The sequence below is a fragment of the Ovis aries genome, chromosome X (assembly GCF_016772045.2).
Source record: "Ovis aries strain OAR_USU_Benz2616 breed Rambouillet chromosome X, ARS-UI_Ramb_v3.0, whole genome shotgun sequence".
Lineage (NCBI taxonomy): Eukaryota > Metazoa > Chordata > Mammalia > Artiodactyla > Bovidae > Ovis > Ovis aries.
The window spans coordinates 81,835,818-81,979,996 of NC_056080.1; the positions used below are offsets into that span (position 1 = coordinate 81,835,818).

The window sequence follows — 144,179 nt, forward strand, 5'->3', positions numbered from 1 at the left end:
TGGTGGTACCAACGTTCTGGAACTAGACACAGTGGGGATGGTGGCCCAGCACCGCCAGTGTATACTTGGTGCCACTGGGTGGTCTGCTCCCTTCTCTGTACAAAGGTCTCCTCCCGTGGAAAGGGAGAGTTCCAACAAAGAGAGGGTCCAATAGGCAGGGTGAGCAGGATCCTGCCAGTGCCATTTCTTTGCAGGCCCAGGCCTGTGGGGGTGGGGGTGGGGTGGGGAGGCATGGGAAAGCAGTGATCTCAGGGGATCTGCCTGTCACAGAGTGTGCGCCCTGACCAATGAGGGGCTGGCTTGTGGTTGCTAGGATACGGAGTAGAGGTCTGAGAGTACCAGCTGTCTTGAGAGGTTGGGACCAGCTGACTCATCTCACCGCCTCTCATCCCACCGCATCTCATCTCACTACGTATCATCCCACCACACCTCATCCCACTGCACCGCAAAGCATGGCCTCGGGGAAAGTGGGCTCAATGGTCAGCATGCCCAGGGAAAGGGGCCATCGAAGGTCGTCTGGTCGCTGCTCCCGAACTGCCCATGCCGAGCTGTCCTCCATGAGCCACATGGAGCGCCTTCTGCGGGAGGGCCATTACGCCCAGCGCCTGAGCTCGTCCACACCCATCTTCCTAGCAGCCATCATGTAGCACCTGACTACCAAGGTCCTGGAGCTGGCAGGCAACGAGGCCCAGAACAGCGGTCAGAGGCGCATCACCCTAGAGCTGGTGGGCATGGCGGTCCACCACAACGCTCTGCTCAGTGGCTCTTTTGGGATGACACCCATCTCCCTCTGCTCAGTGGCTCTTTTGGGATGACACCCATCTCTTTGGTGGCCCCAGCCCGGCACTAGCTGCTCAACCCTGTGTCGTGGGTCCCAAGTCCTGGGTCCCATGTGCCTGACCCCCAGACGGGCCTCACCCCGGCTGTCGGGTGGCAGGTCTGCTCACTGACCGACTGCACAGCCCAGTGCCTCAGGGCCAGTCTTGTCGAATCAATCAAAGTGTTTCAAGACATCCCTGTGTGTGCTTCAGTCACTTGGCCTGGGAGGTGGTGGTGGGACACCCCTCTTTGGAGAGGTGGGGGTCGGGGGTCTGACTGGAGCAGAGTGGGAGTGTTGTGGGTAGGGGTGGAGTCGGGGATGGCAGGCAGAGAGGAGCGGTCACCCACAGTGACAGCACATGCAGTGGCCTTGGTGGGAGAGGCTAGCTGCAGTGGGGGTGCGGTGGAGTGGGGTCTGGGGTGAAGGCCGGGGAAAGGAAGGCTCCCCCTTTGGCTCTGAGCAAGTAGGAGCCAGGCCAAGTCCCCAGAGGCACCAGGGTCCTGGAGGTGATGCTCAAGACCGAGAGGGTGGCATCATGGTCGAGTGAAGGTGCCAAGGTGACTGACCGCCCAGTGGCATGGGATGCAAGGATGGTGGACAGCGTGCTTGACAGGGGTTCCCATGGAAGTAGGGCCTAGATGCCCATGGGGGCAGGGGCCTAGACCACAAGACTGCGTGGGATGGAGACTGGGGTGGGACATAACCCGCCTGTATGCAAACTCGGAATCAGGGTCACTTGGGGTCACCAGTTGACTTTTTGGTCTTGTGCCTTTAGAGATGCCAGGAGATGCCCTGCTTGCAACCTGTGGGAGCAAGCTGTCACCTAGTAATGGCAGGCTGTGGCCAGGGCCTGTGCCACCACCCTAATTTTGCATATATGACTTTCGCGGGACCAGGCTCCACCTCCGGCCACTCAATTTGCATATCACCATGGAAATGGAGCTTTAGCCTAGAAAGCTGGAATAGTCATCACGTCTGAGACCCACGTTTTAAAATTAATGCTATTTCTTTATGCCTTAGGTAATTTGGATTTGATTAGTAAGAAGCTTTATGCTGACTGCTGCTTCCCTGATAAGGAACTAGGCTTTTACTGACCTTTAATTTCATTTTAAATAATGAGAACATAATACCTGCCCACCATTTCAGAATAATGGTTAGAAGAATTAGAGGAAATTACATATATATGATATACATAATATAGAACAGAAAAGATCTTTTTAAAATATATAAAAACACATTGCTTACTCACTTAGTCAGTCATGTCTGACTCTTTAGCGACTCCGTGGACTATAGCCTGCCAGGCTCCTCTGTCCATGAAATTTCCCAGGCTGGTATACTGGAGTGGGTTGCCATTTCCTTCTCCAAGGGATCTTTCGGACCCAGGGATCGAATTTGCTTCTCTTGCACTGGTGGGTGGATTCTTTACCAGTGAGCCACCAGGGAAGCCCATATAAAAGTACACTTGTGCTAAAATAAAAACTTAGTAAGTAGTAGGGTTAGTTCTGTATGCAGTCCATGGTACCATGATATTTCTTTTTTGTTTTTGGTTTTCTTAAATTATGCAATAAAATCAACCTCTTTTGGAGCCCAGTTCTATGAATTTAGCACATTTATACATGTGTGCATTCACCACCACAGTCAGGACATGGAACAGCTCTACCAATCCAGCAAGTCCCTGGTCTGGTACAGCAGTCCCTGTTTAAGTGCTTGATTTTTGTTAAAAGAATGTTGGTTAAATAGACCCCTGGGTGGAGAGTTGGATGGGGAGCAGAAATTCAACAAATACCACAAGGGAAAGTGAAATGGAGAAGTTATGACTCATAAGTCCTGGAGGAGGTACAAAGCATGCCTGGAGGGCCACACAGGAGTTCAGGGCAGGGAACAGGCAGAGAAGGCAGCAGGGACTGGGACTTACAGCTTTTATTAGGGCCCATAGGTTAAGTGTTTCTGGGGTTCCCTGGATAAGGCCAAATTGGTCAATTCAAAACCAAATAAAATAAATAAATAAACCAGCAGAGTTTTAGTAAGCTCTGTGGGAGTTCTATCTAACAGACCCACAAGAGAAAGGAGCTGGGAGGCAGAAGAGACTGTTAAATTGCCAGGGCCTTTGGGGAAGTTATCTCAGTTGCAATTTCTTATGACCCTGCTGGCTGTCATCCAGGGCATGCCCTTGAGGATAAATTTGCGTCCACTCAAGGTCCCTGAAGGCCCCTTAGCCATACAAAAAGAATGTGATATTATAGAGTATTTTAAACTCTCAATAGCTGTCAAACTCTTTCTTCAAATCTAATCCTTGACAACTGCTCCTCTGGTCTCCATCTTTTAAAAAACTAACTTTCCCATATGTCTTGTAAGTAGATTCATTAAGTCTATCAGCTTTTGAGGCTGGCTGCTATCACTAAACATACTGCTTTTGAGGTTCATCAAGATTGTTGTGTGTTTCAATAGTTATGTTCTATTGTTGAGTAGCATTCCATTGTGTGGACGTACCACAGTTTGTTTAACCCTCTGCCTATTGGAGGACATTTTGGTTGTTTCTAGGTTTTTGGCAATTTTGAACAAAGCAGATATGAGCATTCATGGATAAGTTTTTATATGAACATATAAGTTTCATTTCTCTAAGGTATATACCCAGGAGTTGGACGACTGGATCATATGAAAAGGTTCTTCAGGTCTCTTCACAATTAGCCTCATTCTCATGCCCTAGGGGCAACCATTGTTCTTATGCTTTTCACCACATGTTGATTTTGCTTGTTTTGGAACTTAAATTATAGAATCATACATGTAAGCACTTTCAGTGAAGCCTCTTTTGAGAAGCACTCATATTTGATGTGTGTATCTATGTTCATTCCTTTTGTCACCAAATGTTTTATAGCTATATTAATAAACTGCTGTTGATTTATACATTCAACTGTTGATGAACATCTGGCTTCTTTTCAGTTCTTTATTATTATGAAAGAAGCTGCTATAAACATTTGTGTTCAAGTTACCACGTACTCATATTTTTTTCATTTTCCTTGGGTAATTTCTAAAAGCAGAAGTGTTGGGTAGTAGGATAGGTATATATCTAGCTTTATGAAAAACTGAAAAACCACTTTTCAAAGTATTTGTACCATATTACACTCTCGCTATGTGTAGGGGTTTTAGTGGTTCCATATCCTTGCCAAAATTTAATGTTGTCAGCTGGTCAGTTTCAGCCATTTTGGTGGATATATAGTGAAATCTCATTGTGATTTTTAATTTGCAATTACATAATGAATAAAGATGTTGAGGATATTTTCAATTTTCCAATAAAGTGATTTCAAAATATCCAACATAACTATTATTTTTCTAATACCAAAATAACTACCTTAGCTTTCTTAGATCTTCTGTGTAGTACATATTTATATTTCATTTACTTTCAATCTTTCTTTGTCATCATGCTAAGATAGCATGTCTTTTTGAATTTTTATTTTATTTTGATAAACCTTAAAATAAGATCTATCCTCTTAAAATATTTGTCTGTGTGTTAGTCACTAAGTTGTGTTCAACTCTTAGCGACTGCTATGGACTGTAACCCATCAGAATCCTCTGTCCAAAGGATTCTCCAGGCAAGAATACTGGAGTGGGTTGCCATTCCTTTTCCAGGGGATCTTCCCGACCCAAGGATCAAACCCAGGTCTCCTGCATTGCAGGCAGATTCTTTACCAGCTGAGCCACCAGGGAAGCCCTATTACATTTTTTAGTGTACAATATATTATCATTGCCTGTAGATACAATGCTATACAGCAGATCTTGAATTAATTAATCTTGCTTATCTGAAACTGAATGGGCAATGACTAATAACTTTCAACGTCCCCCTCCCAGCCAGTATTCCAGAAAAACAGTGTTCAGTTGTTCAGTCACGTCTGACTCTTTGCGACCCCATGGATTGGAGCACACTAGGCTTCCCTGTCCATAACCAACTCTGGAGTTTACTCAAACTCATGTCCATTGAATTGGTGATGCCATCCAATCATGTCATCTTCTGTTGTCCCTTCTCTTCCCGCCTTCAATCATTCCCAGCATCCGGGTCTTTTCCAATGAGTCAGTTCTTCCCATCAAGTGGCCAAAGTATTGGAGTTTCAACTTCAGCATCAGTTCTTTTAACGAATGTTCAGTAATGATTTCTTTTAGGATTGACTAGTTGGATCTCCTAGCTGTCCAGGAGACTCTCAAGAGTCTTCTCCAAAACCATGGTTCAAAAGCATCAATTCTTTGGCACTCAGATTTCTTTTTTTTTTTTTTTTCCATTTCAGCATTGTTTATAATACTGAAAAATTGCAAACAATATATAGGCCTATATACAAGAGATTGGTTCAAATAATTACGGATTACACATTCTCAATTCATTTCAGTTCAGTCACTCAGTCGTGTCCGACTCTTTGTGACCACATGAACCACAGCACACCAGGCCTCCCTGTCCATCACCAACTCTTGGAGTCCACCCAAATGCATGTTCATTGAGTCGGTGATGCCATCCAGCCATCTCATCCTCTGTCATCGCCTTCTCCTCCTGCCCTCAATCTTTCCCAGCATCAGGGTCTTTTCAAATGAGTCAGCTCTTTGCATCAGGTGGCCAAAATATTGGAGTTTCAGCTTCAAAATCAGTCCTTCCAATGAACACCCAGGACTGATCTCCTTTAGGATGGACTGGTTGGATCTCTGTGCAGTCCAAGGGACTTTCAAGAGTCTTCTCCAACACCACAGTTCAAAGGCATCGATTCTTTGGTGCTCATCTTTCTTTATGGTCCAACTCTCACATCCATACATGACTATTGGAAAAAACATAGCTTTGACTAGATGGACTTTTGTTGGCAAAGTAATGTCTCTGTTTTTAATATGCTGTCTAGGTTTGTCATAGCTTTTCTTCCAAGGAGCAAGTGTCTTTGAATTTTATGGCTGCAGTCACCATCTGCAGTTGTTTTGGAGCCCCCCAAAATAAAGCCTGTCACTGTTTCCATTGTTTCCCCATCTATTTTCCATAAACTGATAGGACAGGATGCCATGATCTTAGTTTTCTGAATGTTGAATTTTAAGCCAACTTTTTCACTATCCTCATTCACATTCATCAAGAGGCTCTTTAGTTCTTCTTTGCTTTATGCCATAAGGGTGGTGTCATCTGTATGTCTGAGGTTACTGATATTTCTCCCTTCAATCTTGATTTCAGCTTGTGATTTATCCAGCCCCGCATATAGCATGATGTACTCTGCATAGAATTTAAATAAACAGGGTGATGATATACAGCCTTGACATACTCCTTTCCTGATTTGGAACCAGTCTGTTGTTCCATGTCCAGTTCTAATGGTTGCTTCTTGACTTGCATACAGATTTCTCAAGAGGCAGGTGAAGTGGTCTGGTATTCCCTTCTCTTTAAGAATTTCCCAGTTTGTTGTGATCTACACAGTCAAAGTCTTTGGCATAGTCAATAAAGCAGAAATAGATGATTTTCTGGAACTCTCTTGCTTTTCCAATGATCCAATGGATGTTGGCAATTAGATCTCTGGTTCCTCTGCCTTTTCTGAATCCAGCTTGAACATCTGGAAGTTCACGGTTGATAAACTGTTTAAGTATGGCTTGGATAATTTTGAGCATTACTTTGCTAGCATGTGAGATGAGTGCAATTGTGTGGTACTTTGAGCATTCTTTGGCATTGCCTTTCTTTGGGATTGGAATGAAAACTGACTTTTGCAGTCTTTGGCCACTGCTGAGTTTTCCAACTTTGTTGGCATATTGAGTGCAGCACTTTCAGAGCATCATCTTTTAGGATTTGAAATAGCTCAACTGGAATTCCATCACCTCCACTAGCTTTGTTCCTAGTGATGCTTCCTATGGCTCACTTTACTTCACATTCCAGGATGTCTGGCTCTAAATGAGTGATCACACCATTGTGATTATCTGGGTCATGAAAATCTTTTTTGTATAGTTCCTCTGTGTATTATTGCCTCCTCTTTTTAATATTTTCTGCTTCTATTAGGTCCATACATTTCTGTCCATTATTGTGCCCATTTTTGCATGAAATGTTCCCTGGTATCTCTAATTTTCTTGAAGAGATCTCTAGTCTTTCCCATTCTATTGTTTTCCTCTATTTCTTTGCATTGATCACTGAGGAAGGGTGTCTTATCTCTCCTTGTTATTCTTTGGAAGTCTGCATTCAACTTGTGTGTCTTTCCTTTTCTCATTTGCCTTTAGCTTCTCTTCTTTTCTCAGCTATTTGTAAGGCCTCCTCAGGCAGCCATTTTCTTTTTTGCATTTCTTTTTCTTGGGGATGGTCTTGATCTCTGCCTCTTGTACAATGTCACAAATCTCTGTCCATAGTTCTTCAGGCACTCTGTCTATCAAATCTCATCCCTTGAATCTATTTGTCACTTCCACTGTATAACAATAAGGGATTTGATTTAGGTCACACCTGAATGGTCTAGTGGTTTTCTCTACTTTCTTCAATTTAAGTCTGAATTTGGCAATAAGGAGTTCATGATCTGAGACACAGTCAGCTCCTGGTCTTGTTTGCACTGACTGTATAGAGCTTCTCCATCTTTGGCTGCAAAGAATATCATCAATCTGATTTTGGTATTGACCATCTGGTGATGTCCATGTGTAGAGTTGTCTCTTGTGTTGTTGGAAGAGGGTGTTTGCTATGACCAGTGCGTTCTGTTGACAAAACTCTGTCAGCCTTTGCCCTGCTTCGTTTTGTACTCCAAGGCCAAACTTGCCTGTTACTCCAGGTACCTCTTGACTTCCTACTTTTGCATTCCAGTCCCCTATAATGAAAAGGATATCTTTTTTGGGTGTTAGTTCTAGAAGGTCTTGTAGGTCTTCACAGAACTGTTCAACTTCAACTTCTTCAGAATTACTGGTCGGGGCATAGACTTGGATTACTGTGATATTGAATGGTTTGCCTTGGAAACGAACAGAGTTCATTATGTCATTTTTGAGATTGCTTCCAAGTACTGCATTCAGATTTTTTTGTTTACTATGATGGCTACTCCATTTCTTCTAAGAGATTCTTGCTCACAGTAATAGACATAATGGTCATCTGAGTTAAATTCACCCATTCCAGTCCATTTTAGTTCACTTATTCCTAAAATGTTGATGTTCACTCTTGCCATCTCCTGTTTAACCACTTCCAATTTACCTTGATTCATGGACCTAACATTCCAGGTTCCTATGCAATATTGCTCTTTACAGCATCAGACTTTACTTCCATCACCAGTCACATCCACAACTGGGTGTTGTTTTTGATTGTGTGGATCACAGCAAACTATGGAATATTCTTAGCATGGGAATCCAAGACCAACTTACCTGTCTCCTGCATACAAGTCAAGAAGGAACAGTTTGCACCAGACATGGCACAATGGATTAGTTCAAAATTGGGAAAGGAATACGTCAAGGCTGTATATTGCCACCCTGATCATTTAACTTATATGCAGAGTACATCATGTGAAATTCCAGGCTGGATGAATCACAAGCCAGAGTCAAGATTTCCAGGAGAAATATCAATAACCTCAGATATATAGATGACACCACTCTTTGACAGAAAGCAAAGAGGCGCTTAAGAACCTTTTGATGAAGGTGAAAGAAGAGAGTAAAAAAATTGGCTTAAATCCCAACATTAAAAAAACAACGAGCATGGCATTGGTCCCGTCACTTCAAGGCAGATAGAAGGGGAAACAATGGAAATAGTAACAGACTTTATTTTCTTGGTCTCCAAAATCACTGTGGACAGTGACTGTAGCCATGAAATCAAAAGACACTTGCTCCTTGGAAGAAAATCTATGACAAACCTATATGGTGTATTAAAAAGCAGAGACATTACTTTGCCAGCAAAGTTCTGTCTAGTCAATCTATGCTTTTTCCACTAGTCATGTATGGATGTGAGAGTTGGTCTATAAAGAAAGCTGAGCACCAAAGAATTGATGCTTTTGAACTGTGGTGTTGGAGAAGACTCTTGAGAGTCCCTTGTACTGCAAGAGATCAAACCAGTGAATCCTAAAAGAAATATTCAGTCCTGAATATTCATTGGAAGGACTGATGCTGAAGCTGAAACTCCAATACTTTGGCAACCTGATGCAAAGAGCTGACTCATTGGAAAAGACCCTGATGCTGACAAAGATTGAAGAAGGAAGAGAAGGGGACAACAAAGGATGAGATGGTTGGATGGCATCACAGACTTGATGGACATGAGTTTGAGCAAGCTCTGGGAGATGGTGAAAGACAGGGAAGGCTATTTTGCTGCAGTTCATGAGGTCGCAAAGAGTCAGACATGACTGAGCGACTGAACAGTGGCAATGGCCGCTCTCCTGAATATCTGCCTAGTGCCATTGCTCTCTTTGATTCTACAAATTTTACTACTTTAGATACCTCATATAAATCAAATCATGCTATATTTGTCTTTCTGAATGGTTTATTTCATTTAGCATAATGTCCTCGTTTCACCTTTAGTGTTAAAGAGCATTTAGCCAGCATATAGTTGTCTTGCTTTTATATACAGTATGATCATCATATTAGTTCTTATGTTGCCAGGGCTGTAAGTAAGTCATCAGTATTTTACAGATGGTAGAACCATGTTTTACCTTGAATTCAAATTCAAAATACTCTTTGCTCCTCTTTCCCCTATGGCCTTTGCCTAATAGGTTTCCAAATGCTCATGTACTAGGACTGAGAACTCAGCATCTCATTCCCTTTCTTACCTCTTGCTGCAGATATTTTTATTTTGTATATACAATGATTTATGGAATTTAAAAATCTTGATTAAGCTCCCTAATGTTCAAAAAAATTAACAATGTTTCTCCAGGCCTGCCTAGGATTCAAGGGCCAAAGATTGAGACGAAGTTTCTTTTTAAAAGGCCAGGAATTTTCTTCCTTTCTTAGAAACTGTCTCAAAGTTTTCAGATCATCACACTGGTATTATTATATATAGAAGCTTTGACTATCTGTCTTTCTGCTGAATACCCACTGAAGGTAGATGGACACATCTTATTTTCACATCTCTATCTTCTCTGATCATGTTTTCTTAATATTACAAACACTTTTTCCTCGGAGATTTTCCTTAGCCCCTATCTTACGCTTAACATTTAGTTAATACTCTTCTTCATTATAATATATAATAAATATTCTTTATTATACTTTATATTTATATTATATTCTGTGTTCTTTATTATAATAATATCTTTAGACATTTTATAGTGAGGAACTAATAATCTATACATATACAAACAACTTTATAAAAAAGATTTTCACACATAGCAATAAAACTCAAGTAATATTTGTATGAGACCCTTGAACTGGAGGTGAGCTCTTGGATATTCTTTGTGTATATATTCCCTCTGTGATAATGCTTAGGCTTCATTGACTGCAGTGCTACAATGCTAGGCTATAGACAAGAATTTTGCATTACATATCAACCCTCATGGTATGTAAAGTAGATGGGGTTAGGGTAAGCAGAGAAGTACATATTTTCCTTCTTGTCATTACAATACTATTTCTTTTTTTGGCAATATTATTTCTTAAGTGACCTCAATTTTCTAGTGAAAGCTAAAATCATAAACTTGTTCAATTCACAATACCTCCTTAGGCTTGGTTGACCTTCAGATGACCAATTAAAGTGATTCATTTTATATAAGTGTGTGAAATAGTCTTTCCTTTTGCTTTTTTTCTTCTTTTCATTTTTCTCTCTAATTATGGATCTCTTTCTCTCTCTCTTTCACACACAGATACACACACACACACACACACACGAGACAAAGAGTGGACTCTTTGTTTATAGACAATGAGGGTCTTTTAGAAGCTTGAGGCTAGTGACTCTGGATTCCAGTGCCATTCTGAGCTGGATGCAGGCAAGTGAGGAAGCACGACCCCAAATGGCTATTCTGGGACAATTTCTGAGCTGCAAAGGTTTGCATTTTGGATCAGTGCTGAGCTGTCTTTGTTTGGCAGTTGTGCGGGAAGCAGTCCCAGAATTTCTAGGTGAGTTGATAATTTCTGACCCTCTCTTTTCTTTCCTTTTGATACTAGGACATGCTCCCTCCCTACCCTGCACATGTTTATTTATTTATTATTATTAGTTGTTGCATTTAGTTATTTAGATATTATTACTGTTGTAGAATGAGTATAGAAAACATCTGTGAGTTGATACTTCCTCATACCATCTCATCAGCACCAGTAAAGAGGAAGGGGGCTGCACTGAGTCAAAGGCTTCTTAGAGCACACAGAATGAAGCTGAGTTTGGGAGGAAATGTAAAGGAGAACAAGAAAATTGAAGTGAGAAGAGAATAGAAGTTGAGAGTTTCCTTATTATATACCAAAGGGAGGCACTTGAAAAAGAAAAAAAAAAACTTTCTTCAAGCATTTCTTGCTGTTCTGTGGACATGAGAGCCTTGTGTTTATACATAGCAGGAAATTGCATATTGTCAGGGAACTGCTAAAGCAAGAAAAGGAAGTCAAGAATAAATGGCCTATGAAGTCTTCTGAAAAGGATACCGACTACCTCTTTTCTTCAGAGGTCAAAGTATTGTTTGGCTTTTGTGAATGTTTCAGAGGTAGGCCTCTTCCTGTTGATACTGCAAACATCCCCAGAGACCAAGTTATAGAAAAGTATTTCAGAGAAAGAAATGGGTTCAAGAATAAATACTTTTCTGGAGAACAGAAAAATGGAGTCTTTGCCAGCAGAGCAAAGTAGATACTCTACACTATTAAAATAATGATTTAGACTAGCTGTCTTGTGAGTGGAGGACAGATTGTAATAGATTTGGAGGGTTTTACATCTATATTAAGGGCTTCCTAGGTGGTGCAGTCCTAAAGAATCCACCTGCCAGTGCAGGAGACATCAGATATGTGGGTTTATTCCCTGGGTTGGGAAGATCCCCTGGAAGAGGAAATGGCAACTGACTCCAATATTCTTGCCTGGAGACTCCCATGGACAGAGAAGCTTGGTGGGCTACAGTCCATGGGGTTACAAAAGAGTCAGACATGATTGAGTTACTGAGCATGCACCCATACCTATATTAACAAAATTCACTACAAATATTTCTTTCTATTTTGTTTACGTAGCCACAGCTCTTGACAGTTCTTCCCTCTGCTTCCCTCTAGAGGACTCTTGGGGACATTAGATAGAGTGACACTGATGAACATCAGCCCTGGCCTAGGTGTCAGGAAAATATATTCTTTCCTTACTATATAGACAGGGAATCTATGGTTGACCCTGAGAACAAGTAAGTGTAAAAGCCAAATCTACACTTTTAAACAATATGGTGATTTATATTATCCACAGCGTCGCTAGAGCTTGTGAGATCCTAAGTAGTTAACTGTTCTTCAGTTTATCCTGAAGTAAGATTCTGGCTCATGACTTAATACTGGAAACATCATTACTGTTATTTAGGTGAGTCGACAGTTTGATGCCAATTTGATGCTGATACCTTTTTTTATTTGTTTCATTTTTGTAGACTGTATTTTTGTTGTTGTTGAAAGTATAATAAAGTTCTTGTTCCAACTCTAGAAAATATGATCATAACTCAAAGCCACTAGTGACCAGAACCAAACTCATACTACTACTATTCCCTTTTGGTAGAAGAGTAACTTCAGACACAGCGATATTAAGTAATTGCAAGAGAAAGGAATACACACACACACACACACACACACACACACACACACAAACACACACAGAGAGAGGATCATACACCATGATCAAATTGAACTTCAGAAACACAAGGATGGTTCAATATTAGCAAATCAGTCAATATAATCCACATTAACAAAGGAAGAGTAAAAAAAAATCATATGATAATCTCAATAGACACAGAAAAGCATTTGACAAAATTCAACATCCATTCATGATAAAAAGTCTCTTCAAGCTGGGTATAGAGGGAAAATATCTCAATATAACAAAAACCATTTATGACAAATCCAAATAATACTCAACAATGAAAAGTTGAAAGCCTTTCCTGCTAAATTCAGGAAGAAGATAAGGATGTCCACTCTCACTACTGCTATTCAACATAGTAGTATTGGAAGCCCTAGCCATAGCAATCAGACAAGAAAAAATATTAAAGGTATCCAAATTGGAAGGGAGGAAGTAAAACTGTCACTATTTGCAGATGACATGATATTCTATATAAAGAACCCTAAAGTCTCCACTTAAAAGCTGTTAGAACTAATAAATGAATTCACCAAGGTATCAGGATACAAGATTAATGTACAGAAATCTCTTGCATTTCTTTACACTAAATAATGAAATATCAGAAATAAAAAGCAAAAAAAAAAACTAATTTAAAAATCACATAAAAGAAAATAAAATATTTATGAATAATTCTAATCAAGAAGATGATGACCTTTACACTGAGAAGTATAAAACAATGATAAAGGAAGTTGAAGATTAAATAAATGTAAATATCTTACTTGAGACTGGGGAAATTACTGCCACTCACACACACAAAAATAGGGCTTATTAGTAAATGAAGGAGAAATAAATATTGTATATTTTATTAAAAGTGTTTGATACAGTTTCATAAGACATAAGATCATGGAATAATATCCTGGGTTTCAAAATAGAAGAAAACAGTAGCTGCCAGAAACTACATTGTACTTTATTTATTCAGACTCATCACATATTTTTTCCAGAACCTTAAGAAGTTTATTGACAAACTACATGGGATTCATATGAGATTTCCAAATATGGTGAGAAATTTGAAGACCATTTAGAAGAAAGAAAAGTTGAGGAAATTTGGTTTGTGATTCAAGAAAGTCTAAGAAAGTCACTGTTCTTAAACATCTAATGAAGCATCATGGGAAAGAGACCTCAGACCAATTCTATATAACTTCATGTGATAGAAGCAGGATCATTAAATAAAAGTTACAGCAGGGTGGTCAGGGTTTCATTTAACATGAAAAGAAATTTTAATACAACTATCCAACAGCCATATTTCAAATCTTCTGTTACTAAAAGTGCTTAAGCAGATGCTAGATGACCAATTGCTGGCATTCTGTTAAAGACATGCAGTAACTGTGTGGAGGGCTAGCCAAGATGAAATTAGAGGCCCTTCACCCTACACAAAATTCTTTGGGAATAACACAATGTTTGCTCCATTGTTTGTCTCTAACATTCCTTCAGGCTACCTCAAGAAAGTCTTGAAGAACCATACAGCTCATGCATGTGAAGGAGAGAAATTGGGACTCACTTGCCGACAAAAGGCATCTATCAGCATCCTTTCTGCTCCAACTCCAATTGGTAAGACCAGTGAAAATGCCACCTGTGTGTCAGTCACAGGTAGACAGGTAAGACCCAACTTCTCAGAAAGCAAGGGTCCAGGTAAATCTGCATTCAAAAGCAAACATATCTAATTTTATTTGAGAAAAGAATAGATTGAATATGTAATTACCATGGAAACATGAGTAAAATGGAAAAGAAATTAATCATGCATAGCTTGATTACACCATTTAAATTAGAAGAGCTTTGATTTCAGTTACATATTCTTAATTTGGCCATTTCTCTTCCCTTCTTATATAGTAATAGCTAACATTCTTTAAGATGATATAAGCATCTGAATGTAGAGTTCCAGAGAATAGCAAGAAGAGATAAGAAAGCCTTCTTCAGCGATCAATGCAAAGAAATAAAGGAAAGACTAGAGATCTCTTCAAGAAAATTAGAGATACCAAGGGAACATTTCATGCAAAGATGGGCTTGATAAAGGACAGAAATGGTATGGACCTAGCAGAACCAGAAGACATTAAGAAGAGATGGCAAGAATACACAGGAGAACTGTACAAAAAAGTTCTTCACAACCCGGATAATCACGATGGTGTGATCACTTATCTAGAGCCAGACATCCTGGAATGTGAAGTCAAGTGGGCCTTAGAAAACATCACTACTAACAAAGCTAGTGGAGGTGATGGAATTACAGTTGAGCTGTTTCAAATCCTGAAAGATGAAGCTGTGAAAGTGCTGCACTCAATATGCCAACAAATTTGGAAAACTCAGCAGTGGCCACAGGACTGGAAAAGGTCAGTTTTCATTCCAATCCCAAAGAAAGGCAATGCCAAAGAATGCTCAAACTACTGCACAATTGCACTCATCTCACATGCTAGTAATGTAATGCTCAAAATTTTCCAAGCCAGGCTTCAGCAATATGTGAACCGTGAACTTCCTGATGTTCAAGCTGGTTTTAGAAAAGGCAGAGGAACCAGAGATCAAATTGCCAACATCTGCTGGATCATGGAAAAAGCAAGAGAGTTCCAGAAAAACATCTATTTCTGCTTTATTGACTATGCCAAAGCCTTTGACTGTGTGGATCACAATAAACTGTGGAAAATTCTTTAAGAGATGGGAATACCAGACCACCTGACCTGCCTCTTGAGAAATCTGTATGCAGGTCGGGAAGCAACAGTTAGAACTGGACATGGAACAACAGACTGGTTCCAAATAGGAAAAGGAATACGTCAAGGCTGTCTATTGTCACCCTGCTTATTTAACTTCTATGCAGAGTACATCATGAGAAATGCTGGACTGGAAGAAACACAAGCTGGAATCAAGATTGCCAGGAGAAATATCAATAACCTCAGATATGCAGATGACACCACCCTTATGGCAGAAAGTGAAGAGGAACTCAAAAGCCTCTTGATGAAAGTGAAAGAGGAGAGTGAAAAAGTTGGCTTAAAGCTCAACATTCAGAAAATGAAGATCATGGCATCCGGTCCCATCACTTCATGGGAAATAGATGGGGAAACAGTGGAAACAGTGTCAGACTTTATTTTCTGGGCTCCAAAATCACTGCAGATGGTGACTGCAGCCATGAAGTTAAAAGACACTTACTACTTGGAAGAAAAGTTATGACCAACCTAGATAGCATATTCAAAAGCAGAGACATTACTTTGCCAACTAAGGTCCGTCTAGTCAAGGCTATGGTTTTTCCAGTGGTTATGTATGGATGTGAGAGTTGGACTGTGAAGAAGGCTGAGCGCCGAGGAATTGATGCTTTTAAACTGTGGTGTTGGAGAAGACTGTTGAGAGTTCCTTGGACTGCAAGGAAATGCAACCAGTCCATTCTGAAGGAGATCAGCCCTGGGATTTCTTTTGGAAGGAATGATGCTAAAGCTGAAACTTCAGTACTTTGGCCACCTAATGCGAAGAGTTGACTCATTGGAAAAGACTCTGATGCTGGGAGGGATTGGGAGCAGGAGAAAGGGACGACAGAGGATGAGATGGCTGGATGGTATCACTGACTCGATGGACGTGAGTTTGAGAGAACTCTGGGAGCTGGTGATGGACAGGGAGGCCTGGTGTGCTGTGGTTCATGGGGTCGCAAAGAGTTGGACACGACTGAGTGACTGAACTGAACTGAACTGAACAATCTTTGAGTACTTACTATGTGCCAGGCATATTGCTTGGCACAATACATGAATTCTTTCCTTTAGTACACATAACCTCGTGAAGTAGGTACTACTTTTAAACATCATTTTATAGATGAGGAAACTGAGAATCAGATAAGCAAACGGATTCTCCCGAGGTTATACAGCTATTCAGTAACAGAGGTCAATGTTGACCTAGATGGGTGCTGGATTAAGTGCTCTATCATTTGAGAAGCTTCCTAGGAGCTTATGATCTAATACAAACTAAAATATACCTGGAATCAATTGAGAACATTCTAGTTTTCCCTAGAGGCTAATATGGGCTTCCCAGATGGCTTAGGGAAAAGAATCTGCCTGCCAAGGCAAGAGATTTGGTTTCAATCCCTGGGTTGGGGTGGATCCCCTGAAGGAGGAAATGGCAACTCACTCCAGTATTCTTGCCTGGAGAATTCTATGGACAGAGGAGCCTGGCAGGCTACATTCTGTGGGCTCATAAAGAGTTGGATATGACTTAGCAACTAAAAACAACAGCAACAAGAGACTAATGTATGGGCAGCTTCCTGATTGACCCATCATTCATCCTTATATGCTTGAAAGAATACACTTTCCATCTCTGCTTTCTTGGTAGCAACTCAGTCTCATTCCTGCCACCACTAGCTCCACTGAGATCAGCACTGATCTTCACCAGTAGACCCTTTTATGTCTTTATCTAATGTGACTTATTGGAGTCATGTGACATAGTCTACCATTCTACCTTTCTTTAAACACGCAGTTCCTTCGGCTCTCATGATACTAGGCTCTCTCTCTTTTTCCCCCGTCACTTTTAAGAGCTTCTTCTCTCCTTCCCATTGTAACTAACCACATTAATTGTTTGGCCACCTGCTTTTTCTATTTCAGGGAACCAGAGAGTATTCAATTTGTCTTATATTAAAAGTTTTCATTTATGTAGAAATTAGATTTAAAAATAGCCCCTTGCTTAACTTGTGCCAGGAATTAGTATCTCCATTTAACATACAAGCAAATATAATTTTGCAGAGGCAATTTGCTGGTAGTCACATAGCAAGTAAGTAACAGAACTGTAATTCAAGGCCTTACTTTTTATGTCTACTCCATCACTGTATAAATATTCTCTTCTCAAAGTTCAATAAATAGAACATCTAAGTGTCAGGGTAAAAAGAAACATTTTATTGGAAAGTTAAAGAATTCAACTTTTTAAAATTTTAAAATTTCATTAGTGGAAATGGTAACACATTTATGTGAACTTCTATTCAGTAATTTCTCTCTTTTCCTTCTTCACAAGAAACTGCTGGATGAGTGCAAGGACAAACGCTGGTGTCAGATATCTGTGAATAGTCAAATGTTTGGACAAGATCCATGTCCTGGCATATACAAGTATCTTATAGTATCTTATAAATGTAGACCAGGCAACTTTTACAGTGGTGTTTAAAATCAAGAGGGAATTTACCAAAAAGGATGGGACCTATATAGTTTGTGGGCTCATTTTTAAGTGTTGTGTCTTTGTTTTCATGTTTAGCAATTTTAAAACACTATATAATACCTTAAGCTGTATTAACCCAGAAACACAAAATACTTCTTGGTGATAGAGGCCTAATTCTATTCTATAACTCAAGATTTGAAATTTACCCAAAAGTAAGAGCTACTTCCACTTTAACCCTCCTCTCATTTAAAAATTTTTCATGGAATCCCAAATTTGGATTGCAATTCTTCTGACAGCTGATTTCTACAAGTTCAGATGACTTTATTATATATTTCTCCTCATTTTAAGGAGGTTTAAACTATTAGTGCTTCAAAACAGTTTAAAAATATACATATTAGAATATAATATTGAAATTGAAAGGGAATCTAAAGTATCAATTTTGTTTCTTAGTGAACTACCGAATAAAGACAGTGTGTGAGAATGGTACACTGAGGCTTCGATGCAGAAATAAATCTGTCTTGACAATTTTCTCTGCAAGTTATGGCAAATTCATGGAAGGAAAACAAGAACGTGATGTAATGAATAAAAACGGACCTGTCATAGGTATGTTGGAAATAGAAGACAGACAAATCTACAGTAGAAATTTCCAAATTATCTGAACTTTAAATGATTGATTAATATATTCCAGATCACCATGGTATTAAAATATAAGCAATACCATGAGACTAGCACTGAGTATATAATATGAACATTCTCAACTGAGTGCAACTATTTTATGAACAAGAATATAATCATGATTAGCTAGTGCAGAGCCACAGAAATGTTGCTTTTGAAAGCTATGCCTTATATGTTTTCCAGAGACAGCATAGGTGTAAAACTAAACAATGCTTAGTTTTAAAATGTGCAAACTCAGTAGCCTTTACCTACTCCAGTTTATCCTGAAGTGTATGTCACAAAAATTAACATCCTTAAGAATTTGATTGGAAAACTCTCTTATATTGACATATTCTCAGTTAATAATGCAACACTGTATCACATTATTGCTGAACTTTGGTACCAATAAATAGGGTCTGTGTACAATTTCCACTGCCATAATTTCTGTCTTTGGCCTAAACTAATCTCAGTTTCAGTGCTGTTGCTCTGTGATTATTGCTGCATTGTATTGCTTTCTGGTATATTCATGGTTCTGTAGAAGACATGCTTCTTGAGTGCTTCAGATCAAAAAAGCTTTGAATAACCTTTGTTGATTCTCATAAACCTTGGCATAGTTCAGGTAAACCTTTTTCTTATTAAACATAATTATGCACAGGATTATTTAGCTTAACCTCTGTCCAGTGACTGTCAATCAGCAGTGATTTTAACCTCTTCCACAAAGACACTGTGTCTGGAAACATGTTTGGTTATCACAACTGGGGTCAGTTGTTCCTGACGTCTAGTGGGTAGAGGTCAAGGATGCTGTTAAACATTAGACAATGTACAGGACAGCCCCCTGCAACTGAGAATTATCCAACTTTTAAAGCAAATACTTCCAAGGTTGAGAAACTCTGCTCTAGTGATAGTGCATGCTCGTGCTTAGTCACTCAGTCATGTCCGACTCTCTGCGATCCCATGGACTAGAGCCTGCCAGGCTCCTCTGTCCATGGGGATTCTCCAGGCAAGAATACTGGAGTGGGTTGCCATGCCCCAATCCAGGAGATCTTCCCAACCCAAGGATCAAACCCAAGTCTCCTGCATTGCAGGTGGATTCTTTACCGTCTAAGCCACCAGGGGAGCCCAGTGATAGAGTATAAGATACCTCTAACTTGGCTCCCTCATCTACACTTCAATTACTTCTTCCATAAAAGACAGAAGAAATTTAGTATTTGTAAATTTGTATTTTTCAAAGTCACTAAACTGTACTAATATCTTTAATTGCCAACTACTCATAGATACTGAAAATGTAAAATAATACATTGTAAACTACATATTTAGAGCAGTAAAAAGAATTTGAGCTGTTAGGAACTTGGAGAAATTTTAAATCTTTATAACTCTTGGCAAACAAAAGTTGTATTGCATTTTTTTTCCAAGTACAAAAATGACAAATCTCTTTCATGCATTTCAGAGAAAGGAAGACCCAATACTCGGCAGTATTTGATATCTGCCAGGAACTTGGGAGACCTTATGGTATGGTTTTCTAGGGAAGATAAGACAAGACGTCAGCTTCTTTATAAGTTAAAGACAATTCTGGATCTGGTGTGCTGTTAAAACCTGGTGTGCTGTTAAAGCCTGGCAGTATGATGCTCTTTCCATCCAAGAATAGTGTGCATTTGTAGTGTTTACCTAAGATCTATTTTCCCATCCTACTAACATCCTGAATTTCCTGTTAGGAAATTATTAACATTGACTATAGTCTAAAGGGACAATGCTCTTCACTAGTCAAGGAATGGGCATGCTAGCCAAGTCAGGCCAAGGTAATAGATGTTCCTTCCATGATTTTTTTGTATCTCAAATAAAATGACAAAGAGGATAACAGTATCCAGGTTCATTCACCCCAGTGAAGGCATCCTGAATAGATTATTTTGACTGCAAGACCACCCTTTTAGTTCTATTTCTTTGAGATCTTAAAGTATTTTGCATATTTTAAAAAACTCTCAAGCCTGCATTGCAGAAATACCTATTCTGGTTCTTCTATGCATTCTACCTCTTTTTTTCTTCCCCAACTCAAATTATTTGTTTGTTTTAATCATAACCAACAGAGTGCTTAGCTCCTGACGCTCTACAAGTAGTCTTGAGACAGTGTCAAAAGAGAGAAAATTGTATGTTGTTTGCAAATAAAGCTACTTTTGGTAAACCTTGTTTCCCAGGGGTGAAGTTTCCTATATATGTGGTCCCTACCGCTTAATAAATTACTGTGGAAAACTACAATATTATAACTCGCATCCTACAATTACAATAATAGCTAAAATCTGTATAGCACTTTTCAGTTTCCAATTTTTTTATATCCATGTTTCTCATTTGGTCATTACAATAATCCTGTGAGGCGTTGTTGTTCAGTTGCCCAGTCGTGTCTGTCTCTTTGCAACCCCCATGGACTGCAGCACAACAGGCCTCCCTGTCCCTTACCATCTCTCGAAGTTTGCCCAAGTTCATGTCCATTGCATTGGTGATGCCATCCAGCCATCTCATCCTCTGACATCCTCTTTTCCTTCTGTCCTCAATCTTTCCCAACATCAGGGACTTTCCCAATGAGTCGTCTGTTCACATCAGATGACCGAAATACTGGAGCATCAGCTTCAGCATCAGTCCTTCCCACTAATATTCAGGGTTGAGTTCATTTAGGATTGACTAGTTTGATCTCCTTGCTGTCCAAGGGACTCTCAGGAGTCTTCTCTACCACCACAGTTCGAAGGCATCAATTCTTTGGCACTCTGCCTTCTTTATGGTCCAGCTCTTGCAACCGTTATGTGACCACTGGGAAGACCATAGCCTTGACTTTACAGACCTTTGTCGGCAGAGTAATGTCTCTGCTTTTCAACATGCTGTCTAGGTTTGTCATAGCTTTCTTGTCAAGAAGCAAACATCTTCTGATTTCAGGGTTGCAGTCACCATTCACAGTGATTTTAGAGCCCAAGAAGAGGAAATCTGTTGTTACTTCCACCTTTTCCCCTTTCTATTTGCCATGAGGTAAGGGGGCCGGATGCCATGGTGTGCTCAGATGCTCAGTCGTGTCTGACACTTGCGATCCCATGGACTGTAGCCTGCCAGGCTCCTCTGTCCATGGGATTTCCCAGGTAAGAATACTGGAGTGGGCTGCCATTTCCTTCTCCAAGAGATCTTCCCAACCCAGGGATTAAACCAGCATCTCTTAAGTTTTCTGCATTGGCAGGTAGATTCTTTATCACTAGTGCCACCTAGGAAGCCCACCTTTTCCCTTTCTATTTGCCATGAAGTAATGGGGCTTGATGCCATGATCTTAGTTTTTTTTTTTTTTTTAATATTTAGTTTTAAGCTGGCTCTTTCATTCTCCTCCTTCACCCTCATCAAGAGCCTCTTTAGTTCCTCTTTACTTTCTGCCATTAGAGTGGTATCATCCACATACCTGAGGTTGTTGATGTTTCTCCCGCCTATCTTATAACTCATCCAGCCTAGGATTTCTCATGGTGTGCTCAGCATATAGGTCAAGTAAACAGAGTGACATCAGACAGCCCTGTCATACTCCTTTCTCAATCCTGAACCAGTCAGTTGTTCCATATAGGGTTCTAAATGTTGCTTCTTGACTCACATACAGGTTTCTCAGTAGACAAGTAAGATGGTCTGGTGTTCCCATCTCTTTAAGAGCTTTCCAGAGTAAGTTATGATCCACACAATCAAAGGCTTTAGCATAGTTGATGAAACAGAGGTAGATGTTTTTCTGGAATTCCCTAGCTCTCTATGATCCAATGAATGTTGGCAATTTCATCTCTCGTTCCTCTGCCTTTTCTAAACCCAGCTTGGACATCTGAAAGTTCTTGGTTCCCATAATGCTGAAACCTAGCATGCAAGATTTTAAGCCTGACCTTACTAGCATGGGGGGCTTCCCTGATAGCTCAATTGGTAAAGAACCCACCTGCAATGCAGGAGACCCTGGTTCAATTCCTGGGTCAGGAAGATCTTTTGGAGAAGGGATAGGCTACCCACTCCAGTATTCTGGCTTGGAGAATTTCACGGACTGTATAGTCCATGGTGTGGCAAAGAGTCAGACATGACTGAGCGACTTTCACTTTCACTTTACTAGCATGGGAGATTAGTGCAATTGTCTGATGGCTAGCACATTCTTTGGTACTACCCTTCTTGGGATTGGGATGAGGATTGACCTTTTCAGTCCTGTGGCCACTGCTGGGTCTTCCACATTTGCTGATATATTGAGTGCAACACATTGACAGCATCATCCTTTAGGGTTTTGAATAGCTCTACTGAAATTCTATCGCATCAAATAGCTTTATTGACAGCAGTGTTTCCGAAGGCCCACTTGACTTCACACTTCAGAATGTCTGGTTCTGGGTGACTGACCACACCATCATAGTTAGCCAGTTCATTAAAGTTTCTTTTGTACAGTTCTTCCATGTATTCTTTCCATCTCTTCTTTATCTCTTCTGCATCTACTAGGTTTCTACCATTTCTGTCCTTTATTGTGGCCATCTTTGGGCAAAATGTTCCCTTGATACTTCCAATTTTCCTAAAGAGATCTCTAGTCTTTCCCCTTCTGTTGTTTTCCTCTACTTTTATGCACCGTTCATTGAAGAAGGCCTTCTTGTTTCTCCCTGCTATTCTTTGGAACTCTGTGTTTAGTTGGATGTACCTTTCCCTTTCTCCCTTGCTTTTATTCCCATTCTATAGAAAAGAAAACAGAGATTCAGAAAGAAAAAGTAACACATTCAAGATTGTACAGATATTAAGTGACTTTGATTCCATGCCTGTGAGATATTCAGGAGAAAATGATAAGTTGGCATATATATATATGTGTGTGTTGATTTGAGTGTGGGGCCAGTACTGAAGGTATTAGGAGCTGTATCAGTCAGGATGGCTAGATACCTGCAGCAGAGGCCAACCTAAGCTGTTTTAGCATAAAAGGAGTTTATTAAAAGGGCAGTGGATATCTCATAGAAGCTGCTGAGAGGGATGTATAACCCGGCTTAGCTATGTATCTAACAAAAATACCCCAAACTGTACTTTGGAACTTTATGGTAAGAAAAATGCTTATTCCATTAAATAGCTGCTGCCACTAAAGAGAGAAAAGTTTTTAAGTCATTAGCTTCCAAGTCCAGGTGGCACAGACACATCTGACTGGGCAAGCTTAGATCATGTTCCAAATCCCTAGTTGTAAGGGAGATTGGGAAAGTCAGCACTTGAATTTCATCCCCTGTGATAGGAGGTAAAATTTTCTTCCCACAGAAACCTATAATGTGGATTAATACTGCAGTCATATTAACCCACTGCATAAAGAGGTTAAGGCTTTGAGTAGCCAAAACAGCATAGCTGTCATTTGTGTTTAAAATATGTTTATATTCTTCCTAAAAGGTTAATGATTCTTATCCTACTAATATTTGTAGAATGGAGAAATCTCCAAACAAAAAGTTGACATAGCAGGATAACTGCTGTGTATAGTTTGAAGAGGGATTAGAACAAAGTCCAAAGGAATGTTAGCACTTAAGAGACTTGCAGAGAAGAAGAAAATTTCAAAGGGAACTCAGTTCAGTTCAGTTCAGTTCAGTTGCTCAGTCATGTCCAACTCTTTGCGACTCCATGGACTGCAGCACTCCAGGCTTCCCTGTCCGTCACCAACTCCCGGAGTTTGCTCAAACTCATGTCCATCGAGTCAGTGCTGTCATCCAACCATCTCATCCTCTGTCCTCTCCTTCTCCTCCTGCCTTCAATCTTTCCCAGCATCAGGGTCTTTTCCAGTGAGTAAGTTCTTTGCATCAGGTGGCCAAAGTACTGAAGTTTCAGCTTCGGCATCAGACCTTCCAGTAAATGTTCAGGACTGATTTCTTTTAGGATTGACTGGATGGATCTCCTTGCAGTCCAAGGGACTCTCAAGGGTCTTCTCCAACACCACATTTCAAAAACATCGATTCTTTGGTGCTCAGCCTTTTTTATGGTCCAACTCTCATATCTGTACATGACTACTAAAAAAACCATAGCATTGATTAGACAGACCTTTGTCAGCAAAGTAATGTCTCTGCTTTTTAATATGCTGTCTAGGTTGGTCATAGCTTTTCTTCCAAGGAGCAAGCGTCTTTGAATTTCATGGCTGTAGTCACCATCTGCAGTAATTTTGGAGCCCCCCAAAATAAAGTCTGTCACTGTTTCCACTGTTTTCCCATCTATTTGCCATGAAGTGATGGGACTGGATGCCATGATCTTAGTTTCCTGAATGTTCAGTTTTAAGTCAGCTTTTAAACTCTCCTCTTTCACTTTCACCAAGAGGCTCTTTAGTTCTTTGCTTTATGTGGTGGTGTCATCTGTATATCTGAGGTTATTGAAATTTCTCCCGGCAATCTTGGTTCCAGATTGCACTTCATCAAGTCCAGCATTTCTCATGATGTACTCTGCATATAAGTTAAATAAGTAAGGTGACAATATATAGCCTTGATGTACTCCTTTCCCAATTTGGAACCAGTCTGTTGTTCCATGTCTGGTTCTAACTGTTGTTTCTTGACCTTCATACAAATTTCTTAGGAGGCAGATAAGGTAGCCTATTATTTCCATCTCTTGAAGAATTTTCCAGAGTTTGTTGTGATCCACACAGTCAAAGGCTTTGGCATAATCAATAAAGCAGAGTAGCTGTTTTTCTGGAATTCTCTTGCTTTTTTGATGATCCAACGGATATTGGCAATTTGATCTCTGGTTCCTCTACCTTTTCTAAATCCAGCTTGAACATCTGGAAGTTCACGGTTGACATACTGTTGAAGTCTGGCTTGGAGAATTTTGAGCATTACTTTGCTAGCATGAGAAATGAGTGCAACTGTGTGGTAGTTTGAATATTCTTTGCCATTGCTCTTCTTTGAGATTGGAATGAAAACTGACTTTTCCAGTCCTGTGGCCACTGCTGAGTTTACCAAATTTGCTGGCATTTTGGGTGCAGCACTTTAACAGCATCATCTTTTAGGAATTGAAATAGTTCAACTGGAATTCCATCACCTCCACTAGCTTTGTTTGTAGTGATACTTCCTAAGGCCCACTTGATTTCACATTCCAGGATTAATTCAAAGGGAACTAAGAAGAGATAAAGTATGAAGAAGATGAGAAGAATGTGGTGTGAAAGCAAAAAGGGAGAAGACTGATGGAAAGGAAGAATTAATCAGCTGTGTCTATAAGTTATGAGGAACAGTAAGATGAAAACTCAGAGATAATTCTAGGGGGATGTGAGATTACAGATATCTTTTTATTTTTGATTTAAAATATGCCAACATTTTTCTAAACTGAGAGGAAGGAGCCATTCCATACATTAAAACAATGGTTTCATCTTCTTTGGTGTTTGGTAAATCCTTATTTTGAAATTGCTTTAATCCAAAGTCTTCACTACCTTTCATTTCAAGCATCCTTAGTACTTTAGTGTACACTCCTTGCTTCTGTGCTTTGAAATCGCCATAGTTCATTTATTCCTTCCTCTGTTCTGTGACAATGCCTAGACCATTACTTGATTCAATACTCAAGATTTATTCCATGGAAATAAATAGGTATGATAAGGCTGTCACTTTAAAACTTAGATTAACACTACTTTAATTTAGTCTCTCACAATATATTATTTTAAATGAAAGTATGCCAAATATCAACTTTTTAACCATTCCAGTTGTATGAACAGTAACTGCAATTCCCATGCCAATTTTCAACTCTTTGATGTTTTGCATTTCAGTGCCTATAAAGCTGCTGCAAAAAATTGACCATAGCTCACTGGACCCATTTACACTGTCTGATTACATATATATGGTAAGTATCAGAAGACACTGCATAGTATGCCTATAGGTGAATGATTAGAAACAGAATAGCTAAATAGTCTTATTTAATACTAAATATTCCTGTCTTCATCCTTTCCCCTCTTAAAACTTGGGTCTAATCTGATCTCCTACATACTGCCTTCCTATAAAATCTCTCTTTCATTCTGACACAATCATGGGAATTTAATCTAAACTAAGATTAGGCAGTTTTAGGTGGAAAAATAAAGTCTCATAAAAATGGAATTTAATATTTGAAATGGTGCTTTATTGTCTATATTGGAAAGCTTGCTTAGAACATCTAATGGTGGAGAGCATCTTCCATACATACAGTCTCAGGGAGTCAGATTTTGTACCATAACTATATATATTTAAATTATAGAATTAATATATAATATCAGAGTCTAAGTCCAAACTTCATTAATCTTTGACTCATTCTCAAATGGCAAACTTCCTCCAACAAGTTTTATTTCTTTTTTTTTTTTTGCAGACTTTTGAAGGTGTAGTTTACATATCATAAAATTCATCCTATTAAGCATACAATTAATAGTTTTTAGTATATGCACAGAGTTCTGTAACCATTACCATGGTCACATTTTAGAACATTTTTTCACCTCTCCCCAAAGAAATCTTGCACTCATTAGCAACTTACATTGGATTCACCAGAGATCTGTTGATGCAAAAATAGTTAAGAATGTAGATATATTATCAGTCCAATGCAGTTTTCAAATTATGCTAAGTGCTGTAGTTCTTTTTGGTGAAAGTATGTGTAGAAGGATAACTTTTTGAGCAGGTCTCTTATAGATGCTCCTAGATGACACTGCCTCTCCAATATGCCAAAGCAGGCCAACAAACTGGTATGAAAGAATAGGTTGCCACTCTCTTGAGACCTATTTCACATAGGGTTGACACACTTTCTATATGGTCGTTAGGAAAAGAAGTATGACTGCTCCATCTTATACACATTACTCTCACAAACATACATTTAGCCTCATTTCTTGAGGTCTGTGGCACATGGGTGACTATTTTCCTTTCTATAGTAATGGTTGAAGTTTTCTGTTTATGACTGTTAGATCAATATTATTAATTGTGTTAAACCAATATTTCATATCTTCATTGCATTTATGACTGTTTTCACTGGAAAAAAAAAGTGAAATGTTAGTCCCGCAGTCATGTCTGGCTCTTTGTGACTGCATGGACTGTAGCACAACAGGCCCCTCTGTCCATGGGATATTCCAGGCAAGAATACTGGAATGGGTTGACATTCTCTTTTCCAGGAGATCTTCCAGACATATGGATCTAACCCGGGTCTCCTGCATTGTAGGTGGATTCTTTACCATCTGAGCCACCTTGCTTTCTCCATTAGTTCCTAAAGGAGGTAATATAGTGCTGAATTTTCACATTTCTTCTTTACTCCTGTAAATTTTTGATTATGGGTGTTGAAGCTATGTTATAACTTGCCTATGATGTTATATCATCCTGGCATATTGACCTTTTCATTTGAATGTTGTGACCTTTTAAATCTTCAGTAAGTTTTATTACCTTAATATTTATTGTGTTGATGTTAATAGAGTTGTACCAACATTTTACGGTTTGCATTTTCCTGTTGTATCTTTAACCATCCTATTGATTTCTACTTTTGGGACTGGCATTTTTTCTTTATTCTCTTAACTGGAACATAATTGCTCTACAATGCTATGTTAATTTTTGCAGTACAACAAAATGAATCAACTATATGTATAATCAACTATATAAATCTCCTCCCTCTTGGATCTCCCTCCCACTCCACCTCCATCCCACCCCTCTAGGTCATCACAGAGGACCAGGCTGGGTTCCCTGTGTTATATAACAGCTTCTCACTAGCTATTTTACATATGGTTATATATATATATATATACATATATATATATATATATATATGTCAATGCTACTCTCTCAACTTGTCCCACCCTCTCCTCCTCCCTTCCCCATGTCCACAAGTCTGTTCTCTACATCTGTATCTCTATTCCTGCCCTGAAAATAAGTTTATTGGTACCATTTCTCTAGATTCCATGCATATGAGTTAAGACACAATATTTGTTTTTCTCTTTCTGTCTTACTTCACTCTGTATGACAGACTTTAGGTTCATCCACATCACTAAAAATGACCCAGTTTCATTCCTTTCTATGGCTGAGTAATATTCCACCATATATGTGTATCACATCTTCTTTACCCATTCATCTGTCTCACCAAATAGAGAATTTCAATAAAGAGAAGCTATAAAAATTAAGCTTGATATAAATTCTGGAGTTGAAAAATATAACTAAAATGAAAAGTTTACTAGAGAGCTCAAAATTATATTTGAGCTGGTAGAAGAAAGAATCAGTGAAATTAAAGATAGACCAATTGAAATAGAAGGGACAGGTTCTCTAAAGAAAGCAAGTTGAGAGAGGAATAATAAAATAGGTGTAGGTATAGATTAATTTAGATTAAGGAAGATGAGGGAGTTTCTGTCAGATGGATTCTGTTCTTTTTTGAGAGTGGAGATAAAGATGAATAGGTGGGGCACAGGGCAGTTTTAGAGAAGTGAAACTATTTTATATATATATATATATATATATATATATATATATATATATATATATAATGGTGAACATAGAACATTATGTGAAGTGAAGTGCAAGTCGCTCAGTTGTGTCTGACTCTTTGTGACCCCATGAACTATACAGTCCATGGAATTCTCCAGGCCAGAGTACTGAAGTGGGTAGCCTATCCCTTCTCCAGGGGATCTTCCCAACCCAGGAATCGAACCAGGGTCTCCTGCATTACAGGTGGACTCTTTACAAACTGAGCTATCTACATGTATCAAAATCCACAGAACTGTAAAACAGAAAGACTGAATCCTAATATAAACTATGGACTTTGGTTAATAATAATATATCAGCATTGATTCATCAATTGTACCAAATGCATTGCACAAGTTACACAAATGCAAAATGTTAATAATATGAGAAATTGTGTGTGAATGAGGTGGAGGGAGGAGAGAGGGGAGGTATGTGGGAAGTCTCTGCTTTCTGACAATTACTCTGTAAACTAAAAACTTGTTTTAAAAAACTTTAAAAGACTTTAGTCTGTTAAAAATAATAAAAATATAAAGGAAAATATGGATGTTGATAATCTAAAATTTTTCCTTTAGAGGCATAATAGCAATAGAAATTTTCAAAAGGAAAAAGAACTTATCCATTTGGCTATTCACAATGGAGGTGAAATATATTGTGGTGGGAAATAAATCTCTAATTATTATTATTATGATTCAAAAACAGGAGCCACAAGGAAAAGAGTTCTAGATTTGAGTAAATTAATAAAATTAAGCCTATGGACATCAAAAACTGCTACAATTAATGTTGAGGCAAATTACAAAAACTGTTTGTAATCTATAACAAAATCACTTACTTCTTTCAATTAAGCAAAAGATAGTAATATAAAATTGACAGAAAGGAGAAACACAAATGTCTAATAAAATTGTCAAAATGTTTAACATTACTGGAAACCAGAGTCATACATAATTAAACATTGTGATAACGTTTCTTGTTAAAGTGGTAACATAGAAAGTGCAATACTCCATGTTGGTTAAAATGCCAGTAGTGTGTATTATTGGTATACCATTGAAAGGGAGTTTGATAGTATCTATTTAGAGTTTTAACAAGTTTAGGTCCTATAGACTATAATGCCATTAAAATAAATTTAGAAAAATATTTGAAAGATCTACATCAAACAGTTGATAACATTCTAAGTGATGATATTGTTGGTGGTTTTTTCCATTTTCTGTATTTTCTAAGGTTTTTTCTTAATATATCTCACCTTTATAATAAAAACATACAAAGAAAAAATTTAATCCATCTCTCAGTGGGAAAGAAAGGCTATCTGGTCATTTCATGAAAAAATAATGATATTGTGCCATAACATTGCTCTAAAAAATAAAGTCATTTAAAAAAAAAACAAAAGAAAGATAATATTGTATATAATGTTAACTGTTTTTTTTCCAAGTAAACTCTCATTAGTAGTTTCCCCTGTCATAATAAATAATTTTTAAACACCCAAAAAGACAGCTAGTGATAGGTAAAGGTCATAAAAAGATAAATTCTTCTTTCTGAATTGATAGTAAGGGAAGAAATAGTGATAGTTAAAGCAACATTGCTATTTTAAGAGAGTAAAAGTCATAACATTAAATACAAGGAGATGGAGATTGTTATATGATGATAACTAGCTTATCATCTCAACCGATACAGAGTTACAGAGTTTCCAAGGGAACTTTTTTCACTGGATGTGTTTCCTCTGGTGCAGTATGTTGCATTTAATACAGAACTGGTGTGAAATAAGCCCCTTGTTTGAAGGTAGGAATAGGAAGTGTAACATTTTATTCTCTGTATTTTCAAGTTTGACAATGGAAAATGCATATACAACTACTATCTTTTGCTTGAGACGTTAGGGAAAAAACCCACTAAAACATGCTTGGGCTTCACATTTATAACGATTAAATGAACACAAAATTCCAGTCCAATTCTTATTCAATGTCTTAGTCTGCTCAGGCTTCCAAAACAAAACAACATAGACAAGTTGGCTTAAACAACAAAAATTTATTTTCTCACAGATCTGGGGACAAGAAGATTCAGAATAAGGTGCCAGCATAGGAGGGTTCTGGTGGAAACTCTCTTCCTATATTGTAGACATCTGCTTTCTCACTGTATGTCCTTAAATGGGAGAGAGAGACAGAGACAGAGACAGAGACAGAGACAAGAAAGGGAGGGAGGGGGAAAGAGATATCCTTATGCTGTCTCTCCTCATAAGGGCACTAACCCCATCTTGAGAAATCTGTATGCAGGTCGGGAAGCAACAGTTAGAACTGGACATGGAACAACAGACTGGTTCCAAATAGGAAAAGGAATACGTCAAGGCTGTCTATTGTCACCCTGCTTATTTAACTTCTATGCAGAGTACATCATGAGAAATGCTGGACTGGAAGAAACACAAGCTGGAATCAAGATGCTGGGAGAAATATCAATAACCTCAGATATGCAGATGACACCACCCTTATGGCAGAAAGTGAAGAGGAACTAAAAAGCCTCTTGATGAAAGTGAAAGAGGAGAGTGAAAAAGTTGGCTTAAAGCTCAACATTCAGAAAATGAAGATCATGGCATCCGGTCCCATCACTTCATGGGAAATAGATGGGGAAACAGTGGAAACAGTGTCAGACTTTATTTTTTGGGCTCCAAAATCACTGCAGATGGTGACTGCAGCCATGAAGTTAAAAGACACTTACTCCTTGGAAGAAAAGTTATGACCAACCTAGATAGCATATTCAAAAGCAGAGACATTACTTTGCTGACTAAGGTTCATCTAGTCAAGGCTATGGTTTTTCCAGTAGTCATGTATGGATGTGAGAGTTGGACTGTGAAGAAGGCTGAGCACCAAAGAATTGATGCTTTTGAAGTGTGGTGTTGGAGAAGACTCTTGAGAGTCCTTTGGACTGCAAGGAGATGCAACCAGTCCATTCTGAAGGAGATCAGCCCTGGGATTTCTTTGGAAGGAATGATGCTAAAGCTGAAACTCCAGTACTTTGGCCACCTAATAAGAGTTGACTCATTGGAAAAGACTCTGATGCTGGGAGGGATTGGGGCCAGGAGGAGAAGGGGATGACAGAGGATGAGATGGCTGGATGGCATCACTGACTCGATGGACATGAGTTTGAGTGAACTCCGGGAGATGGTGATGGACAGGGAGGCCTGGTGTGCTGCGATTCATGGGGTCACAAAGAGTTGGACACAACTGAGCGACTGAACTGAACTGAACGCCATCATGAAGGCCCCACCATCATGACCTTTTGTAAACTTCTTTTCCAAAGGCCTCATCTCCAAATACCATCATATTGAGGTTGTTGTTGGGAGAGGGGACACAATTCATTCCACAGCATTCAGGAATATAAAAATCACCAAGACACTAAAGAATTGGTTTTTCATTTGGCATTTATTCTTTGTTTGTTTTAGTATTTCTCATTTTGACCCCATTATAGAGTATGGGTTTATTGTTTATTTTCCTCACAGGCATCCCTGAGAAAATGGGCCTGTATTTCCTGTGTGGTGTCTCTGGAGGCCTTGTCTTTCTATTATGCATCTTTACTTCCAAAATGACCTTTGTCCAAGAAATGAAAGAAATTTCCGGGTGTATAAGTTCCAAGTTGGGCAATAAAAAGCTACAGGACCAGGAAGAAGAAAACCACAATGATGACAGTTCTTCTGGTTCCTCTTTCCATCACTTTACACACACCTATCCATCCTTGAATAGCATATTTTGCCCTGATCTGACTGCAGCTTTAGAGCATGCAGCTAACGGAAGAAATCAAGAAAGAGATGAAATCTAGATAGCCAAAGAACCTAGTCCTTATGCTATTTACAAAATCAAAACTGCCACAAAATAAAATGAAACACGATGTGCAATTTACCTATTTTCCAGATATAAAGACATGATTCTCTACGTTAAATACAGAAATGCCCCAAAGTACTGGGTAATATTGATGGAAATGTATTATTGTTAATATACTAGTTTTCAATTGTCTCATTTAGACCATGAGTTTTCAGTTTACAGTAAGGCCCCAGAAGCTATGTTGCTGTTCAGTCAGTCACATCTGACATTTTGCAACCACATGGACAGCAGCACGTGTGGTTTCCCTGTTCTTCAGTATCTCCCAGAATTTGCTCAAACTCATGTCCATTGAGTTGATGATACGATTCAACCATCTAATCCTCTCTTGTCCTCTTCTCCTCCTGCCCTCCATCTTTCCTAACATCAGGATCTTTTCCAATGAGTTGGCTCTTTGCATCAGGTGGTCAAAGTATTGGATCTTCAGCTTCAGCATCAGTCCTTCCAATGAATATTCAGTATTGATTTCCTTTAGGATAGACTGGTTTGATCTCCTTGCAGTCCAAGGGATTCTCAAGAGTCTTCTGCAACACCACAGTTTGAAAGCATCAATTCTTCCACACTCTCCTTATTTAGGGTCCAACTCTCACATCTGTACATGACTACTGGAAAAACCCACAGCTTTAACCATACATAGGACCTTTGTCAGCAAAGTGATGTCTCTACTTTTTAATACACTGTCTAGGTATGTTATAGCTTTTTGTCCAAGGAACAAGTGTCTTTTAATTTCATGGCTGTAGTCACCATCCACAGCGGAGCCCAAGAAAATAAAATCTGTCACTGTATCCATTGTTTTCCCATCTATTTGCATGAAATGATGGGACTAGGTGCCATGATCTTAGTTTTTTGAATGTTCAGTTTTAAGCCAGATTTTTCACTCTTCTCTTTCACTTTCATCAAGAGACTTTTTAACTTCTCTTCACTTTCTGCCATTAAAGTGGTATCATTTACATATCTGAAGTTGTTTATATTTCTCCTGGCAATCTTGATTCCAGCTTGTGACTTATCCAGCATGGCATTTTGCATGATGTACTCTGCATAAAAATTAAATAAGCAGCGTGAAAATATACAGCCTTGACGTACTCCTTTTCCAATTTAGAACTAGTCCATTGTTCCACATCCAGTACTAACTGCTGCTTCTTGTCCTGCATACAGGTTTCTCGGGAGAAAGGTCTGGTGGTCTGGTATTCCCATCTCTGTTAGAATTTTCCACAGTTTGTTGTGATCTATGCAGTCAAATGCTTTGGCATAGTCAATGAAGCAGAAGTAGATTTTTTCTTGGAATTCCCTCACTTTTTCTATGATCCAGTAGATGTTGGCAATTTGATCTCTTGTTCCTCTGCCTTTTCTAAATCCAGTTTGTATATCTGGAAACTCTCGGTTTGTGTACTGCTGAAGCCTAGCTTGAAGGATTTTGAGCATAATCTTGCTAGCATGTGAAATGAGTGCAATTGTATGGTAATTTGAACATTCTTTGCCATTGCCCTTCTTTGGGATTGGAATAAAAACTGACCTTTTCCAGTCCTGTGGCCACTGCTGAGTTTTCCAGATTTGCTGGCATAGTAAGTGCAGCATGTTAACAGCATCATCCTTTAGGATTTGAAATAGTTCAACTGGAATTCCATCACCTCCACCAGCTTTGTTTGTAGTAATGCTCCCTACTTGATTTCACAATCCGGGACACCTGGCTCTATCTGAGTGATCACACCATTGTGGTTATCCAGGTCATTAAGGCCTTTTTTGTAAAGTTCCTCTGTGTATTCTTACCACCTCTTCTAAATCTCTTCTGCTTCTGTTAAGTCCATACAGTTTCTGTCCTTTATTGTGCCCATCTTTCCATGAAATATTCCCTTGGTATTTCTAATTTTATTGAAGAGATCTCTAGTTTTTCCCGTTGTATTGTTTCCCTCTATTTCTTTGCACTGTTCACTTAAAAAGGCTTTCTTATCTCTTCTTGCTGTTCTCTGGAACTCTGCATTCAGTTGGGTGTATCTTTCTCCTCCCTTTCCTTTTGCTTCTCTTCTTTTTCACACCTATTTGTAGGGCCTTCTCAGATAACCACTTTGCCTTTTTATGTTTCTTTTTTGGGGGGATGGTTTTGGTCACCACCTCCTGTACAATGTCATGAAGCTCTATGCATAGTTCTTCAGGCACTCTGTCTACCATCTCTAATCCCTCTCTATAATCATAAGGGATTTGATTTAGAGTTTTTCCCTACCCTCTTTATTATTGTTGTTATTATTATCTTGTGATGATGTTTAGCAGAAGATCTACCCTTTTAGTAAAGTTTACAGTACAGTATTTTTAATTATAGGCTATATGCTCTATAGTAAATCTCAAGAACTAGTGCATTTTGTATAGCTGAAACTCTGTATTTCTTGTCCTTTGAGACCCATATGATGTGAATGTTAGAACACTTGATGTTGTCCCAGGATTCTTTTAAACTATCTTCATTTTATCAAATTCCTTTTTCTCTGCTTCTCTTCAGTTAGATGATTTCCACTGCTATGCCTTCCAGCTCATAGATCCATTCCTCTGTTTCATCTACTCTTCTGTTGATTCCTTCTAGCATATTTTAATTAGGTTTTCCTGGTGGCTCCGCTGGTAAAGAATCTGCCTGCAATCCAAGAGACCTGGGCTTGATTCCTGGGCTGGGAAGATCCCCTGGATAGGGATAGGCTACCCACTCCAGTATTCTTGGGCTTTCCTGGTGGCACAGCTGGTAAAGAATCTGCCTGCCATGTGGGAGACCTGAGACTCTGTACCATTTACTCTTCTGCTGATTCCATCTAGAGTATTTTAACATTTCAGTTATGGTATTTTTCATCTTTATTTGGTTCTGCTTTATAGTTTTTAACTCTGTTAAAATTCTCACTATGTTCATCAATTCTTCTCTCAAACTCATTGAGCATCTTTATGATCATTACCTTGAAATCTTTACTGGATAGATTGTTTATGTCCAGTTTGTTTAGTTCTTTTTCTGATATTTTGTCTTGCTCTTCATGTGGAACACATTTATCTTTCTCTTCACTTTGCCTGAATCTCAGTGTTTATTTCTATGTATTAAGTAGGTCAGTTACATTTCCTGATCTTGGAGAAGTGCTCTCATGTAGGAGACACCTTATGGGCCCCAGCAGTACACTACCTACTAGTTATCAGTGATAAGAGGTACGGAGGTGTCCCCTATGTGTACTTCATGGATGTTCCTGTTGTAGCAAGGTGGATTACTGTGGGTATAATTGTAGGCTGGGCTGTCCTGGGTTTAACTTCATAAAGGATGTGTTGTACAGAGTGACTGCTAGCCCACTGATCAGTGGACCACATCCAGGAAGCTGGGAACAGGGCACATAGGGTTCCAGTGTCTTTCAAAAGAGGCTTCACTGAAAGTACTTACACGTATGATTGCATTGCCTGAAGTTCTAAAACAGGCAAAACCAACATGTGGTGAAAAACATAAGAACAGTGGTTGCCTCTAGGGTATGAGAATGAGGCTAATTGCGAAGAGACCTGAAAAACCTTTTCGTATGATCCAGTCGTCCAACTCCTGGGTATATACCTTAGAGAAATGAAACTTTATGTTCATATAAAAACTTATCCATGAATGTTCATATCTGCTTTATTCAACATTGCAAAAAACCTGGAAACAACCAAAATGTCCTCCAATAGGCCGAGGTTTGAACAAGCTGTGGTATGTCCACACAATGGAATGCTACTCAACAATAGAACATAACTATTGAAACACACAACAATCTTGATGAACCTCAAAAGCAGTATGTTTACTGACAGCAGCCAGCCTCAAAAGCTGACAGACTTAATGAATCTACTTACAAGACACATGGGAAATGTAGTTTTTTAAGAGATGGAGACCAGAGCAGTGGTTGTCAAGGATTAGGTCTGAAGAAAGAGTTTGACAACTATTGAGAGTTTCAAGTACTCTATAATATTGTGTTCTTTTTGCAACCACAGGCCGGCCCCTCATTGGTTGGGCGCACCTCTGTGACAGGTAGACCCCCTGAGGTCACTATTTTCCCATGACCCCCACCTCACCCTACCCCTCGCAGGCCTGGCCTATGAAGAAATGGTGCTTGCAGAATCCTGCTCACCCTGCCCATTGGACCCTCTCTTTATTGGAACTCTCCCTTTCCACTGGATGGGACCTTTGTACAGAGAAGGCAGCAGACCACCCAGTGGCACCAAGTATACACTGGTGGTGCTGGGCCACCATCATCACTGTGTCTAGTTCCAAAACATTGGTGCCACCACAAAGAGAAACCCCTGTACCAGCCAGGCAGTCACTCCCCACTGGCCCTCCTGCAGTTTCTCCCACCCTACCCCCATAAACCTCAGGCAATCTCTCATCAGCTTCCAGTCCATAGCCCTTTGCCTATTCTGGAGGCTTCCCTGAGATGGAGGCATACAATAAATGGCCTTCTGTGTCTGACTGCTGTCACTGAGCATAGAGTCCATGCCCATGGTAGCACAAATCAGTACTTCTTTCCTTTTCCTGGCTGGATAGTATTCCACTGTTTGGCTAGACCACACATGTTTTGTATCCACTCAGCAGTGGATGGACATTTGGGTGTCTTCTCCCTTGTGCCCACTGTGGTGGACATTCTTCTATGGGGTTCTGTGTGAATGCCTGTTTTCAACTCTTTGGGATGTATGCCCACGAATAGATTTATGGGTTTATTTCCAGACTCTTAATTCTATTCCACTGGTCTATGTGTCTATCCTTATGCTAGTCCACACAGCTTTGATAGCTGTAGTTTTGGAATAAGTTTTGAAATATGGAAGTAGGTGTCCATCATGTCTCAGTACACTGTCCCAAAATATATATTGGTAGTCTGTTTCCTGGCCTTCCTGAAAGGGACCTAGAGGTTTTTAGTGAGTGTGATTTTAAATTATGAGAATACCTTTTGGGGCCTATTGGACACTGGCTCTAATCTCACACTAATTCCAAGATGCCCCAAGTGTCACTATGGTCCATCAGTCATAGTAGGAGCTTATGGAGGTCAAGGGATCAATGAAATTTTAGCTTAGGCCCACTTCCATTGGGTCCAGTGTGAACCCAAACCAGTCCTGTGCTTATCTACACAGTTCTGGAATGCAAAATTAGGATAGACATATTCAGCAGCTGGCAGAGTCCACAACTCATTTGCCCCCTGACATGCAGAGTGAGGGCTATTTTGGCATGGATGGCGAAATGGAAGCAATTAGAATTGCCTCTATCTAGAAATATAGTAAACCAAATCGTTGCACATACCTGTGTGGATTTCAGCAATCTGCAGTACCATCAAGGGCTACAAACATGCAGGAGTGATGATTTCCTCCATATCCCCATTAAAGTGGCCTATTTGGCCCATGCAGAAAACAGATGGTCTTGGAGAATGAGAGTGGGTTTTCATTAGCTTGACCAGGTGGTGATTTCAATTTTAGGTACTGTACCAATGTAGTTTCATTGCTTGAGCAAATTGACATCTCCAGTGCCATGCTACGTGCTCCCTTCATGGATCACAGCCTTGTCATGGTGAAAGTGCTTGCATAACTCAATGAAGCTATGAGTCATGCCATGCAGGCCCACTGAAGATGGATCAGTCATATTGGAGAGTTCTGGCATATCATGGTCCACTGAAAGAGGAAATGGCAACCCAGTTCAGTATTCTGCCTTGAGAACTCCATGGACAATAGGAAAAGATAAAAAGATGACACTGGAAGATGAGCTCCCCAGGTTGGAAGGTGTCCAATATGCAACTGGCAAAGAGTGAAGGTCAATTCAGATACCATTATATCTACTATGTGGCCAAGAATCCCTTAGAAGAAATGGAATAGCCCTCATAGTCAACAAAAGAGACTAAAATGGAATTCTTGTGTCCAATCTCAAAAATGACAGAATGATTTCAGTCTGTTTCCAAGCAAACCATTAAACATCATAGTAATCCAAGTCTATATCCCAACCACTGATGCCTAAGAAGCTGAAGTTGAACGGTTCTATGAGGACCTAAAACACCTTCTAGAACACCAAAAAAAAAAAAAAATGATATCCTTTTCATCATAGGGGACTGGAATGCAAAAATAAGAAGTCAAATGACACCCAAAATAACAGGCAAATTTGGCCTTCGAGTACAAGATGAAGCAGGGCAAAGGCTAACAGAGTTTTGCCAAGAGAATGCACTGGTCATAGCAAACACCCTCTTTCAACAACACAAGAGACAACTCTACATATGGACATCATCAGATGGTCAATGCCTAAATCAGATTGATTATATTTTCTGCAGCCAAAGATGCAAAAGTTCTATACAGTCAGCAGAAACAAGATGTGGAGCTGACTGTGGCTCAGATCATGAGCTCTTGATCGCAAAATTCAGGTATACAGGTAGAATGGAAGGGAATAATGTAGGGAAATAATGGGAAAGAAGAATGTAGTGAATGAATGTACGGGAAGAATGTAGGGAAAACCAATAGGCCATTCAGCTATAACCTAAATCAAATCCCTTATGATTATACACGGAGGCAATGAATAGATTCAAGTGATTAGATGTGGTAGACAGAGTGCCTGAAGGACTATGGATGGGGGTTCATAACATTGTACAGTAGGCAGTGACCTAAACAATCCCCCCAAAAGAGGACTGCAAGAAGGCAAAGTGGTTGTCTGAGGAGGTTTTACAAACAACTGAGCAAAGAAGAGAATCAAAAGGCAAACAGGAAAGGGAAAGATATACCCAACTGAATGCAGAGTTCCAGAGAATAGCATGGAGAGATAAGGAAGACTTATTAAAAGAACAATGCAAATAAACAGAGGAAAACTACAGACTGTGTGGATCACAGCAAACTGTGGAAAATTCTTAAACAGATGGGAAACCATATCAGACCACCTTACCTGTCTCCTGAGAAACCTGTATGCAGGTCAAGAAGCAACAGTTAGACTGGGACATGGAACAACATACTGGTTCCATATTCAGAAAGGAGTATGACAAGGCTATATATTGTCATCCTGCTTATTTATCTTGCAGAGTATCTTCATGCCAAGTGCTGTGCTGAATGAATCAAAAGCTGGAATCAAGATTGCTGATACCACTCTAATGTCAGAAAGTGAAGAGGAACTAAAGAGCCTCTTGAGGGTGAAAGACGAGAGTGAAAGATCTGGCTTAAAACTCAACATTCAAAAACCTACATTAATGGCATCCGGTCCCATCACTTCATGGCAAATAGAAGGGGAAAATGTGGATGTAGTGATAGATTTTGTCTTCTGGGGCTCCAAAATCACTGCGTATGGTGACTGCAGCCATGAAATTAAAAGATGCTTGCTCCTTGGAAGAAAAGCTGATGACAAACCTAGACAGTGTGTTGAAAAGCAGAGAAATTGCTGACAAAGGTCTGTATAGTCAAGGCTATGGTCTTCCCAGTGCTCATGTACTGTGGTGAGATTTCTACTGTAAATTTGGCAGAACACCAAAGAATTGATGCCTTCAGACTGTGGTGGTGGAGAAGACTCCAGAAAGTCCCTTGGACAGCTAGATCAGACCAATAAGTCTTAAGGAAATCAATCCTGAATACTTGTTGGAAGAACTGATGCTGAAGCTCCAGTATTTTGGTCATCTGATGGAACAGTCAACTCATTGGAAAGCCCCTGATGCTTGGAAAGATTGAGGGTAGAAGGAGAAGAAGGCGTCAGAGGATGAGATGTCTGGATGGCATCATCAGTGCAATGGACATGAACTTGGGAAAACTTCAGGAGATGGTCAGGGACAGGGAGGCCTGTTGTGCTACAATCCATGGGGATCACAAAGAGTCAGACATGACTGGGTGACTGAACAACACAGTGGTAATTCTATGTTTCTTTTATTGATGAACCACCCACCTCACTGATTTCCACAGTGGTCTGCCATTTTTGCATTCCCAACAAGCAGTGAATGAGGGTCCCAGTTTGTCTACATCTTCTCCAAACTTGCTATTTTTGTTTGTTTTGCTTGTAATAACCATTGTAGTGGGTATAAAGTGTTATCTCATGGTGATTTTTATTTGCATTTCTTTAATGGCTAAATATCAATAACCTCAGATATGCAGATGACACCACCCTTATGGCAGAAAGTGAAGAACTAAAGAGCCTCTTGATGAAAGTGAAAGTGGAGAGTGAAAAAGTTGGCTTAAAGCTCAACATTCAGAAAACTAAGATTATGGCATCTGGTCCCATCACTTCATGGCAAATATATGGGGAAACAGTGAAAACAATTGTTGACTCTTTTTTGGAGGGCTCCAAAATCACTGCAGATGGTGACAGCAGCCATGAAATTAAAAGACGCTTACTCCTTGGAAGAAAAGTTATGACCAACCTAGACAGCATATTAAAAAGAAGAGACATTACTTTGTCAACAAAGGTTCATCTAGTCAAGGCTATGGTTTTTCCAGTGGTCATGTATGGATGTGAGAGTTAGACTATAAAGAAAGCTGAGTGCTCAAGAGTGGATGCTTTTGAAGTGTGGTGTTGGAGAAGACTCTTGAGAGTCCCTTGGACTGCAGGAGATCCAACCAGTCCATTCTGAAGGAGATCAGTCCTAGGTGTTCATTGGAAGGACTGATGTTGAGGCTGAAACTCCAATACTTTGGCCACCTCATGTGAAGAGCTGACTCATTTGAAAAGACCCTGATGCTGGGAGGGATTAGGGGCAGGAGGAGAAGGGGATGACAGAGGATGAGATGGCTGGATGGCATCACTGACTCAATGGGCATGGGTTTGGGTGGACTCTGGGAGTTGGTGATGGACAGGGAGGCCTGGTGTGCTGTGGTTCATGGGTTCGCAAAGAGTTGGACATGACTGAGTGACTGAGCTGAACTGAATGGCTAAAGAAGTTGAGCATCTTTTCTTGTCCTTCTTAGACATTTGCACATCTGCTTTGGAGGAATGCCTATTCAAGTCCTTTGCCTGTTGTTTAATTAGGTTGCTTATCTTTTTATTGTTAACTGGTAACGGTTCCTTATGCATTCTGGAAAGTACACTCTTATCAGATTTGCAAATGTTTCTCCCATCATGTGGATTGTCTTTTCAATTTATTTTTTAATCAGACAGAAAGGAGAAATATTATATGACATCCCTTATAGGCGGGATCTAAAAAGAAATGACACAAACAAACTTACTTACAAAACAGAAAGAGACTCACAGACTTAGAAAATTGACTTATGGTTGCCGAGGGGAAGGGATAGTCAGGAACTTTGGGAAGGTCATGTACACACCGCTATATTTAAAATGGATCAGCAACAAGGACCAATGGTATAGCACAGCAAACTCTGCTCAATGTCATGTGGCAGCCTGGATAAGAGGGGAGTTTGGGGGAGAATGGATACATGTATATGTATGGCTGAGTTCCTTTATTGTTCACCTGAAACTACCACACAATTGTTACTCAGTTATATCCCAATACAAAGAAAAAGTTTAAACTTTGGGTAAAAAAAATGTTAAAAACAGATTTTTCCACTTTTCATACCCTCTCCTGATTTTCCCTCTTTTTCCCCCCAGTTTTTTCTATATCTACATTGTCAGTATATAGATATTACATACTACACACTATCTACTTTATAACCATAATTTAGCCTCAGTTCTTAATTGTAATTTTTTATTTTTAATTGGAGAATTGCTTTACAATGTTGTGTTGGCTTCTGCCATACATCAACATGAATCAGCCATAAGTATACATATGTCCCCTCCCTCTTGATCCTCTGATCGTCCTTCCCACTTCCCACTCCATCTCACCCCTCTAGGTTGTACAGAGCACCAGATTTGGGCTCCCTTTGATATACAGTAAATTTCCACTGGCTATCTGTTTTACATGTGGTAATGTATATATTTCTATGCTACTATCTCAGTTCATCCCACCCTCTCCTTCCCCCACTGTGTACACAAGTCTGTTCTCTATGTTCGCATCTCCATTTGTCATTGTTCAGTCACTCAGTGGTGTCCCACTCTTTGCGACCCCATGAACTGCAGTACAACAGGCTTCCCTGTCCTTCACCATATCCTGGAGTTTGCTCCAACTCATGTCCATTGAGTCCGTGATGCCATCCAACCATCTCATCCTCTGTCATCCCCTTCTTCTCCTGCCTTCAATCTTTCCCAGCATCAGGGTATTTTCCAATGAGTCAGCTCTTTGCATCTGGTGGCCAAAATACTGGAGCTTCAGCTTCAGTGCTTCCACTGAATATTCAGGGTTCATTTCCTTTAGGATAGACTGGTTGGATCTCCTTGCAGTCCAAGTGACTCTCAAGAGTCTTCTCTAACACCCACAGTTCAAAGGCATCAATTCTTCGGTGCTCAGCTTTCTTTATAGTCCAACTCTCACATCCATACATGACTAGTGGAAAAACCATAGATTGACTAGACAGAACTTTGTTGGCAAAGTAATGTCTCTGCTTTTTAATACACCATATAAGTGTCATAGATTTTCTTCCAAGGAGCAAGAGTCTTTTAATTTCATGGCTGCACCATGAAAATATAGCAGTCACCATCTGCAATGACTTTGGAGTCCAAGAAAATAAAGCCTGTCACTGTTTCCATTGTTTCCCCATCTATTTGCCATGAAGTGATGGGACTGGCTGCCATGATCTTAGTTTATTGAATGAAAAAAATGGAGATCCTCTGTCCCCACAGCAGGTCACTGCTGACTCATGCTTCTGCAGGAGACCCTCAGACACTCAAAGGAAGGTCTGGCTCAGTCTCTTGTGAGGGTCACTGCTCCTTTCCCTTAGTCCTGGTGCATCTTTATTGCTGCCCTGCAAATAGGCTCATCAGTACCATCTTTCTAGATTCCATATGCATGCATTAATATATAATATTGATTTTTTTCTTTCTGATTTACTTCACTGTGTAATAGTCCCTAGGTTCATCCATCTCATTAGGACTGACTCAAATGTGTTCTTTTTAATGGCTGAGTAATATTCCATTGTATATATGTACCACAACTTCTTTATCCATTCATCTGTTAATAGACATCTAGGTTGCTTCCATGTCCTAGTTATTGTAAATAGTGCTGCAATTCACATTGGATTACATGAATCTCTTTCAATTATGGTTCTCAATTTCTAGATAGAATTCTTTGATGCACAAAAGTTTTTGATTTGGATAGTGTCAAATTTTTCTTTTGTGCTTGTGTTTTTGCTGTCATATTTATGTAACCATTGCCTAATTCAAAGTCATGGAGATTTACATGTTTTATTACAAGCATTTTATAGTTTCAGCCCTTTACATTTCAGTCTGTGATCCATTTAGTGTTAATTTTCTTTTACATAATGTGAGATTAGGGGTCCAAATTAATTCTTTTGTTTATGGATATCCTCTCATCTCATCAGCATTTTTTGAGGAGTTTAGTCATTCCCCCACTGAATGATCTTGGCACCCTTATTGAAAATCAACTATTTACAGACACATGGATTTATTTTTTATTTGAAATCCTGAAACATTGGCCTATATGACTGCCATTATGTCAGCACCACACTTTTTTAGAATTGCTATAGTCTTGTTGGAAGTTCTTAAATTAGGAAGTGTGTGTTCTCCAACATTGTTCTTTCTCAAGATTGTTTTGGCTATCTGCCTTCCTTGCATTTCCATATGAATTTTAGGACCAGCTTTTCAGTTTTTACAAATAAGCCAGGTTAGATTCTAACAGGCAAAGCACTGAATCTGTGTACTGCCTGTGGGATTATGGCCATTTTAACAATATATATGTTCAATCCACTTACATGGGATGGGTTTACATTTCCTTGGGGCCTCTTTCATTTCTTTCAGCAACATTTTGCAGTTCTTAGAGTACAAGACTTGCACATTTTCTGTTAAATTTATTTCTCAGTATTTTATTACTTTTGACAATACTGTAAAATGAATTGCTTTCCTAAACTCATTTTTATTTGTTCACTGCTAGCATATAGAAAGAAGCATAATTGATTATTGCACATTGGTCTTGGATTCTGCAACTTTGCTGAGCTCACTGCATATCTGAATAGGTTGTTGTGGGTTTTTGGTGGATTTTTTATTGTTGTTAATATACAAATAGAGATAATTTTCCTCATTCCTTTCTAGTCCAGATCCCTTTATTTTTCCTGCCTAATTGCCCTGACTAGAGCTTTGAATACAATATTGAATAGAAGTGACAATAACAGACATCCTTGTCTTGTTCCTGATGCTAGAGGGAAGCCGTCTACTCTTTTACCATTAAGTATGATGCTATTTGTGATTTTTCCATTAGGTGCTCTCTATCAGGTTGAGGAAATTCCCTTCTATTTCTATTTTGTTGAATTCATTTTTACGAAACGGGTGTTGGATTTTGTTGAATTCATTTTTATGCAACAGGTGTTGGATTTTGTCAAATGCCCTCCCTTCCCCCACATTCATCTATGAGATGATCATGAGTACCTTCTCCACACTCTATAAACATGGTGTATTACATTAATTGATTTCCATGTGTTGAACCAACATTATATTCAAGGAATAAATCTCACTTGATCATCATTTATGTGCTGTGCTTTGCTTAGTCACTCAGTTGTGCCCAACTCTGTGCAACCCCATGGACTGTAGCCTGTCCAGCTCATAGGTCCATGGGGTTTCTCCAGGCAAGAATACTGGAATGGGTTGTCATGCCCTCCTCCAGGGTATCTTCCCAACCCAAGGATCGAATCCAGGTCTCCTGCATTGCAAGCGGATTCTTTGCCGTCTGAGCCACCAATTCTGATTCTCTTCTTTCACCACCTGAGAAGTGTCATGCCAGTTCCTTCTGGCCTCTGGTTTCTGATGTGAAATCCATGTAACTCTGTTTTCCTCATACGTGGAAGACATTGTTTCTCTCTTGCTGCTTTCAGGACTTTTTTCTAGGCCTTTAGTTTTCAGAAGTTTGATGGTAGTGTATCTGGATGTGGATTTCTTTGGGCTTATTCTATTTAGGATTCACTCAACTTCTTCAATCTGTAGGTTTATGTCTTTTGCCACACAGAAAATTTTCGGCCACTTTTTCTTTGAATATTTTCCAGTCCCACCTTCTTTCTCCTGTCCTATAGCACACCAATGAGAAAAATCTCAACCCTTTTGTTATATGCCCACAGGTCCCCAAGGCTCTGTTTTATTTTTCCCCCCACTCATTTGTGTCCCAGACACATGTTGTGACTAGCCCTGTATGGTTTGTGGCCTTAATGTAGTTCTATTTTCAAAGACTTTGCAATGCTATTCAGTCGGATTCTTTCCCATTATAGTTTATTGCAAGATATGGAATATAGTTCCCCGTGCAGTTAGTAAGCTCATATATGGTAGTATGTATCTTTATTCCTCCTCCCTTTCCCCTTTAGTAACCATAATTTTGTTTTCTATGTAAGTCTGTTTCTGTTTTGTAAATAAGTTCTTTCTTTTTTCTTTTTTAAAGATTCCTCATATAAGTGATATCATATACTTGTTTTGGAGAACAGAAAAATGGAATCCTTGCCAGCAGAGCAAAGTAGATACTCTACAATATTACTGTTATAAAGATTTAGACTAGATGTCTTGTGAGTGGGGGACAGATTGTAACAGATGTGGAGGATTTCATAATTATAGTAAAGGGCTTCCCAGGCGGCACAGTGGTAAAGGATCCACCTGCCAGTGCAGGATACATAAGATACGTGAGTTTGCTCCCTGGGTCAGGAAGATTCCCTGGAGGAGAGCATGGCAACCCACTCCAGTATTCCTGGAGAACTCCATGGACAGAGGAGCCTGGTGAGCTACAGTCCATGGGGTTTCAAAGAGTCAGACACCACTTAGTGACTAAACAACAACAAATACTCTTTAATACATGAACTTAATCATCAATCCTTTGACCTAAGAGGAAAACACTTCTTATGGAAGACCCCTAAGGATTCCTATGTAGTACAATTAAAATGCAGAAATATTTGAGAACATAGTTTTGTGCCTTGGATGGGTCAAAAAAATAATGTATAAATTGTTAAATGTGAACTAAGAACTTTCTGTAAGCATCAGATTGGCTCTATTCCCTGTCAGAGGATACTGACTTTGATTTGTAACTTATATCCTCACTAATAATGCTTTTTTCCTCTTACATACATCCTGGCTTGGATTGTCTTACATCATTCTATAGCAGTCAATGTGGTTATTGTACAACTTCATTTTCAATGAAAGCCAAGAGAAAATAAATCTCACACCTATCCTTCTGTCTCTTTTACCCTTTCTCTCTCCACATATAAAGGAAAATCATTAAAAATAAAAAACAAAGAATACTTAACCCAGTCAAATCTTGGCAGTTGGCATGTATAATATTTTAAGACAGAAAAAGAGAGCAGCAGAAATGGAGGAAAATATTGCATCCTAAATTCCATCAAAAATTAAAATGCAAGTTTGGATAGTAATCTCCACTTACTGTGCTTTGTGTGCATGTGTGCATGCACATGCATGTGTGTGTGTGTATGTGTGAATTATATGGAACCTCAGAAATCTCTAAAACCTTTGTGCAATTATCCCTCACAGAATTACAAAACTGATGGGTTTGTTCCATAGGAACTATTGTGATATCTTAGTTTTACTCCTCGAGAGATGATTTAGAAGAGATAATTCTTCTCACAAGATAAAATACTATGTATTCAGTTCCCACTTTATTATTGAGCTTGTGCTATGAAGCAATTCCTACAATATCTATAGTTCTAGGAGACCACAGAGAAAAATTTAAGGTTTCAGTTAAACCAAGGGGTCCCTAACCAGGTGAGGAACCAGGCCACATAACAGCAGGTGAGCAGTGGGTGAGTGAGCAAAACTTCCTAAGTATTTACAGCCTTTCCTCATTGCTGTACTTGAATTGTCTCAAAACCACACACCCCCACTCCCGCCACCCTGGCCCAGTTCTTGGAAAAATTGTCTTCCATGAAACCAGCCCCTGGTGCCAAAAAGCTTGGGGACTGCTGCTCTGGGCCACTGGTTCTCAAAAGTATAGTCTAAAGACACCTGGAGCAGTCCCTGAGATTCTTTTAGTGGGTCTATATATTATTAATAAAAATAGTTTTAATAATATTAAGATGATATTGCCTTTTCCATTTAATTATCTAATGAATGTACAGAAGACTTTTCCAGAGGCTATATGACATGTGATGAAGTCATCTCTCTGATGGATGTATGCTTTTTTATTCTTAAATTTTAAACATTTCTAAGTCTTCATATCTAATATAATTATTAGCAATAGATATAATCCACATCTAAGCACCTTTTGGTGTCCTCAATAATGTTTACATGTTTGGATGTCTTAACTCCAAAAAATGTTGCAAATTTCTGCTCTAGTTAGATTGTGTTATTCCTATGATGCTCTTCTTTCTGACAGATCCTGTTGAAACAAATTTTTACCTAGTGACTATTATTGATTCTCATCAATGTGATGATTATATTTCTGAAGAAGATTGACCAAAATTACATCAAAAGATCTAACAACCAAATGAGTCCATGTTGTAACCTGGGGAAGAGAGATTCCATATGAGATGGCCTATCTCTAAGGTTTTCCTTACTAGAAAAAGGGGAGGCTTTAGTTTCATGTGATGACATGAGGAGACAATTTGAAGTCGGTATTGACATAATATTATTCTGCTGATATGAAATGAAATTCTGATAGCCAGGGTGTCAGGTATGTTCATAATCTCAATGCCATCAATTTTAAGCCTGAAGGCCCAAGAGACGAGCAGTGTTTAGTACATCATCCCTTGTTAAATAGCAGCCACAGAGTTGGCGGTAGCCTGTGAAGGATTCCCTGCCATGTAGGACACGCCAGTTGTCTATAAATAGGACCTGTGAATGGGGGAAAAAAAAGAGAGAGGAAAAATACTCAGAACAAGTGTGGACCATGGGAATCATAAATCAGAAGAGATCATTTAAAATAAAAACTTTAGGTTGTTCTCTGATTACATTAAATGAGATTTTTTTTCTTTTGAGATTAAGTAAAGATTTGACTCCAGTACTCTTGCCTAGAAAATTTCATGGATGGAGGAGCCTGGTGGGCTATAGTCCATGGAGTCACAAAGAGTCAGACATGACTGAGTGGCTTCACTTTCTTTCTTTCTTTAAACATTTGACAACTAGGAAGTACATAGCTCTGTATTAAGCTAAATGGAAATAACAAAGGCAACAGTAGGTAACAGGCCCTGTATCTGAAGAGGTTATATTTCTTGAGTAATTATTCTTTTATCAAAGCAAACCAGATCATTGGTTTCTTTTGTTGTTTTCTTTTCTCTCTTTCTCTCTCAAAGAGTTAAACTGTTTCACTGTCTTATGCTAAGCTAGAGATATTCTTTATCCAGAGGAAATATGAAGAGCAAAACAAAACAAAACAAAAAATGGAATCATGAAGACAGATGGACCCTTAGGGACTATCAAGTTCAACTCCTTCATCATAGAATGAAGAATAGATGGGTAGAATAGAATAGAATCACTGATGGGTAGATACTCAGGGGAGCCTGCTTCTGGGTCATTCGGTAAGTGAGTGGTAGGACCAGGGCCAATACCCAGGACTCTCTTCTTTTTTTTTCCTTCGTAACATTTTGACTCACATATTCAATAAGTCCTCATTCTTCACTGCTTAAGTGACATCTATTGAGCTTGGCACCCACCTTGCCAGGCTTGAGTTTGACCCAAAACTCATTCTCAGGTCTCCTCAACTCTCTGGTTAAGGTCCGGTGTGCTGTATACCAACGATGGACAACGTCATAAGGTACAGTATTTATGACAGCCCGGTCATAGTTGTTGTACCTAAGGTGAAATTGTGAGAAAGAAAGATTTTCCCCAAAACATGTTAAAACATCTGTTGCTAATGGGGCAATTTTATATAAGGCTTTTCCTATATTCATTACTTGTCCCATGATGATGTGGCAATAATAAGCTAATGTTCTCTCAAGACTATAAGGTTTTAGAGAAGAGTTCCATTGCCTGTTGACCATATTTCTTTTTCCTTTGAAAAACCTGAGGGTAGGGGATAGAAGAAAGTTCTAGCTGGTTTCTACCATCTTAGAATATTATGTTTTGTTTTTATATATTTTTTGGCCATGCCACATGGCATGTCTCTCACCTCACCCAAGGATAACTGTTATACCATCATGACTTCTGTCACCACAGGTTAGTTTTGCTTATTTATAAAACTTTATATAAATGGAATACTATAGTATGTACTCTTTTGTGTCTGGCTTCTTTCATTTAATGTTATATTTAGAAGATTTGTCATTATTGTACTGCATGTCAATAGTTCATTCATCCTTCATGTTGAACAGAATTTTATTGTGGGACTATACCACAATATATTCATCCATTCAAGGTTTCCCTTGTGGCTCAGCTAATAAAGAATCTGCCTGCAGTGTGAGAGACCTGGGTTCGATCCCTGGGTTGGGAAGATCCTCTGGAGAAGGGAATGGCTACCCACTCTAGTATTCTGGCCTGGAGAATTCCATGGGCTGTATAGTCCATGGGGTCACAAAGAGCTGGACACGACTGAGGGACTTTCGGACATAACTGAGGGGCTTTTGCCCATTCACCCATTCTGTTGATAGATGTGTAAGTAATTTCCAGTTTGTAACTATTACAAATAGTGCTGGAGGTTCTGGTCCATGATAGAAACAAATCTACAGTTATACAGAGAACAATTTCCTATGAAAAAAAATCTGGAAACTGAGTGACTCCTACATATTGGTGAATGAGAAATAAAAAACATATCAAAATGGATAGGAAAGGCTGAGACAACTCAATAATGAAAAGACAATCCAGTGAAAAAGTGGGCAAAAGATCTAACTAGTTACTTAGCAAAAGAAGATATATGAATGGCCAATATGCACATGGAAATATGCTCAACATCATCAGTCACCAAAAAAAAAAAAAAAATGCATTAGAACACCAAGGAGATATCCAATACAATGGCTACAATTAATGACTGAAAACACCAAGTATTAGCAAAGATGTGGAGAAGCTACAACTTTCGTACATTGTTGATAACTGTAAAATGGAACACATTAGTAGTTAGTTGCTAATGAAACTAAAAAGTCACGTACTCTATGATCCAGCAGTTCCACTCTTAGGTATTTATATGTGTGAAATGAAAACACATATCTACAAAGATAGTTTTACATGAACATTGATGGCAGCTTTATTCGTAATAATCCCAAACAGGAAACAGCCCAGGTGTTTATTCGTTAAAGAATAGATTTGTTCCAGGATGTGAACTTCTAGAACAGGCAAAACAAATCTATGGTGGTAAAAAATAAAAACAGATGTTTCCTCTGTGTGTGTGTGTAGGGTTGGGCTGACAAGGGGTATAAAGGTACTTTCTGTAGTGATGGTAATAGTCTATATCTTGACAGGCATTTGGGTTACATAGGTGTACACAGTTTTAAAAATTCAGCAAGTGTATATTCAATATTTATACCAACATTGTATGTATATTTTATATCAAAATTAAACATCTGTAAACAAATAGTGAATTTTAGACTTAAAGTTATAAATGTTGAAGTATATTGGGAGACATATACCTTCAATGTTCTGTGCAATGTATTAAAAATAAGATTAATTTATAAACAGAAGGATAGAAAGATAGATAGATAGGTAACAAAGCAAGTATGTGCTGCACTGTGCTTAGTTACTCAGTCATGTCCGACTCTTTGCAACCCCATGGACTGTAGCCTGCCAGGTTCCTCTGTCCATGGGGATTCTCCAGGCAAGAATACTGGAGTGGGTAGCCTATCCCTCCTCTAGGGGATCTTCCCCACCCAGGAATCGAGCCGGGGTCTCCTGCATTGCAGGTGGATTCTTTATCAGCTGAGCTACCAGGGAAGCCCAAAGCAAGTATAGTAATATCTTAATGGTAGAATCTCGGTGGTAGGTATACAAGTTTTCCTTGTAAATGCTTTCAACTTTTTGTATTTAAAAGTGGCCATAATAAAATGTTGGGGAAAATATTGAGCACCTACTCGTTCTAGGCAATTGAGATATAAGAGACGACAGAGGGAGAGTTTTCCAGTGGAGCTTATCCCAGGGAAGTGATTAAAGATTTATGTAGTTCCTAATATAATACAGGAGCAACAATTTATTTTTATCTTCACAACTGTGGGTGAAGGAGCAGGCTTGAAATGAGTGGAGATGACAAGTTCAGTTTTGGATATGATGTGCTTTATGACTGTACAAGATACTAGGTGGCAATATACACAGGTCAGGAGAAATGCATAAATCTGGACAAAAGTCAAATTTTGTGGCTATCATGCCTTTAGGCACCCTAGCTGCTTGATTACTGAGCACAATTTAATAACTGTTTTTGTTTGTTTGTTTTAAAAGTGTTTTCATTTTTAAATGTCATGTGAAATATCTGCCCCTCTAATCTAGTGTTCCTTGGCTGTTGTCCTATTTATTATTCCATGGGAATTTTAATAAGAATAGAAATTGTACTAATAAAAAGCTATGGAATACCAATATTAAAATGTGACAGATATAGGATCTTAGAGATTTTCATTACATTAGAAAACTAATATCTGGCAAATAAATTACATTGAGGGATAGTTCTTTGGTACTCACCTGATCAAATAGAGCTCTTTATTCCATGGGTAGGTATTTAAGACTGGTCCAACCCCAATCATGTGGTTTTGACATTCTCCAACATTTTCAATATATTCATGCTTCAATGGCACTTTACTGAGGAGTTCAAATTCCTCAGGTGCCTTTTGAAGTACCTGTTCTGCTGCATAGAATCCATCAACTAGCAGTGTCCTGCCACCTGTTCCTTCATGCTTAAGACAGTGAAACACTTGAATGCTAAAGAAGGGAAAAATTAAATTACTCTGTTCACTGGAGAAAAGAGAATACATCAAACTTTTAGAAAAAATATATAAAATGATTACTGAGTCTACTTGTGTCATTTTCTTTTCATTAAGAAATAAATCGCATTTCCCAATTATCTTCCAGTTGTACTTTTTTGTGTACTTTGCCATATTAATGCCACTAAGGGTTTCTTCTAAACATATTTAATATGTACTGAAACCTATATGTGTCAGACATGGGCAATACAGGCATGAATAAGATATAGTCTCTCTTTTAAAGAAGACCATAGTCTATCTAGAAGAATGAACCAAGTAAGTACTGATAAAATATGATAGGCACTGTAATAAAGTTGTATACAAGACAGTGGAGCCATAAAGAGAGGAAATTATTGTAGTGGGATGTTGTATAGATAAATTTTTTGAGATGTGGATGAGAATGATTTTGCTTAGTTTTAAAGAATGAGCAAGACTTGGGCTGGAATGAGATTGAGGTGAGGAGAGGGTATTTCAGGCAGGAAAAAGGAATGGCCAAACATATCAATATAGAACAGCAAGGTAAAAAAAAAAAAAAAAAAAAGAACAGCAAGGTATATTCAAGGAAGAGAGTGATAAGTTCCTGCTGGCTTAGCACAGAGAATCACAGGATTTTAAACTAAGATGCAAGATTAACTGGTGAGAAGCAAGATGACAAAACCATGAAAAACAACGTGGATAACTGAAACTGGAGAGAAAACTACTGAGAACTTGAGCTTATAGAAAAGAGGACACATCTAAGAAATAAATGATTAGATGTGGAGGATGAAGAAGAGGCAAAAATCTAGAATGACTGTGGGTTTTTCCCCTGGGCAACTTGACAAGTAATAATGCCCATTTGCCAAGAGAATGAGGCAGATGCATAATTGGATCCTAATAAGGGGCTGTGAAGGGTTGAGGAAGACATTCAGTTTAGGGACATTTTGAAATAATTAAGTTACATATGACTGAAAAATTAATAGGAAAAGGCAAGCCAATTATTAATGGACTAGAAACCTAAAGTAATAATTTCAAATTAACAAGGGAAAAATAAAACCAATAGTAATTTAGGAAAAAAAAAAGCAAAAATAAGGAAAAGTAAACAATGAAGTAAAATAAGTGATAAACATAAATAAAGGTAGAAGGAATAAAATCAAGGAGAATGTAGGGTAAATACAATTAAAATGAGTAAGGTCAGTCCTGGCTATGTTGAGCTTTCTGCAAAATTTCTAGGTTAGGATTATTTAGTAGCCAGTTCAAGATGTTTATCTTAGAAGAGAGGTAGATTTTGTAGCTGTCTGTGAAGTGAAGTGAAGTCACTCAGTTGTGTCCGACTCTTTGCGACCCCATGGACTGTAGCCCACCAGGCTCCCCCATCCATGGGATTTTCCAGGCAAGAGTAGTGGAGTGAGTTGCCGTTTCCTTCTCCAGGAGATCTTCCTGACCCAGGGATTGAACCCAGGTCTCCTGCATTATAGGCAAATGTTTTACTGTCTGAGCCACCAGGGAAGTCCTGTCTGTAGCTGTCTGTAGGTGATGGCTAAAGCCAAGAGCATAGCAGTCATTTGGAGAGATAATTTCAAGCAAGAAAAGGAGGAAAAAATTTTGAGGAACAACAATATTTATGACACAGACAAAAGAAAATAAGCCAGCATAGGAGACTGGGGAAACCTGACTATAGATGTAGAAGGAAAACTAGAAAAGAAAGGCTATTCAAGAAGAGGTAGAGGTAAATGGCCCCAGGATTCAAATAAGATAAAGACTGAAAGGTACATACCTGGGATGGCAATAAGTTACTTGCTGGTGACTTTGGAGAGAGTAATTTTAATTGAGAGGGGGTTGGATAAACTAGCTGACTACAGGTTTGAAGAGTGAATAAGAAGTGAGAATGAAAAGGTACCAAATGTAGATAATTATTTTAATAAGTCTAGCTGTGAGGGTGAGGAATAAGGAATAAGTAGAGGAAGACAGAGTCAAAGGAAGTGTACAAAAGTAGAGGTTTAAGAACTGAGAAGTTGATAGGCAGGAGAAATCCCCAAGGAGGTTGGAAAGAATCAAATCCTGAGCAAAGGTAACTTTAGAAAGCATAAGGCATAAAACAATGATAATGATGATGACAATGACTAAAATGGTAAGAACAATAACTAGCATTTATTGAACATCTCATATGTTCCAGGAAGTATCCAAGTGCTTTAAATACATCATGTAACTTAATCCCTGCATGTGTGCTAAGTTGCTTCAGTGGTGTCTGACTCTTTGTGACCCCATGGGCTGTAGCCTGCCAGGCTTCCCTATCTATGGGATTCTCCAGGCAAGAATACTGGAATGGGTTGCCATTCTTTCCTCCAGGGGATCTTCCTGACCCAGGGATCAAACCCATGGCTCTTATGTCTCCAGCATTGGCAGGTGAGTTCTTTACCACTAGGGCCACCTGGAAGCCCAACTTAATCCCTAAGCAATACTAACATGCAGGTTTTATTACTAGTCCCATTCTACAGATGAAAACACTGAGGTACTGAGAGGTTATTTTCCAAGATCACAAAGCTAATGTATGTTCCAGCTGGGATGCAAATCCAGGTCTGGTTGATGCCATAGCCTGAACTCAACCACTCTCACTGTACTGCTAATGTACTAGGCTCTCCCCATTGATTAGAAAGGGTTAAATTAAAGCCACAGCCAACTGTGTATCTACAGTAGTGGTCAGAGAGAAAAGAGTTGGTCAATATTTGAACCTCAACCCCTGTCCAACTGTTTCTCATCCCATTTCCTCATATTCTTCCTTCTGTGTCCCAGAGAATGAGAATGCAGGGCGGTGGGTGGTTTTGTATATTGATAACATTGAGCCAGACATCTAAAAGATGTTTTATTCTTCCTTTTCCAAAGCAAACATTCTTAGGTTCCAATCCTCAAAGGAAACTGGAGTAACTACAATCAATTGGATATTATCATCCTCTCATATTGTCTTTATGAATTCATGTGTGCGTGTGTGCTAAGTCATTTCAGTCATGCCTGACTCTGTGTGACCCCATGGACTGTCGCCCACCAGGCTCCTCTCTGTCCATGGTATTTTCCAGGCAAGAATACTGGAGTGGGTTGCCATGCTCTACTCTGCCAGGAGCCAGCCTGAGGAACTCCACCCGTGGCAAAGGTCTTGAGGAAGGAGGCTCGGCATACGCAAAGGCGGGATTGAGCCTCAGGAGACCCCCTGTTCCTGAGCATCTACCCCCAAAACCAGAGTCTGCCTACTTTACTGCTTTATGCTCTCACCTACACCTCTGACTTTACAGGGGGCTATCCCCCACCACTTCTCTCTGTAAAGGAGTTAACTTAGGACTCCAGATAATAAATCTCCTGGGCATGACAAGGGTGTCTCAGGTCAAACCTCTCTGCTAGCAGACTAGCTTGTGTGACAGGATTATCCACACTCCTGCTACTACGTACATGATTGTTTACAATCTCTCAATCATAAACAGCACAGAGAGTTTGGAGTATTTTGAAAGTCTTAGTTAGCATAGGGTTCTTCTAAAGATAAAAATCATGTTGATGCAGGGTTTCATTGCTGAGTTAATGATTGCCGCCAGGCCTCCATATCCTTAGGCACCTGGGAGTATGTTAATCAATGTAATTGGAATGTAGAAAAAGAAATATAGTAGTTTTGATGTTACCAATACTAGACTTTTTGAGTTAATGAATTTTCTCTTTTGTTATAGATCAATGTGCTCCACTTTCTTTGTTATAAATCCTGTGTCCTTGCTATGTAAGAATGTAACTTTATCACTATCTTAAGACTTAGTAGATCTTAAGGGGAAACAAGTTTTCTGATCGACTAACCTTTATCAGTAGAAAGTAATGTGGGGCCATAAAATGTTGACCAGTCTCCAGACCAGAAGATATTGTGAACAAATGTAAGACCCTTGGAAGAACAAAGATATGCTGATAAGGGTCGGAGCAGCTGACCCTGTGTGACTCTGTTTCTTACAATTATCTCTATGTATAACTAAAAGTATAAAAGTGGACCTGGGAAATAAAGAAATGGGATTGGTTCCTGGAAAGACTGATTCCCCTGTGTCATTTTTCCTTGTTCTCCGTTTTTCTGGCTGAATTCCCATCTGGAGCGTGGAGGCTCGCCATGTATACTTACTTGCCTGGCTTCTAAGACCCACGCGAGAGGGAGCCCAAGGCAGGGCACGTAGGTGGTACAAACTCCACTATTCAAGTGGGAGCCAGGGGCCTACGTAGGTGGTGCAAACTCCTTGTCTTGGAGTTTTATTGGCTTTCCACGTAAACCAAGTTATTCAGCCTCTTTTCTCGACTTATTTTCCTACTATACTATTCTTTCCTAATCTCTCTTCATATCTATAACTAAATAGTTCTTTTCAGGATGCCAACTCCATCCCCGCTTCAAATTCCCTGGATCCACCAGAGCTGAACCCAACACTACTCCAGGGCATCTTCCCAACCCAGGGATTGAACTCACGTCTCTTATGTCTTCTACATTGGCAGGTGCATTCTTTACCACTAGTGCCACCTGGAAAGCCCTTACGAATTCGTACTTATGCACATTTTACTCATATATTTCTGCCTTGGGTTCATTATCTATATGTAGAAGATCAACAAACAACAGCAACAGCAGCTACAAAATAACCACAGAGGCACCTCTAAAAAGTGGCAAATGGTAGCACAGTTAAGTATGGTATCTATCATATCAAATAATTACCATTTCTTCTCTGTGATGAGAAAGATCTAGCCTTTCTTAGCTACTAGTGGTGATCACACTGCAGTACATAACTGTATCAAATCAACACAAGTACACCTCATATTTACAAAATGTTATACATCAAATATATCTTGTAAAGCTGGAAAAAAGTATAGTATATATTATCTTTGGGTCAATAGCCACTGAGTCCACACAAGAAGGTTATTTTTTGACCTAGAGGAAATAAAAAAGAGTCAATATATAGTGAATAATGCAACAAATGAGATCAAAAACACTCTGGAGGGAACCAACAGTAGAATAACGGAGGCAGAAGATAGGATAAATGAGGTAGAAAATAGAATGGTAGCAATAAATGAATCAGAGAGGAAAAAAAGAAAAAAGAATTAAAAGAAATGAGAACAACCTCAGAGATCTCTGGGTCAATGTTAAATGCACCAATGTTCAAATCATACTTACCTGGAGTCCCAGACGAAGAAGACAAAAACCATGAGAAAATACTTGAGGAGAGTAATAGTTGAAAACTTCCCTAACATGGGGAAGGAAATAGTCACCCAAGTCCAAGAAACCCAGAGAGTCCCAAACAGGATAAACCCAAGGCAAAACACCACAAGACACATATTAAACACATTAACAAAGATCAAACACAAAGAACAGACATTAAAAGCAGCAAGGGAAAAACAACAAGGGGATTCCCATAAGGATAACAGCTGATCTTTCAATAGAAACTCTTCAGGCCAGAAGGGAATGGCAGGACATACTTAAAGTGATGAAAGAGAAAAACAACCCAGATTACTGTACCCAGCAAAGATCTCATTTAAATATGAAGGAGAAATCAAAAGCTTTACAGACAAGCCAAAGCTGAGAGAATTCAGTACCACCAAACCAGCTCTCCAACAAATGCTAAAGGATCTTCTCTCGACAGGAAGCACAGAAAGGGTATATAAACTCAAACCCAAAACAACAAAGTAAGTGTCAACGGGATCATACTTATCGATAACTGCCTTAAATGTAAATGGGTTGAATGCCCCAACCAAAAGACAAAGACTGGATGAATGGACACAAAAACAAGACCCCTATATATGTTGTGTACAAGAGACCCACCTCAAAACAAGGGACACACACAGACTGAAAGTGAAGGACTGGAAAAAGATACTCCACGCAAATAGAGACCAAAAGAAAGCACGAGCAGCAATACTCATATCAGATAAAATAGACTTTGAAATAAAGACCATGAAAAGAGAAAAAGAAGGACACTACATAATGATCAAAGGATCAATCCAAGAAGAAGATATAACAATTAAAATATATATGCACCCAACATAGGAGCACCACAGTGTGTAAGGCAAACGCTAACAAGTGTGAAAGGGAAATTAACAATAACACAATAATAGTGGGAGACTTTAATACCCCACTCACGCCTATGGATAGATCAAATAAACAGAAAATTAACAAGGAAAAACAAACTTTAAATGATACAATAGACCAGTTAGACCTAATTGATACCTATAGGACGTTTCACCCCAAAACAATGAATTTCACCTTTTCTCAACTGCACATGGAACCTTCTCCAGGATAGATCACATCCTGGCCCATCAATCTAGCCTTGGTAAATTTAAAAAATTGAAATCATTCCAAGCATCTTTTCTGACCACTATGCAGTAAGATTAGATGTCAATTACAGGACAAAAACTATTAAAAATTCCAACACATAGAGGCTGAACAACATGCTGCTCAATAACCAACAAATCACAGAAGAAATCAAAAAGAAATCAAAATATGCATAGAAACAAATGAAAATGAAAACACAACAACCTGAAACGTATGGGACACTGTAAAAGCAGGGCTAAGGGGAAGGTTCATAGCAATACAAGCTTACCTCAAGAAACAAGAAAAAAGTCAAATAAATAACTCTATACCTAAAGCGACTAGAAAAGGAAGAAATGAAGAACCCCAGGGATAGTAGAAGGAAAGAAATCTTAACTAACCTCCAATTTAAAAAAATTTATTTAAAAATATTAGGGCATAAATAAATGCAAAAGAAACAAAAGAGACCATAGCAAAAATGAACAAAGCCAAAAGCTGGTTCTTTGAGAAGATAAATAAAATTAACAAACCATTAGCCAGACTCATCAAGAAACAAAGGGAGAAGAATCAAATCAACAAAATTAGAAATGGAAATGGAGAGATCACAACAGACAACACAGAAATATGAAGGATCATAAGAGACTACTATCAGCAAGTATATGCCAATAAAATGGACACCGTGGAAGAAATGGACAAATTCTTAGAAAAGTACAACTTTCCAAAACTGAACCAAGGAGAAATGGAAAATCCCAACAGACCCATCACAAGCATAGAAATTGAAACTGTAATCAGAAATCTTCCAGCAAACAAAAGTCCAGGACCCGAGCCTTCACAGCTGAATTCTACCAAAAATTTAGAGAAGAGCTAACACCTATCCTATTCAAACTCTTCCAGAAAATTGCAGAGGAAGGTAAACTTCCAAACTCATTCTATGAGGCCACCATCACCCAGACACCAAAACCAGACAAAGATGCCACCAAAAAAGAAAACTACAGGCCAATATCACTGATGAACATAGATGCAAAAATCCTTAACAAAATTCTAGCAAACAGAATCCAACAACGTATTAAAAAGATCATACATCATGACCAAGTGGGCTTTATCCCACGGATGCAAGGATTCTTCAATATCTGCCCGCAAATCAATCAATGTAATACACCACATTAACAAATTGAAAGACAAAAGCCATATGATTATCTCAATAGATGCAGAGAAATCTGACAAAATTCAACATCCATTTATGATAAAAACCCTCCAGAAAGCAGGATTAAAAGGAACATAGCTCAACATAATAAAAGCTATATATGACAAACCCACAGCAAACATTATCCTCAATGGTGAAAAATTGACAGCATTTCCCTGAAGTCAGGAACAAGACAAGGGTGCCCACTGTCACCACTACTGTTCAACATAGTTTTAGAAGTTTTGGCCACAGCAATCAGAGCATAAAAAGAAATAAAAGGAATCCAGATGGAAAAGAAGTAGTAAAACTCTCACTGTTTGCAGATGACATGATCCTCTACATAGAAAACCCTGAAGACTCCACCAGAAAATTACTAGACCTAATCAATGAATATAGTAAAGTTGCAGGATATAAAATTAACACAGAGAAATCCCTTGCATTCCTATACACTAACAATGAGAAAACAGAGAGAGGAAATTAATGAAACAATTCCATTCACCATTGCAAAAAAAAAAAAAGAATTAAATACTTAGGAATATATCTACCTAAAGGAAAAAAAAAAGCCCTATATATAGAAAACTATAAAACACTGATGAAAGAAAGCAAAGAGGACACAAATAGATGGAGAAATATACCATGTTCATGGATTGGAAGAATCAATATAGTAAAAATGAGTATACTACCCAAAGCAATCTATAGATTCAATGCAATCCCTATCAAGCTACCAACGGTATTTCTCACAGAACTAGAACAAATAATCTCACAATTTGTATGGAAATACAAAAACCTCGAATAGCCAAAGCAATCTTGAGAAAGAAGAATGGAACTGGAGAAATCAACCTGCCTGACTTCAGGCTGTACTACAAAGCTCCAGTCATCAAGACACTATCGTACTGGCACAAAGACAGAAATATAGATCAATGGAACAAAATACAAAGCCCAGAGATAAATCCACGCACCTAAGGACACCTTATCTTTGACAGAGGAGGGAAGAATATACAATGGAAAAAGACAATCTCTTTAACAAGTGGTGCTGAGAAAACTGGTCAACCACTTGTAAAAGAATGAAACTAGAACACTTTCTAACACCATCAGTTCAGTTCAGTCAGTTCTGTCACTCAGTCATGTCCGACTCTTTGCGACCCTATGAATCGCAGCACGCCAGGCCTCCCTGTCCATCACCAACTCCTGGAGTTCACTCAGACTCATGTCCATGAAGCCAGTGATGCCATCCAGCCATCTCATCCTCTGTCGTCCCCTTCTCCTCCTGCCCCCAATCCCTCCCAGTGTCAGAGTCTTTTCCATTGAGTCAGCTCTTCGTATGAGGTGGCCAAAGTACTGGAGTTTCAGCTTTAGCATCATTCCTTCCAAGGAAATCCCAGGGTTGATCTCCTTCAGAATGGACTGGTTGGATCTCCTTGCAGTCCAACACCATACACAAAAATAAACTCAAAATGGGTTAAAGATATAAACATAAAACCAGAAACTATACAACTCCTAGAGGAAAACACTCTCTGACATAAACCACAGCAGGATCCTCTATGACCCACCTCCCAGAGTAATGGAAATAAAGCAAAAATAAACAAATGGGACCTAAATAAACTTAAAGCCTTTTGCACAACAAAGGCAACTATAAGCAAGGTGAAAAGACAGCCTTCAGAATGGGAGAAAATAATAGCAAATGAAGCAACTGACAAAGAATTAATCTCAAAAATATACAAGGAACTCCTGCAGCTCAATTCCAGAAAAATAAGCGACCCAATCAAAAAATGGGCCAAAGAACTAAACAGACATTTCTCCAAAGAAGACATAGAGATGGCTAACAAACACATGAAAAGATGCTCAACATCACTCATTATCAGAGAAATGCAAATCAAAACCACAATGAGGTGCCATTTCACGCAAGTCAGAATGGCTGCCATCCAAAAGTCTACAAACAATAAATGCTGGAGAGGGTGTGGAGAAAAGGGATCTCTCATACACTGTTGGTGGAAATGCAAACTAGTACAGACACTATGGAGAACAGTGTGGAGATTCCTATAAAAACTGGAAATAGAACTGCCATATGACCCAGCAATCCCACTGTTCGTCATACAAACTGAGGAAACCAGAATTGAAAGAGACACATGTACCCCAATGTTCATCGCAACACTGTTTATAACAGCCAGGATATGGAAGCAACCTAGATGTCCATCAGCAGATGAAAGGTTAATAAAGCTGTGGTACATATACACAATGGAATATTATTCAGCCATTAAAAAGAATACATCTGAATCAGTTCTAATGAGGTAGATGAAACTGGAGCCTATTATACAGAGTGAAGTAAGCCAGAAGGAAAAACACCAATACAGTATACTAACGCATATATATGGAATTTAGAAAGATGGTAACAGTAACCCCATTTGCGAGACAGCAAAAGAGACACAGATGTATAGAACAGTCTTTTGGACTCTGTGGGAGAGGGCGAGGGTGGGATGATTTGGGAGAATGGCTCTGAAACGTATATATTATCATATGTGGGATGGATCACCAGTCCAGGTTCGATGCATGGGTTAGGGTGTTTGGGGCTGGTCTCTGGGATGACCCAGAGGAATGGGATGTGGAGGGAAGTGTGAGGGGGTTTCAGGATGGGTAATACATGTACACCCATGGCAAATTCATGTCAATGTATGGCAAAACCACTACAATGTTTTAACGTAGTTAGCCTCCAATTAAAATGAATAAATTTATTTAAAAAGGTTATTTTTAATTCACTTTTTCCCTCCAACTTCATGTAAACTGGATTCAAATTCCTCTTAATACCATACCCAAAGCAGCTGTGTTTAGACTATGGACCCCTTTGCAAAATAGTTGCAAGGAGATCCTGCAACTGCAAGGAGATCCAACCAGTCTATCGTAAAGGGAATCAGTCCTGAATATTCATTGGAAAGACTGAGGTTGAAGCTGAAACTCCAATACTTTGGCCACCTGATGTGAAGAGCTAACTCATTTGAAAAGACCCTGATGCTGGGGAAGATTGAAGGTGGGAGGAGAAGGGGACGACAGAGGATGAGATAGTTGGTTCGCATCGCAGACTCAATAGACATGAGTTTGAGTAAACTCCGGGAGTTGGTGATGGACAGGGAGGCCTGGCATGCTGCACTCCATGGGTTCACAAGGAGTCAGACACGACTGAGCAACTGAACTGAACTGAACTTGCAATATCATAACTAAATATGAAAAACTGCAAAAATTCCCAAACCAATGGTTAATCAATACATTTTTTGTAAATTATTTGCAATCACTTTGATAAAAATGTAAATTAAACAAAATTAAGATCCATTAATGTAGTAAGGTAGATTTTCAATCATTCGAAAAACTTTTATTCCTATGAGTCTTTAAAAATGGTCATATTTCTAAGGAGAAGAGAGATAATTATATAAGTAAGTAGCAGCAGATACGACCTTGGTTCAAATAAAACAGAAAATGATTAAGAAATTATTCAAGACCATCATATGTAATGATCTCACTTTGGAAAATTCTAATCCACTTACCCACAGGGCTCTTGAAAATAGGTGGTGTCAGTGTGCCGATCCAGAGCTAGATTAGTGTATGCAGTGTCACCTCTGGAGAAGTCTGAAGTGAAAAACCACATCCTTCCGTAGATGGTTTCTCTGTCAAATGTAGCAGAGGAAGACCTTTTAGTTATTTGAAATTTTCATTCTTGTCATTCAAGACTCTTTCCAATACTTTTTTTATTTACAGATAAAAACAATTTTTTGGTTCAGATATCAAACTATAAATAAAGAAATCAGTTGAACTTATCACCCGTCTTAATGATCCCACCACTGAGTAATATTCTAGGAAGCTGCGGGGAATTAGTGGAAGGATAATGTAGTCAGAAAATACGGAACCATCTCACTCTGTTTATGTGTCTGCTTTGAACAGCTTTCAGGTTCACATTTCTGTCCTGCACTCACTTTCCTCACATAAAAAAGATGGTTTTGGGTAGCTGCTTTTAGAACTGATTAATGTAGATCCTCAGCCACCTTTTAGACTTGGAAGAATAAAAAAGAGAGAAAAGAATAGTTTATATTAGCAAGTATTAGTGAGACTTGCTGTATCACTGTATCTCTCCTTGAGATATATACATCATGGGCAAATGACCCAGCATACCATCTGTTACACAATGAGCTATATCTGTTTCTTATGAAGTAAAAGGAAAGTATTAACTATGAAAAAGTTAGTTTACATATCATGTAATACCACAGAAGATAAACCTAGAAATGCAATGGAAAGAACTTTGTACTTAAGATCAGAAAACCTGAGCTCTCTTGAATTCCAGTTCTACTGCTTACTAGCAGAGCAATTCTGGTCAAGGCACTTAACACATCTGATCCTCAAGCGCCTCATTAGTAGAACAGGAGATAAAATACACGCTTATCAGGACTACTATACTAAACAATTGAAATCATTGATGTGAATATGCTGGTTAAATGCTGTACAGTATCAGTTCAGTTCAGTTCAGTTCAGTCACTCAGAAGTGTCCGACTCTTTGCAACGTCATGAATCGCAGCAAGCCAGGCCTCCCTGTTCACCAAAAACTCCCAGAGTTCACTCAAATTCATGTCAATCAAGTCGGTGATGCCATCCAGCCATTTCATGCTCTGTCGTCCCCTTCTCCTTCTGCCCCCAATCCCTCCCAGCATCAGAGTCTTTTCCAATGAGTCAACACTTCGCATGAGGTAGCCAAAGTATTGGAGTTTCAGCTTCAATGTCAGTCCTTCCAATGAGCATCCAGAACTGATCTCCTTTAGAATGGACTAGTTGGATCTCCTTGCAGTCCAAGGGACTCTCAAGAGTCTTCTCCAACATCACACTTCAAAAGCATCAATTCTTCAGCACTCAGCTTTCTTCACAGTCCAACTCTCACATTCATACATGACCATTGGAAAAACCATAGCCTTGACTAGACAGACCTTTGTTGACAAAGTGATGTCTCTGCTTTTAATATGCTATCTAGGTTGGTCATAACTTTCCTTGCAAGGAGTAAGCGTCTTTTAATTTCATGGCTGCAATCACCATCTGCAGTGATTTTGGAGCCCAAAGAAATAAAGTCTGACACTGTTTCCACTGTTTCCCCATCTATTTCCCATGAAGTGATGGGACCAGATGCCATGATCTTCGTTTTCTGAATGTTGAGCTTTAAGCCAACTTTTTCACTCTCCTCTTTCACTTTCATCAAGAGGATCTTTAGTTCCTCTTCACTTTCTTCCATAAGGGTGGTGTCATCTGCATATCTGAGGTTATTGATATTTCTCCAAGCAATCTTGATTCCAGCTTGTGCTTCTTCCAGCCCAGGGTTTCTCATGATGTACTCTGCATAGAAGTTAAATAAGCAGGGTGACAATATACAGTCTTGATGTACTCCTTTTCCTATTTGGAACCAGTCTGTTGGTCCATGTCCAGTTCTAACTGTTGCTTCCCGACCTGCATAAAGATTTCTCAAGAGGCAGGTCAGGTGGTCTGGTATTCCTGTCTCTTTCAGAATTTTCCACAGTTTATTGTGATCCACACAGTCAAAGGCTTTGGCATAGTCAATAAAGCAGAAATAGATGTTTTTCTGGGACTCTTTTGCTTTATCGATGATCCAGCAGATGTTGGCAATTTGATCTCTGGTTCCTCTGCCTTTTCTAAAACCAGCTTGAACATCAGGAATTTCACGGTTCACGTATTGCTGAAGTCTGGCTGGGAGAATTTTGAGCGTTTCTTTACTAGCGTGTGAGATGTGTGCAATTGTTAGGTCCATACCATTTCTGTCCTTTATCAAGCCCATCTTTGCATGAAATGTTCCCTTGGTATCTCTAATTTTCTTGAAGAGATCTCTAGTCTTTCCCATTCTGTTCTTTTCCTGTTTCTTTGCATTGATCGCTGAGGAAGGCTTTCTTATCTCTTCTTGCTATTCTTTGGAACTCTTCATTCAGATGCTTCTATCTTTCCTTTTCTCCTTTGCTTTTCATTTCTCTTCTTTTCATAGCTATTTGTAAGGCCTCCCCAGACAGCCATTTTTCTTTTTTTCCTTTTCCATGGGGATGGTCTTGATCCCTATCTCTAATACAATGTCACAAACCTCTGTCCATAGTTCATCAGGCACTCTATCAGATCTAGTCCCTTAAAACCACTTCTCACTTCCACTGTATAATCATAAGGGATTTGATTTAGGTCATACCTGAATGGTCTAGTGGTTTTCCCCACTTTCTTCAATTTAAGTCTGAATTTGGCAATAAGGAGTTCATGGTCTGAGCCACAGTCAGCTCCTGGTCTTGTTTTTGCTGACTGTATAGAGCTTCTCCATCTCTGGCTGCAAAGAATATAATCAATCTGATTTCAGTGTTGACCATCTGGTGATGTCCATGTGTAGAGTCTTCTCTTGTGTTGTTGGAAGAGGGTGTTTGCTATGACCAATGTGTTCTCTTCACAAAACTCTATTAGCCTTTGCCCTGCTTCATTCCATATTCCAAGGCCAAATTTGCCTGTTACCCCACGTGTTTCTTGACTTCTTACTTTTGCATTCCAATCCCCTATAATAAAAAGGACATATTTTTTTGGTGTTAGTTCTAAAAGGTCTTGTAGGTCTTCATAGAACCGTTCAATTTTAGCTTGTTCAGCATTACTGGTTGGGGCATAGGCTTGGATTACTGTGATATTGAATGGTTTGCCTTGGAAACGAACAGAGATCATTCAGTTGTTTTTGAGATTGCATCCAAGTACTGCATTTTGGACTCAGTATTATTAACAACCAGTGTGTGAATTAAGCCTTAGGAATAATAGGTCAAAAGTAGATATCTTTAGATACCATCTTGTTCAGTCCTTTTACTGATCAGATGGGAAAATAGAGGTTACAGGGACAGCAATTGTGGGTAGGAATGTATGTTTATCCAACTGCTTGATGGGAGAACTCAGACTACAATCTGGCTCTCTTTACTCAAAGTTAGTGCTCTTTCTAGCATACAATGAATAATTCTTACTTTGAGTGTCACTGGGCTTGAGAAAAGACAACAACTTTGAAGTCATCATATTTAACATGCAAGTGTCTTTAGAGATTAGAAATCTGGGCTTCAAATAAAGCAGTATAAATGGTAATCTCCTTATTCGGGCTGCAGAATATTCTGGAAAAACAAGGGTGACTATACCTGTCATATTATTTTACTGATATTCATGCTCTGGAAATTAACTTGTGCATATATCAGAAAACTAATGACTCACCTGATCAAGCTGATCCTTTCTGCCACCTTCTCTGTGTGTTTCTGAGTAGGAGGGACATTTTCCACAAAAGCAATTCCATAGAGCAGAAAGTTCTGCAGAAAGTTCTTCAGTCCCTCCTTCGTTTCTAAGAACGTCTGGAAATCTACAGCTGGAACTTGGGCTTGCTGGTAGATTTCAGCATTCCATAAGATTCTAGGCTGGATGACCTTTTGTTTCTGCCCTTCATAGCTGTTTTTCACGAGCCAATCCAAATCATATCTAGTCACATGACCATCTGGCCCTTTTTAGGAAAAAATAAAAGCTATTAAAATAATAATTATATATACTGCCAATAATTTACTGGTTAAGAATATTATTTTCAGCAACCAATTACCCAGTATGGTATTGTTTATGGGGTTTCCCAGGTAGCACTAGTGGTAAAGAAATTGTCTGCCAATACAGGAGACATAAGAGATGCAGGTTCAATTCCTGGGTCGGGAAGATCCCCTAGAGGAGTGCATGGCAACCCACTCCAGTATTCTTGCCTAGAGAATCCTATGGACAGAGGAGCCTGGTGGGCTACAGTCCATGGAGTCGCAAAGAGTTGGACATGACTGAAGTGACAGCACACACGCACATATGTATTGTTTATGAGACCAAATTCAAATGAATGCCTAGAATGTTCCTGAGACAGAAATATTTGTCAGTTGAGTAGTATAAATTAATAAGTGAATAAATGAACAAATAAATCTTTCCAGCAGGTAAATAAGTTTATGAAACTTAGCTACATAGTAAAGGGCCTCGATCTCCCTCTTGTAAATGAATTAGGTCAGTTTGGTCTAATGATATGATATCAATACATCATGATAACTTCGCCCGCTGCTCTACAAAAAGTCAAAAAGCCAGCTCCTAAAATGTTTTAGAAAATATTCAGGATAAGCAAATGAGTAAGCAAAGGATACAGCAAGAGGAGTGAAAGGTTATCCTGACATTTTCTCTCTCCTTTTTTTTTTCTACCTCTCTGTCTCTGTTTCTCTCTTTCAAATTTCTACACTATTATAGTAAAAGTATCATAAAGAATTTGGAAAGCATAAAAAAGTATGAGGAAATGAAAAGGTCAGATATACTTATTCGATTATCTACATGAAACCACTATCCACAGCTTGCAATCAATCATTCCTTCTAGTTTTTTGTATGCATACTTTTACTTTACATATTGTGAAAATATATATCAGTTTGCACCCTGCCTTTGTCACTTAAATTTTAAGAATAATTTTATCATTAAAAAATTAAGGCTTCAAAAAATTAATTTCTATAATTTTCAGAATATGGACTACCAAGATTTACCTAGCCAGTTTGTTCTCCCAGGGCATGTAGTTGCATTTTTGGAAAGTTTCCCTATTATTTAATAGTGATCATCCTTGTCCATTTTTCTGATAATTTTCTTAAAATAGACACACAGAAGGTAGAATTGTTAAATCCAAAGATACAAACTTTTAAAAGTCTTGATACATATAACTAGATTACTTTCTAGAAAGTCTACCAATTTTCATCCCCTCCAACAATATATGCATATATGCATGCCCATCAAAATTGAGTATTCTTACTTTTTAAACATGTTTTTGTTTCTAATTTCGTAAATAAAACTCATCTTATCATAATAAATTTAAGTTATTTACGATGAAGAAGAACATTTGTTAGACATCTATATTTTTTACCTGCAAGGGTTACCAAACTGAGCTAGTAGCCAAACCTGCCCAGAATTGTTTTTCTAACATTTGCTGTGTAGTACGTATTTTCTATAGCTGTTTCTACACTACTACCAAAGAACTGAATTGTTGTGCAGATACAGTGTACTCAAAAAAGATTAAAAATCTTTACTATCTGGCCTTTTACAGAGTGTTTCCTGACTTGTGGTTTAATTATCGTTCACTTCTTTCTCACATTTTTCTATTGGAACACTAATAGCACTATACACATGCATGCACGCACGCACACACACACACACACACACACATATAATCATATATTTTACAAATATTTTGCAAAGTCAGTTTGTTTTTAAAAAAACCTTTCTAGGTATGCTTTCTTTCTTTTTTAAACAGCTGTTATAGTCCAGTTAAGGTTTATTAGAGTTAAAGGATACAGATTGAAATCAACAAAGGGAAAAGGTACATAGGGCTGAGTCCAGAAAAAACCAGGCACAAGTTTCTGGTGTCCACATCTGGTATCAGTTCAGCTCAGTTGCTCAGTCGTGTCCGACTCTTTGCAACCCCAGGGACTGCAGCATGCCAGGTTTCCCTGTCCATCATGAACTACCAGAGCTTACTCAAACTCATGTCCATTGAGTCAGTGATGCCATCCAACCATCTCATCCTCTGTTGTCGCCTTCTCCTCCTGCCCTCAATCTTTCGAACACCAAGGTCTTATTCACTGAGTTGGTTCTTTGCATCAGGGGGCCAAAGTATTGAAGTTTCAGCTTCAGCATTGATCCTTCCAATGAATATTCAGGACTGATTTCCTTTAGGATTGACTGGTTGGATCTCCTTGAAGTCCAAGGGACTATCATGAGTCTCCTCCAACACCAAAGTTAAAGCATCAGTTCTTCAATGCTCAGCTTTATTTATAGTCCAACTCTCACATTCATATATGACTACTAGAAAACCATAGCATTGACTAGATGAACCATTTTTAAAACAAATATATAAATTTACTTATTTTAGTTGGAGGGTAATTACTTTAAAATACTGTAGTGTTTTTGCCATACACTGACATGATTTGCCATGGGTGTACATATGTTCCTCATCCTGAACACCCCTCCCACCGCCCTCCCCATCCCATCCCATTTGTGTCACATATGATAATATGCAAGTTTCAATGCCATTCTCCCAAATCATCCCACCCTCGCCCTCTCCCACAGAGTCCAAAAGACTGTTCTATACATCTGTGTCTCTTTTGCTGTCTCGCAAATAGGGTTACTGTTACCATCTTTCTAAATTCCATATATATGCGTTAGTATACTGTATTGGTGTTTTTCCTTCTGGCTTACTTCACTCTGTATAATAGGCTCCAGTTTCATCTACCTCATTAGAACTGATTCAGATGTATTCATTTTAATGGCTGAATAATATTCCATTGTGTATATGTACCACAGCTTTATTAACCTTTCATCTGCTGATGGACATCTAGGTTGCTTCCATATCCTGGCTGTTATAAACAGTGTTGCGATGAACATTGGGGTACATGTGTCTCTTTCAATTCTGGTTTCCTCAGTTTGTATGACGAACAGTGGGATTGCTGGGTCATATGGCAGTTCTATTTCCAGTTTTTATAGGAATCTCCACACTGTTCTCCATAGTGTCTGTACTAGTTTGCATTTCCACCAACAGTGTATGAGAGATCCCTTTTCTCCACACCCTCTCCAGCATTTATTGTTTGTAGACTTTTGGATGGCAGCCATTCTGACTTGCGTGAAATGGCACCTCATTGTGGTTTTGATTTGCATTTCTCTGATAATGAGTGATGTTGAGCATCTTTTCATGTGTTTGTTAGCCATCTCTATGTCTTCTTTGGAGAAATGTCTGTTTAGTTCTTTGGCCCATTTTTTGATTGGGTCGCTTATTTTTCTGGAATTGAGCTGCAGGAGTTCCTTGTATATTTTTGAGATTAATTCTTTGTCAGTTGCTTCATTTGCTATTATTTTCTCCCATTCTGAAGGCTGTCTTTTCACCTTGCTTATAGTTGCCTTTGTTGTGCAAAAGGCTTTAAGTTTATTTAGGTCCCATTTGTTTATTTTTGCTTTATTTCCATTACTCTGGGAGGTGGGTCATAGAGGATCCTGCTGTGGTTTATGTCAGAGAGTGTTTTCCTCTAGGAGTTGTATAGTTTCTGGTTTTATGTTTATATCTTTAACCCATTTTGAGTTTATTTTTGTGTATGGTGTTGGACTGCAAGGAGATCCAACCAGTCCATTCTGAAGGAGATCAACCCTGGGATTTCCTTGGAAGGAATGATGCTAAAGCTGAAACTCCAGTACTTTGGCCACCTCATACGAAGAGCTGACTCAATGGAAAAGACTCTGACACTGGGAGGGATTGGGGGCAGGAGGAGAAGGGGACGACAGAGGATGAGATGGCTGGATGGCATCACTGGCTTCATGGACATGAGTCTGAGTGAACTCCAGGAGTTGGTGATGGACAGGGAGGCCTGGCGTGCTGCGATTCATAGGGTCGCAAAGAGTCGGACATGACTGAGTGACAGAACTGACTGAACTGAACTGATGGTGTTAGAAAGTGTTCTAGTTTCATTCTTTTACAAGTGGTTGACCAGTTTTCTCAGCACCACTTGTTAAAGAGATTGTCTTTTTTCCATTGTATATTCTTCCCTCCTCTGTCAAAGATAAGGTGTCCTTAGGTGCGTGGATTTATCTCTGGGCTTTGTATTTTGTTCCATTGATCTATATTTCTGTCTTTGTGCCAGTACGATAGTGTCTTGATGACTGGAGCTTTGTAGTACAGCCTGAAGTCAGGCAGGTTGATTTCTCCAGTTCCATTCTTCTTTCTCAAGATTGCTTTGGCTATTCGAGGTTTTTTGTATTTCCATACAAATTGTGAGATTATTTGTTCTAGTTCTGTGAGAAATACCGTTGGTAGCTTGATAGGGATTGCATTGAATCTATAGATTGCTTTGGGTAGTATACTCATTTTTACTATATTGATTCTTCCAATCCATGAACATGGTATATTTCTCCATCTATTTGTGTCCTCTTTGCTTTCTTTCATCAGTGTTTTATAGTTTTCTATATATAGGGCTTTTTTTTTTTTTCCTTTAGGTAGATATATTCCTAAGTATTTAATTCTTTTTTTTTTTTTTGCAATGGTGAATGGAATTGTTTCATTAATTTCCTCTCTCTGTTTTCTCATTGTTAGTGTATAGGAATGCAAGGGATTTCTCTGTGTTAATTTTATATCCTGCAACTTTACTATATTCATTGATTAGGTCTAGTAATTTTCTGGTGGAGTCTTCAGGGTTTTCTATGTAGAGGATCATGTCATCTGCAAACAGTGAGAGTTTTACTACTTCTTTTCCATCTGGATTCCTTTTATTTCTTTTTATGCTCTGATTGCTGTGGCCAAAACTTCTAAAACTATGTTGAACAGTAGTGGTGACAGTGGGCACCCTTGTCTTGTTCCTGACTTCAGGGGAAATGCTGTCAATTTTTCACCATTGAGGATAATGTTTGCTGTGGGTTTGTCATATATAGCTTTTATTATGTTGAGCTATGTTCCTTTTAATCCTGCTTTCTGGAGGGTTTTTATCATAAATGGATGTTGAATTTTGTCAGATTTCTCTGCATCTATTGAGATAATCATATGGCTTTTGTCTTTCAATTTGTTAATGTGGTGTATTACATTGATTGATTTGCGGGCAGATATTGAAGAATCCTTGCATCCGTGGGATAAAGCCCACTTGGTCATGATGTATGATCTTTTTAATACGTTGTTGGATTCTGTTTGCTAGAATTTTGTTAAGGATTTTTGCATCTATGTTCATCAGTGATATTGGCCTGTAGTTTTCTTTTTTGGTGGCATCTTTGTCTGGTTTTGGTGTCTGGGTGATGGTGGCCTCATAGAATGAGTTTGGAAGTTTACCTTCCTCTGCAATTTTCTGGAAGAGTTTGAATAGGATAGGTGTTAGCTCTTCTCTAAATTTTTGGTAGAATTCAGCTGTGAAGGCTCGGGTCCTGGACTTTTGTTTGCTGGAAGATTTCTGATTACAGTTTCAATTTCTATGCTTGTGATGGGTCTGTTGGGATTTTCCATTTCTCCTTGGTTCAGTTTTGGAAAGTTGTACTTTCTAAGAATTTGTCCATTTCTTCCACGGTGTCCATTTTATTGGCATATACTTGCTGATAGTAGTCTCTTATGATCCTTCATATTTCTGTGTTGTCTGTTGTGATCTCTCCATTTCCATTTCTAATTTTGTTGATTTGATTCTTCTCCCTTTGTTTCTTGATGAGTCTGGCTAATGGTTTGTTAATTTTATTTATCTTCTCAAAGAACCAGCTTTTGGCTTTGTTCATTTTTGCTATGGTCTCTTTTGTTTCTTTTGCATTTATTTATGCCCTAATATTTTTAAATAAATTTTTTTAAATTGGAGGTTAGTTAAGATTTCTTTCCTTCTACTATCCCTGGGGTTCTTCATTTCTTCCTTTTCTAGTCGCTTTAGGTATAGAGTTATTTATTTGACTTTTTTCTTGTTTCTTGAGGTAAGCTTGTATTGCTATGAACCTTCCCCTTAGCCCTGCTTTTACAGTGTCCCATACGTTTCAGGTTGTTGTGTTTTCATTTTCATTTGTTTCTATGCATATTTTGATTTCTTTTTTGATTTCTTCTGTGATTTGTTGGTTATTGAGCAGCATGTTGTTCAGCCTCTATGTGTTGGAATTTTTAATAGTTTTTGTCCTGTAATTGACATCTAATCTTACTGCATAGTGGTCAGAAAAGATGCTTGGAATGATTTCAATTTTTTTAAATTTACCAAGGCTAGATTGATGGGCCAGGATGTGATCTATCCTGGAGAAGGTTCCATGTGCAGTTGAGAAAAAGGTGAAATTCATTGTTTTGGGGTGAAACGTCCTATAGGTATCAATTAGGTCTAACTGGTCTATTGTATCATTTAAAGTTTGTTTTTCCTTGTTAATTTTCTGTTTATTTGATCTATCCATAGGCGTGAGTGGGGTATTAAAGTCTCCCACTATTATTGTGTTATTGTTAATTTCCCCTTTCACACTTGTTAGCGTTTGCCTTACACACTGTGGTGCTCCTATGTTGGGTGCATATATATTTTAATTGTTATATCTTCTTCTTGGATTGATCCTTTGATCATTATGTAGTGTCCTTCTTTTTCTCTTTTCATGGTCTTTATTTCAAAGTCTATTTTATCTGATATGAGTATTGCTGCTCGTGCTTTCTTTTGGTCTCTATTTGCGTGGAGTATCTTTTTCCAGTCCTTCACTTTCAGTCTGTGTGTGTCCCTTGTTTTGAGGTGGGTCTCTTGTACACAACATATATAGGGGTCTTGTTTTTGTGTCCATTCATCCAGTCTTTGTCTTTTGGTTGGGGCATTCAACCCATTTACATTTAAGGCAGTTATCGATAAGTATGATCCCGTTGACACTTACTTTGTTGTTTTGGGTTTGAGTTTATATACCCTTTCTGTGCTTCCTGTCGAGAGAAGATCCTTTAGCATTTGTTGGAGAGCTGGTTTGGTGGTACTGAATTCTCTCAGCTTTGGCTTGTCTGTAAAGCTTTTGATTTCTCCTTCATATTTAAATGAGATCTTTGCTGGGTACAGTAATCTGGGTTGTTTTTCTCTTTCATCACTTTAAGTATGTCCTGCCATTCCCTTCTGGCCTGAAGAGTTTCTATTGAAAGATCAGCTGTTATCCTTATGGGAATCCCCTTGTTGTTTTTCCCTTGCTGCTTTTAATGTCTGTTCTTTGTGTTTGATCTTTGTTAATGTGTTTAATATGTGTCTTGTGGTGTTTTGCCTTGGGTTTATCCTGTTTGGGACTCTCTGGGTTTCTTGGACTTGGGTGACTATTTCCTTCCCCATGTTAGGGAAGTTTTCAACTATTACTCTCCTCAAGTATTTTCTCATGGTTTTTCTTTTTGTCTTCTTCGTCTGGGACTCCAGGTAAGTATGATTTGAACATTGGTGCGTTTAACATTGACCCAGAGATCTCTGAGGTTGTTCTCATTTCTTTTAATTCTTTTTTCTTTTTTTCCTCTCTGATTCATTTATTGCTACCATTCTATTTTCTACCTCATTTATCCTATCTTCTGCCTCCGTTATTCTACTGTTGGTTCCCTCCAGAGCGTTTTTGATCTCATTTGTTGCATTATTCACCATATATTGACTCTTTTTTATTTCTTCTAGGTCCTTGTTAAACATTTCTTGCATCCTCGCAATCCTTGTCTCCAGGCTATTTATCTGTAACTTTATTTTGTTTTGAAGATTTTGGATCAGTTTTACTATCATTATTCAGAATTCTTTATCTGGCAGATTCCCTATCTCTTCCTCTTTATTTTTTCTTTGTTTGGAGGGCATTCATCTTGTTCCTTTACCTACTGAGTATTTCTCTGCCTTTTCATCTTGTTTATATTGCTGTGTTTGGGGTGGAGTTTCTGCATTTTGGCAGTTTGTGGTTCTTCTTTATTGTGGAGGTTCCTCACTGTGGGTGGGGTTGGACGGGTGCCTTGTAGAGGTTTCTTGGTTAGGGATGCTTGTGTCAGTGTTTTGGTGGGTGGAGCTGGATTACTTTTCTCTGGAGTGCAAGGAAGTGTGCAGTAGTGAGTTTTGAGATGTCAGTGGGTTTGGTGTGACTTTGGGCAGTCTATATTGAAGCTCAGGGGCTATATTCCTGTGTTGCTGGAGAATTTGCGTGGTATGTCTTGCTCTGGAACTTGTTGGCCCTTTGGTGGTGATTGGTTTCAGTGTAGGTATGGAGCCTTCTGATGAGCTCCTGTTGATTAATGTTCCTTGGAGTCAGGAGTTCTCTGTTGTTCTCAGGTTTTGGACTTAAGCCTCCTGCCTCTGGTTTTCAGTCTTATTCTTACAGTAGCATCAAGACTTCTCCATCTATACAGCACCGATGATAAAACTTCTAGGTTAATAATGAAAAGTTTCTCCACAGTGAGGGACACCCAGAGAGGTTCACAGAGTTACATGGAGAAGAGAAGAGGGAGGAGGGAGATAGAGGTGACCAGGAGGAGAAGAGGGGGAATCAAAATGGGAGAGAGTAAGCTAGCCAGTAATCACTTCCCAATGTGCTCTCCACAGTCTGGACCCCTCAGAGATTTTCACGGAGTTACACAGAGAAGAGAAGAGGAAGGAGACAGAGGTGGCCAGTAGGATAAAAGGGGGAATCAAAAGGAGAGAAACAGATCCAGCCAGTAATCAGTTTCCTAAGTGTTCTCCACAGCCCAAAACACACAAAGAGATTCACAGAGTTGGGTAGAGAGGAGAAGGGCAAAGGAGGAGATGGAGGTGACCTGGTGAAGAAAAAGGAGAGTCAAAAGTGAGAGAGAGCAATCAAGCCAGTAATCTCACTCCCAATAAAAAATGGGTACTGAAGATTGGGTTCTTAAAGGTACAAAATTGATAATAAATACCAAAAAAGATTAAAAATCTAGCATAGAGATTAGATTCTCAAAAGTACAACATTAAAAAAACAAAACAAAGTCACAAAAATTATAAAATATATATCTGAAGTTTGCTTTAAAAATAGGGTCTTTTTTTTGCAAAGTAATGGTAGTTATAAAAATGAAAATTAAAGGAGTAATATATGACTTAAAAAATTAATTTTAAAAAATGATAATAGTAAAAATATATCTAGGACTTTCTCTGGAGTTGTTGTGGATAGTGTGGGGTCAGTTCATTTTCAGATAGTTTCTTGAGCTGGCTTATACTTCTCAAGATCTATAGGCCACTTCCTATGTAGTCAGTGCTAAGTACAGCATCTTAATCTATTGCACCTGTCACTTCCAAAGCAGTTCCCTCTGTTTATGTTAGCTTCTTCTGTTTCCTGGTCTTTTCAGTGTCTGATTTCTGCCCTGACGCAAGGGGGTGCTGGTGGTCACTTTTTTAGGCTCACTTGTTCAGTAGTGCTGTGGGGAGGGAGGAACACTGCAAACAAATATTACTGGCATGTGTGAGGAGTGCTCACAGTGTTTCAGCCACACTGGATTTGCCCCTGCTCACAGCGTGTGTGCTTTCCCAGTCTACATGGCTCAGACTCTAGGTTGCTCTGCTGGGAACTGTCTGATGCAGGCCCTGGTTTGCCTGCACTTCCCAGGTCTAAGCCCCTCAGGTTCAGGTCCTCTGATACTCCACAAAGGCACAGACTTCGTTGGGCCTGTGTTTTGCGCCATCCCAGGTCCGAGCAGCTCAGGTGACCAGGTGCTTGGCACACATAGTCACCCCCAGTTGAAGGCTGCAACTTATCCCTTCCCCTGTCCCAGCCACTGGGTTTTCTGGGTGTGTCTCTTCTGGGGAGGTGATCTCTGGCTGCGACCCTCCTGGCAGATGTCAACCGTCCAGAAACCCAAAAAGTCTTGGTTAGCAATGAAGCCTGCTTGCAGTTTAGTAGAGGATGCCTCTCTGGGGCGGTGATTGCCCCCTTCCAGCTCTGGCTGCTCTTGCCTGCCTGTCTCCTGCAGGGGATGGGCCGGTCCGCAGCCAGCTAGCTCTGCTCAGTCCTTTGCTCTGTGAGCAGGCCCGACAGTGTCTTAGGTTAGGGCTTTCCATGGGATAGCGAAAAAGTCTGGGTTGCTATCTCAAGGCAGCTCCCTTAGATTGCCCTTGGGGGATTCAGGCTCGGTCCTTACCATAAGCAATGCAGCCTGTGCCTCCCTGTCCAGCCCCCTTTTGCTAGTGGCGGATGCAAGTGTCTCGGCTGCTTCTCTGCTGGGACTTGCCATTAGGCACGTAATCTGTGTGTTTTATTTATTTTTCCTCCCAGTTATGTTGCCCTCTGAGATGCCAAGATTCGCCACTGACCTGCCCGTGAGAGTGTTTCCTGGTGTTTGGAAACTTCTCTCTTTTTTAAGACTCCCTTCCCGGGATGGATCTCTGTCCCTACCTCTTTTATCTCTCATTTCATCTATTATATTTTTTCCTACCTCCTTTCAAAGACAATGGGCTGCCTTTCTGGGTACCTAATGTCCTCTGCCAGCATTCAGAAGTTGTTTTGTGGAATTTGCTCAGTGTTCAAATATTCTTTCAATGAATTTGTGGGGGAGAACGAGGTCTCCCCATCCTATTCCTCCACCATCTTAGGACTGCCCCCCTAAATGAACCTTTGTTGACAAAGTAATGTCTCTGCTTTTTAATATGATGTCTAGGTTAGTCATAGCTTTTCTTCCAAGGAGCAAGCGTTTTTTAATTTCATGGCTGCAATCACCATCTGCAGTGATTTTGGAGACCCCCAAAATAAAGTCTCTCACTGTTTCCATTGTTCCCCCATCTATTTCCCATGAAGTGATGGGACCAGATGCCATGATCTTGGTTTTCTGAATGTTGAGATTTAAGCCAACTTTTTCACTCTCCTCTTTCACTTTCATCAAGAGGCTCTTTAGTTCTTCTTTGCTTTGTTCTATAAGGGTAGTGTCATCTGCATATCTGAGGTTATTGATATTTCTCTCAGTAATCTTGATTCTAGCTTGTGCTTCCTCCAGCCCAGCGTTTCTCATGATGTACCTTGCATATAAGTTAAATAAGCAGGGTGACAATATACAGCCTTGATGTACTCGTTTCCCTATTTGGAACCAGTCTGTTGTTCCATGTCCAGTTCTAAGTCTTACTTTTTGACCTGTATACAGATTTCTTAGGAGGCAGGTCACCTGGTCTTGTATTCCCATCTCTTGAAGAATTTTCAACAGTTTGTGGTGATCACACAATCAAAGGCTTTGGCATAGTCAACGAAACAGAAGTAGATGATTGTCTGGAATTCTCTTGCTTTTTCGATGATCCAATGGATGTTGGCAATTTGATCTCTGGTTCCCTGCCTTTTCTAAATCCAGCTTGAACATCTGGAAGTTCACAGCTGACATACTGTTGAAGCCTGGCTTGTATAATTTTGAGCATTACTTTGCTAGTATGTGAGATGAGTGAAATCGTGCAGTAGTTTGAACATTCTTAAGCATTCCCTTTCTTCGGGATTGGAAAGAAAACTGACTTTTTCCAGTCCTGTGGCCACTGCTAAGTTTTCCAAATTTGCTGGCATATTGAGTGCAGCACTTTAACAGCATCATCTTCCAGTATACTTGCTGGAAAAGTTAAGTGTTATCTATGGTATTTTTTTTTTTCATTGTAGAAAAATCAGTAGTAAAATGTACTCAAATAAATATTTCTTCTTCAAATACTGTTTTGTTATTTTGAAATACAGATTCACAGAAAGTCACAAAGAAATATATAAAAGAGGTCTCATGCACCCTTCCCTGAGCCTTCTCCAATGTTTAACATCTTGTACAACCACAGTACAATATCAAAACCTAGAAAGTGATATTGATACAATCCATAGAGTTCATTCAGATCTTGTGAGTTATATACATAATTATTTCTGTGTGTGTGCTCAATGCAGTGTTATTACATGTGCAGCTTTATGTAACCACTACTATAGTTAAAATACTCCAGTGTGCCATTACCACAAGACTCCTTCATGTAACCTCTTTAAAGCCACACCATTCCTCCTCTCTTCCTGGCAACTGCTAATCTGTTCACTATCTCTATAATAATGTTATTTCATGAATGTTACATAAATGGAATCATGCAGTTACGTTTTTCCTTCACTGTTATTCCTTTGTGCTTCCCCCAAGTTATCATGCATATCAATCTTTCATTCTTTATTACTGAATAGTTTTTCATTATGTGGATGATTTGTTTAACATTTCACACATTGGAGGATATTAAAGTAGTTTCCAGTTCTTGGCTGTTACAAATAAGGCTGCTGTGAACATTAATGTACACGTTTTTGTGTGAACATAAGATTTCATTTCTCTGGAATAAATGCCTATCAGTTCAATTGCTGGTTGTATAGTACGTGCTTCCCAGGAGGCTTCCCAGGTGGCTCAGTGATAAAGAATCTGCCTGCCAATGTAGGAGACCCAGGTTCAATCCCTGGGTCAAGAAGATCCCCTGGAATAGGAAATGGCAACCCACTCCAGTGTTCTTGCCTGATAAATTCTATGGACAGAGGAGCCTGGCAGGCTACAGTCCATAGGGTCACAAAGAGTCAGACACAAATTGAGTGACTGAGCACATACACATGGTTACTTGCATGTTTAGTCTTTTTTTTTTTATAAACAGGCAAACTTTTCCAGAGTGTGTGTGTGTGTGTGTGTGTGTGTGAAAGTTGTTCAGTCGTGTCCAACTCCTTGTGACCCCATGGACTATACAGTCCATGAAATTCTCCAGGCCAGAATACTAGAGTGGGTAGCTGTGTCCTTCTCCAGATCTTCCCATCCCAGAGATTGAACCCAGGTCTACTGCATTGAAGGCAGATTCCTTACCAACTAACCCATCAGGGAAGCCTAAAGTAACCATACCATTTTATACTCTCAGCAGCAGTGTATAACTGATAGAATTTTTCCAAATCTTTTATAGCATTTTGTGTTATCACGATTTTTTAAAAATTTTAGTCATTCTGCTAGGTATATAGTGAAATTTTACTGTGCTAATAACTTTTGTTTCTCTAATGGCTTATAATGCTGAACATATTTGCAAATGTTTATCTGCCATTTGTACATCCCGTTCAGTGAAACGTCTGTGCATGCCTTTTATTCATTGTCTAATTGGATTGTTTCTCTTATATTGAGTTTTGAAAGTTATTTAGTTCTAGTGCCAGTCAGTACCTAGGTCAAGGTTTTGAAGATGTTCTCCTATATTCTTCTCTAGTTTTGTAGCTTTATGTTTACATTTAAGTTCATGATCTATTTTGAGTTAATTTTTGTATAAAGTGTGAAATTTTGGTTGAAGTTATTTTTTTTTTTACTTTTGCCTATGAGTGTCCAATTATCTCAACATCATTACTTAAAAAGATTATCCTCCTTCATTGACTGGCTCTTGCACCTTTGTCAAAGATCAGTTTACTATATTTGTGTGATTCTATTTCTCAGTTTCTTTTTCTGTTCTATTGGTCTACATATCTATCCCTCCATCAAAACCACAAATATATAGTTTTATTTCTTTCATTCTAATATATATGAATTTTATTTCTTTTCTTGCCTTATTGCAATGACTAGAAGTTCCAGAACTGTGTTAAACAAGAATGAAAGTGAAATGTTAAATGTGTTCAGCCTCACCATTATAGATGATGTTAGTTGAAAAGATGCTAAATATCTCTGATCGTCAGGGAAATGCAAATCAGAGATACCACCTCAAATCAGTCAGAATGGCTATTATCAAAAAGACAACATAGGCAGAAATTAACACAACATTTAATTATCTTCAAATTAACAATAAAGAAAAAAATAAACTCAAATGTCACTACCCTCCTCAAAAAAAGAAAGACAACATACAACAAATGTTGGTGAGGGTGTGGACAGAAGAGACTTCTCCTATACTGTCGATGGGAGTCTAAATTGGTGTAGCCACTTTGGAAAAAAATTAAAAATGAAAGAACCATATCATCCAACAATCCCTCTTCTGAGCATATATCCAAAGGAAATAAAATCATTGTTTCAAAAAGATATATGCACCCTAATGTTCATAGCTGCACAATTTATAATAGCCAAGATGTGGAAACAACCTAAGTGTTCATTGATGCATAAATAGACAAATAAAATGTGGTATATAAATACAGTGGAATATTATTCAGCCATAAAATGAAGGCATTCCTGCAATTTGCAACAACATTGATAGATAGACCTTGAGTGTATTACGTGAAGTAAGTCAGGCAGAGAAAGATAAATACTGTCTACAGAGAGTAGACTGATGGTTGCCTGAGGCTATAGGTTTGAAGAAATGGGAGATGTTCATCAATGCTACAATTTTCATGTTATAAGAGGAATAAGTTCTGGAGATCTAATGTATAGCACAGTGATATACTTAAAATACTGTATTGTATACTTGAAAGTTACTAAGATAGTAAATTGTTAATACTCTAGCCACACATGCAAATGTGCTAATTATGTGAGGTGATGAATGTGTAAACTAAGCTTATTGTGGTCATCATTTCACAATATATACAGATATGTCAAATATATCTCAATAAAGGTGGAAAAATATTTTTCAAAACTATGATGTTAGCTGTAGATTATAACAATTTAATTTAAGAAGAAAAATAAAAGGTACACAAAAGAAATGCTGCCAAAGAAAGGAAAAAGGAAGAGTAACTAAAAGAATATCCTACTATGTAAAGGGGCAAACCATTTTTTATAAAACAATTGTTCTTTAAAGAAGTACCCAAAGAAGACCATGTCTCCTGTCCACTCACAAGTGAAAAAGAGTGTGGTCTCATCCAGATGAATGGTCTTTGGCTGGATACATAAATCCACGCTGGCAGTGTCTAGGCTACGCTGGTGAGTCTTAGAGTTGTAGCAAGATGCTGAGCGGCAGTGGTCTCGAAGCCAGACATAATCAAAGCGCATCACATTGTTAGCATATTGCAGTTCTAGGGAAAAGATCACATTCTTTTATCAGCATTTATTACGTTATTTATTCTATAAAAATGAATAAAATATTTAGGAAAACTAAAAAATCTGGATTCAGAAAACTCCATTCAAAAAGTCTTCTACCAACAAATGAGCGAGAGCAATGTGAGGGATACTGGCCCCCTACTATTAAAATACAGCATGGACTTCTTACATTTATCTTTATGTGCAACTTAAAGTATAAAAGCTTTCCTGAAAAATAAAGAGACAGGCCAGTTTCTCGAAAAAAAAAAATATAGCATGGAACTTCTACAATTAAAATAGTGTGATGTTGGTATAGGAATAGGCAGACAAAACAACAGAAGAGTATAAAAAGTCAAAAAATATACATGAATGCACATAGAAATTTGATTAGTAAAAACTGATACATATAATCACTGTGGAAAATATGACTTTTTAAGTAAATGGTGTTGGGACAACTGATAATCATTTGGAAAATTATAAAATCAAGTCCATACCTTATACTGTCACCAGGTTTCCAAGATAAACTCAAAACAGAGTAGAGTTCTAAATTTGGAAAATGAACATGGCTAGAGGATATAAAGGAGGTCCTTGTACTATACTTACAACCTTCCTGTTAGCTTGAAGATGTATCGAAAGAAAAAGTTACCAAAAAATATCAAACACTTTATCAGATTATTCATTTAGACAGGGTAAATTGAGTTCAAATTTATAACAGGAATAAAAACTATAAAGTATCTGGGAATAAATGAAAATGTAGAAGATAACTATGGAGAAATTCTGAAGGACTTGAAGGAAACTTGAATGGAAAAATATGCTCACAGGTGGGCAGATTCAAAAATGAAAAGACAGAAATTCTTCCATAAATTAATACACAAAACTCCATGTACTTCCAACCCAAATCCCCATGAAAATTTTCATGTACTGGACAGACTAATTCCAAGAATTAACAAAGCAATAATTTTGACAAGAAAAAGAAAGGCTTGGAAGGGAAGTCTTACTAGGTATAAAAATATATTATAAAGCTATAATCATTTAAAAAGTATGATATTCATGCAAAATGGACTAAGAAATCAAGGGAACAGAATAGTCCCAAAATAGACCTAAGTGTATATGGAAATATAGTATACGTTAAAGGTGGCATTTTGCAATAGTGGTAAAATGATAGATTTTTCAATCATTAGTTTTAGAAAAAATGAATATTTGAAAAAATTGATTCTAGATTCACATCAGCTTCAACAGTAAATTACGGATACAGTAAAATATAAAACATTAAACTATTATATATTGACAAATTTGAAGAAGGAAAAGTATTTTAATATGACACATAAAGCATAAAAGATAATTTGTGTATGTGAAAATAAAAAAAACTTCTGTTTTGCAAAGTGTAAACAAGTTAAAATACAACAGGAAAAATATTTTAACATAAAAGGATTAATACCCAGTATATTGAATAAATCCTTATAACCATTAGGATAAAAACTCAGTAGAAAAACAACTGAAGGATATCAATAGGAAAGTCACCAGCGGTGAACAGTAAATGCATGCACTCCTCTAACTTTAGGAGTAATAAGAGAAATGGGTATTAAGATATCATTTTTTATTCATCAGAGTAACAAAGTTTTTAAAGTTCGATTAAAACATGTGTTTTCAAATGATGTGGGGAAATGCATGCTTTCAAACATTGGTAATGTGAATATAAATTGATGATGACTCACTGAATGGTAATCTGGAAGTTTCTATGAAAATAATAAAAAAAATATGTATATTACTTTCTTGACTCAGAAATTCACATCTCAGTACTTACCTTATGGAAACTGTCACATGCAAGGAGGTATGCACAAGGATATTCATAATAGTTTTGTTTATAATAGCAAAATAGAAAATAAGATTGTCTATCAGTGGGGCAGTGAAGGAACAGCTGAATAAACTGTGGTATATCCTTACTGAGAAACTAATCAACAGTTTAAAAATGCAGTATATCTATACTCCTCAAATTGACTTTGTACAATGTTGCAATTCTCTTTTTAAGGAAGGGAAACTAAAGCTCAGAGATGTTAAATTAATTTGTAAGATCATATAATGATTAGGTGTGGAGGTAGGACAAGAATTCAAGTTGTCCAACCCCAAAGTCCTATGCTAGTGTTACTCAAAATGCAGTCTTAGGAATCTGAGGTTGATACTTCAGAAAAGGCAGGGTAAGGAGCTTAGAAAATCTTCTGCCCCAATAACAATGAAAAAACTGGACAAATTTATCAATAACAACCATTTTTGGACCCTGGAAATTGATCAAAGGCCTCCAGCAAATTAAAAAGCATTTAGTCAAGAAAGATGATTGAATCTTGGGTAAGAACTGTAGGGATCTGAGTGCTTTAGCTTGAGGTGCTTTAACCCCTACTTTACGCCTAGCAGCTCCATCAGCAGTAGGTGTAGCAGGACAGGAAAATCAGGAAAGCCAGCTGGCATACTGGTTAGGGCAAGGAATAGACCAGCAGAACAATCAAGAATCTATGAAGGGGATTAAGGGAAGGAGACAGCTATAGTGGTCCTGGGAAAGCCCCCTCACATGCCCAGTGTTCAGCAAGGCTGTATACACATGTAGGGCTGTGTGCATACTTAGGAGAGACTGGAACAGGCCTTAGTAATCTACATGTCCCTGGAGGAATGTAAGGCCCTCTGCCAGCACAATGGAAACATGTAAAGTGTGGCAGAAACTGAAAGCCAAGGCAAACTTATGAAAAGCCTAAACTTTGTGTGCCCCAATCCACATACAGTTGCAATGGCAAAGGGTGGAAACCTTATTGACTAAAGGTTTTTAGCTTAACCTCTGTCCAATTGTTAGAAGTGAAGTCGCTCAGTCGTGCCCAACTCTTTGCGACCCCATGGACTATAGCATACCAGGCTCCTCCCTCCATGGGATTCTCCAGGCAACAGTACTGGAGTGGGTTGCCATTTCCTTCTCCAGGGGATCTTCCCGACCCAGGGATCGAACCTGGGTCTCCTGGATTCCAGGCAGACACTTTAACCTCTGAGCCACCAGGGAAGTCACTAAACTGTACCACCCATTCATGGATCATAGCCTTGTTGAGGTGAAGGGGCTTGTCTAACTCAATGAGCTATGCTGTGCAGGGCCACCCAAGATGGACAGGTCATAGCGGAGAATTCTGACAAAATGTGGTCCACTGGAGGAGGACATGGCAAACCACTCCAGTATTCTTGCCTCAAGAACTCCACGGACAATATGATAAGGCAAAAAGATGTGACACTGAAAGATGAGCCCCCCCCCAGGTCAGGAGCTGTCCAACAAGCTACTGGGGAAGAGTGGAGGGCAATTACTAATAGCTCCAGAAAGAATTAAGAGATTAGGCCAAACCAGAAATGATGCTCAGTTGTGGATGTGTCTGGTGGTAAAAGTAAAGTCCGATGCTGTAAATAACAATATTGCATAGGAACCAGGAAGGTTAGGTCTATGAATCAAGGTAAATTGAATGTGGTCAAGCAGGAGATGGCAAGCACATCGAAATCTTATGAATCAGTGAACTAAAATGGACAGGAATGGGCAAATTTAACTCAGATGACCATTGTATCTTCTACTGTATCTTCTACTTCTAAGAATCCCTTAGAAGAAATGGAGTAGCCATCATAGTCAACAAAAGAGTTTGAAATGCAGTACTTGGGTACAATCTCATAAACGACAGAATGATTTCAGTCTGTTTCCAAGACAAACCATTCAACATCACAGTGATCCAAGTCTATGCCTCAACCACTAATGCCAAAGAAGCTGAAGCTGACTGGTTCTATGAAGGCCTACAACACCTTCTAGAACTAACACCCCCATAAAATGTATTTTTCATCAAAGGGGATTGGAATGTAAAATTAGGAAGTCAAGAGATACTTGGAATCACAGGCAAGTTGGACCTTAGAGTTCAAAATGAAGCAGTGCAAAGGCTAAGAGAATTTTGCCAAGAGAATGCACTGCTCATAGCAAACACCCTCTGCCAACAACACAGGAGACCACTCCGTACATAGACATGTGGAGATCAATACCAAACTCAGATTGATTATGTTCTTTGCAGTCAAAGATAGAGAAACTCTATAGAGTCAGTAAAAACAAGATGTGGAGCTGACTGTAGCTCAGATCATGAGATCCTTATTACAAAATTGAGGCTTAAACTGAAGAAAGTAAGGAAAACCACCAGACCATGGTATGATCTTAATCAAACCCTTATGATTATACAATGGAGGTGAGGAATAGATTCAACAGATTAAATCTGATAGACAGAGTGCCTGAAGAACTATGGACAGAGGTTTGTAAATATGTATGCGAGTCAGTGACAGAAACCAACACAAAGAAAAAGTAATGCAACAAGTCAAAGTGGTTGTCTGAGGAGGCTTTACAAATAGCTGAGGAAAGAAGAAAAGCAAAAGGCAAAGGAGAAAGGGAAAAATATACCCAATTGAATTTAGAGTTCCAGAGAGCAACAAGGAGAGATAAGAAAGCCTTCTTAAGTGAATAATGCAAAGAAATAGAGGAAAACAATAGAATGAGAAAGACTAGAGATCTCTTCATGAAAATTAGAGATACCAAGGGAATATTTAACATAAGGATAACATGATTAAAGGACAGAAAAAGGTAAGGACCTAGCAGAAGCAGAAGATATTAAGAAGAGGTGCCAAGAATACACAGAAGAACTATACAAAAAAGGTCTTAATGACCCAGATAACCAGGGTGGTGTGGTCACTCACTTAGAGCCAGACATCCTGGAGTGCGAAGTCAAGTGTGCCTTAGGAAACATTACTACAAACAAAGCTAGTGGAGGTGATGGAATGCCAGCTGAGCTATTTCAAATCCTTAAGACAATGCTGTTAAAGTGCTGCACTCAATATGCTAGCAAATTTGGAACACTCAGCAGTGGCCACAGGACTGGAAAAGGTCAGTTTTCATTCCAATCCCAAAGAAGGGCAATGCCAAAGAATGTTCAAACTACCACATAATTTCACTCATTTCACATGTTAGCAAGGTAATGCTCAAAATTCTTCAAGCTAGGCTTCAGCAGAACTCCCAGATGTACAAACTAGGTTTAGAAAAGGCAGGGGAACCAGAGGTCAAATTACCAACATGCTTTGGACCATGGAGAAAACAAGGGAGTTCCAGAAAAAACATCTACTTCTGCTTCATTGACTATGCTAAAGCCTTTGACTGTATGAATCACAAAAAACTGTGGAAAATCCTTAAACAGATGAGAATACCAGATCACTTTACCTGCCTCCTGAGAAACCTGTATGCAGGTCAAAAAGCAACAGCTGGAACCTTATGTGAAACAACGGATTGGTTCAAAATTGGGAAAGGAAAGTGTCAAGGCTGTATACTGTCACCCTGCTTATTTAACTTATATACATATTACATTGTGTGAAATGCTGAGCTGGACGAATCACAAGCTGGAATCAAGATTTCTGGGAGAAACATCAACAACCTCAGATATGCAGATGATACCACTCTAATGGCAGAAAGGGAAGAGACTGTTGATGTGGGTGAAAGAGGAGAGTGAAAAAGCTGGCTTAAAACTCAACATTCAAAAACCTAAGATCATGGCATCTGGTCCCATCACTTCATAGCAAATGAAAGGGGAAAAAGAGGAAGCAGTGATAGATTTTATTTTCATGGGCTCCAAAATCACTGTGGACAGTGACTGCAGCCATGAAATTAAAGGACACTTCCTCCATGGAAGAAAAGCTATGACAAACATTCACATCACTTTGCCTACAAAGGTCCATATAGTCAAAACTATGGTTTTTCCAGTAGTCATATACAGATGTGAGAGTTGGACCATAAAGAAGGCTAAGCACTGAAGAACTGATGCTTTCAAATTGTAGTATTGGGGAAGACCCTTGAGAGTTCCTCAGACTGCTAGGAGGTTAAACCAGTCAATCCTAAAGGAAATCAACCCTCAATATTGGTTGGAAGGACTGATGCTGTAGCTGAAGCTCCAATACTTTGACCACATGGTGCAAAGAGCTGACTCTTGGGGGAAAAAAAAACCCTGATGCTGGCAAAGACTGAAGTTGGGAGGAGAAGGGAGCAACAGAGGATGAGATTGTTGGATGGCATCACCGACTCAATGAAAATGAGTTTAAGCAAACTCTGGGAGATAGTGAAGGACAGGCAAGCCTGGTGTGCTGCAGTCCATGGGGTCACTAAGAGTCTGACATGACACAGCAAGTGAACAACAAATAAGAAATGATATAACAACTGCTGATACTTTGAAATGGGGCTATTGTTTGGTAGTAACCTGAAGTTGGAATGCTTGACTTAGGATCCATGGAATGATATGTAAAACTCTGTGTGTGTATGTGTGTGTGTGTATAGTTCTGCATTTCTGGATGGAATCTGTAGCTTGTAACAAAATTTCTATGGGATTCATAAATTAAAATACTGAGAACCATTTCCTTGGAGTGATAAAAGTGATTCAGTACCACCTGTAGCCAATATGACATCTCTGTATCCTTCAAGCTGTTGTACATGCAGTTCCATCTGAATGGAACATTCATCCGTACCTTCTCCCCATTTTCCCCTCGCCTAATTCATATTTAATATTCATGACTCTGCAAAGATTCTGTAAGCAGTCATTTGTAACTCTTTAGTTTGGGTTAGGTACCTTTCCTCTTTGTTCTTACAGCACCCTATATGTTGTCTAAAAGCATTTATCACATTGTCTTATAATTGTCCATGTGTTTTTGCTATAGACAGTACCTTGATGATAGGGAACATGTCTTTTTCATCACTGTGTGCTTGGCACTTATCACAATGCCTGGCTTCTGGTATATGCTCATTAAATGCTCGTTGAGTAAATCAATGAGCAGTGGTGAAGATATCCTACTGGTGAGCACAACATAGGTCACACATAAGAAATGAGAATGATTTTCTCATCAAAACTATAGATGATCTTCTCCTGTCCTATTAGATATCTGGGTTAGAAGTTCCTACTTTTGCCATTTTCCTGCCTGAAATTATAGTCTCCTGTAATTAAGTGACCATCTTTTCTTTCAAAATCTAGCTAAAAATTAAACTAATGCAAAGAAGTTTCCTTGACTCTTGACTAACTCTGCATTTTTCTTGAAATTAATTATTTGGTAAGTATCAACTTAATTTGCATATTGCATAAGCTATTTATACTTGTTATATTTACTCATTTTATATTTAATGGATACTACATCTTACATTAAGATATGGACTACCATCTCTGGCTCTCTAGAAGTTCTCAGTTCTGTGTAAAGTTGGCACCAAGCAAATGTTTATTAATTAGGCCTGGCCAAAATATGGAATGAAGCAGGGCAAAGACTAATAGTGTTTTGCCAAGAGAACACACTGGTCATAGCAAATACCCTCTTCTAACAACACAAGAGAAGACTCTACACATGGACATCACCAGATGGTCAACGCCAAAATCAGATTGATTACATTCTTTGTACCCAAAGATGGAGAAGCTCTATGCAGTCAGAAAAAAAAAAAGACCAGGAGCTGACTGTGGCTCAGATCATGAACTCCTTATTGCCAAATTCAGACTTAAATTGAAGAAAGTAGGGAAAACCACTAGACCATTCAGGTATGACCTAAATAAAATCCCTTATGATTATACAGTGGAAGTGAGAAATAGATTTAAGGGACTAGATCTGATAGAGTGCCTGATGAACTATGGACGGAGGTTTGTGACATTGTACAGGAGACCAGGATCAACACCATCCCCATGGAAAACAAATGCAAAAAGGCAAAATGGCTGTCTGAGGAGACCTTACAAATAGCTGTAAAAAGAAGAGAAGTGAAGAGAAAAGGAGAAAAGGAAAGATATAAGTATCTGAATGCAGAGTTCCAAAGAGTAGCAAGGAGAGATAAGAAAGCCTTCTTCAGCGATCAATGCAAAGAAATACAGGAAAGCAACAGAATAGGAAAGACTAAAGATCTCTTCAAGAAAATTAGAGGTACCAAGGGAACATTTCATGCAAAGATGGGCTTGATAAAGGACAGAACAAGGGAACATTTCATGCAAAGATGGGCTCAATAAAGGACAGAAATGGTATGGACCTAACAGAAGCAGAAGATATTAAGAAGAGGTGGCAAGAATACACAGAAGAACTGTACAAAAAAGAGCTTCATGACCCAGATGATCACGATGGTGTGATCACTCACCTAGAGCCAGATATCCTGGAATGTGAAGTCAAGTGGGCCTTGGAAAGCATCACTATGAACAAAGCTAGTGGAGGTGATGGAATTACAGTGGAACTATTTCAAATCCTGAAAGATGATGCTGTAAAAGTGCTGCACTCAGTATGCAAGCAAATTTGGAAAACAGCAGTGGCCACAGGACTGGAAAAGGTCAGTTTTCATTCCAATCACAAAGAAAGGCAATGCCAAAGAATGCTCAAACTACCGCACAATTGCACTCATCTCACATGCTAGTAAAGTAATGCTCAAAATTCTCCAAGCCAGGCTTCAGCAATACGTGAACCATGAACTTCCAGATATTCAAGCTGGCTTTAGAAAAGGCAGAGGAACCAGAGATCAAATTGCCAACATCTGCTGGATCATGGAAAAAGCAAGAGAGTTCCAGAAAAACATCTATTTCTGCTTTATTGACTATGCCAAAGCCTTTGACTGTGTGGATCACAATAAACTGTGGAAAATTCTTCAAGAGATGGGAATACCAGACCACCTGACCTGCCTCTTGAGAAACCTGTATGCAGGTCAGGAAGCAACAGTTAGAACTGGACATGGAACAACAGACTGGTTCCAAATAGGAAAAGGAATACATCAAGGCTGTATATTGTCACCCTGCTTATTTAACTTATATGCAGAGTACATCATGAGAAATGCTGGGCTGGAAGAAGCACAAGCTGGAATCAAGATTGCTGGGAGAAGTATCAATAACCTCAGATATGCAGATGACACCACCGTTATGGCAGAAAGTGAAGAGGAACTCAAAAGCCTCTTGATGAAAGTGAAAATGGAGAGTGAAAAAGTTGGCTTAAAGCTCAACATTCAGAAAACTAAGATTATGGCATCTGGTCCCATCACTTCATGGGAAATAGATGGGGAAACAGTGGAAACAGTGTCAGACTTTATCTTGGGGGGCTCCAAAATCACTGCAGATGGTGATTGCAGCCACGAAATTAAAAGATGCTTACTCCTTGCAAAGAAAGTTATGACCAACCGAGATAGCATATCCAAAAGCAGAGACATTACTTTGCCAACAAAGGTCCCTCTAATCTAGGCTATGGTTTTCCCAGTGGTCATGTATGGATGTGAAAGTTGGACAGTGAAGAAAGCTGAACGCCAAAGAATTGATGCTTTTGAACTGTGGTGTTGGAGAAGACTCCTGAGAGTCCCTTGGACTGCAAGGAGATCCAACCAGTCCATTCTAAAGGAGATCAGTCCTGGGTGTTCATTGGAAGGACTGATACTGAAGCTGAAACTCCAATACTTTGGCCACCTCATGTGAAGAGCTGACTCATTGGAAAAGACTCTGATGCTGGGAGGGATTGGGGGCAGGAGGAGAAGGGGACGACAGAGGATGAGATGGCTGGGTGGCATCACCGACTCAATGGACATGAGTTTGAGTGAACTCCGGGAATTGTTGATAGACAGGGATGCCTGGCGTGCTGCAATTTATGTGGTCGCAAAGAGCTGGGCACGACTGAGTGGCTGAACTGAACTGAACCGAACCAGGTAAACATTGTTAGAGAAAAAAATTTAAACTCTGTTGGTTCCTTTCATTTCAAAATCATCAAAAATACCGAGTACTCAACACTGCCAGTCTTGGCATAACTTTTTAGTATAATCACTCACTCACTCTCTGAGAACACTATTATACATTGTCTCTTCTCTCCTCAAACTGTCAATACCACCTCTCCCTTCCCACTTTCAACTGATGACCTTGCTTTTGAATATGGAAGTAATTAGAAGACAATCTCCACAAATCCATGGTCCACATCCAGCCACTTACATATATTTGTACACATATATTCTGCCTTCCTTCTTGTTAGTATGGTTTAAATATCTGCGCACTTAAGGCCAACACTCTCATTTATGAATCAAATTTCCTCCTCGTACTGGATCATTCTCATCAGTGAAGTGTTGTAATATCTTCCATCTTAAAATAATACTCCCCTGGTTTTCAGGTTTCCACTCCTTCTCCAATTCCCTCTCTCTTAATAAGCTTGTTTTTAACTTTATAATGGTATTAGGTCTATAGAAAAGGTGCAAATACAAAGAATTCACATATAACACTTGCCTAGTTCCCCCTATTAGTATTATCATACAATAGTGTAATAAATTTTTGACAGTGAATGAATATTGATATATTATTCATTAAACCCCCAAATTTATTTGAATCATTTGTTGTTGTTCAGTCATTCAGTCAAATCTGACCCTTTGCAACCACATGCACTGCAGCATGCCAGGATTCCTTGTCCTTCACTGTCTCCTGGAGTTTGCTCAAATTCATGTCCATTGAGTCAGTGATGCCATCCAGCCATCTCATGCTCTGTTGTCCCCTTCTACTCCTGGCCTCAATCTTTCCCAACATCAGGGTCTTTTCCAATGAGTCCACTCTTTGCATCAGGTGATCAAAATAGTGAAGCTTCAGCTTCAGCATCAGTCCTTTCAATGAATATTCAGGGTTGATTTTCTTTAGGATTGACTGGTTGGATCTCCTTGCTGTCCAAGAGTCTTCTCTAGCAGCATAGTTCGACAGCATCAACTCTTCCATGCTCAGCTTTCTTTATAGTCCAACTCTCACATCCATACATGATTACTGGAAAAATCATAGCTTTGACTAGATGGACCTTTGTTGGCAAAGTGGTGTCTCTGCTTTTTAATTTGCTGTGAAGCTTTGTCATAGCTTTTTTTCCCAAGGAGCAAGCATCTTTTAATTTCATGGCTGCAGTCAATGTCCACAGTGATTTTGGAGTCCAAGAAAATACAGTCTGTCATTGTTTCCATTTTGTCCCCTTCTATTTGCCATGAATGATGGGACTGGATGCTATGATCTTCATTTTTTGAATGTTGAGTTTTAAGCCAGCTATTTCACTCTCCTCTTTCATAAAGAGGCTCTTTAGATCCTCTTCCCTTTCTACCATTAGAGTGTTATCATCTGTGTATCTGAGGTTATTGATATTTCTCCCTGCAATCTTGATTCCAACTTGTGCTTCATCCAGCCCAGCATTTTGCATGATGCACTCTGCATATAAGTTAAATAAGCAGGGTTGACAATATGCAGCTTTGATGTACTGCTTTCCTAATTTTTGAATCTCATTAGTTTTCCCCTAATTTCATTTTTCTGTCACAGGGTCCCATTCAGGGCCCAGGTTACATTTAGTCATGTCTCTTTAGGCTACTCTGGACGGTGACTGTAACTTTCCTTGGTTGTGATGATCTTGAGAGTTTTGAGAGGTACTAGTCAGGCATTTTGTTAGAGTACCCCACAATTTGGGTTTATCTGATACTTTTATTGTGTTTAAATAGGGGTTTTAAGTTTTGGGGGAGATAGCCACAGAAGTGAGGGGCCCTTCTTACCGAACTTTTATCACTGGTATATGCTATCAGAGGTAGTGTTTGCTAGGTTTTTCTTCTTAAGAGTTACTCTCCCCTGCTCCTTCTACACTCTATTCTTTAGCAGCAAATCACTAAGTACAGCCTGCCTTCCAGGACAGAGGAGTTAAGATCCACCTCCATTGCTGGGGGAGGAGGAATATCTATATAAGTTATTTGAAATTCTTTTGTATGGGAGATTTCTATCTACTCTCCCAATTATTCAACCATTTATTTATATCAGCATGGATTCATGGATATTTACATTTTGTGTTATAATCCAATATTATATGATTTATTTTCTTGCTCAAGCTGTTCCAGGTTTGGCCATTAGAAGTTCTTTCAGTTAGCTCCTGTGTCCCTTGAACATTGCCTCATCATTTTTTTTTTTTTGAGCTTTCTTACTTTCTGAAACTACAAGATGCTCCAGACTCATCTTGAATCTTCTCTGGCCCAGCCCTAGAATCATCCAATCTCCAAAGGGTTGGTTCCTTTCGCTAGAGAATGGTATTAGAAACCAAGATCTGGGTGTGCTCATTGCTACTGGGGTGTCCTTATTCCCAGGACCTCTTAATGGGTTGAGCTAGAAAATATACTAATCTATGTGTAAAAACATATACACTTGACCCTTTAACAACACAGAGTTGAACTACACAGGTCCACTGATACACAGAATTTTTCTCAATAGTTCAGTTCAGCTGCTCAGTCGTGTCCGACTCTTTGCGACCCCATGAATCGCAGCACGCCAGGCCTCCCTGTCCATCACCAACTCCCAGAGTTCACTCAGACTCACGTCCATCGAGTCAGTGATGCCATCCAGCCATCTCATCCTCTGTTGTCCCCTTCTCCTCCTGCCCCCAATACCTCCCAGCATCAGAGTCTTTACCAATGAGTCAACTCTTCACATGAGGTGGCCAAAGTACTGGAGTTTCAGCTTTAGCATCATTCCTTTCAAAGAAATCTCAGGGTTGATCTCCTTTAGAATGGACTGGTTGTACATACTACTTATTATACAATCTGTGGTTGGTTCAGTTCGAGAATGCAGAAATGTGGATAGAGGGGAACCACATATACAGAGGGCAATGTACAAGTTATATGTACATTTTTAACTACACAGAGGATTGGCACACATAGCTCTTGCATTGTTCAAGGGCCAAATGGAAGTATTTCTGTATCTTCACATCTCTCTATATGAGGCTAAACATGAGTTTACTGATGTCTCCAAATATAATGCAATACACTGATTCATTCTAGCAATCCCTCTATACTTATCTTTAACTGATTTGTTTTCTGTCCCTATAGTTTTGCCTTTAATAGATTTTATGTCATTCCTTTTTATTCCATTGCATGGATGTACTATAGTTTACTAATTGACCTGTTGAAGGGTATTTTGATAGCTTCCCACTTTTGACAATTATGAATAAAGTGGTTATTTACATGCGGGTTTTTGCTGTGGCCATACGTTTACAAATCAGTTGGGTAAATACCTAGAAATGCAACTGTTGGCAAGTCCACGTTTATAAGAAACTACCAAACTTTATTCTAGAATGGCTGTACCATTTTTGCATTATCACCAACTATGAACAGGAGTTCCTATTGCTCTGCATGCTTGTCAGCATTTAGCATCGCCAGTTTTCTTGGATTGTAGTAATTCTAACAGGTGTTTTGTGGCATCTCATTGTGGGTTTATTTTGCATTTACTAATTTGAAACAATGTTGAGCATGTTTCATATATCTATTTGCCATGCTTTTCTCTTGTGGTGAGGTGTCTGTTCAGCCCTTTATACCCTTTTAAAAACTGGATTGTTTTAAACTTTTAAGAGGTCTTTTCAAAATTTTTTCTCAGGTATGTTGTTTGCAAATATTTCTTCCAAGTCTGTGTGGCTTTTCTTTTCATTCTCTTAACAGTCTTTTTAACAGAGAATGCTTTGAATTTTGTGACTGTAGCCATAAAATTAAAAGATACTTACTCCTTGGAAGAAAACCTATGTCAAACCTAGACAGCTTATTAAAAAGCAGAGACATTACTTTGCCAACAAAGGTCCGTCTAGTCAAAGCTATGGTTTCTCTAGTAGTCATGTACGGGTGTGAGAGTTGGACCATAAAGAAAGCTGAGCACCGAAGAATTGCTGCTTTTGAACTGTGCTGCTAGAGAAGACTCTTGAGAGTCCCTTGGACTGCAAAGAGATCCTTGAAAAACGTGGCTTTGAATGATTTGGGTCCACTTACATACAAAATTTTTCAATAGTAAATACTACAGTACTACATGATTTGCAGTTGGTTTGATTTGTGGATGCATAACCACATATATGAACAAACTGAATACATAAAGAGGACCAACTCTAAATTACAATCAGATTTCTGACTGCTCAAAATGTTGGTACCCCTAACCCCTGCATTGTTTAAGGGTCAACCTTATTATGGAAATTTAAGTATTTTTACTTATTTTTTTCCAGAAGTGCACTGGCTAGTCTGATATCTTTGTCTTTCCACATACATTTTAGAATCAGTTTGTCAATATGTATAAAAAATGTCTGCTGGGATTTTGAGTGGGATTGCATTGAACCTGTAGAACATACTGAGAATTCACATCTTAACAATATTGAGTCTTCTAATCTATGGTTATGGAATGTGTTTTCAGTTATTTATGTTCTTTCAGTTTTAATCAGTGTTTTGTAGCTTTTTTGCACAGATTCTGTGTATTTATTGCCATACATCTCCCTCCAACTACTGCTTTAGTAGCTTACCACAGATTTTGATAAGTTGTATATTCATTTTCATTTAGACTGAGGGGCCTAGAGGAGCTATCCCACGTTGAAGATCAGGAAGGGCGGTGGTAAGGAGATACCCCTCGTCCAAGGTAAGGAGCAGCGGCTGTGCTTTGCTGGAGCAGTCGTGAAGAGATACCCCATGCCCAAGGTAACAGAAACCCAAGTAAGGTGGTAGGTGTTGCAAGAGGGCATCAGAGGGCAGACACACTGAAACCATACTCACAGAAAACTAGTCAATCTTATCACACTAGGACCACAGCCTTGTCTAACTCAATGAAACCAAACCATGCCCGCGGGGCAACCCAAGATGGGTGGGTCATGGTGGACAAGTCTGACAGAATGTGGTCCACTGGAGAAGGGAATGGCAAACCACTTCAGTATTCTTGCCTTGAGAACCCCATGAACAGTATGAAAAGGCAAAATGACAGGATACTGAAAGAGGAACTCCCCAGGTCTGTAGGTGTCCAATACACTACTGGAGATCAGTAGAGAAGTAACTCCAGAAAGAATGAAGAGATGAGGCTAAAGCAAAAACAATACCCAGCTGTGGATGTGACTGGTGATAGAAGCAAGGTCCGATGCCGTAAAAAGCAATATTGCATAGGAACCTGGAATGTCAGGTCCATGAATCAAGGCAAATTGGAAGTGGTCAAACAAGAGATGGCAAGAGAGAACGTTGACATTCTAGAAATCAGTGAACTAAAATGGATTGGAATGGGTGAATTTAACTCAGATGACCATTATATCTACTACTGGGGGCAGGAATCCCTCAGAAGAAATGGAGTAGCCATCATGGTCAACAAAAGAGTCCGAAATGCAGTAATTGGATGCAATCTCAAAAATGACAGAATGATCTCTGTTCGTTTCCAAGGCAAACCATTCAATATCACAGTTATCCAAGTCTATGCCCCAACCAGTAATGCTGAAGAAGCCGAAGCTGAACGGTTTTATGAAGACCTACAAGACCTTTTAGAACTAACACCCAAAAAAGATGTCCTTTTTATTATAGGGGACTCAAATGCAAGAGTAGGAAGTCACGAAACACCTGGAGTACAGGCAAATTTGGCCTTGGAATGCAGAATGAAGCAGGGCAAAAACTAATAGAGTTTTGCCAAGAAAATGCACTGGTCATAGCAAACACCCTCTTCCAACAACACAAGAGAAGACTACACATGGACATCACAGATGATCAACACCAAAATCAGATTGATTATATTCTTTGCAGCCAAAGATGGAGAAGCTCTATAGAGTCAACAAAATCAAGACCAGGAGCTGACTGTGGCTCAGATCATGAACTCCTTATTGCCAAATTCAGACTTAAATTGAAGAAAGCAGGGAAAACTGCTATACCATTCAGGTATGACCTAAATCAAATCCCTTATGATTATACAGTGGAAGTGAGAAATAGATTTAAGGGCCTAGATCTGATAGATAGAGTGCCTGGTGAACTATGGAATGAGGTTCGTGACATTGTACAGGAGACAGGGATCAAGACCATCCCCATGGAAAACAAATGCAAAAAAGAAAAATGGCTGTCTGGGGAGGCCTTACAAATAGCTGTGAAAAAGAAGAGAGGCGAAAAGGAAAGATATAAGCATCTGAATGCAGAGTTCCAGAGAATAGCAAGAAGAGATAAGAAAGCCTTCTTCAGTGATCAATGCAATGAAATAGATGAAAAGAACAGAATAGGAAAGACTAGAGATCTCTTCAAGAAAATTAGAGATACCAAGGGAACATCTCATGCAAAGACTGGCTTGATAAAGGACAGAAATGGTCTGGATCTAACAGAAGCAGAAGATATTAAGAAGAGGTGGCAAGAATACACAGAAGAACTGTACAAAAAAGAGCTTCACGACCCAGATGATCACGATGGTGTGATCACTCACCTAGAGCCAGACATCTTGGAATGTGAAGTCAAGTGGGCCTTGGAAAGCATCATTATGAACAAAGCTAGTGGAGGTGATGGAATTACAGTTGAGCTATTTCAAATCCTGAAAGACAATGCTGTGAAAGTGCTGCACTCAATATGTCAGCAAATTTGGAAAACTCAGCAGTGGCCACAGGACTGGAACAGGTCAGTTTTCATTCCAATCACAAAGAAAGGCAATGCCAAAGAATGCTCAAACTACCGCACAACTGCACTCATCTCACACGCTAGTAAAGTAATGCTCAAAATTCTCCAAGCCAGGCTTCAGCAATACATGAACCGTGAACTTCCTGATGTTTTCAAGCTGGTTTTAGCAAAGGCAGAGGAACCAGAGATCAAATTGCCAACATCCGCTGGATCATGGAAAAAGCAAGAGAGTTCCAGAAAAACATCTATTTCTGCTTTATTGACTATGCCAAAGCCTTTGACTGTGTGGATCACAATAAACTGTGGAAAATTCTGAAAGAGATGGGAATACGAGACCACCTGACCTGCCTCTTGAGAAATCTGTATGCAAGTGAGGAAGCAGCAGTTAGAATTGGACATGGAACAACAGATTGGTTCCAAATAGGAAAAGGAGTACGTCAAGGCTGTATATTGTCACCCTGCTTATTAACTTATATGCAGAGTACATCATGAGAAACACTGGACTGGAAGAAACACAAGCTGGAATCAAGATTGCCGGGAGAAATATCAATAACCTCAGATATGCAGATGACACTACCCTTATGGCAGAAAGTGAAGAGGAACTAAAAAGCCTCTTGATGAAAGTGAAAGAGGAGAGTGAAAAAGTTGGCTTAAAGCTCAACATTTAGAAAACGAAGATCATGGCATCCGGTCCCATCACTTCATGGGAAAGATGGGGAAACAGTGGAAAAAGTGTCTGACTTTATATTTTTGGGCTCCAAAATCACTGCAGATGGTGATTGCAGCCATGAAATTAAAAGACGCTTACTCCTTGGAAGAAAAGTTATGACCAACCTAGATAGTATATTCAAAAGCAGAGACATTACTTTGTCGACTGAGGTCCGTCTAGTCAAGGCTATGGGTTTTCCAGTGGTCATGTATGGATGTAGGAGTTGGACTGTGAAGAAGGCTGAGCGCCAAAGAATTGATGCTTTTGAAGTGTGGTGTTGGAGAAGACTCTTGAGAGTGCCTTGGACTGCAAGGTGATCCAACCAGTCCATTCTGAAGGAGATCAGCCCTGGGATTTCTTTGGAAGAAATGATGCTAAAGCCGAAACTCCAGTACTTTGGCCACCTCATGCGAAGAGTTGACTGATTGGAAAAGACTCTGATGCTGGGAGGGATTGGGGGCAGGAGTAGAAGGGGACAACAGAGGATGAGATGGCTGGATGGCATCACTGCCTCGATGGACGTGAATCTGAGTGAACTCCGGGAGATGGTGATGGACAGGGAGGCCTGGCGTGCTGCGATTCATGGGTTCGCAAAGAGTCGGACACGGCTGAGCGACTGAACTGAACTGAACTGAACTGAGACTTCTTATACATTTAAAGGTAGTGTATAATTTAAGTTCCAAATATTTGTGACTTTTCTAACTTTCTGTTATTGATTTCTAGTTTGTTGGTTGTTTTTTTTTTCCATTATGGTCTCTATATGTTTTTTAGAGTCCTTTAAATTTTGAGCTTTTGGCTCAACATGTCATCTACCTTTATGAATGCTTCATCTACACTTCAGTACAATGTGAACTTTACTGTTGTTGGATGGATTGTTGTATAAATGCCAACTGGATGAAGTTGGTTCATGGTACTTAGTTAATATATCAGTTACTGTGTGTATGTATGCGTGTTAGTTGCTCAGTTGTGTCTGATCTTTGTGACTTGAGGGACTGTAGCTCACTAGGCTCCTCTGTCCATGGAATTCTCTAGGCAAGAATACTGTAGTGGGCTGCCATCCCCTTCTCCAGATGATCTTTCCAACCCAGGGATCGAACTGCACTGCAGGCAGATTCTTTACTGTCTGAGCCACCTGGGAAGCCCATCAGTTACTGAGAGATGTATTAAAACCTGCAAATGCAATTGTGGATTTATTTCTACTTTTATCTCTCTTTCAGAATTTTCCACAGTTTGTTGTTTTCCACACAAAGGCTTTAGTATAGTCAATAAAGCAGAAGTAGATGTTCTTCTGGAACTCTCTTGCTTTTCTATGATCCAGTAAATGTTGGCAATTTGATCTCTGGTTCCCCTGTCTTTTCTAAATCTAGCTTGAACATCTGAATATTCTCGGTTCATGTACTGTTGAAGCCTTGCTTTGACAATGTTGAGCTTTACTTTGCTAATGTGTGAGATGAATGCAATTGTGAAGTAGTTTGAACATTCTTTGGCATTGCCCTTCTTTGGGATTGGAATGAAAACTGACCTTTTCCAATCCTGCGGCCACTGCTGAGTTTTCCAAATTTGCTGGCATATTGAGTGCAGTACTTTGACAGAATTGTCTTTTAGGATCTGAAATAGCTCAGTGGGAGTTCTATTACCTCAACTAATTTGTTCGTAATGATGCTTCCTAAGGCCCACTTGATTTTGGACTCCAGGATGTCTGGCTCTAGCCTTTGATTGTGTGGATCACAACACACTGTGGAAAATTCTGAAAGAGATGGGAATACCAGGCCACCTTAACTGCTTCCTGCGAAATCTGTATGCAGGTCAAGAAGCAACAGTTAGAACAGGAAATGGAACAACGGACTGGTTCCAAATTGGGAAAGGAGTACACCAAGGCTACATATTGTCACCTTGCATATTTAACTTATATGCAGATTACATCATGCAAAAGGCCAAGCTGGATGAAGCACAAGCTGGAATCAAGATTTCAGGGGAAAATATCAATAATCTCAGATATGTAGATGACACCACCCTTATGGCAGAAAACAAAGAGGAACTAAAAAGCCTCTTGCTGAAAGTGAAAGAGGAGTGAAAAAGCTGGCTTAAAACTCAACATTCAAAAAAACAAAGATCATGTCATCCAGTCCCATCACTTCATGGCAAATAGATGGGTAAACAATGGAAACAGTGAAAGACTTTCTTGTCTTGGGTTCCAAAATCACTGTGGATGGTCACTGCAGCCATGAAATTAAAAGACACTTTCTCCTTAGAAGAAAAGCTCTGACCAACCTAGACAGCATATTAAAAAGCAGAGATATTACTTTGCTGACAAGGTCTGCCTAGTCAAAGCTATGGTTTTTCCAGTAGCCATGTATGGATGTGAGAGTTGGACTATGAAGAAAGCTGAGCACCGAAGAAATGATGCTTTTGAACTGTGGTGTTGGATGAACTGTGGTGTTGGAGAAGACTCTTGAGCGTCCCTTGGACTGCAAGGAGATCAAACCAGTCAATCCTAAAGGAAGTCAACCCTGAATATTCACTGGATGGACTGATACTGAAGCTGAAGCTCTAATACTTTGGCCACCTGATGGGAAGAGCTGACTCACTGGTTAAGACCCTGATGCTGGGAAAGATTGAAGGCAGGAGGAGAAGACAATGACAGAGGACAAGATGGTTGGATGGCATCATTGACTCGACTCAGTGGACGGGAGTTGGAGCAAGCTCCAGGATATGGTGATGGTAAAGGACAGGGGAAACCTGGTGTGCTATAGTTCATGGGGTTGCAAAGAGTCAGACATGATTGAGCAACTGAACAACAACAACTTAAGTTAAAGAAAAATATTTAAGTAGACTATAATTTTTTAGAGTAGTTTTAGGTTCACAGCAAAACTGAGACAAAAGTTCAGAGAGATCCATATATCCTCTGTCCCTACCTCATCCCTTAACTTTTATCCTGAGTCTTTACATTTAAAGCGTGTTTCTTGTAGACAACATATAGGTGAATATTTTTTGATTCATTTTGACAATTTTTGTATTTTGACAATTTATATTTGAAGAGATTACCAATGTAGTTGACTTTAAATCTGCCTTCTTGCTGCTTTCTATAGTTGTATTTATTCCTTCCTTTCTTTTTTCTTCTTTCTGATTTTCATTGTCTATTTATGATTCCATTGACTTATTATTCACACTATTTTAAAAAACATTTTAAAATTATTCTTCCAAATGTTTAGAATGTACATTTTAAATAATCTAAGCCCACTTTTAGATAAATCTAAAGTGTCACTCAAAGTTGTAGAGTATTTTGCGTACCACTAGCTATGAAAAAGAGTTCTGATTCCTCATCATCCTAGTTAGAACTTGGTATTATAAATAGAATATTCCTAATTTCTCCCTCCTATCCTGTCATATTATTTTCACTTATTTCACTTTTATATGTGCTATGAACACCAAACACATTGCTGCTACTGCTACTGCTAAGTGGCTTCAGTCGTGTCCAACTCTGTGCGACCCCATAGATGGCAGCCCATCAGGCTCCCCCGTCCCTGGGATTCTCCAGGCAAGCACACTGGAGTGGGTTGCCATTTCTTTCTCCAATGCATGAAAGTGAAGAGTGAAAGTGAAGTCATTCAGTCGTGTCCAACTCTTAGCGACCCCATGGACTGCAGCCTACCAGGCTCCTCCACCCATGGGGTATTCCAGGCAAGAGTACTGGAGTGGGGTGCCATTGCCTTCTCCAAACACATTGCTATTACCATTTAAATAGTTAAAATTTCATGTAATTCAGAAAGAGAAAAGTTTGTTTTTTATTTTCATTCCTAACACTCTTTATTTTTATGTAGATCCAAGTTTGTTACCTATATCATTTTTCTTTTGCCAGAAGAAATTCTTTTACAATATTTTGAGAAGTTAGATGAGAAAGTCTATTTCTCTATCACTTTTGAAGGATTGCTGGATATAGAATCATAGGTGGTAGTTTTTTTCCTCCCTTTAATGTCTTAAAATTGTCATTCCATTGTGTTCCTGCTTGTATAGCTTCTCATGAGAACTTTATATAATTCTCATCTGTCTTTCTCTGTAGGTAAAGTGTTTTTCTCTCCTCTGACTGCCTTCAAGATTTGCTCTCTGTTTTTGCTCTTTTGCCTAAGTGTGGGGTTGTGTTTGTGTGTGCATGGGCTTTTAAAACATATCCTAAGCTTCTCTAAGCTTCTTGGATATGTGGTTTGGTGTCATGCATCGTCATGCATTTTGGAAAGCTTTCAGAAATTATTTCGTCAAATATTTCTTCCGCTTAGTTCTTTCTTTCTTCTTTCAGTATTCCATTCATGTATATTATATAACTTCTGATATCATTCCACATTTTCTGAATACTCTGTTATGTTTTGTTTGTTTGTTTCTACTCTCATTTTCTCTGTGCATTTCAGTTTAGGTAATTTCTAATGACCTATTTTTACATTCACTGATTTTATTCATGGGTGTGTCTGATAAGCCCCACAAAGTCATTCTTCATTCCTGTTACTATGCTTTTGATTTCCTTTTGATTCTTTCTTGTATTTTTCTATCACTCTGCTGACAGTATCCATCTGGTCTTCCACTTTGTCTACCTCTTCCATTTAGAATCCTTAAAATATTAACCACAGTTATTTTAAATTTCCTGACTGAAAAATTTCAATACATATGTCACATGTGAGTCTAGTTCTGATGGTGCCTTTTCTCTTCAACTTGTGTTATTTCTTGCCTTTTAGCATGTATGTTTTGTAATTTTGTGCTTGTTGTTGACAGCCAGACATACTGTATAGAGCAGTAGATACTGAAGTAAATAGGACTTTATGGTGACTATTTATATCAATCTGGCCAAGAGTTGCACTGTGTCTGATGTTTGCTCTGTCTATGGGTACCAGAGGCTTTAAATCCCTTTAGTGATCTTGTTTTTACCTCCCCTCTTGGCCTTGCCCCTTTTCTTGGTGCTTCATGTCCAAGACAGTGTTTGTAGCTGTCATCCACTGCTATTTTAATGAAGACTTATCAGCTTGCTGGAGTCGGGGGAGGAAAGGGAATTCTCTGATCTTGGGATTAAGTCTAAGTCTTTGGAGTGCATTGTGGGTCTGTGTCTTGGGAGTATGGTCCTCACAGTTGTTTTTGGCCCTTTCCAGAGTATTGTGAGTTGAACTGTATTCCCCCAAAAGATATGTTGAAGTTCTCACCTCTAATACCTGTGAATGAGACCTCATTTGAAAATAGCATCTTTGAAGATAATCAAGACAGGATGAGGTCATACTGGATTTGGGTGGGCCCTCAATCCACCGAAGGTGCCCTTATAAGGAGAGAGAAATTGGAACACACAGAAGAGACCCAGTAAAGAAGGTTATGTAATGATGGAGGCAAACAGTGGAGTGATGTTGCCGAAAGCCAAAGGACACCAAGGAGAGGGAAGAAAGAATTATCTCCTAGAGCCTTCAGAGAGGACATGGCCCTGCCAACAACTTCATTTCAGATTTTCTACCTCTAGAATTGTGAAAGAATAAATTTTTCTGCTGTTCTCTGCTGACTAGTTCATGGTAAATTTACCATAGCAGTGCAAGGAAACTAAAACACAGGAGTAAAGCTTTTGGCCCCTCTGCCACCTAACACCTTCCCTGGCTGTAGAATTTCCAGTCTATGTCTTTGAAATTTTCTCCCCTGTATAGTACACTCAAGATCAGTTGTTCAATCATGTCCACCTCTCTGCGACACCTGCCAGGCTCCTCTGTCCATGGGATTTCTCAGGCAAGAATCCTATAGTGGTTTGCCATTTCCTCCTTCAAGGCATCTTCTCGACCCAGGGATTGAACCCATGTCTCCTGCATTGTCAGGCGGATTCTTTACCACTGAGCCACCAGGGAAGCTCCCTCCCCTGTATACTGAGGCTTTGATTTTTTCTTTCCTTTTTCCTTAGATGACCTGGGGAGACAAAGTGGGGTGGACCATGGCAGAGCTCCCTTCCCCTAGCTGGGATGAGATTTTACTATTACCCCATATTATTTCTGTTTTTCTCACAACCTGTAAAAGAATCCTGGAAATACATGGTTAGAAGTTGTCACAACTCCACAGAAAGTATTTTCAGTCCACATGAAGAGTATGTCACTGCACGACGATGTAAATATACTTTACACTTACTGAAGTTTACACTTAAAATGGTTAAGATGATATATTTTATGTTACTTTTTTATCACAATTAAAAATAAAGTATCTGTCTCTACACGTCTTACCAAAATGATCTTCATGTTGCTGCCAAACACAATTCAGAGACTTGGAGGCTGTATGGTGCCAATGGATGGCTAGTGGAAATAAGCTTTTGAAGTTGGACTGTTGAAGGGCCCAATGTGTGACCCGTCCCCTCAGCAGGTCCTGGAGCCTGCTTTGTAGGTGGGACAACCTATGATACCACATCCTAGAAAATTCAACAACGAGAGTGTTAGTAACAATATAAAACAAGGTTTATAAGGCTAATAGGAATAACACTACATATGTAACTATGTAAAATAATTGATTTTCTTATCTCAACCACAGAGCATTAAAGGAGAAATTCTGAAAAGCTAACCATAAGTGGTCGATAACCATTACTTCTATTTTCTTACCAGCCACTCGTATTATGCACTGTAATCTTGCTTCCATCCCACTATCTAACTGAAGTGGTTCTTTAGAAAATCACTAATTCTAATCTTCCAACCACATATAAGGGTTGCCTTTTAGATCTTGTCCTTCTGGGACTCATCACTGTGACACTATTGATCATCCTCATCTTGATGCCTTGAAACTTTCTTTTCCACTGATTATGTGTAATTGTGGGAGTTTCTTAAACTTTCAGTGACTCTGTTTCCTGTTCTGTAAAATGAGTATAACAATAATACTTATCTCATGGGTTTAGTGTACTTAGAACTGTATACATAGTAAGACCTATATATGTCAGCTACTATCATTCTAATCATCCTCATCATTATTGTTATTAGGGATAAACTATACTTTTCTCGGAGTTGACGACAAGCTGAGTGTGATGCTTTCATAAATATTAAAAAATAACACAATTTGCATATGATCTTAAAAGGAATTCATTCATCTTGTGGGAAAAAACGAAGGTCATGCCAGAGAAGCTATATGGAGCTTGATGTGAACCTTCTCAATAACTCCTTGCAAAAATGCTTGCTTTGAGTGGATGTGTACATGTTACTATGTGGTAAAAGTTGATAAAGGAACTGAATTTCATGCTGATGGGGGATGAAACCAATCACATATACCAAGTCCATAGCTAGAGATATAAGATAATTTGCTGATGACTGAGGGAGGTTTCTGAAATAGGTTAGAGTCTTCACCCCTGGAGGAGGGCATGGCAACCCACACCAGTATTCTTGCCTAGAAAATCCCATGGACAGAGGAGCCTGGCAGGCTGCAGTCCACGGGAGTCACAAAGAGTTGGACATGACTGAGCAACTAAGCACAAGGTCTTCAGGGAAAAGTCCAATTTAGTTATCATATTAGGTAATGCCTCCAATTACCTGATCCTAAGCCACCTCTCAGCCTGACTTCCTATTATTTACTTCCTTGTACTTATTTGTTCATAGTTTCCCAGACTCACTATAAATTTTGAGAAACTCTTGTTCATGCTATTTGTTCCTCTAAAGTGAAGCCCTTCCTACTCTCTTCTATTCATCTTTTAAGAATCAGTGGAGATATCATTTCATCTAAGAATTCTTCCCTAGATTCTCAGAATGAACTAGCAGCTTTCTTTAGTTCTCTCATAACAGTCTGTTTATGCCTCTGTCTTCCAACTCAATACATTTTGTTGAAATTGTATGCCTTTCTATTATGACATTGTTAATTGGCTATACTCCGATATAAACAAAAAGAAGTCAGACACAAAAGGCCATATGCTATATGATCCCATTTATATGAAATGTCCAGAAAAGGCAAATTCAAAGAGATAAAAGGTAGATTAGTGCTTGTCTCCAGCTGGAGCAGTGGGTAGGGAGGAATTGGGGAATGACAGCTAATATGTGTGCAGTTTCTTTTTGCAGGCAATGTAGATGCTCTAAAATTAAATGATGATTGCAAAAATTAAAAAAAAAGAAATTATATGTTTTTATGCTTTCCTACCAGTAAGACCTGGATACATCTCAACAGGAAACCTATGGGTCATTTATGTTTGTACCCTAATATCTAGCATGGTTCCTAGTACTTAGGAGAATTTCATAAACATTTGTGGACATTGGATTGAATTAATTTTCTTTGAGGTTCATAGCATCTTTAAATCTGGTAAGGTGTCTGCTATAAATCTTAACTTAAGTAATGAAAGTGTTGATGAAATCAAGCCAAAGGTAGGGTTTGCAATAGGCCATCTCAAACTCTTCCATTGCTTATGGTCTGCAATTAGCACTCTTTGAGTATGGTTATTAATATATAATTATATTAATTATATAACCTACCAATATGGATTCATAATTCTTGTTCCCAAGGGTATCATAAAAGACTTGTCAAAATCTTGCTGAAACTGCATTCATTCAATGTACATGTTATAGCTGTCATATTTTCATAAACACCTCTAATAAAATTAGATCTGTGTGGGATGTCTTTGTTGATAACTTTGCAATTTTCCAGGTATTCGTTTAGTTGAAAATCTGTTCTAGAAGCTAACCAAGGACATATTTAACTCATTGATTAGTAGATTGAAAACTTCCTTCTTCTTTGTTAGAAGTGGTAGTATACTTATATAAATTAAGTGTTAAAGCATCTTCCCTTATTCTTATTAATTCTTTTGATCATTGGGAATTGTTAAAAAATATCAAGTTATAACTTATCCAACCCAGGACACATGTACTTCTTCCTTCTGAGAACATAGTTAACATTGTTCTGCCTTTGCAAATACGTGTTTATACAAGCCCGAGGTAATTTGGGGCCTTAATCCTTCCAAATACTAATCCTTTAGGCACGTGCCATCTGCTATATTCATCCTTCTTTTCGCTGTTTATACATCATTCTTTAAAAAGAAAAACAGCACCTATGAGGTCATTGTAAAACTTCCCCTGCAACCCATGGCTTCCCTCATTTCTCCTTTAATAGGATAATTTGCTGTTCCATGGTCAAATGATATTTTTGAGAGCTTCCCAATCTTTAGAGTCTAACTCCATCTTAATGTAAATTAAGGTCCATCAAGTATCAATCATCCTAAGAGAAACTTTTGGAGAATAGCAATTGCTAGAAATTCTAGTCAGAGTAAGCGATTACATAATAGGTCAATCTGAACCTTTGCATGGTTATTGCTAAGGAAGAAGCATTCCCTCTTAAAAGGCTTAAAGCCGAGTCCATTTAGCCTCTGTCAATTTTTCCTTTCAAATGTCTCTCAGATTTGTTCTTCTCTTTCCATTCCTATAGATGCTTTCATCAGCTCATACCTGGACTACTGCCATAGACTAGATGGTTTCCTTGCCTCCATTCTATCCATATTCCAATCCACCTTCCATACTACTGCCAGATTAATTTTCTTAAAACAATTTCAGCATATCACTCTCCTGCCTGCGACCTAGCTCAAATGTCACCTTTGTAAAATCTTCCTAACCCCCCTAGGAAGAGTTAGGAGCTGCCTACTCAGTGTTCTCACAGCGCTTTGTGCATACCCTTATGAGCTTACAACATATCCAATAATTACCCATTTAATTACTTCTCTCTTCCATTCGCTGAGAGCTCCTTGAGGGCAGACAAAACTATTGACGCATCTCTTGGTCCCATCTATCTTGCCCCATGCCTCAGTGCCTTCACATATGTGGTTTCCTCTGCCTACTGTATTTCTCCCTCTCATTATTCCTGCTCAATTCATTTAACACATACTTATTGGGGGTCAACTTTGTGCCAGAAACTATTTTAGGCACTTGGGATTTATCAGGGAACAAAACAAACAAAAATACCTGCTTTCATGGAGCTTATCTTCTAGTGGAAGGACAAAGATAAATATAATCAATAAATATAAGAAGGCAGTCAGGGCGATGCAGCAGGATAAAGGGGTGTGCTGAAGGAAGTAGGACTTTTAAACATGGTGATCAGGGTAGACTTGATTGAGAAAAATGACATTTGAACAAAAAGGGAATTGTTCATGATGATATTTTTCTGGTTTAAAGGAGGTCAAAGTAAAAGCTCTAAGCTGAGATTGTATCTGTCATACATATCTTTGTCTGGGTTTAACTAGTGCAAGAATATATTGGACTGCATGAGTTAAGAGGATGCTCCTTTACATCGAGGTCTCAAAATTAAATGCCCACAGGGTCTAGGCAAGAAACAGAAATAGGTGAAGCATAAGAGACAATAGGGGACTGTGGTGAGAGGGGTGAATCGAAGAATGCTTGATCTGTCCAAAAATACTAGCCACTACTCAGGTCTAGCTAATTATTGCCAGAGAGTATTAATGTTGCCATATTTGAGAGGAGCCAGAAATGTATATTCTATGAGAAATATCCCAATGTATAACGTTGACAACTGCATTAGGCCAGGTCCTTTGAAAAGGAGGTGCCATGACAGGCACAGATTATGCAAGTGGTTTATCTGGGGAAACATTTGACAGAAAATAGAGACAGAGTCTGAGAAGTCCAGGAGGGTTGTTGTGTCATGATGTAGGTCTAACTTCTGTGGAAGAGGGTAAATGCAAATCAAAACCACAATGAGATACCACTGCCTATCTGTCATAATGGCTATTATCAAAAACCCAACAAGTAACAAGTATTGGCAAGGATGTAGAGAAAAGGGAACCCTCCAGCACTGTTGATGGGAATATAAATCAGTACAGTCACTATGGAAAACAGTACGGGGGTTGCTTAAAAAATTAAAACCAGAGATACCATATGATCCAGCAATAACACTCCTGGCATGTACCTTAAAAACCAAAAACAATAACTTGAAAACATATATGCACCTGTGTGTTTCAACGCAGCGTTAATTTTTTTTAATGATTCTGATCATTAGTTGTGACCCTCAGAAAACATTTCCACGTGAATTTAATTCATAAGCTAGAGCTATGCTTCCTAAAATCCTCCCTTCTGTCTTCTCTGGTTCTCATACATCCTGCCACTGCCGTAGGGATGCTCACACTCCATGCTAAGTTGCTTCAGTCCTGTCTGACTCTGTGTAACCCCATGGACTGTAGCCCATCAGGCTCCTCTGTCCATGGGATTCTCCAGGCAAGAATACTGTAGCGGGATGCCATGCCCTCCTCCAGGGGCATCTTCCCGGCTGAGAGATCGAACCCACATCTCTCACATAGCCTGCACTGGAGGCAGATTCTTTACCACTAGCACCACCTGTGCTGACTGTGGGAATGAGCCAATACATCCACAATTCTTGGGGGTGTCAGGCAGCTGGGGACCACCAGCGACCCACCAGGGAGGCCTGGCATGGATATAGTAACACCTTAAATCTGTAGGGACTAGATGATGCGCTGGCCAACCCCAAAGTTCTCCAGGGAACAGCCTTGGGAGATTCTGAACACCAATAACCTGATGCAGGTATCTGTCCCAGGGCCAGGTGGGCTCGGTGACAAAGGGAGTGGTTCTGAGCCACTTTTATTAAACCAACAGGTGGCACAGCTAAGTGCAAAACTTCACATTCCAAACTGTGGGGACAGGAAGGGGAGTTGTTGGGTCCTTCCCCGCCCCACCCCCACCCCACTCTCAAGCATGTTACAACACAGCTCTAAAGCCTGAAGGGCCTACCTGATGGGTGACAGCTTAGGAGTCAGGTGGGGGAGGACCCTAGCACCCTCTCATTCTCTGCAAAAGGTCTGGGGAAGGAGTGAAAGCTCCCCAAGCATGCCCCCAGCCTCAACTGCTCCTCTGTTACAATGGGCCCTCCTCCATCAGGAGAAACACATGTCCCTTCCTGAGCAATAGAGTATGATCATAGCCAGCTGTTCCCGAGTCCAGGCTCAGAAGAGGAAGTCTCAGCGAGTGTCAGTTCAACCATGCGCTCAACAGGTCGGCTGCCCACCTTAGCAGCTGGGCCCCACGCTTCTGCAAAGGGAGGACCCCTGGGCCTTGGGGGAACAGGACCCCCAGACACTGATGCTGCTTATAGCTCCCTGGATAACCCTGGGTGCCACCCACAGCCTTCCCTTCCCACCTTTTCAGCATCTGCTGAGTCTGTAACCAAGCCCATTCCTTCCCCACCATCCTTGAGGATCACATGCCTGCCAGCCATGACCCCTAAGTGGGCAAAGACCTGCCCCCTAAAATATATCACCACGTCCCCTCTAGAAAACACAAATCCTGAGATCTCACCTGGTGGTCACTGCTTAAGACTCTGCACTCTCACTGCAGGAGGCAGGGGTCTGATCTGTGGTCAGGGAGAACTAAGGTAGATTTCCCAGGTGGTGAGGTGGTAAAGAATCTGCCTGCCAATGTAGGAGATGCAAGATAGGGTTTGATCTCTGGGTGGGGAAGATCTCCTGGAGAGGGAAATGGCCACCCACTCCAGGATTCTTGCCTGGACAATCCCATGGACAGAGGAGCTTGGCGGGCTGCAGTCCATGGGGTCACAAAGAGATGGACACGACTTAGCAATTGAGTGCACAGGCACAGGCAACTGAGATCCCACCAGCTGCACAGTCCAAAAAGAAACCCACCATCAAACCCCAAAGACAATAGACCTGTGACTACAGGTTGGAGGGATCAGACGGGTGGGTGTGTGGTCAGGGCAAAAGGAACTGGAATGACTTTTCCCTGGGAGCCCAGGGCCAAATGCAGAACCCCCTGTTTGCTCAGCTGGGCCAGAATGTTCTAGAGAATGCAAGAGGAAGGTCAAGAGAACCAAAGTCTCCCAAAGCAAGCAGGCCTTGGGGGAAAGCTCCATGGTTTCCCAGCACACTGAGGCCTTCCCAGGTGTTGGGCATCCAGTGGGGGGTCAGAGATGGTCACTCTACTGGGTTCAAAGGGTTCCCCACTCCCCCCCTGCTGCCAGCACCCACACCAGAAGCCCTCCTGGATTACTCACAGCCAGCTCACCCACTTGGATGGGTAAGGGGCACTATTCTCTCCTGCCTGTGCTGGGGCTGCAAGGAGGTGACAGGGCTCAGAGCTTGGGCCTCTGGCACATTTGCATGAGAACACAGCCCGGCCTGGAGAACTGGACTGGGGTGGCACGGGCTTTCTTCTGGGGCTGGTTGTGCTTGCACATGTGTGTGCAAGGATCTGGAGCAGCGCTGTCGCATGGAACCTCCTGCCATGGAGGCATGGAGGCAAGGTGGCCTCTCCGAGCTGCCCAGTAAGGCGGCTGGCACCTCCACAGTGGTGGTTCCTAAGATGCAGCTGGTATGATGGGGGAACCGACTGTGTCCCTCGGGTTCAAGTCTGAATCACAATTGCCAGCAGCTGCCGCAGCACATGGCATAAAATGGTGCTCTTGGGTCCCGGGGACTCACCATGCCCCCCTGAGCAGGACTGATGTATCCATCCATCACCAGCCCAGAACGCTGCCCTGTCCACTCACAGAGATGACCACCGCCCGCCAGGGCCCGCACATCACAAGGCGAATGGGTACCCAAGGGCCTGGCACGTCTACCCAGGGGCCCAGTGGGGTAAGGCACGGGAGTCCTACTCTGCACCTGCATGGTGTCCAGCAAGACTTTCCCAGGGGCCAGTGACCTCAAGAGTGGACACTGAAGGTCCTCTCTCCAAACGCCCCCAAATTCAGCACTGCTTACAAAATCCAAAAGATGGAAACAACCTAAGTGTTCATTGATGGAGGAATGGACAAAGAAGATGTGATATGTACATATGATGGCATATTACTCAGCCATAAAGAAGGATGAAATCTTGCCATCTTCAATAACACTGATGGGCCTAGAGAGTAGTGTGCTGAATGAGATAAGTCAAAGAGAGAAAGAAATACCATATGATTTCAGGTATGTGTCAGATGTAAAAAACAATACAAATGAATAAATAAAACAGAAACAGGCTCATAGATACAAAAAACAAACTGGCCGTTGCCAGAGAAGAGGGAAGTAATGGGGGATGAAAGAAACAGATAAGGGATCGTAAGAGGTACAAACTTCTGGATACAAAATAAATTAGCTGTGTGGGCATAATGTATACATAGGGAATATAGCCAATAACATTATAATATCTTTGTATGGTGATAGGTGGTAACTGGACTTATCAGGGTGATAATTTCATAATGTATAGAAATATCGAATCACTATATTGCATACCTGGAAGTAATATGGTATTGTAGGATATATTTCAGCTTAAAAAATAGGTGGCTTTAGACCGCCTACCTCACACCACACACACAAAAGAAGTCAAAATGGATTAGAAATAAATGTAAGATTAAACTATAAAACTTTCAGAAGAACATATAGGAGGAAATCTTCATGACCTTGGATTAAGCAAAGAGTTCTTAGACACAACACAAAAAAGCACAATTTGCAAAAGAAAAATGATAACTTGAGCTTAACCAGAATTCAAAACCTTTGCTTTTCAAAAGGCATCATTAAAAAATGAAAAAAACTAAAAATATTTAAACAATGAAAAGACAAGTCACAGATAGGAAAAAAAAAATTCAAATGATATACCTGATAAAGCACTTGTATCCTAAATATATTTTTAAAATCTGACATCTCGATAATAGGAAAGGAAATAACCTAACTGAAAAAATGGGCAAAATATTAGATAGGCATTTCTTCAAAGAACATTTACAAATGGACAAGACAGATGAAAGGATGTTCAATATTTTTACATTAAGGAAATGTACATCAAATCTAAAATGAGATAATACTTTACATCCACAAGGGCAGCTATACATCTTCTAAAAGGAAAAATGACAAAATATTGGTGAGGATGTAGAGAAATTAGAACTTTTATATGGTGCTGGTGGTGCATGTGAATGTAAACATGTAAAACCATGTGGGTTGGTGGTTGTTAAGGGGGTTGGGATGGTAATGGGGACTAAATGCACATGGGCAAGAGAGCGATGCTATTGAGGTGACAGAAATAGCTGACGTTGGATGCAGTGATGGTTGCACCACTTGATAAATTTACTAAAAATCCTTGAAAGTACATGTAAAAAGAGTTAAATTTATGGTGTGTAAATTATATCTCAATACAAAATTTTAAAAACACTTTGGGAAGGAGAGAAAAACAGAAAGTTCGTGTGTTTGATTATTCATTAGGGGTCATACACGCCTCATTGAGCTGCTGTATGTTGTTGATGTTGCTATTGTGGTTATGGTAGGAGTGGAGATTTTCCCATGAGGACTGAGGGTCAAGCAAAGACTTGGATCCTTTAATATAGTTTTGTAATTAACAGAAAAGGAAAGAGTGTTGCTGGGTTGAAATTCTGAGTAACAGGAGGAAAGAGAAGTGAGTGGGTTTACAAAAAAAAATGTTCAGGACGCAGAAGTGGCAAGATTTTGCACTGATCAGATATTAGGAACGAGGAAGAGTGAGGATGCCTTGGACTTAGCGTGCTTCAAGTTGAATTCCTGTTGTCTCAAACTTACTGTCCTCCTGTGCTGCTCATCTCAGAGTGGATCAGCGTCCTGGCACAGAGGAAGTATTCATTGATTGTCTTCAGAATGACAATGTGAATGAACAGAGGAAAAATATGGCCAAAGCCTCCACAGGGTCCTGCCAGTCAGTCAGTCCTACGCTCCCCCAAAAGGTCAGCTCAGCAGATGTCTAGCAGAAGTTCCCTCTCACCCAGTTGATCACTTGGGAAATTATCAGGTCCCCCATCCTAAAGGACACTCGCCTTCATACCCAGCAGCCACTCCTTGTTTCAACCCTGCAGGTGTGGCAGAGACCAGATTTTGCCCAAAGCCTGTAAATTGTCCTGCAAATTCTTTACACGTGGGCAACGGCAGGTGCATGTATAGCCCATATGAGCACAGGGGACATGTGGTGTTGTAGAGAGAGGGTCACAATGGTGCCCAGCTTGTGGATCCATGTTCACTTTGGCTCCAAGCAGAAAGAGACTCTTCCCATCAGAAGGGGTGTATTCACCCAGGGCCTACGTCTGCCCCACCCTACCTCATCCTGGCAGGCAGAAAACACAGCTGCCAGAAACACTGCAGAGAGTGAGTGATCAGTTTGGATATTTTACTGCTGTCTCCAAAGTTGACAAGCAGAGATACAGAGCTGTTTGTGGTTCCGCATACAGATACTAAAACCAGAAAGTGATCCCTCACAGTCCACCATTCTTCTCAGAAATAGGGGGACATGCAAAAGACACCCCCAGACTCAACCCACCCTATGAACATTCCCTTCATCATACTGGTTATGAGATAAAGTATAACATCTTTAAGTATCACGACAGATAAACACATTTACCTCTTGTGGTTGTGAAGATTACAGTGTTTTGCATAATATATGGTTGCCATTATCACTGTCACTAGTTCCTTAATGAGAAGGAATTAGAGGGATAGCATCATGTCCCTCCATAGGGTTTCTAATTCTTTGCCCTTATGCTGCTGCTGTCGCTTCAGTCGTGTCCGACTCTGTGCGACCCCACAGACGACAGCCCACCAGGCTCCGCCGTCTCTGGGATTCTCCAGGCAAGAACACTGGAGTGGGTTGCCATTTCCTTCTCCAATGCATGACAGTGAAGTCGCTCAGTCGTGTCCAACTCTTCGCAACCCCATGGACTGCAGCCTACCAGGCTCTTCTGTCCATGGGATTTTCCAGGCAAGAGTAGTGGCGTGAGTTGCCATTGCCTTCTCCTTTGCCCTTATAGTTAATGCAAAATCAAGTGGAATTTTTAATACGGTGTTTCCTGAAAATACCAAGCTAAGAGGCAACCCTAAAAGACAACTCTATGGGAATGGCATATGAAAGCATTCCTTCATATGAGAGCTCAGGTCTGTCTTGCAGTGTTTGATTACACAGCTAAGTCACCCAAATCTTTCTGATTAGACTTTGCCAGACCGTGTACAATGCTCATTCAACCCATAAGGTTTTGGACAATGATTTATCATCTGGTTAAACTCTTTAACGGTAAAGCATTCAGAAGGGCATTCTTTGGAGTTAACATTAAACCAAAGCATTGAATTAATGTTTCCAGTTTTCCCCGCAGGTGGTAAAGTAAGTAAGCCTCCTTGGGCTTTGCAGAATTGTTTGCATAACAGAGAGAGATCTCCTGGCCTAACTTCCCCAATGCCCTACCCTGCCTCTTGCTAGGTTTCCTGCTCCCGAGGGGCCGAGAAAGGGTACCATCTGGGCAGAAAACATTAGCAAGAAAGAGTCGGTGCTGCAAGGTCCTGCAGACAACCGAATTCCAGCTTGCACTGCACTGCCCAGCCAGGCGAAGCATGGAGATGGGAGGGATTCGCTGAAAGCTGGACACAGTGAAGGACAGACCCAGGGCGGGGAAGTCTGCTCGAGTTTGAGGCTATGTCCTCTGGGCAGCAGTCCCAAAGCGAGTCTGCTGCAGCTCTGCAAGCTGTTCCCAAGCACTGGGTCCTGCAGACCACGCGCTGATCTACGGGCTCTGGGTCGCGCAAGTGCCACCCACCGTGTAACGGAAGCCCTGCAGCAAGGAACAAGTGGCCTTCTCCTGTGCCAGGGTGAAGGTAAGTACCACCGCCCCAGGGCCCAAGCAGCCAGGGTGGGGGCGGCCACTGTCTCACCTCCCCGGGCCTGCAAGCCAGTGCCTCGGCCACGCCACTCATGAACCCACCCAGAACACCCCTTCCCCGCTCCATGGGGCGGGACCCACCTGTGTCAGAGGTCGCGACTCCCAATTCAGCCAAGTGGACGAATCGCAAGCGAGGAGAGCCTCGGAAGGCAGCCCTGCGCCCGCCCTTTTGCTTTTGGCCCCCAAACCGGCAGCCCCACGCTCCCCCCTCCCCCGGCGCGAGGCCCCTTTCCCCGCCCGGAGGCCCCGCCCCGCTCCTTCCGGCCGGGGGGCGGGGCGGCGCGCCGGGCTTGCAACTGATGGCCGCGCGCGCTGGATCCTTGGAATCAGCAGGATGGAGACGGGTCGCTGAGGTCGATTCCTAGCAGATTGGGAACCATCAGTTGCAGACAGCAAAATAGATGGACCCATAAAACGATGCGTGTAAGACCCAGGTCGCCTTGCTTGCCTTTTCAGGACTCTGCTTCGGATGCTCCTATTTCCGGTAGTTTTATTGAGGGTCACTAAATTTACCTTCTTCCAGTAGACTCCACCGCTCTCTTGAGCTTACGTGAACACAGCACTCACTGCTGGCCTCCCACCAACTCGTTGTTGTTCAGGCGCTCGGTCGTGTTCTGTCTCTTGCTACCCCGCGGACTGCGGCACGCCAGGCTTCCCCCCAATTTAGTTGAGCACTTTGAATCCAAGGTCCAGGTACAGTAAGCGCTAGAATGGAACGAATCTTTAGGAACACACAGCTTAGGCATGCAAACATGGAAGAACAGTATACATATGACAAAGAAGGACACATTAAGCTCACTGAAATACTATGTGTGATGGAAATTCAGGACAAAGGGAGAAACTGAGAGCAACACATAACAAATGTCATGTATAGACATTGAAAATGGGAGACTGAGCAGTCTCGTAGTTATTGGAATGCAAATTGATATTCAAAATGGTAATAGAAAAGGAAAAGGTTTGTAGAAGTCAGGACCAACAAAGGAAAAAAAAACCTTCATACTTTTACCCTGGAATCCTTCCTGCCGAATGCTTTTTCCCTAATTGTCTATTTTCAAAATTGCTACTCATTATTTTTGACTCAATTGAGATATTACCTCCTCTATGAATCCTTCCTTTTCTTTCCTAAGTGTATATTCTGGTTTTTCATGAGTCCAATGTGACCAATGGTCTCAAGCACAGGCCTCAAGTATACCACTTAATCATTCTGGATTATAGTTTCTCCGTTTGCATGCCTGTGTCCCTCTGTGAGCAGGTGGCTTCTTGAAAGCTGGAAATTCATATTTTTCAAACTTATTTTCAGAGTCCCTAGCCCAGAACCTTACAAATCTTGTGTGTAATGTGAGCATTATCTAGAATCAGTGAGTAGGAAGAAAAAAGGCTATAGCTAGGATGTGAATTAATGTACAGAAGAATCACTGAATAAGGTGAGATGATAGACTCAGACTCGTGTTTACTCATGCAGCAAACATTAATGAGTGTCAACCAAACTCCAGGTGCAGTATTAACCACTGAGTGTAAGACAGTAAACAAAAACTGGAGAGAGTTCATGCCCTATGGAGTTTAAAGAGCAAATAGGAATTAGCCAGGCAAACAGGAAAAGGAACATTCCAGATGGAAGGAACAGTATGACCAAAGGTCCTGTAATAGGAAAGAGCATGACGATAGCAACTAGAGTGAGAAGATCGATAAGGGGGAGTCGAAATCAACAGGGAGAAAGTACCCAGAAAGAGGCCAGAGGTTAATAGATAAAGCCTGTTTAAAAGCTGGGGAAAAAAGCCATTTGCCTTAATAATAGTAACCAACATTTATTAAATTTGGCACCATAGGCCAAAGGCTGAACTAAGTATTTATAACATTTAAGATAGATAATATTATTATCCTTGCTTTAAGGATAAGAATATCTTTGCTTTAAGGATAAGGACACTGGGGCTCAGAGAAATTAAGCAGTTTTACAAGGATCACACAGTAGTTAAGTGTCAGAGCTGACACTGAAACCTAGGTAATCAGGCTCCATGGAAACAGTGAGACTTTATTTTCTTGGGCTGCAAAATCAATGCAGATGGTGACTGCAGCCATGAAATTAAAAGATGCTTGCTCCTTGGAATAAAAGCTATGACCAATCTAGACAGCATATTAAAAAGCAGAGAAATTACTTTGCCAACAAAGGTCCGTCTAGTCAAAGCTATGGTTTTTCCAGTAGTCATGCATGGATGTGAGAGTTGGACCATAAAGAAAGCTGAGTGCTGAAGATTTGATGCTTTTGAACTGTGATGTTGGAGAAGACTCTTGAGAGTCCCTTGGACAGCAGGGAGATCCAACCACTCCATCCTAAAGGAAATAGGTCCTGAATAGTCATTGGAAGGACTGATGCTAAAGCTGAAGCTCCAATACTTTGGCCACCTGATGTGAAGAACTGACTCATTTGAAAAGACCCTGATGTTGGGCAAGATTGAAGGTGGGAGGAAAAGGGGACGACAGAGGATGAGATGGTTGGATGGCATCACCAACTCGATGGATATGAGTTTGAGCAAGCTCCGGGAGATAGTGAAGGACAGGGAAGTGTGGTGTGCTGCAGTCGATGGGGTCACAAAGAGTCAGACAAGACTGAGCACAGTGTTAGTTAGTTATGATTCTGTTATAATTGCTTAATTGTTGTTTTCCCTTATTATGATATGTGTGTCTTTATGTGAAGCAGCTAACATAGTGTCTAGGACAGAGTGGGAACTTAAAGAACATTTGTTGAATGAGTAAGTTAATGTCTGATTAGTAAGTAATGGTTGTAAATTGTTACAAAATAAGAAAAGGAAAAACCAATAGTAATATCTGGGTTATTTAATGTTTTAACCACCCTGGCCTGCCTTCCCTTAGGCTGCTAGAACTCACCAGGCTTGTTCATTCTCTGACTCAAAAAATATAATCTGCTCATCTATTTATCTCCACTTGTACTGCTAATATTTAAGGTCAAGTGTTGGCAATTTTTTTCAAAGGGTCAGATAGTAAATATTTTAGGCTTTGTGGGGCACATGCAGTCTCTGTCTGCCACCATTTAAATCCACATTCATTGACCAAAAGCAGCCATAGGTAATATTTAGATGATGAATGTGGATATATTCCCATTAATGTTTATTTATGAAAATAGACAGGAGGCAGAATTAGGCTTGTAGGCCCTAATTTGGCAGTTTAGCTTCCCACATGGCACAATGGTAAAGAATCCACCTGCAATGCAGGAGACACAGGGGATGTAAGTTCAATCCCTGGGTCAGGAAGATCTCCTGGAGGAGGAAATGGCAACTCATTCTAGTATTCTTGTCTGGGATATCCCATGGACAGAGGAGCCTGGCAGGCTATAGTCCATGGGTTTCCACAGATTCAGACATGGCTTAGTGATTGAGCATGCATGCACACTCTAGCCTAAAATGGGCTGTTGTATAAGAATGATGTATGGGAGCCATCATCTTTGGTCAACATCTACATCTTGGTTTTATCAGCATTTTAGTGAAGCCTTCATGCTTTCTAATGCTGTTCATAACCTTGAGAATTGTTGAAAAGTGATTCAAAGTGTGTATTGCAATTTTGAATTTTTGTTCATCAAAATGAACCCTAAAAGAATCAACCAAATCTTTGAAATTTCTAATCTTTGAAAGGTTAGAAAAGAAAGAAAATGAAGATTCATAATAAAAGTAACTTTTATTATGTAACTTAAAGTGACTTTAGCCAGAAAATAAATATTCTGTACACAGTGCAATGTTGAATTTGGTTGAGACTTTGGTCTATAACATTAATTCTAGCCTATATACACAAACACATGAATCCTAAAGGTTTTCAGAAGAAATCATTTAGGCCATACAAAATTTCCCTCATCTACTGATGGATAAAAATTGGGTAAAAGCTGAAAATTATATTAATTTTTATATGAGAATATGAACAGGATATGGACATTTCTGACTCTCATCAGGAATATGGTTCAGCACAAACTTAGTGGCCTGTACAGTAAGTTTTGCACTGTAATGGCATTTTAGTAGTTTAAAGGCACACATGGGATTCTCCAATGAGAATGCTGCAGTAGGTTGTCATGCCCTCCTCCAGGGGATCTTCCTGACCCAGGGATCGAACTCTGGTCTCCTGCATCTCCTGCACTGCAGACAGATTCTTTATTGCTGAGCCTCCTATATATACATGTTTTTAAACTTTGATGTCCTCCTCTTAAATCTGCCTTATGTTGATTTAATTCTTTGTCCAGCCAGAAGAACCCAGAAGGGTAGAAGAAAATCTGTTCCTCCCTGATAAGGACACATAGTGATATTGTGCAGGGCCCTGTGGGGTTCTGGGGCACAAAGCCTCTGTCCTCCATTTCTTTGATGATAGGTAACAGCCTTCACTCACCCTCCTTGACCCACTGTGAGTTCCAATGGGCAGATTCAAGTAGTTCTTAATTAGGGAAGGGAGGGGATGCCAGACCAGGGAGAAACAAACAGTCAAGAGCAGCCTTGGGATAGGGTCCTGGTTCACCCCAAATGGATACACACAATATCTTTGATTTGCTTTACAGATATTGAAACTCTCTCAATGTGGGAGCAGTTAGCAATTAACAATTGTATGCTGCCCACAAGCATGTAGACCCCGGGCCAGTTGGACCTGAAGGTTGATGATGCTGACTCCCACTTATTTCACCATCAACCCATCAGAAGAATGTCCACTAGCTGATCACAACCTGCTCTTTGAATAATTACTGTAAAACTTCTCACTATCTCTCCGAAGTGAAGACACATGGTTTTGCGGGCAGCAGCCCACTATGTCTCTCTTTGCCTGGCAAAGCAATAAAATTATTCTTTTCTTAAAAAAAAAAAAGCACAGAAACCTACCTGCAACTAACTTAAGTGAAAGAGAAAAATTTATGAAAAGATAATGGGCTGTCTCACAAAAAGGTAGGAGTGGAACATTCAGAACTTGGAAAGGACAAGATACAGTTAGGCCTCAAGAATGATCAAAACCAAGGGTGCAAATGTTATTAAGATTCTCTATCATTCTTTAATCTATTCTTCCTCATACATTTATTTGTACACTCTTTTCTCTCTCTCCCCCTCTCTTTTTCTCTCCCTTTCTCTACCCCTCTGCCCCTTCTGCCAAAGTTCCTTTTGTTTCTCAAGTCCATGCAACAGGAAATATGATTACTGACACCTCCCTAAATTTTCAGCCTACAGCTTCAATCACTGGTTGGATCATCAGAGTGATGGTAGCCTCATAGAATGACCTTGGGAGTGTTCCTCCCTCTACAAATTTTCGAAAGAGTTTCAGAAGTCTTCTCTAAATGTCTGATCGAATTTGCCTGTTGAGCCATGTGGTCCTGAACTTTTGTTTGTTGGAAGATTTTTATTCACTGTTTTTCAATTTCATTACTTGTGGTTGGTCTGTTCCTACTTTATATTTCTTCCTGGTTCAGTCTTGGGAGATTATACCTTTCTAAGAATTTGTCCATTTCTTCCAGGTTGTCCATTTCACTGGCATATAGTTGCTTGAAATAGTCTCTTGTAATCCTTTGTATTTCTGCAGTATTAGTTGTAACTTCTCCTTTTTAATTTCTAATTTGATTGATTTGAACCATCTCCCTTTTTTTCTGGATGAGTCTGAAAATTTGTTGTAAATCCTACAAAGTTTGCCTAGGTATTCAACTAGCACAATTGGCTATATAGTACTGTACTATAATAGGTTTATAATACTTTTCACACAAGTAATATATTATTTCATTCTTTTTTATGGCTAGGTAGTATTCCATTGTCTATATGAAATACATGCACATCTTGTTTATCCATTCATCTGTTGATGGTAGAATATCCCTGTTCTAAAGTAATACACATTGAAGTATTTAAGGGGAAAAGAGGCATGAGGTCAGTAACTTACTCTCAGATGGTTTAGAAAGTAATAATAATATCAAAGATTAAATATATACACACAAATATATCTTTGTAAATGTAAATACATGCAGAAACATGTATAGATATTCACATAGAGAGAGGAAGAGAGAAGGATAAAGTAATAAAGCAAGTATTTGCAAAATGTTAACAATTAGTAAATCTGAGTGAAAGATGTACCCAAGACCCTCATACTGTTTAGTTTCCTAAATGAAACTTACCTTTAAATGTAAATTATTTCAAAGTAAAAAGTTAAAATTAAATATAATCAAGAAAAAAGTATATGAATATATTAGTATAAAATAATGTGGTACTGGACTTCTAGGTCCTTATCTATTAGAAAGTTGTTAGAAATGCAAAGTCTCCATCCTACCCCAGACCTATTGAATAAGAATGCTGGTGTTGGAACTCAGCAACCTGTGTTGTAACCGCTCTCCAGGAATTCTGATATATGGTAAAGTTTGAAAACCACTGGAATAAAGATATCATTAGAATAAAAATGAAACCTTTCTAATTAGCAAAATATATATCAAAAAGTAAAGTGAAATATTTTATGTGCATAATACATACTCACATACACACATGTATTCATATGCCAAAATTGAGACCCTCCTCCCAAAGTTACTATTTATACTAGAAACAAAAATTACAAGATATATTAAAATAAATCCTATAAAAGATGTAATGTTTTTAGGAAAAGAATTATAAAACTTTAGAAAAATTTAAAAGACCTAGGTGAATATAAGTTATAATATGTTCATAAGGGAAGATTCATTGTCATAAACTTAGGTACTTTTTTCAAATTATTCTACACATTAAGTGAAAATACAATCAAGATAGCAATAGAATTTTATTCTTATAGAACTTGACATGCTGATACTAAAATTCATATTATAATTCATGTAGAAGAGAAAATAGATAAAAGAATCATGAAACTTTTGAAGAATAAGTATAAAGAACTTATATTAGTAGATAGCAAAATTTACTACAAATCCATAATAAAGAAACAGTATAGTATTAAGGCACACATGAATGGACAAATAACTGATGGAGAAAATAATGAACTTATAAGCAGAACTATGTATAAATGTAATCTTATTATATGACACATAGAGAACAATAAGTCAGTGGGTGAAATGATTGACTCTTCAATAAACAGAATTAGGATAATTGGCTCTTAGGGAAACAGATAAATGTAGATCAATACCTCACACCACTCACAGACATTTAAGAATTTAATTTCTGAGTTAAATCTTAAGAAAAAGCATATACATACATACACACACACACAAACACATATATACATATATAGTTAAAGTGAATGGACTAGATCTATTTTTAACAATATAGATACATCATAAAAACATAAAATTAAGTGAAAAAAGTAACTTTTAAAATGTGTGTCCAATATGAAACCATTTATATATACATGAAGTTGTATATATACATTATATATTACAGTAAGTCTCCTACATATGAATGAGTTCTGTTCCGAGAGCATGTTCATAAGTCCAATTTGTAAGTCCAATAAAGTTAACCTAGGTACCCAATTAACACAATCAGCTATATAGTACTGTACTGTAATAGGTTTTTAATACTTTTCACACTAATAATATGTAAAATGTAAACAAGCAAAAAAAAAATAAAGGGAACATTTTTAATCTATAGCACAGCACCTTGAAAAGTGCAGTAGTGCAGTACAACAGCTGGCATCCAGGAGCTCGCTTCCAGTGAACAGGCAAGAAGGGTTACTGACTAGAGGAGGGAGATGAATGGGAGATAGTAGAGCTGAAAAGTCAAGAGCAGTTAGAGACAGAGGGCGAGCTGCAATGTCACTCATGCCTGCATTGATGGCACAGTGTCTGGCTCCTTGCTGGACTCAATTCTATCCACCCTCTTGAAGAAACAATCCAGTGATGTCTGGGTAGTTACTCTTTGTTTCTCGCCATAGATGACACAGTAGCAGTGGATTGCATTCTGAACACCTGCTGCAACATTCATGTACCATTCTAGGTTCAGATCCTGGGCTTCAAAACTAACAATGCCTCCTCAGATAAAGAAAATCCCCTTGCCATTTGCTGTCTTGTAAACCTCACTGGTTCTTCACTTATGTTCTTCACTTACTTCTTCCTCTGGTCTTTCTGGTCTTTCTCTGGTCTCTCTGTGGCCTCCAATTCTAATAAGTTGAAAGGAAGTGTAAATTCAGTTCAGTTCAGTTGCTCAGTCATGTCTGACTCTTTGTGACCCCAGGACTGTACCACACTAGGCTTCTGTGTTGATCACCAACTCCCAGAGCTTGCTCAAACTCATGTCCATCGAATTGGTGATGCCATCCAACCATCCTCAAGAGGCTTCTCCAACACCACAGTCCAAAAGCATCAATTATTTGGCCCTCAGCTTTCTTTATGGTCCAACTCTCACATCCATACATGACTACTGGAAAAACCATAGCTTTGAATAGACGGACCTTTGTTAGCAAAGTAATGTCTCTGTTTTTAATATGCTGTCTAGGTTGGTCATAACTTTTCTTCCAAGGAGCAAGCGTCTTTTAATTTCATTGCTGCAGTGACCATCTGCAGTGATTTTTGGAGCCCAAAATAATAAAGTCTGTCACTGTTTCCATTGTTTCCCCATCTATTTGCCATGAAATGATGGGACTAGAAGATCTTAGTTTTTTGAACATTGAGTTTTAAGCCAACATTTTCACTCTCCCCTTTCACTTTCATCAAGAGGCTCTTTAGTTCTTCTATTTCTGCCATAAGGGTGGTGTCATCTGCATATCTGAGGTTATTGATATGTCTCTTTGAAATCTTGATTTCAACTGGTGCTTCATCCAATCCAGCGTTTCACATGATGTACTCTGCATATAAGTTAAATAAGCAGGAGACGATATACAGCCTTAACGTCAAGGCTGTAAGGACGTGTAAGGTTAGTGGCAAGAAAATGAGGGAACTCCTATCTATCTGGTGGCTTTTGTTGCCCCAGTAAAAGAGGTAAATTTGTCTGCTGGGAGGATGGTGGTATGTGATATGTATGTGTTATTTCTGTTCATCAAGAGATACTATTAATAGAAGGGAAAGGAAATCCACAGAGTACAAGATAATTGTAATACGTATAAACTATATGGCAATATGGCAAACCACCCCAGTATACTTGCCATGAAAACCTCATGAACTGTATAAAAAGACCAAAAGGTATGACATCGAAAGATGACTGCCCCAGTTCAGAAGGTGGCCAGTTTGCTACTGGGGAAGAGTGGAGGACAGTTACTAATAGGCCCAGACAGAATGAAGTAGCTGAGCCAAATAGAAAATGATGCTCAGTTGTGGATGTGTCTGGTGGTGAAAGTAAAATTCAATGCTTCAAAGAACAGAATTGCATAGGAACCTAGAATGTTAGGTCCATGAATCAAGGTAAATTGGACTTGGTCAAGCAGAAGATGGCAAGAGTTAACACTGACATCTTAGGAATCAGTGAACTAAAATGTATGGGAGTGGGCAAATTTAATTCAGATAACCATTATATCTACTACTGTGGGCAAGAATCTCATGGAAGAAATGGAGTAGCCCTCATAGTCAACAAAAGAGTCTGAAATGCAGTACTTGCATGCAACCTCAAAAATGACAGAATGATCTCGGTTTGTTTCCAAGGCAAGCCATTCAACATCACAGTAATTCAAGTCTATGTGCCTACTACTGATGCTGAAGAAGCTGAAGTTGATTAGTTCTATTAAGACATAGATCTCCTAGAACCAACACCAAAAAGCATGATCTATTTATCACTGGGGACCAGGATGCAAAAATAAGAAGTCAAGAGATACGTGGAGTAACAGGCAAATTTGGCCTTGGAGAAAAAAAAATGAAGTAGGATAAAGGTTCACTGAATTCTGTCAACAGAATGCACAGTTCAGTTTAGCTCAGTCACTCAGTCATTTCCAACTATTTTGACTCCATGAATTGCAGCACGCCAGGCTGCCCTGTCCATCACCAACTCTCGGAGTTCACTCAAATTCATGTCCATCGAGTCGGTGATGCCATCCAGCCATCTCATCCACTGTCGTCCCCTTTTCCTCCTGCCCCCAATCCCTCCCAGCATCAAACTCTTTTCCAATGAGTCAACTCTGCATGACGTGGCTAAAGTACTGGAGTTTCAACTTTAGCATCATTCCTTCCAAAGTACACCGAGGGCTGATCTCCTTTAGAATGGACTGGTTGGATCTCCTTGCAGTCCAAGGGACTCTCAAGAGTCTTCTCCAACACCACACTTCAAAAGCATCAATTCTTCGGTGCTCAGCTTTCTTCACAGTCCAACTCTCACATCCATACATGACCACAGTAAAAACCATAGCCTTGACTAGACGGACCTTTGTTGGCAAAGTAATGTCTCTGCTTTTCAATACGTTATCCAGGTTGGTCATAACTTTCTTTCCAAGAAGTAAGTGTCTTTTAATTTCATGGCTACAGTCACCATCTGCAGTGATTTTGGAGCCCCCAAAAATAAAGTCTGACACTGTTTCCACTGTTTCCCCATCTATTTCCCATGAAGTGATGGGACCAGATGCCATGATCTTCGTTTTCTGAATGTTGAGCTTTAAGCCAACTTTTTCACTCTCTTCTTTCACTTTCATCAAGAGGCTTTTTAGTTCCTCTTCACTTTCTGCCATAAGAGTGGTGTCATATGCATATCTGAGGTTATTGATATTTCTCCCAGCAGTCTTGATTCCAACTTGTGCTTCTTCCAGCCCAGCGTTTCTCATGATGTACTCTGCATATAAGTTAAATAAGCATGGTGACAAAATACAGCCTCGACATACTCCTTTTCCAATTTGGAACCAGTCTGTTGGTCCATGTCCAGTTCTAACTGTTGCTTCCTGACATGCATATAGGTTTCTCAAGAGGCAGGTCAGGTGGTCTGGTATTCCCATCTCTTTCAGCATTTTCCACAGTTTATTGTGATCCACACAAAGGTTTTTGGCATAGTCAATAAAGCAGAAATAAATATTTTTCTGGAACTCTCTTGCTTTTTCCATGATCCAGTGGATGTTGGCAATTTGATCTCTGGTTCCTCTGCCTTTTCTAAATCCAGCTTGAACATCAGGAAGTTCATGGTTCACGTATTGCTGAAGCCTGGCTTGGAGAATTTTGAGCATTACTTTACTAGCGTGTGAGATGAGTGCAATTGTGTGGTAGTTTGAGCATTCTTTGGCATTGCCTTTCTTTGGGATTGGAATTGAAACTGACCTTTTCCAGTCCTGTGGCCACTGCTGAGTTTCCCAAATTTGCTGGCATATTGAGTGCAGCACTTTCACAGCATCATCTTTTAGGATTTGAAATAGCGCAACTGGAATTCCATCCCATCCACTAGCTTTGTTCATAGTGATGCTCTCTAAGGCCCGCTTGACTTCACATTCCAGGATGTCTGGCTCTAGGTGAGTGATCACACCATCATGATTATCTGGGTCGTGAAGCTCTTTTTTGTACAGTTCTTCTGTGTATTCTTGCCACCTCTTGTTAATATCTTCTGCTTCTGTTGGGTCTATACCATTTCTGTCCTTTATCAAGCCCATCTTTGCATGAAATGTTCCCTTGGTATCTCTAATTTTCTTGAAGAGATCTCTAGTCTTTCCCATTCTGTTGTTTTCCTCTATTTCTTTGCATTGATCGCTGAGGAAGGCTTTCTTATCTCTTTTTGTTATTCTTTGGAACTCTGCATTCATATGCTTATATCTTTCCTTTTCTCCTTTGTTTTTCACTTGTCTTCTTTTCGCAGTTATTTGTAAGGCCTCCCCAGATGGGCATTTTGCTTTTTCCATTTCTTTTTTTTTTTTTCAGGAAGAAGATGCTATATATCAATATATATATATATATATATATATGTATATATATATATATAGATAGATATAGATATAGATATAGATGTAGATATAGATAGCTTTATTTTATTTAAAATTTTTTATTTTTATTTTTTTACTTTACAATACTGTATTGGTTTTGCAATACATTGACATGAATCCACCACAGGTGTACATGATTTCCCAACCCTGAACTCCCCTCCCACCTCCCTCCCCATATTATCTCTCTGGGTCATCTCAGTGCACCAGCCCCAAGCATCCTGTATCCTGTATCGAACCTAGACTAGTGATTCGTTTCTTACATGATAGAATACATGTTTCAATGCCATTTTCCCAAATCATCCCACCCTCTCCCTCTCTCACAGAGTCCAAAAGTCTGTTCTTTACATCTGTGTCTCTTTTGCTGTCTCACATACAGGATTATCATTACCATCTTTCTAGATTCCATATATATGTTAGTATACTGTATTGGTGTTTTTCTTTCTGGCTTACTTCACTCTGTATAATCAGCTCCAGTTTCATCCACCTCATTAGAACTGATTCAAATGTATTCTTTTCAATGGCTGAGTAATACTCCATGTGTATATGTACCACAGCTTTCTTATCCATTTGTCTGCTGATGAACATCTAGGTTGCTTCCATGTCCTGGCTATTATAAACAGTGCTGCGATGAACATTGGGGTACATGTGTCTCTTTCAATTCTGGTTTCCTCGGTGTGTATGCCCAGCAGTGGGATTGCTGGGTCATAAGGCAGTTCTATTTGCAGTTTTTTAAGGAATCTCCACACTGTTCTCCATACTGGCTGTACTGTTTGCATTTCCACCAACAGTGTAAGAGGGTTCCCCTTTCTCCAACCCTCTCCAGCATTTATTGCTTGCAGACTTTTGGACTGCAGCCATTCTGACTGGTGTGAAATGGTACCTCATTGTGGTCTTGATTTGCATTTCTCTGATAATGAGTGATGTTGAGCATCTTTTCATGTGTTTGTTAGTCATCTGTATGTCTTCTTTGGAGAAATGTCTATTTAGTTCTTTCGCCCATTTTTTGATTGAGTCATTTATTTTTCTGGAATTGAGCTGCATAAATTGCTTGTATATTTTTGAGATTAGTTGTTTATCAGTTGCTTCATTTGCTATTATTTTCTCCCATTCTGAAGGCTGCCTTTTCACCTTGCTTATAGTTTCCTTTGTTGAGCAGAAGCTTTTCATTAGATCCCATTTGTTTAGTTTTGCTTTTATTTCCAGTATTCTGGGAGGTGGATCATAGAGGATCCTGCTGTGATTTATGTCGGAGAGTGTTTTGCCTATGTTCTCCTCTAGGAGTTTTATAGTTTCTGGTCTTACATTTAGATCTTTAATCCATTTTGAGTTTATTTTTGTGAATGGTGTTAGAAAGTGTTCCAGTTTCATTCTTTTACAAGTGGTTGACCAGTTTTCCCAGCACCACTTGTTAAAGAGATTGTCTTTAATCCATTGTATATTCTTACCTCCTTTGTCGAAGATAAGGTGTCCATAGGTGTGTGGATTTATCTCTGGGCTTTCTATTTTGTTCCATTGATCTATATTTCTGTCTTTGTGCCAGTACCATACTGTCTTGATGACTGTGGCTTTGTAGTAGAGCCTGAAGTCAGGCAGGTTGATTCCTCCAGTTCCATTCTTCTTTCTCAAGATTGCTTTGGCTATTTGAGGATTTTTGTATTTCTGTAAAAATTGTGAAATTATTTGTTCTAGCTCTGTGAAGAATACCGCGGGTACCGTGATAGGGATTGCATTGAATCTGTAGATTGCTCATTTTCACTATATTGATTCTTCTGATCCATGAACATGGTATATTTCTCCATCTATTAGTGTCCTCTTTGATTTCTTTCATCAGTGTTTTATAGTTTTCTATATATAGGTCTTTAGTTTCTTTAGGTAGATATATTCCTAAGTATTTTATTCTTTTTGTTGCAATGGTGAATGGAATTATTTCCTTAATTTCTTTTTCTACTTTCTCATTATTAGTGTATAGGAATGCAAGGGATTTCTGTGTGTTGATTTTATATCCTACAACTCTTCTATATTCATTGATTAGCTCTAATAATTTTCTGGTGGAGTCTTTAGGGTTTTCTATGTAGAGGATCATGTCATCTGCAAACAGTGAGAGTTTTGCTTCTTCTTTTCCAATTTGGATTCCTTTTATTTCTTTTTCTGCTCTGATTGCTGTGGCTGAAACTTCCAAAACGATGTTAAATAGTAGCAGTGAAAGTGGGCACCCTTGTCTTGTTTCTGACTTTAGGGGAAATGCTTTCAATTTTTCACCATTGAGGATAATGTTTGCTGTGGGTTTGTCATATATAGCTTTTATTATGTTGAGCTATGTTCCTTTTAATCCTGCTTTCTGGAGAGTTTTTATCATAAATGGATGTTGAATTTTGTCAAAGGCCTTCTCTGCATCTGTTGAGATAATCATATGGCTTTTATTTTTCAATTTGTTAATGTGGTGAATTACATTGATTGATTTGTGGATATTGAAGAATCTTTTCATCCCTGGGATAAAGCCCCCTTGGTCATGGTGTATGATCTTTTTAATGTGTTGTGGATTCTGATTGCTAGAATTTTGTTAAGGATTTTTGCATCTATGTTCATCAGTGATATCAGCCTGTAGTTTTCTTTTCTTGTGGCATCTTTGTCAGGTTTTGGTATTAGGGTGATGGTGGCCTAATAGAATGAGTTTGGAAGTTTACCTTTCTCTGCAATTTTCTGGAAGAGTTTGCATAGGATAGGTGTTAGCTCTTCTCAAAATTTTTGGTAAAATTCAGCTGAGAAGCCATCTGGACCTGGGCTTTTGTTTGCTGGAAGATTTCTGATTACAGTTTCAATTTCTGTGCTTGTGATGGGTCTCTTAAGACTTTCTGTTTCTTCCTGATTCAGTTTTGGAAAGTTGTACTTTTCTAAGAATTTGTCCATTTCTTCCATGTTGTCCATTTTATTGTCATATAATTACTGATAGTAGTCTCTTATGATCCTTTGTATTTCTGTGTTGTCTGTTGTGATCTCTCCAATTTCATTTCTAATTTTATTGATTTGATTTTTCTCCCTTCTTTTTCATGAGGATGGTCTTGACCCCTGTCTTCTGTACAATGTCACAAACCTCAGTCCCTAGTTCATCAGGTACTCTATCTATCAGATCTAGTCCCTTAAATCTATTTCTCACTTCCACTGTGCATGGGTCAGAGCAAATACCCTTTTTCAGCAACACAAGAGACGACTTTACACATGGACATCACCAAATGGTCAGTACTGCAACCAAGTTGATCACATTCTTTGTAGCCAATGATGAAAGTGAAAAAGCTGGCTTAAAATTCAACATTTGAAAAATGAAAATCATGGTATCTGGTCCCATCACTTCATGGCAAGTAGACGGGGAAACAATGGAAACCATGATAGACTTTATTTTCTTGGGCTCCAAAATCACTGCAGATGATGACTGCAGCCATGAAATAAAGACTTTTGCTCCTTGTGAGAAAAGCTGTGACCAACCTAGACAGCAGATTAAAAAGCAGAAATATTGCCAACAAAGATCCATCTAGTGAAATCTATGTTTTTTCCAATAGTCATGTATGGATGTGAGAGTTGGATCATAAAGAAAGCTGAGTGCCAAAGAATTGATGGCTTTGAGCTGTGATGTTGGAGAAGACTCTTGAGAGTCCCTTGGACTGAAAGAGGATCAAACTAGTCAATCCTGAAAGAAATCAGTCCTGAGTCTTCATTGGAAGGACTGATGCTGAAGCTGAAACTCCAATACTTTGGCCACCTGATGCAAAGAGCTGACTCATTGGAAAAGACCCTGATGCTGGGAAAGATTGAAGGCAGGAGGAGAAAGGGATGACAGAGGATGAGATGGTTGGATGGCATCACTGACTTGATGGACATGATTTTGAGCAAGCTCCAGGAGTTGGTGATGGACAGGAAAGTGTGATGTACTGAACTCCACGGGGTTGCAAAGAGTCAGACATGACTGAATGACTGAACTGATCTGAACTGAGCCAAAGATGGAAAAGCTCTAGTCAGCAAAAACAAAACTTGGAGCTGACTTTGGCTCAAATCATCAGCTTCTCATGGCAAAATTCAGGCTTAAACTAAAGAAAGCAGGGTAAACCACTAGTCCAGCCAGGTATAACTTGAATCAAATCCCCTATGAATATGCAATGGAGGTGATGAATAGATTCAAAGGATTATATCTAGTTAAAAGTGTGCCTGAAGAACTGATGGAGGTCCATAATATTGTACAGGTGGCAGTGAAAAAACCATCCCAGAGGAAAAGAAAAGAAAGAAGGCAAAGTGTTTAATCTGAGGAGGCTTTACAAATAGCTGAATAAAGAAAAGTTGAAAAGCAAGGGAGAAAGGGAAAGGTACATCCAACTAAATGCAGAGTTCCAAAAAATAGCAGGGAGAGACAAGAAGGCCTTCTTCAAAGGACAGTGCATAAAAGTAGAGGAAAACAACAGAAGGGTAAAGGCTAGAAATCTCTTTAGGAAAATTGGAACTATCAAGGGAACATTTTTTCCCAAAGATGGCCAAAATAAAAGACAGAAAGGGTAGAGATCTAGTAGATGCTGAAGAGATCAAGAAGAGATGGCAAGAATACACAGAAGAACTGTACAAAATAGATCTTAATGAACCAGATAACTACAATGGTGTGGTCAGTCAGCCAGAGCCAGACATTATGGAGTGTGAAGTCAAGTGGGCCTTAGGAAGCACTGCTGTTAATAGTGCTAGTGGATGTAATGTTAAAATAGTAAAACTAAATATTCCAGTAGAGCTATTCAAAACCTAAAGGATGTTGCTATCAAAGTGTTGCACTCAATATGTCAGCAAATCTGGAAGATCCAGCAGTTACCACAGGATTATTCCTAATTCCCAAGAAGGATAGTACTAAAGACTGTGCTAACCATCGGACAATTGCACTCATCTCCCATGCCAGTAAGGTCATGTTTAAAATCTTGCATGCTAGGGTTCAGCATTATGTGAACCAAGAACTTCCAGATGTCCATGCTAAGTTTAAAAAAGGCAGAGGAACCAGAGATCAAATTTCCAGCATTTGCTGGATCATAGAGAAAGCAAAGGAATTTCAGAAAAATTTCCACCTCTGTTTCATCAACTACACTAAAGCCTTTGACTGTGTGGATAATAACAAACTGTGGAAAGCTTTTAAAGAGATGGGAACACCAGATCATCTTACCAGTCTCCTGAGAAACCTGTATGCACGTCAAGAAGCAACATTTAGAATGCTGCAGGGCTGTCTGCTGTCACCCTGTTTATTTAACCTATATGCTGAGCACATCATGAGAAATGCCAGGCTGAATGAGTTACAAGCTGGAATCAAGATAGGCAGGAGAAACATCTCAGATATGTGGATGATACCACTCTAATGGTAGAAGGTGAAGAGGAACTAAAGAGGCTCTTGATGAGGGTGAAGCAGGAGAGTGAAAAGGCTGGCTTAAAACTAGATATTAAAAAAAGTAAGATCATGGCATCAGGTCCATTACTTCATGGCAAATAGGGAAAATGTGGACATAGTGGCAGATTTCCTCTTCTGGGGCTCTAAAAATCACTGTGGATGGTGACTGCAGCCATGAAATCAGAAGACGTTTGCTTCTTGGCAAGAAAGCTATGACAAACCTAGAGAGTGCATTGAAAAGCAGACACAGTACTCTGCCAACAAAGGTCCATGTAGTCAAGGGTATGGTCTTCCCAGTGGTCATGTACAGTTGTAAGAGCTGGACTTTAAAGAAGGCAGAACGCCAAAGAATTGATGCCTTTGAACTGTGGTGCTGGAGAAGACTCCTGAGAGTCCCTTGGACAGCAAGGAGATCAGTCAATCTTAAGGGAAATCAACCTTGAATATTCAGTGCAAGGACTGATGCTAAAGCTGAAGCTCCAGTATTTTGGTCACCTGATGTGATCAGCTGACTTGTTGGAAAGGTCTCTGATTTTGTGAAAGATTGTGGGCAGAAGGAGAAGAGGACATCAGAGGATGACATGGCTGGATGACATCACTGATGCAATGGACATGAACTTGGACAAACTTTGGGAGATGGTGAGGAACAGGGAGGTCTGGCATGCTGCAGTCCCTGGGGTCACAAAGAGTCTGACAAGACTGGGCGACTGAACAGCAACAACATCAACAAGAAGATAATTATAATACATATATATGACAAAGGGCTCCTGTTCAGAATATATGAACACTTAGAAATCAACTAAAAAAGATAATAGCCCAATTAAAATGTGGAAAAGCCCTGATCGGATACATATCAAAAGAAGATACCCAAATAACCAATAAACATATTAAAAAGATGCTTAACATCAAGAAATGCATATTTAACAACTAAATGTGTCTGCTGTTCATCCACCAAAATGGCTTAAACAGTAGATAATATCAAGTGTTAAGAAGTTTGTTGAACAGCTGGACACTTATACATTGCTGGTGAGGGTATAGAGTGAAATAACTTCTTTAAAAAGTATTTGACAATATCTACTAAAGCTGAGGTCTTCCCTGGTGGTTCAGTGGTAAAGAATCTGCCTGCAATGCCAGAGACACAAGAGATGCCAATTTGATCCCTGGGTCAGAAAGACCCCTGGAGGAGGGCATGGCAACTCATTCAGTATTATTGCTGGGAACATAGAGAGAGGAGCCTGGTGGGCTACAGTCCATGGGGTCGCAGAGTCAGACATGACTGAAGCAACTGTGCACTAAAGCTGAAAGTATGACTAAATACTTAGCGATTTCACTCCTAAATACGTACCCAACAGAAAGGAACTGTGGGCTTCTCTGGTGGTCTAGTGTTTAAGAGTCTGTCTTGCAATTCATGGGACACCAGTTTGATCCCAGACCTGGGAGGTTCCCACCTGTGCTAAGCAGCTAAGCCTCTGCACCACAACTACTGAGCCAGTGCTCTAGAGCCCATGAGCGGCAACTACTGAGCCCATGTGCTACAACTGCCTGCCCTAGAGTCCATGCTCTGCAACAAGAGAGGCCACCGCAATGAGAAACCTGTGCACTGTAAATAGAGACTAGCTCCCAATCTCCACAACTAGAGAAAAGCACACATGCAGCAACCAAGACTCTGCACAATCAAAAATAAATAAATCTTTAAAAAAAGAAATTATGTATGTTTACCCCAAAACATGTATATGACTGATGGGAAAAGCATCATTTTTAATAGCCCCAAAAGGGCTGGAAACCACCCAAAAGTCCATCAATAATAAAACTTACTTGAAAACCATTACCCGGCAGCTCAGCAGTAAGGAATCTGCCTGCAATGCAGGAGTCACAGGTTTGATCCCTGGGTTGGGAAGATCCTCTGGAGGAAGAAATGGTCACCCATTCCAGTATTCTTGCCTGGAAAATTCCATAAACAGAGGAGCCTGGCAGGCTACAGTCCATGGGGTCAAAAAGTCAGTCAGTCAGTTCAGTCGCTCAGTCGTGTCCGACTCTTTGTGACCCCATGAACTGCAGCATGCCAGGCTTCCCTATCAATCATCAACTCTTCGAGCTTGCTCAAACTCATGTCCATCGAGTTGGTGATGCCATTCAACCTTCTCATCCTCTGTTGTCCCCTTGGCAAATAATGTCTCTGCTTTTTAATATACTGTCTAGTTTGGTCATAGCTTTTCTTCCAAGGAGCAAGCATCTTTTAATTTCATGGCAGTAGTCACCATCTGCAGTGATTTTGGAGCCCAAGAAAATAAACTCTGTCATGGTTTCCATTGTTTCCCCATCTATCTCCCATGAAGTGATGGGACTGGATGCCATGATCTTCATTTTTTGAATGTTGAGTTTTAAGCCAGCTTTTTCACTCTCCTCTTTCACTTTCATCAAGAGACTCTTTATTTCCTCTTCACTTTCTGCCATGGGGTCACAAAGTTCAGTTCAGTTCAGTTGCTCAGTCGTGTCTCACTCTTTGTGACCCGATGAACCACAGCACACCAGGCCTCCCTGTCCATCACCAACTCCCAGAGTTTACCCAAACTCATGTCCATTGAGTCGGTGATGCCATTTAACCATTCTCATCCTCTGTCATCCCCTTCTCTTCCTGCCTTCAATCTTTCCCAACATCAGGGTCTTTTCACTTTCATCAAGAGACTTTTTAGCTCCTCTTTGCTTTCTGCAATGGGGTCACAAAGAGTCAGAGACAATTGAAGTGACTGAGCACAGCACACAAGCTACTGACACATATGAATGAGTATGAAAAATAGTTTACCGAGAAAAAGAGCCAGATACAAAAGAGTACATACTGTTTTATTCCATGTATATCAATTTTTAGAAAAGACAAATCTAATCTATAATGGGCTTCCCAGGTGGTTGGTTCATTGGTGAAGAATCTGCCTGCCTAGCAGGAGACATGGGTTTGATCCCTGGGTCAGTCAGAAAGATTCCCTGGAGAAGAAAATGGCAACCCACTCCAGTATTCTTACTTGGAGAATCCCAAGGACAGAAGAGCCTGGCAAGCTACAGTTCATGGGATTGCAAAAAGAGTTGGACATGACTTAGTGACTAAACAACAACCAAATCTATAATAATAAAAAGTCTGAATAGGGGAATTCCTCCTGGAAGGAGAAATGGAATATAGAATCAGGAAGGACCAGAGGGAACTTTCTTGAGAGTTAGATGTGTTCTATATCTTTATAGGAGTTACACAGACATATATACATATGTGTAATTTTATTTAGTAACACACAAGATTATTGCTTTTTATATAGTTCATGAATGTTGTATCTTGATAAAAAATTTTAACCTCCTGTGGTAATTCTTATATTAAACATCTCCCCTTTCTTTTGTTTTTAATCTCTTATTAAGAAAAATTCTACCCTCAGTTGATTTTTATTTATTTATTTATGTTTGGCTCTGCTGGGTCTTTGTTGCTGTGGGTGGGCTTTCTCTAGCTTGGTGAGTGGGGACTACTCTCTAGCTATGGAGTACAAGCTCGAAGGTACTTAAAGGCATAGGAGTTTCAGTAGTTGCAGCGTATGGGCACAGTAGTTCTGGTGTACAGGATTCATTGCTACTCGGCATGTGGAATCTTCCTGGACTGGGAATCGAACCCATGTCCTCTGCCTTGGCAGGTGGGTTCTTATCCTCTGTGCCATCAAGGAAGTCCCCTTAAGTCTATTCTTTAAACCATGAGACTCAACATTATCCTGAGGCTTCCTGAGTAACTACTTCTCTTTGGGCCCCGTATTGTCCCGGTGTCTTCTTTGTTTTATGGCTGAAACTGTTCTTTGTCTTTTGCTTCAGTTCAGTTCAGTTAAGTTCAGTCACTCAGTCGTGTCCAACTCTTTGCGACCCCATGAATCGCAGCATGCCAAGCCTCCCTGTCCATCACCAACTCCTGGAGTTTACCCAAACTCATGTCCATTAAGTCAGTGATGCCATCCAGCCATCTCATCCTCTGTCATCCCCTTCTCCTCCTGCCCCCAATCCCTCCCAGCATCAGGGTCTTTTCCAATGAGTCAACTCTTCATATGAGGTGGCCAAAGTATTGGAGTTTCAGCTTCAGCATCAGTCCTTCCAATGAACACCCAGGAATGATCTCCTTTAGGATGGACTGGTTGGATCTCCTTGCAGTCCAAGGCACTCTCAAGAGTCTTCTCTAACACCACACTTCAAAAGCATCAATTCTTTGGGGCTCAGCTTTCTTCACAGTCCAACTCTCACATTCATACATGACCACTGGAAAAACCATAAGCTTGATTAAAGGGACCTTTGTTGGCAAAGTAATGTCTCTGTCTTTTAAGATGCTATCTAGGTTGGTCATAAATTTCCTTCCAAGGAGTAAGCATCTTTTGATTTCAGGCTGTAAACACCATCTGCAGTGATTTTGGAGCCCCCCAAAATAAAGTCAGACATTGTTTCCACTGTTTCCCATCTATTTCCCATGAAGTGATGGGACCAGATGCCATGATCTTCGTTTTCTGAATGTTGAGCTTTAAGCCAACTTTTTCACTCTCCACTTTCACTTTCATCAAGAGGCTTTTTAGTTCCTCTTCACTTCCTGTCATAAGGGTGATGTCATCTGCATATCTGAGGTTATTGACATTTCTTCTGGCAATCTTGATTCCAGCTTGTGCTTCATCCAGCCCAGCGTTTCTCATGATGTGCTTACTCAGCATATGAGTTAAATAAGCAGGATGACAATATACAGCCTTGACGTACTCCTTTTCCTATTTGGAACCAGTCTGTTGTTCCATGTCCAGTTCTAACTGTTGCTTCCTGACCTGCACACAGATTTCTCAAGAGGCAGATCAGGTGGTCTGCTATTCCCATCTCTTTCAGAATTTTCCACAGTTTATTGTGATCCACACAGTCAAAGGCTTTGGCATAGTCAATAAAGCAGAAATCTTTTGCTTAGGTCAATGTTAGCTCTAGGGTATTCTATTTTTACCCTCTTCCATGTTCCATGATTTAGGATTGTCCATGTTATAAAGGTCCAGGAGCCCAGGCATACTTATGAAGAATTTGTTCTTTAACTGTCTTTCAAATACAAAAAGTAGGGGATTATAAACAGTGAGCTATTAGGAACCCTAATGCAATATTGGCTCCATTCCAATGATTTGCTTTTGGAGATAAACAACCTAGATCATACAAATAATAAAGCAATTCTTTTGGGGCTTTAAGTACCCACTGAATAATTTCTAATGTGTCTCTAAATAATCATCATTGACCCACAGAGATGATATGGGGAGGGAGGTGGGAGGGGGGTTCATGTTTGGGGACGCCTGTAAGAATTAAAGATTTAAAAATAAATAAATAAATAAAATTTAAAAAATAAATAAATAATCATCAATGGCTTTTATAGAGTTGTTGTTGTTGTTCAGTAGCCCAGTCGTGTCCAACTCTTTGTGACCACATGGACAGCAGCATACCAGGCCTCTCTGTCCCTCACCATCTCCTGAAGTTTGGCCAAGTTCATGTCTGTTGCATTATGGAGTTACCTTTAGCTAATTTGCTTTTGTCTTCTTTTCTCATCCTTTCTCTATTTTTATATTTCTATTCCTTCACATAATGCAATCCATTTTAAATACTTATACTATTATATTCCTTAGTGATCATCCACAAAACCTTTAAAAATTTTCCCCAAACCCTCCCACTCCCAATATTCTAAACATTGAACTATTTAAGATGTGCAATTTTTGTAAATCAAATTATTCTTCTATATTTTTACCTGTATCTTAAGAAACTGACTTTAAACTCACACCTGCCAGAAAGATGAATCATAAGTGTATTTATAATCCCTATGCTGATACATAGGAAAAGAAATACAAAACAGCAAAATGGCTGTCTGAGGAGGCCTTACAAATAGCTGTAAAAAGAAGAGAAGCAAAAAGCAAAGGAGAAAAGGAAAGATATAAGCATCTGAATGCATAGTTCCAAAGAATAGCAAGGAGAGATAAGAAAGCCTTCCTTGGTGATCAATGCAAGGAAATAGAGGAAAACAACAGAATGGGAAAGACTAGAGATCTCTTCAAGAAAATTAGAGATACCAAGGGAACATCTCATGCAAAGATGGGCTCAATAAAGGACAGAAATGGTATGGACCTAACAGAAGCAGAAGATATTAAGAAGAGGTGGCAAGAATACATGGAAGAACTGTACAAAAAAGAGCTTCACGACCCAGATAATCACAATGGTGTGATCACTCACCTAGAGCCAGACATCCTGGAATGTGAAGTCAAGTGGGCCTTAGAAAGCATCACTATGAACAAAGCTAGTGGAGGTGATGGAATTACAGTTCAGCTGTTTCAAATCCTGAAAGATGATGCTGTGAAAGTGCTGCACTCAATATGCCAGGCAGTTCAGTGGCAGTTCAGTGGTAAAGAATCTGCATGACAATCTAGGAGACACAGGTTCAATCCCTGTGTCAGGAAGATCCCCTGGAGGAAGAGATGGCAACCCACTCCAGTATTCTTGCCTGAGAAATCCCATGGACAGAGAAGCCTGGTGGGATGCAGTCCATGGTGTTGCAAAGAGTTGGATACTACTGAGTGAGCATGCTCATGGGCGCCACATGCACTGATCATCCTCAAATAAGAGTTCCCTGAGGCAAGCTGTACCAATTACTAGTCCATGATCTTCGCTTAAAACATCTTGAGGAAGCTTCCATAAGCCACTTATCCTTATCCATCAGAGGGCAGACTGAATGAAAATCACAATCACAAAAAACTAGTTGAACTGATCACATGGACCACAGCTCTGTCTCACTAAATGAAACTACGAGCCATGCCACATAGAGCCACCCAAGATGGACAGGTAATAGTGGAGAGTTCTGACAAAACGTGGTCCATTGGAAAAGGAATGGCAAACCTGGTCAGTATTTTTGCCTTGAGAACCCCATAAACAGTATGGAAAGGCAAAAAGATATGACACTGAAAGATGAACTTCCCAGGTTGGTTGGTGCCCAATATGCTACTGGAAAAGAGTGGAGAAATAACTCCAGAAAGAATGAAGAGATGGAGCCAAAGCGAAAACAATGCCCAATTGTGGATGTGACTGGTGATGGAAGTAAAGTTTGATCCTGTAAAGAACAATATTGCATAGGAACTTGGAGTGTTAGGTCCATGAATCAAGACAAATTGGAAGTGGTCAAACAGGAGATGGCAAGAGTGAACATCGACATTTTAGGAATCAGTGAACTAAAATGGACTGGAATGGATGAATTTAATTCAGATGAACATTATATCTACTGCTGTGGGCAAGACTCCCTTAGAAAAAATGGAGTAGCCCTCATAGTCAACAAAAGAGTCTGAAATGCAGTACTTGGGTGCAGTCTCAAAAATGACAGAATGATTTCTATTTGTTTCCAAGGCAAACCATTCAGTATCATAGTAATCCATGTCTATGCCCCAACCACTAATGCCAAAGAAGCTAAAGTTGAATGGTTCTGTGAAGACCTACAAGACCTTCTAGAACTAATACCATGAAAAGGTGTTCTTTTCATCTTAGGGGACTGGAATGAAAAAGTAGGAAGTCAGAAGATACCTGGAGTAACAGGCAGGTTTGGCCTTGAAGTACAAAATGAATCAGGGCAAAGGCTAACAGTTTTGCCAAGATAATTCACTGTTCATAGCAAACACCCTCTTCCAACAACACAAGAGACAACTCTATACACGGACATCACCAGATGATCAATAACAAAGTAAGAATGATTATATTCTTTGTAGCCAAAGATGGAGAAGCTCCATACAGTCAGCAAAAACAAGACCAGGAGCTGACTGTGGCTCTGATTATAAACTGCTTATTGCCAAATTCAGACTTAAATAGAAGAAAGTAGGGAAAACCACTAGACAATTCAGGTATGAGCTAAATTAAATCCCTTATGATTATACAGTGGAAGTAACAAATAGATTCAGGGGATTAGATCTGACATACAGAATGCCTGAAGAACTATGGATGGAGGATCATGACATTGTACAGGAGGTAGAGATCACAACAAATTGTGGAAAATTCTTAAAGAGATAGGAATACCAAATCACCTTACCTGCCTTCTGAGAAATCTATGCAGCTCAAGAAGCAACAGTTAAAACCAGACATGGAACAACAGACTGGTTCTATATTAGGAAAGAAGTACGTCAAGGCTGTATATTGTCACCTTGCTTGTTTAACTTATATGCATGGTACATCATGCAAAATGCTGGGCTGGGTGAAGCACAAGCTAGAATCAAGATTTCTGGGAGAAAAGTTAATAACCTCTGATATACAGATGGCACTACCCTTATGGCAGAAAACAAAAAGGAACTAAAGAGCCTCTTGATGAAAGTGAAAGAGATGAGTTTAAAAGCTGGCTTAAAACTCAACATTCAAAAAATGAAGATCATGGCATCTGGTCCCATCAGTTCAGTTCAGTTCAGTTCAGTCACTCAGTCGTGTCCAACTCTTTGTGACCCCATGAATCACAGCACACCAAGCCTCCCTATCCATCACCAACTCCTGGAGTTCACTCAAACTCATGTCCATCAAGTCGGTGATGCCATCCAGCCATCTCATCCTCTGTTGTCCCCTTCTCCTCCTGCCCCCAATCCCTCCTAGCATCAGGGTCTTTTCCAGTGAGTCAACTCTTCATATGAGGTGGCCAAAGTATTGGAGTTTCAGCTTCAACATCAGTCCCTCCAATGAACACCCAGGACTGATCTCCTTTAGGATGGACTGGTTGGATCTCCTTGCAGTCCAAGGGACTCTCAAGAGTCTTCTCCAACACCACACTTCAAAAGCATCAATTCTTTGGGGCTCAGCTTTCTTCACTGTCCAACTCTCACATCCATACATGACCACTGGAAATTACAGTTCATGGCAAATAGATGGGGAAATGATGGAAACAGTGACAGACTTTTCTTGGGCTCCAAAATCTATGCAGGTGGTGACTGTGGCCATGAAATTAAAAGACACTTGCTCCTTGGAAGAAAAGGTATGACCAACCTAGACAGCATATTAAAAAGCAGAGGTATTATTTTGCCAACAAAGGTTCACCTAGTCAAAGCTATGGTTTTTCCAGTAGTCATGTATAGATGTGAGATTTAGACCAGAAAGAAAGCTAGCACCAAAGAATTGATGCTTTTGAATTGTGGTGTTGGAGAAGACTCTTGAGAGTCTCTCTTGGACTGCAAAGAGATCCAACCTGTCAATCCTAAAAGAGATCAGTCCTGAATGTTGTTGGAAGGACTGATGCTGAAGCTAAAGCTCCAATACTTCAGCCAACTGATGGGAAGAACTCACTCACTGGAAAAGACCTCAATGCTGGGCAAGATTTAGGGCAGGAGGAGCAGGGAACGACAGAGGATGAGACGGTTGTATTGCATAACCGACTTGGTGGACTTGAGTTTGAGAAAGCTCCAGGAGTTGGTGATGGACAGAGAAGCATGACATGCTACAGTCCATGGAGTCGCAAAGAGTCAGACATGACCGAGCAACTGAACTGAACTGAACTGATCTTTGCTTCCATAGCAACCCTTTCCTTTCATATAACACACTTGACACTCTCCATGCCATTTAACTCCATCTTTTTGCTGAACCACCATGTTCCCCCACCTTCTGTGTCCTTGGAAGCTGCAGAGATAACCTGCTGAGTGTGATACTTTAAAGGTAATGAGGAAGCTGGGGACTTTGGAATGTCGAATTAAGAGACATAGAGAAATGATGGGCTGGGAAGAGGAAGACAGTTGCTTATTTCAAATGGTTTTCACTCCAGGCTGCTCATAATTTAAGCAGTAATATTATAGCCTGATAACGTTTTTGTTAATCACTCTCTCCCCTGAGTCATTCTGATCCCTGAGGCAGGGAGCCAGTTTCTTCCGCAGAAAGGTAATTGCTTCTCTTAATATTCTGGGGGGATGGGGATATCTTGAGGGTTGGTGAGGGAGAAGGAAAAGCATGCCAAAGAAAGAAAGTGAAAGTGAAGTCAATCAGTCGTGTC

At 39.6% G+C, this 144,179-nt stretch overlaps 1 protein-coding gene and 1 pseudogene across 10 annotated transcripts; one reads left to right on the forward strand and one right to left on the reverse strand.

Moving 5' to 3' along the window:
• The first annotated feature begins 485 nt into the window (after positions 1-485).
• Positions 486-815, forward strand: LOC105605530 (histone H2A-Bbd type 2/3-like; annotated as a pseudogene).
• Positions 816-45,740: 44,925 nt separating this feature from the next.
• TMLHE (trimethyllysine hydroxylase, epsilon) lies at positions 45,741-117,608 on the reverse strand. 10 transcript variants are annotated; one of them, XM_060408394.1, is made up of 9 exons: positions 117,048-117,202; positions 111,621-111,729; positions 105,576-105,757; positions 82,033-82,209; positions 67,056-67,335; positions 63,344-63,463; positions 52,073-52,309; positions 49,135-49,273; positions 45,741-48,316 (listed from the first exon to the last, which is right to left on the reverse strand). In XM_060408394.1, exons 3-9 carry the CDS (start codon positions 105,754-105,756, stop codon positions 48,185-48,187), a joined length of 1,266 nt encoding a protein of 421 aa, XP_060264377.1. In that variant the 5' UTR covers position 105,757; positions 111,621-111,729; positions 117,048-117,202; the 3' UTR covers positions 45,741-48,184. The 10 variants fall into 10 exon arrangements, with proteins under 10 accessions (XP_060264377.1, XP_060264378.1, XP_042097515.1 ...); XM_060408395.1 differs by lacking the exon at positions 117,048-117,202 and adding an exon at positions 116,963-117,004 and having other exon boundaries at positions 111,621-111,733; XM_042241581.2 differs by lacking the exons at positions 111,621-111,729; positions 117,048-117,202 and adding an exon at positions 117,484-117,608.
• Positions 117,609-144,179: the final 26,571 nt, after the last annotated feature.

Excerpts from the sequence above, each read along its gene's own strand:
- TMLHE (XM_042241581.2), bottom strand. The coding sequence starts at position 105,756 with ATGTGGTATCATAGGTTGTCCCACCTACAAAGCAGGCTCCAGGACCTG. Across the intron at positions 63,464-67,055 it reads GAAAGGATCAGCTTGATCAG|AGAAACCATCTACGGAAGGA; the intron begins GTGAGTCATTAG and ends TACATTTGACAG. Across the intron at positions 48,317-49,134 it reads TCAAACTCAAGCCTGGCAAG|GTCCTATTTATAGACAACTG; the intron begins GTGGGTGCCAAG and ends CCCCATTCACAG.